The sequence below is a fragment of the Carcharodon carcharias genome, chromosome 19, assembly GCF_017639515.1.
Source record: "Carcharodon carcharias isolate sCarCar2 chromosome 19, sCarCar2.pri, whole genome shotgun sequence".
Taxonomy (NCBI): domain Eukaryota; kingdom Metazoa; phylum Chordata; class Chondrichthyes; order Lamniformes; family Lamnidae; genus Carcharodon; species Carcharodon carcharias.
Window position 1 is genome coordinate 23,767,326 of NC_054485.1, and position 144,179 is coordinate 23,911,504.

General features: G+C 44.1%; 1 protein-coding gene across 5 annotated transcripts; it reads left to right on the plus strand.

The window, feature by feature from the left end:
* The first annotated feature begins 42,121 nt into the window (after positions 1 to 42,121).
* On the plus strand, positions 42,122 to 93,464 carry fam110d (family with sequence similarity 110 member D). Of its 5 annotated transcripts, XM_041212140.1 has the most exons (3): positions 42,122 to 42,290; positions 67,993 to 68,117; positions 90,614 to 93,464. In XM_041212140.1, exon 3 carries the CDS (start codon positions 90,897 to 90,899, stop codon positions 92,010 to 92,012), a length of 1,116 nt encoding a protein of 371 aa, XP_041068074.1. In that variant the 5' UTR covers positions 42,122 to 42,290; positions 67,993 to 68,117; positions 90,614 to 90,896; the 3' UTR covers positions 92,013 to 93,464. The 5 variants fall into 5 exon arrangements, with proteins under 5 accessions (XP_041068074.1, XP_041068073.1, XP_041068076.1 ...); XM_041212139.1 differs by lacking the exon at positions 67,993 to 68,117; XM_041212142.1 differs by lacking the exons at positions 42,122 to 42,290; positions 67,993 to 68,117 and adding an exon at positions 42,330 to 42,421.
* The last annotated feature ends 50,715 nt before the right edge of the window (positions 93,465 to 144,179 follow it).

Here is a 144,179-nt window from a genome sequence, read left to right on the forward strand (position 1 = left end):
GCAAGTTCATTCTTCCCGCAAGGAATGGGATAAACCAATGACCATTGATAACACCAGATGGGGAGTTGAGAAAGAGCAGTTCAATTCCAAAGAATTAAAAAAGAGAATTAAGATCAACTAGCCAAATGCCAAATGGCCACATTCAAAACAACATCCTATTCATCAAGGTTTACCCAGTACACAGAGTCCACCACTGCTCCAACTGTTGTAAAGACAAGACCTGGAAGAGTTATAAAGCCACCAGACTGCCTGAACCTGTTAACACTGAAACTTGAAGGGGAGAGGAGGGGCCGTAAAAGCAATATAAATATATTTTGTAAAAGGGAATGCATTGGATAAAGATGTTGGGAAGGTGTAGTATAAGGATCTGGCATAAGGGTTTATGTGGGACTGGGAATAGTACTGCCCACCGTATGATACAAAAGAATACATGACCTGAGTCTAGAGGGCAGCCTTATACTGGACAGGGATGTGTGTAGAGGAAAGCATGGAGACAGCTCCAAACTAAGACCTTATACTATATATATATGTATATAGTTACAAGGAGTTAATAAACAATTACTGTTAAACTGTACAAGAATCAGAATATCTTCATCAGACCTACCGAACTACACACATCTTACATCTACCTTTATTTCTGGGTTATCCTCTATCTCTGTGATAATCTGTTACCCTTCATCTCTGTTACTCTGTTATGAACATACGAACAAGGAGCAGGAGAAGGCTATTCAGCCCCTCAAGCCTGCTCTGCTATTTAATGGCTGATCTGATAGTAACCTGAAATTTGCATCTCACCCCCAATAACCTATCACCCCCTTGCTCACCAAGAATCTACCTGCCTCTGCCTTAAAAGTATTCAAAGACTCTGCTTCCACCGTGTTTTCAGGAAGAGAGACCCAAAGACTTATGACCCTCTGAGTGAAAAAAATTTCACCTCGTCTCTGTTTTAAATGGGTGATCCCTTATTTTTAAAGCATGACCCCTAGTTCTAGATTCTTCCACAAGAGGAAACATCTTCTCCACATCCATCCTGTCAAGACCCTTCAGGATCTTATATGTTTCAATCAAGTCGTCCCTTTGTGGGGACTCAGATTCGAATCCTACCACGGCAGATGGTGCAATTTGTATTTAATAAACATGATGAAACCATTGCCAATTGTTGTATTTACAAATGCCCTATAGGGAAGGAAATCTGCTGTCCTTACGTGGTCTGCCTACATGTAATTCCAGCGCATACAAGCCTCGTCTGTCCAACCTTTCATCATAAGACAACCCACCCATTCCAGGTATTAGTCTGGTAAACTTTCTCTGAACTGCTTCTAATGCATTTACATCCTTCCTTAACTAAGGAGACCAATACTGTTCACAGAACAGAACTCCATCTCATTAGTGTACAACTGAAGCATAATCTCCCTACTTTTGTATTCAATTTCCCCCTCTGTTACCCTCTATCTCAGTGTTACTCTGATACCCTCTATCTCAGTGTTACTCTGTTTTTTTCAAATTTATTCATGGGACATGGGTGTCACTGGCCAGGCCAACATTTAACCACATTGCTGTGGGTCTGGAATTACATGTAGGCAGACCACGTAAGGACAGCAGATTTCCTTCCCTATAGGGCATTTGTAAATACAACAATTGGCAATGGTTTCATCATGTTTATTAAATACAAATTGCACCATCTGCCGTGGTAGGATTCGAATCTGAGTCCCCACAGCATTACCCTGGGTTTCTGCATTACTAGTCCGGCAACAATACCACTACACCACTGCCACCTCCCCTGTTACCCTCTATCTCTGTTTCTCTGTTACCCTACATTTATGCATTACTCTGTTACCCTCTATCTCTCTGTTACTTTGTTATCCTCTACATCTCTGTTACTCTGTTACCCAAGACCTATGTGTTACTCTTCTACCCTCAATCTCTCCATCACTCTGTTACCTTACATCTTTATGTTACTATGTTACCTTCTTATCTCTGTTACTCTTTATCTCTGTGTTACTCTGTTATCCTCTATCTCTGTGCTACTCTGTTACTCTAAATCTATGTGTTACTCTGTTTTCCTCTTAATCTATGTTACTTTGTTACCCTCTACATCTCTGTTACTCTGTTATCCTCTATATCTCTGTTACTGTGTTACACTCTATCTCTGTTACTCTGTTATCATCCATATCTCTGCTACTCTGTTACCCCACATCTGTGTTACTCTGCTACCTTTTATCTCTGTGCTAACCTCTATATCTGTGTTAATCTGCTACCCTCTATCTCTGATTCTCTGTTACCCTAGATCTGTGTCACTCTACTACCCTCTATATCTCTGTTACTTTCTTATTCTCCCTCTGTGTTACTCGCTTACCATCTCTCTTTGTGTTACTCTGTTGCATTCTACATCTGTTATCCTACATCTATTTAATAAGTAGATATGTTACTCTTACCCTTTATCCCTGTGTTACTCTGTTACCCTCTCTCTCAGTGTTACTCTGTTACCCTCTATCTCTGTTGCCCCCCAATCTTTGTGTTAGTCTGTTAGTCTCTAACTGTTCTTGTTGTTTTGTCTGTTACTCCATGATTTGAGCTTGCTCCGAACCTGCCATCAGGGAGAGTCATGAAGCTGCTGCATTGAGAGTTTTAGACTTCAACCAAAAAAGAGAGCAAAAAACAGGTGGAGAGAATAATAATGAAAAATGGGCCAGAAGTTACTCTGTGGACCAGAAGGCTCTGAATTTCTGCTATCACCTATTTTCACAGATGTGTTAAACTATTTAAAATAAGCCTGGTCAACCTGTACAGCAGAGAGACTAGCAGGTGAGCTCTTTCTATGTTCGCCTCACAGGCCATCGACCGGAGACCATGAAGCTTTCAAGCCTAATTGATAGGTTTTTGTTGGGTAAAGTTATCAAGGAACATGGGGCATTGGCAGGCAATGAGTTGAGGGGCAGATCAACCGCAATCTCATTAAATGGCAGTGCAGGCTCAAGGGACTGAATGACCTTCACAAAAACAGAATTACCTGGAAAAACTCAGCAGTCCTGGCAGCATCAGCGGAGAAGAAAAAAGTTGACGTTTCGAGTCCTCATGACCCTTCGACAGAACTTGAGTGAATCCAAGAAATGGGTGAAATATGAGCTGGTTTAAGGTGTGTGTGTGTGTGTGTGTGTGTGTGTGTGTGTGTGTGTGTGTGTGTGTGTGTGTGTGTATGGGTGTGTGGGGGTGGGGGGGGTGGGGGGGAGGTTTGGGTGGGGGGAGAGAGAGAGAAGTGGAAGGGGTTGGTGTGGTTGTGGGGACAAACAAGCAGTAATAGAAGCAGATCATCAAAAGATGTCACAAACAACAGAACAAAAGAACACATAGGTGTTAAAGTTGGTGATATTATCTAAACAAATGTGCTAATTAAGAATGGATGGTAGGGCACTCAAGGTATAGCTCTAGTGGGGTTGGGGGGAGCATAAAAGATTTAAAAATATTTAAAAATAATGGAAATAGGTGGGAAAAGAAAAATCTATATAATTTATTGGAAAAAACAAAAGGAAGGGGGAAACAGAAAGGGGGTGGGGATGGAGGAGGGAGCTCAAGACCTAAAGTTGTTGAATTCAATATTCAGTCCGGAAGGCTGTAAAGTGCCTAGTCAGAAGATGAGGTGTTGTTCCTCCAGTTTGCGTTGGGCTTCACTGGAACAATGCAGCAAGCCAAGGACAGACATGTGGGCAAGAGAGCAGGGTGGAGTGTTAAAATGGCAAGCGACAGGGAGGTTTGGGTCATTCTTGCGGACAGACCGCAGGTGTTCTGCAAAGCGGTCGCCCAGTTTACGTTTGATCTCTCCAATGTAGAGGAGACCACATTGGGAGCAACGAATGCAGTAGACTAAGTTGGGGGAAATGCAAGTGAAATGCTGCTTCACTTGAAAGGAGTGTTTGGGCCCTTGGACGGTGAGGAGAGAGGAAGTGAAGGGGCAGGTGTTGCATCTTTTGCGTGGGCATGAGGTGGTGCCATAGGATGGGGTTGAGGAGTAGGGGGTGATGGAGGAGTGGACCAGGGTGTCCTGGAGGGAATGATCCCTACGGAATGCCGATAGGGGGGGTGAAGGGAAGATGTGTTTGGTGGTGGCATCATGCTGGAGTTGGTGGAAATGGTGGAGGATGATCCTTTGAATGCGGAGGCTGGTGGGGTAATAAGTGAGGACAAGGGGGACTCTATCATGTTTCTGGGAGGGAGGAGAAGGCGTTAGGGCGGATGCGCGGGAGATGGGCCGGACACGGTTGAGGGCCCTGTCAACGACTGTGGGTGGAAAACCTCGTTTAAGGAAGAAGGAGCACATGTCAGAGGAACTGTTTTTGAAGGTAGCATCATCGGAACAGATGCGACGGAGGTGAAGGAACTGAGAGAATGGGATGGAGTCCTTACAGGAAGCGGGGAGTGAGGAGCTGTAGTCAAGGTAGCTGTGGGAGTCGGTAGGTTTGTAATGGATATTGGTGGACAGTTTATCACCAGAGATTGAGACAGAGAGGTCAAGGAAGGGAAGGGAAGTGTCAGAGATGGACCATGTGAAAATGATGGAGGGGTGGAAATTGGAAGTTTTTATCTACTGAATGACCTTCCTCTGTTCTTGTGTCGCATTGTCATTTCAATTCTCAGTGTCTATTTAAGAATGCGGGCCAGGCAAATGTGTAACCACTAGGTGGAGACAGATGGTTACTTGTGAATAACTGAGATTGTGTCTGTGAGGAATCATAGAATAGTTCTGGCAAAGATTCAGCACAGGCAAGACTATTCAGCCCATCCTGCCTATGCCAACTCTTTGAAAGAATTATCCAGTTAGTCCCACACCCTCACCCTTTGCCCATATTTTTCTTGCAAATTTCTTCTTTTCAATATTTATCTAACCCAATTTTGAAAGTTACTATTGAATCATTCTTCCAGATAATGCATTCCAGGTCAGAACAACTTGCTGCATGTAAAAACAATTCCTCATGCAGTCTCTGGCTCTTTTGTTAATCACCATAAATCTGTGTCCTCTGGTTATCAACCCTTCTGTTACTGGAAACAATTTTAACTCTATCGCTTTTGAACACATCTATCAAATTTCCCTTAAGCTTCCTTTGCCTTGTGGAGAACAAACATAGCTTCCTCAGTCTTCCCATGTAACTGAAGTCCCGCATCCCTGGTATCTTTCTGGTAAATTTTCTCCGCAAATTCACTAGGGCCTTGACATCCTTCCTGATGTGTAGTGCACATATACTCCAGCTGGACCTAAACTTGTATCTTATCAACTGTTCAACTGCGAAATGTGGAATAATAAAAGGAAATTACTGTTGATATCTATTTTAGTTATAGCCTATCAACAGGAACTTGCAGTATAAGTCTGATGAATGACCATGTTCCTACTTCACCTTGTACAGTCTGTAACTGTCCCAGCATTGTCCTGATGTTCTGTTGGTGGTAGTGCATTGGAAAAGTTGTCATTTAGGCTGGGACCTGTATGTGCCAGGCTTTATTTATACATTTGTTCTCAGGATGTGAGTGTCCCTGGCAAGATCGAGATCAAAGATCCCAAGACTAATTAAAGTAAAAATAAACAAAATCTGGTGCATTCTTCTCTGATCCTCCTAGGCGACTGAAGCTAGTCCACTGAAGCAGAACTTTTTGCTTGGCGAGCGGGTACGCCCCCGACATGCTTGAGCATGAAATAGCGTTTGATGATGTCAGGCGAGCGTCCCAATGTCATCGAGAACTTGCGCAATATTTTGGCTGGCGGGCATGTGCGAGAGTCGACAGCGCACACGCTGACAATTAAGAGGCCTATTAAGGCCATTAACATTGCAATTTCCAGGGATTTTACATTGCCCGTCCAACGTTACAGTTGGCAGGCGGGTGAATTGGCCAGGCGGCCTTTGCCTTTTTGAGGAAACCTCATCTAAGGGCAGGATGAGGTTTCCGAGATTAATTAATTTAAAAAAATTTTTTTGGACAGATTTTTCAGCATCCCTGGGTGGGCCCAACACATCCGATGGGTAAAGTGACACGTGTCATTTCGATATTTCGTTCGGTAGGCACATGCTGGAGGCGGCTGCGCGCCTGCCGAACTGTCAACGGCCTATTAAAGCCATTAAAAAAGTAATTAAACCTGTTTAGAACCCGTTTAAGGTTGGCGGACAGGCGAAGAGTCCAAGCGGCCTTCACGTTTTTCAGGAAACCTCATCCACGGGTGGGATGAGATTTCCTGAAGCTTGTATAAAAATAATTATCACAAACATCACAAACATGTCGCAGCTCATGTGACAGTGTCACATGAGGGGACATGTTTAAATAATTTTTTACTTTATTTATTAAAATGTTTTATTCTCTACTTAATCTCCTTGAGGCAGCTCCGTGCCTCAGGGAGATTGCTGCGCTCTTTCACGTGTGGGCGGAAGAGAGCGCAGGCCCCGATTCTCCCTCCTCCCCCCGCCCGCACAGGTAGTGCTGAGTGCTACCGGCCACACGTTACACTGGGTGGGCCTTAATTGGCCCACCTGCGTAAAATGGCAGCGCTTAGCCGATCGCAGGCGGCCTGGTCCTGCCCAGCCGGCCCTCCATTGGAAGAATCCTCTCCCGTATGGTTTGGGTGACTCATTCTGATGCGTGGACATTTTTTCAGCATTTTAAAATCTTTATTTATGGCTTTTGGATTCCTCAGCTCCCTGAGGCAGCCCTCTGCCTTCAGCGCTTGTCCTCCTCGTGTCCCCAACCCAGCAGCGCCGAGCTTCTCAGCGCCCCTTTCACGCTGGGCCGGCCGTTATTTGGCCAGCCAGTGTGAAATTGCAGTCGGGGGCCGATCGCAGGCAGCGGCCCGTTTCCCGGCCGCTTCCAGGCCCACTGACCGCTTCCGCACGCCAAACTCAAAATCCTGCCCTATGGGACCACGCTTGCCATGCTGAGTTGCCAACCCTCCAGGATTGCCCTGGAACCTCCAGGAATTCAAAGACAGCCAGGAGAAAAATCATATGGGCAATACAAAATTGTGCTTCTAAGTTGTCTTTTTGGTGAAACTTTTTAGAAAAAGCATTGGACATGGGAGAAAAGGCTGACTTGATAAGAGTCATCCAGTCCTCTGGTAATGGAGAGTCTGTCTGCTTTCCAATTGGCAGTGGGAACAGGGGTGCTATGAGGCTAGGCATGTTGACCAACCAATGGCGGGTATTTGGGGGAGCAGGGCAGCTGGAGGCAGGAGGTCATATGTTGAAATATCCAGGGGTATGTCCAACCAGAGTTAGAAAGCCCTACAATCATAGCCCAACATATTAATTGGTATCTGCCTCTTGTATGGAAGTACTGAGGGGACAGAGTCCTAGGTCACTAGGTGATTCTCCCCTGTTGGAGATGGCCATTGCCTGGGGCTAGTGTGGCATGAATGTTACTTGCCACTTGTCAGCCCAAGCCTGGACATTCTCCAGGCCTTGTTGCATTTGAACAAGGCCACTTCAGTATCTGAGGAGTCGCGAATGGTGCTGAACATTGAGCGAACATCTCCACTTCTGACCTTATGATGCTGTAATTATGGTATTGGAACTACTTCGCCAGTTGACTAACCTATGATCTTTGCCCAGAGAAGGTTCAGAGAATTTTCTGCCTCGAACCAGCCCATAAGTTCTCTTAAAATTCTTTAGCGTGGTTAGAGGTGCTGGCTTCCAAATGAGATGTTAAATCATCTGCCTGTTTGGATTGATGTAAAATAGCCCATGGCACTATTCAAGGATGAGCAGGGAATTCTCCTGGTGTCCTGACCAATATTCCTCTCTCAGCTAACACCACCAGAAACAGATGAACAGGTCATTTATCCCAATGTTGCTTGCGGGAGCTTGCAGTGCACAAATTGGTTATTGCTGCATGGCTTACACAACAAGTATCACCATGCCTCACAAGAGTCATTCATTGGTTAGTAAGCCACTTTGATTTGTTCTGTGGGTGCTAATTGATGTTCTATAAATGCATGATCAACCCTGCTTTAATCTTCACTTGAATGTGAAAGCAAGAAAGAAAGGAGGATTTGTGTTTCTGTGGTGCTGTTCATAATCTCTAATTAATTGCTTTTGAGATGTAGCCGTTGATGTAATGTAGGAAACATAGCAGCTAATATGTGTACAGCAAGCTCCCACAAACAGCAATTTGGTAACAACCAGATAATCTGTTTTGGTGATATTGGCCAAGGGAATAAATATTGGCTAGGACACCGGGGAGAATTCCCCTGCTCTTCTATGAAGTAGTGCAGTGGGATCTTTTACATCTGCCAAAGAGGGCAGATGGGCGTTGGAACTATTGGCCTAGACCTTGTGTTCAAATCTCTGAAGTGAAACTTGAACCTGTGACTTCGCAACCCAGAAGAGAGAACTTGCATTTATGTATCGCCTTTCACAATCTCAGGATGCCCCCTGGTGAAGCACACTTCCCAGCAGGCCTCACTGATCAAGGGCAGAAACCTGATCGATTTTTACCACCACCCCACCGCCCCCACCCCCCCACCCCCCCCCCCCCCCCCACCCCCAAAACACAACCAGTCTCCCCATCGCCTTTCTAACCCAGGGGGTGCTGAGAAAAAAGGTAAGCTGCACCAAATGAACCCATCACAGATGAGAAATAAAACTGTACAACTTTCCCAGTAAATATTGCTCGAGGATCAAGCTGGTTAAACCGAAAATTGGAAGAGTTCTGCTTAATGTTCAAGATTTTGTGTGGTACAAGGAAAGGGGCCATTTGTCACAGTGGAACACTCCAGATAAACCCGTGGGACTGTACATGGAAAGCCAATCCATCAAACCACTTGCTCATTATTCCCATCGGATAGAACTCCAGATCCATGCAAAACACTTCATCACTTATGAGTTTGCTGCGATGATCTTGCAAAAGTAATGGAGTGGAAAGTATAGACAAACTGTTCTGTTCGATAAAAAGAGTGTGCAGCACAGGAAGTCAGGAAGTGGTCAGTCACCAAGACTGCCGTCATTTTAGGTATTTGTTAAATAAAACAAGGATTAAACGGTGTGATTAAAAAAATAACAGATGCTAATGTGTGGAAGCTGTGGTTGTGGTTGCAGAGTGTTGGAACTCTAACTGATTGCACAGGCTACAAACCGTTTCTCTAGTGAGAATATTGTTTAAAAAACTGGCAAACTCTCGCTCACGGGCCTTAAATGCAGATCCTTCCAAATAATGGAACACTCCCACAGACCTCCCTTCAAAATGTGAGTATGCTCCAAAAGGCCGCTTTCTAAGTATTAGAGAGTGCAATTTGTATAAAAACCATTCTTTGATCTGAAATGTTGACTTGTGTCCAGTTGGGGTGAGGTAATCATATGAAATGGCTCATATCAGCAGCTCACAGGATTTAAGTTAAAAGCGAAATACTGCAGATGCTGAAAGTCTGAAATAAAAACAGAAAAGCTCAGCAGATCTGGCATCCACAGTATTTTGCTTTTATCTTAATGTTTAATTCACTGCCACTTCTCTTCCTTGAAGAAGTACCGCTCTTCTCTCTGACAGGATTTCCGTTTTCCTCTTTCACCCTGTTCACCTTCATTGCTTTCCATTTCGCTCCGGGTGTTTGACAAGGTGTTTACTAAAATTCTCTTTCACAGCCAGATTTCCTTCCTCAGCAACTGTCTCCATTTCTGACTTACCCCATGCGGATGACAACTGAAGTTCCATCCCTCATGTTTCGAATCCACCCAGGATTACATGTAGCTACGGGACATACAGCACTCCTTGGCCTCCTGTTCTTGCCATATCCTGAGATCCACTCTCAGTGCCATGCACCACCACATGTATACACTCGACCTCTCTCTCCAGGAGCACTGCCGCACCCTATCTCAAAGCTATCCTTATCCCTAGTTTCATTTTATTCTTCGTGTCATCTGACGCCTTAACAAGAAACTTTTTCTCTTTCTTTCAGGTGTTAAGCAACATCTATTTGCCAGACCTGCTGAGTTTTTCCAGCATTTTCTGTTTCTATCACAGGATTTAAGTATTGCTGTGACAGGGAGGTTTGCTGGTGGTCACTGACCAGATGCCTCTGCAAGATTCCTGCCTCTTCCCAGGCCCTGTTGCTGTTCCTGACCCCTCTGGAGCCTGATTGTCTCCTCTCTCTGTTCCTGCTTGAGGAAGTCCTCATGGCATCTCATTGACAGGAATTTTTAGCTTGCAAGTCAAATTTCAGATCAATTGTTTCACAATGCAATAATAACTTACAATGTGCAATGGCAAATAAAGTAGAAAGAAAGAACTTGCTTTTATATATGACAAGTCTTCCTTCTTCCTTAACTGAGGTTTCCCACCTGTGGTGGTTGACAGGGCCCTCAACTGTGTCCGACCCATCTCCTGCGCCTCCGCCCTCACACCTTCATCTCCCTCCCAGAACCATGATAGGGACCCTTTGTCCTCACTTTTCACCCCACCAGCCTCCGTATTCAAAGGATCATCCTCCAACATTTCTGCCAACTCCAGCTTGATGCCACCACTAAACACATCTCCCCTTCACCCCCTCTGTTGGCATTCCTTAGGGACCGTTCCCTCTGGGAAACCCTGGTTCACTCCTTCATCACCCCCTGCACTTCAACCTCCCACGGCAACCGCAGAAGGTGCAATACCTGCCCCTTTACTTCCCCTCTCCTCACTGTCCAAGGGCCCAAACACTCCTTTCAAGTGAAGCAGCATTTCACTTGCACTTCCCTCAATTTAGTCTACTGCATTCCCTGCTCCCAATGCAGTCTCCTCTACATTGGAAAGACCAAACTCTGACTGGGTGACCGCATTGTGGAACACCTTCGGTCTATCTGCAAGCATGACCCAGACCTCCGTCGCTTGCCATTTTAACACACCACCCTGCTCTCATGCCCACATGTCCATCCTTGGCCTGCTGCAATGTTCCAGTGAAGATCAACGCAAACTGGAGGAACAGCACCTCATCTTCCGACTAGGCACTTTACAACCTTCCAGACTGAATATTGAGTTCAACAATTCAGATCATGAACTGTCTCCTCCATCCTCACTCCCTTTTTGATCTCCTTTTTTCAATATTTATTTCTTAAGTTTTATATATTTTTTCCCAAGCTATTTCTATTATTATTTTTCAAATTTACCCTTCCTCCCACCCAACTCCCACTAGGCCATCTGCCACTTGCTCATCCTGCTTTCTATTCTTAATGTCACCATTAGCACCTCCTTTAGCCAGTATCACCACCATCAACACCCCTTCGACCTTTTGTTTATGACATCTTTGGCAATCTCTCCTTTGCCTCCACCTATTGCTGGCCCTCTATCCAGCTTAACCCCCTTAAACAGTATATCTTTCACCACATTTCTACTTCTCTTTAGTTCTGAAGAAGTCATACAGACTTGAAACATTAACTCTGTCTTTCTCTGCACAGGCGTTTTCAGACCTGCTGAGTTTTTCCAGCAATTTTTGTTTTTGTTGCATGTATATAGCTCCTTTGGGATTGAAGAAACGTAGATACATCTCAGGACTGTGCGAAGTGCTTTACAACCAATTAAGTATTTTCTAAGTTTCACTATTGTAATGTTGGAAGTGTGGCAGTTAACGTATGTTCAGCGAGCTCCCACAAACAACAGCACGATAAAGGCACAGTTAATCTGTTCTTGGTTAGTGATGCTGGTTGAGGGATAAATATTGGCCTAGTACACTACAGAGAACTTGGTAGATGTAAACAAGTTGTTACAGCACATTTTGCATCTACCAGAGATGACAAACAGAACCTCCTCAGTTTAGTGTCACATGCAGCATTCCCTCAAAACTGCACAGGGCACATCAGCCCAGATTAGGCGCTCATGTCTTTCTGGAGCGGGACTTGAACCCACAACCTTTTGACGCAGAGGTGAGAGTGCCACCTGCCAAGCCAACTCTGGGCAGGAACTATTTGTTAGTATTTACTCCAAAACTGAGCTTTCTTTCATTTTTTAAAAATTTGACTTAGCTGTTTGGGGAAGAACATACACAGAACCTGCAAAATGAGGCCTGTTCACTTCAGAATTGGTGGCATATGATGCATCGGTTAAAGGCAGAGTCATGGAAATAGAATTGTGATAATTAAGGGTAATTTGAATAGCAGGAGTCGTCACCATTAGTTGAGTCAGATTAAACTATATGAGTTTAGATAAGGGTCTCAATATAATTGCTGATGGGAGAGATTCGGACTCCTACTAGGAAAGATGATTGAACAGCCTTGGGCCTCTGTCTCCTATAGAAAAACGAACTGAAGTGGTTTTAAGTGGTTACTTATCAGCAAGCCCACTAAGTTGTAATGTTTACGGAAAATTGGATGCAATTTATTGAGTCCTTTTCACTTAGAGTTCACTCAAGTGGAGAGGACTGCACACTGTCGCTGGCTCACTGACATTACTGGGCAGCAACTGACAGGAGTTTCAGGAAAGCCTTGACTATTTTCCTTCACTGCTTGAATACATCCTGTCCCAGTCAGCACCAGCCCAGTGACTGGGAACTGCTTCCAGCAACATATGTGATTCCTCATGATCTGAGTGTTTCCCCGGAGGGGTTGGGGGAAGGGAAGTGGGAGTGGGCCAGGGAGGTTGGGCCGTAGACAATTTGGAAGACAACAGGTTAGCATCGTGACTCATGGAAGGTCAGGATGGAGTCCTGAGCGTTATTACAATAAGACAAACAGGAACTGGGATTTATGGATTCCCTAGTGACTGGAATTGGGCACGATTATTTGAAGAGTTGGGGTAGATTTTAACTCAGCCAGTCCACATGAGGGGCAGCAGGTTGTTAAAACAGAATTAGGGAGGTGGCAAATGCAGAGCTCATTCTGGAGGCATTTTCCACCCTCCTCACTATTTTACCTCATCTTAAAACAGGCACAGGACAGGTCTGATGCTGCCATTCAAACTTAAACACCCAGGAGGGTTGCACACGAACAAAGTCAACAGACAGGCCTGCCAACAACTAGATGATGGGAAAATAGTCTCTAAATAGTCAGACTGCTTGTCGCAGTATTGCACGGACAGGAATTTCCTCCAACTAAATATTGGGAGGACCGAGGTTACGGACAAGAAAGCGAGGTGAATGGAATTTTTTATGACTGTCCCCCCTCTTCCGCCTGTGACAATGGTAGTTTATTTTCTAATTTAATTTGTTTCCCTTTGGCGTCCTTTCCCTTGCTGAAATAGGCCGTGGCGTGTTTCCCAAACCCCGGTTTATGAGGTCCAGTGTTAGAAATGACCCCGCAGCAAATTCTTTAAGGTGAGGCAAAACTAGAATTTATTAACACAGTCAAAACCCAAGGGGTGGATGATGATGCACATTCACGCTCACGAGCATACAAGGCAGAAGGACAGAGAAAGAGGAGGACAGAAGTTACAAATTGCAAGTTACTTCAAAAGAATCAAAAAGTATTGACATTTAATTCACGTGAATAGAATCCTGTAAGTCAATGTCCAATAAAGGTTCTTTCAGTTGACTCTGGCAGAATTCCTGGACCAGAATTTTACAGCCCTGTTGTGGTGGGGATAAGGTCGTAAAATGTGGCGAGTCATTCTAAACCCCATTGACTTCGGCAGGAACGTAAAATCCTGCTGGCGTAATATTCCACCCCTGGTCTTTTTCCAGGAGCTCAGTTGCAGGTTTGGGCAATTGAGGATACAGCAAAGTATTCTTATATTCTGGGAATTAGTTCACTTTGTAGGAAAAATACAGGATTCTTCCTGGAGATCCGACTTTTTGAGAGAGGCGGAGGTCAGACGCACGCTGCTAGCCTGGAGTCTTGCTTTATCTTCTGAGGTTAAACTGCAACTGAAGACAGAATCCAAAAGCTGTACAATTAAAGCAATTCAAACAGCTCAAGTCTCAGTCATGTGGCAAGGTAGTTTCAGGTCCAGGCATTCAGTTCATGATATACTTTAAGTACCCTCGTCAAAACCCATTGTATTTTGAGCAGATAACTGTGGAACTATCAGCACAACGTTGGAAATGAGGAGACACAGTAGCTCTTCCTTTGTTCAGAGTTGGCTGGTGCAGACATCTCGCCTACTAATCCTTTGTGTTGGCTTGACTGAAATGTTCATACAGTGCAAGGGGTGTCACATTCCAGGAATATGATGAGTTAGCCTTTGTCCAATGGAGCTGCTCAGAATCTTCCTGAGCTACCATCATGTGATCGGCTGTGGCTATTTTAGCAGTCTAACAATAGTGTCCATTTTTAAAAACAGCATTTAAACAAGAGAATATGGAAGAGAAACAAATTTTTTTAAGACTTTTGTTTTTCTTCATGCCTTCTTGGCATTACACCAATTTCAAAAACCACCCCAGCACAAGATCCATTCCCTAGACATCAACTCCATTGATCTCCCTGGTAACTGTCTTAAGGCTGAACCAGACTGGTGCCGTATTTGATACTGAGATAATCATCCAAACACTAAGACCGTCTATTTCGACCTCTGTAACATTGCCCAAGTCTGCCCCACTTCTGCTTATCTGCTATTGAAATCCTCATCCATACCATTATTACTTCCAGACTTGACATTCCAATGTATTCCTGGCTGGTCTCCCATGTTCTGCCCTCTGTGAACTTCAGGTAAAATTCTGTTGCCAATGTCCTATCTTCTACCAAGTTCCTTTCACCAATCACCCCTTGTGCTCATTAACCTATACCGGCTTACTGTTAAGCAACACCACTAATGTTAAAATTTTCATCCTTCATTTCAAACCTCTCCATGCCCTTCCCAATCTCTGTAACTTCCTCCAGCCCCAGGACCTTCTGAGATATCTGTGCTCCTCTAATTCTGGTTTCTTGAGTATCCCAGCTTTTAATTGCTCTGCCATTGGCTGCTGTGCCTTCTGCTGCCTAGTCCTGACGCTCTGGAATTCCCTTCCTAAGCCTTGCTGTCTCTATACTTCCTTTCCCTCTAGGCTGTTTATAGCCTAGCTCTTTGACCAAACTTTTGGTCACCTGTCCAATTATCTCCTTATGTGGTTCAGTGTCATGTTTTGTTTCATAATGCTCCCGTGAAGTGCCTTGGGACATTTTATTATATTAAAGGCACTGCAGTTCTTGTGGTTGTTGTTGTTGAAGTGGCCAGGATAAGTTATTTATAAAGCACACTTAACATAGTAAGACACCACAAATTTTTCACAGGAACATTATCAAGCAAAATTAGACAACAAGCTACATATTCAGAGGTAGCTTTTAAGGAGCATCTTAAAGGAGGAGAAGGGGGTAGAGAGGCTTAGGGCCAAAGCAGCTAAAGGCATGGCACCACTGGTGGAGAGATATAAGTCAGGTATGTGCGAGAAGCTATAATTGGAGGAGTTCAAACAAAACAGAGGATTGTGGGGCTAGAGAAGGTTTCAGGGATGGGAAAGGGCAAAGCCGTGGCATTTGAAAACCTTCTAAAACCTCTACCTGCTCCATCCCCACACTACTCTGATTGGTTACTCCACGTGTCCATCTTGTGGTGCCCCAACTTGACCTAGCCAAGTGAAAAGCAAACAGACTCTTCATTATCCGATTGAATGATTTTTTCCTGTCCTGCAAATAACATTTTCTCCCATCACTAGTGTTTATAAGTAACAAACAAAAATGCTCAAAAGATATTAAAAACAGTTTTTTATTGCTCTGATGATTTTTTTCTCACAGGTTGCTCACCGCAGTGTCCTGGTGGAGATTAATTTTCAATTCTTGGAGACTCCTGGACAATCCTGGAGGTTTGGCAACCCTAGCTCTGGGACATTATATTATCACTGTTGTTCTGAAACCATCCCTCCAATTTAACAGCGCCACAGCACAGTTCAGATGTTGGACCAAAAGGGCTTAAAGACTTGAGGTGGACCCAGCCTTAGAGGATGGTTTTTAGTGTTCTGTGACTTTACTTATGTCCAAGCAATAAGTATGAGTTAGGCTGGAGCCAGATAAATTAAATTACCAGACAGCACCAAGAGGAGAAAATAGCACAGTGCCCTTAACTTAACCCCATCCCCATCGATCCAACAATAAAGATTTTTCCCATCGCTCTTGTGCTCCCATCTGTCTGTGATGGATGAATCTGGGTAAACAGGAACATGAGCGAGTGTGTTTACCTCATTCTGCACCAAACTGCCACTGGGACAGCCAGTCTCTCATGAGTCTTGGTCTCTTCGAGCTTCCTTTGTTTAGTTGTGGTTGTTTGCAATTCCCATCCTAATAAAGTGAAGGGTTGTGTCTTGGTGACCTCAATGAAACTGGTCTCTCTGCGAAAAAAACACTGAGCCTCCCGATTCTTCACTGTGTTCAACACAATGAACGGTAACACACACAAATATATATCCAGACACACACAAACACACATACACATCCACACACACACACACACACACACAGAAACACACACAGACCCACACACCCAGACAGACACACACCCATATACTCAGGTGCAGACTATACATCCCAGATGTACACATTAATTAACTAGAGTTGCCAATTCTGTGATGTAGTCCAGAGGTTTCATCACATAACCTCTTTCCTCTGACTGCCCCACTTGGTCAAATTGCTTTGTTTTGACCCCCTCCAATATTTTTTACAACTAATAAGTCAAAGCAAAACACACTTTTTTGAATACCCCTAGGATTTTTCTCCTAGGTTTCCTCACAGCAGAATCCAATTGCATGGAGACACATCGTCAATTCATGGAAACTAAAGCTATCGCAAGTGCTGGAAATCTGAATTTGAAACAGAAAATGCTGGAAACTCTCAGCAGGTTAGGTAGTAGGTTAAGAGGACCCATTGAGATTTTCCAGCATTATCCATTTTTCAGCCTAATTATAAGATTGTCATGTACTTAATACTCTGCTCTTAGGGTTTGCCTCTTATACCAATTAAGTCCAAAACTAAATGGGGGTGAACAGATTTAAAGGCAGGAGAGGGATGGGAGAGGAATGGAGGGAAGGAGAGGGGAATGGGAAAGGGGCAGCAGTGTAAGAGGGGTGGTGGGGATAGGAGAAAGGGAGGAGGACTACCCAAAATGATCAGGCGAGGGATAGACAGACAGAGAAAGAGGGGGGGGGGGGGGTGCGGGATCATAGCTACAGATTCATTGTTTACTCTTATCCTTCTAGGAAAGACATAAGGGTCAGTGGTGGCTTAGTATCCTACAGCGCCCGGGTGGGAAACTAATTGAACTCCTATTTTTATATAAATAAGACTTTCAGTGACAGCTTCGCATTAGGGAAGTTTCCACATTACCCACTAAAAACCTAACTTGGCTAGCAACAATGCTTAGCGAGTTCCGCATCTGAGGCTCAAGGAGATGGAGGGCCATTTAAAGTTTATGCATCAGCCACTGCACTAAAAATAACACCCAATGGAGGCTCAATATGTCCCTTTGGGAGTGGGTAAGATCAACAGGAGTCAGCCCTGCTCCTCTGCTCCCCCTGCTGCCTGGCTGGGTGACGAACAGCAGCTCTGGGCTGAACAGCTGACACCCCATAAACATGAAGAATAACATGTGGCACTGATAGAGGGCAGGGGGAGGAGGGGACTTAAAATGCAGGAGAAAATAAATTGGGTATAAAATTTACCTATATCCATTCAGAAAGTTAACGGTGGCCAACAGGATATGGGCAGAGATCAAAGTAACTATAAGCAGATGTTGCCTCAAGGAAGCTCTCTGCTATTAAACAGCTGGCTGGACTTGTACTTTATTCACTCAGCAACCCCAAAGCTCTAACAGTGCTTAAATCATGGATAAGGGGGCCCTGATGGAATGGAACTTGAATTGGAATATGTCACATCCATGGTTTGCTCTTCCCAGCTTATTTTTACTTGATACCAATATCCCCACTGGACACCAGAGATTTGTGATCTCTATTATTTTGAGTTAGAGAATCTGTTAAATGGGGACCAAATCTAGAGTTAGTGTCTGAAGTACCTCAAGAAAATGAAGGGAACACGCTTCACTGAACAACCTCCCATTCATAAGTGATGTATCATAGAATCACAGGCTCTAACAGTACTGAAGGAGGCCATTCAGCCCATTGTGCCTGTGGTAGTTCATCCCCTGCAAGTATTTATCAATTTGAGTATTGCTGAAAATTTTGTCAAAGCTTTTCATCTTGCACTCATCAGGACAATTGCAAGAATACCAATGTCAGGGGAAGCAACAACTTTATACAGTATGAGAAGAGAGTGCTGATTGGTTGGCAGTGGACAATGATTGGTAGAGGTGTTGCCATGGAGAATGCACCAGTTAATTGTGACTGACAGTTAACTGCCTAGCATTGTTTGAATTTTAAATTAGGCAGCTTGACTGTGATCAGTCAAGGTATTGCCCTGAGGAATGAACAGCAAGTGGCTATAACTTATTTTGTTTAGCTGAAACAGGTGCAATGCATGTACGTGTTCTTCCTGTCTGCAAAGAACAGGACCCTGTGTATTAATATATATAGACCCCAGGACTTGCAAATGCACCACACTTCAAGTCCGACTGACAATCTTAAATTGGTTGTCAGGGTAATTTTTAGCACATTGAGCTAGCAAATGTTATCTAATGGCAGAATCACATCTAATGTTGGACACTGTGTTTTGAGTTTTGCGAGCACAGGCTGATTGTGTACAGTCTGTACCTTGCCCATTGCGAACAGCGGAAAGGATATGCTGTTTGATACAATCTGCCAGTCTTTGGACATGTGGCCTACATACCTAGCATTGCACTGGCACTGAAATTCATTTACCACATTAGTCATTGGTGTGATAGACATAACATCTTTTTGGCTTGATGGCAGCTTCCTGTTAGTGGTGAATACCACTTGCATTACTACTGCACAGTAGCAGCAGGAAACAGCTTCACCTGTTGCTCAAATTTTTCAGATACCTTGCCCTTCTAGGGTAATCGGAGGTAGAATGGGTACTTTTCAGAGCCGAAAGTGACGGCCTTAGGCCCTTTCATTAGTTTTTGGATATACAGCGCAAAATGATCTGATCAGGATAGCCATTATCCTGCAGGATGTCTTTTTGCCCTATTTCAGCATCAGGATTGCATGGTGAGCAAATGACCTGGGCCCAATTTACAATGCTGCCGATAAGGCCAATCTTATAGCATATGGAACTGTAAGAATCCCAAACATGTATTGACCAGTGAAGATAGGCTTGCAGTAGACCGTGGTAGAGAACCCCCTCGCAGAATTCTAGTACGTCAAGGAAAGGGAGTTAATTTGACTGCTCCATTTTATAGGTAAATTTGAGCGCAGGATGAAGCCCATTAAGACATGCAAGGAAATTATTGCATGCAGCTGCGGATTTAAATATAGCAAATGTATCATCCACATATCAGAAATATGCAAGTGGTAGGAGGTTAGGTGTAATTCCATCAAAGACTTGTTTCTCATGGAACCCAACAAAGATGTTTGCGAGAGCTGGGCCTAGAGGGGATCCCATGGCAACACCACCTATTTGGGCATAAATAGTGTCATTAAAGCTGAACTCAACTGTGCCAACTGCCGAGTTCATAAGCTCAATGAATGCTGATTCACGCAATAGTGGCAGGTCTAGATCGCCATGATATAGTGCTTCAGTGCAAATATCTCTGGCTTCCTTAAGTGAAACATTGGAGAATAGGCGAGCAATGTCAGATGGGCACATTGGCGCAGCACTGTCAATGATATGCAAGTCCTGTATGGTTTTCGTAAATGTGAAGGAATCCTTCACTGTGTAAGTGGGAAACTTGTTTAAAACCGGTTGTAACAATTCACCCAACCATTTGGCCAAATCAGGCCGTGCAGAACTGGTCATAGATAAGATAGGACATAAAGGGACATCACTTTTGTGTATCTTGGGCAGCCCATACATACGTGGACACAGCAAGCTGCGAGCACGAACCCTGTCGTATATATCACGCAGTAGCTCATTGCGCTTACACAAGTCCAGCAAGCATTTTTTTTAGCTTACTTTTGAGCAAGGCTTGTCCAGTCATGTTGAACAGCAGGTCCAATGGATATGAATTTGGACCCGACATTAAGAATGCTGTGCATTTTGTTGATATAGTCACAATTGTTAAGGATGATTATTCCCGTCCCTTTGTTGTGTTTACTGATGTGTGTGTCCGGGTTGGTCTTAAGGCCTCACAACATTGTAAGACATTCATGTTGCACGTGAAAATCAGACAGGTCGTTCGGAATCCTGCAACATTCGTGCGCTGGATCAGCTAGGCGCACTTTCAAAGATTCAGCATCCTCAGTGGACGCTGGTTTGTAGCGGGATATTTGGGAGTAGAGGAGTTCAAACTCAGCAAATCCCTCTTCCCATCTGATTTGGGATGAAGGCACACCAAAATTGAAACCATGCGCAAGAGCAAACTCCTCATTTTCCAAGAGTCCATGTTGGAGAGATTTGTTACGTGTTTATTGGTGTCATTAATTGCTTTGCCAAATTGCTTCCGCTTAAGTGAGTTTATGGTGCAGACATGTTTCAAATGGGTACTGTTTATTGTGTGGTCATCTACTGAAGCAATATAGCGGTACAACAGATCAAATCAATTCCTTTTGAAAGTTATTATTGAATCTGTTTCCACCATCCTTTTAAGCATTGCATTCTGGATCCCAAAAACAAGTTAAGTAAAAAAAAATGATTCTCCTCATCTCGGCTTTGGTTCCTTTGCCAATTATCTTAAATGTGTGTCCTTTGGTACTGACTCACCTGCTAGTGAGAACAGTCTCTCCATATCAACTCTATCAAAGCCCATTATAATTCTGCATCCATTAAATTTTCCCTTAACCTCTCTGCTTTTAAGGAGAACAAACAGCTTCTCCAGCCTCTCCACATGGCTGAAGTCCCTCATGTAAATGAGTATGCATTGGTAAGGAAAATTAGCAATGGCTCTTCCTTCTCCATTTGAAGACCATACACCTTTAAATCCAGGTCCATTGCCTATCCTCTGAATTTGAGGTTGGAATGAAAGTATAGAGAGACTAAAATCCTGGAACTCCCTTCCTAACAGCACTATGGGTGTTCCTACAATACATGGACTGCAACGGTTCAAGAAGCTCACCACCCCCTTCTGAAGGGCAATTACAGATGGGAAATGAATGCTGGCCTAGCCAATGACGCCCACATCCCATGAATGAATTTTTAAAAATTTCTGAATGAAGCTTTATCCAAAACTCTGCTTCCTGTATCCTAACTTGCACCTACTCCCAAGTCACACATCACCCGTATGCTCGCTGATAGACAGAAATGCCCCAATTTTAAAATTCTCATTCTTGGCCTCGCACCCCCCCCCCCCACCCCCCACCTTTCATATCCCTGTAACCTTCTCCAGTTCTACAACCCTCTGAGGTCTCTGCGCTCCTCTAATTCTGGCCTCTTGTTCATTTCTGAATTTTTTGCTCTGCCATTAGTAGCTGCTTTGACTTTACTGCTCTGGAATTCCCTTCATGAATCTCTATCTCTCTCTATCCAACTTCAAGACATCCCTTAAAAATTACCTCTCTGACCAACCCTTCCAAAAACTCCTTCTTTGACTTGATGTGAATTTGTTGTATTGTTAAGCCTCTGTGCAGGGCCTAGGAACATTTTCCTTTTTTATATTCTTTCACGGGATGTGGACATCGCTGGTCAGGCCGGCGTTTATTGCTCGTCCCTAATTGCCCTTGAGAAGGCGCATTAAAAGGAGCTATATAATTGCATGTTGTTGTTTTAGGGTTAAGAAAACTTCTGATATTACATTATATCCTTTGGCCTGTCTTCCTCCTGCTTGATTACTGGATGACTCTCAAACATCTGCTGCCCAATTCTCCTTCCTCTGGAGAACATAAGAAGCTTAGATTACAAGGGGAAAGAAAATGCAAGTTTCTCTTTTGGAGAAATGGTGTAAATGTTTATTTTGAGCCCTTCTGTAGATTCACTGCCAAGTGGCCATAGCAATCTTCCCAATTGCAATTCAACGCTATTTATACAACCCACAGACCCAACTATAGATAGACAATAAAAACAGGAAATGTTGGAAATACTCAATGCATCATGTAGCATCTGTGGTCAGAGAAATAGAGTTAATATTTCAAGTCAGTGATCTTTCATACCGCTCTAATCAGGCTTCCAGGTCCATGCCTAACAAAAATAAGACGGTTTCTTGAATTCAAGAATTTGCATTCTCAAGGGGGGGTGGGGGGGTTGAAAGAGAGGTCAGTGGAGAACTGGACATTTGAGGGGATAGACCTCATCGCTTTCTCACCTCTGACTTCCAATCTCTATTTCCATCACAACCTTACTGGTCTCTCTCCATTTCATTGATGCTGCTATATGGGGTTACCAATGCTGGTTGGATGCTACTGTGGAGATTTCATCACAAGACCTCCTGCCTCCAATCACCCCACCCCAAACCCGTCTGCCACTGATCGCCCAACATACCCATCCTCGCCGCACTCTGACCTCCCATCCAAATCGGAATGTGAGCATACTCTTTGGTACATGATTGAATGATTCTTGATTATTTTTACAACTAATAAGCCAAATGTTCAAAGAAAATGAGTAAAAATGATAACTTTTTAATGTCCTCTATAAATTTTTCTGCCTGTGGTTGCTCGCAGCAGTGTCCTGCTGGAAAATCCTGGAGAGTTGGCAATTTTACTTCTCCCGTCACTGTTTCCTGATCTTTCCCCGCTTGCTCCTTCTGAGCTCCAATTGCTCTATCTTATGCATCCTTCCTACCTCCTACATCCTATTTGTGTTGAATATTGTCTCCTACTCTTTCTTCTTGTTCTCTGCCTGAGATAGTCTGTCAGAAAAGAAGAAAGTGATTCCTTTCTCCTCCTCCAAGCACCAGCAGCAGGATCTGTTTCAGGACTTCAGCATAAAGGGCTATTTGTGATTAGACACGGTGGGCACAAACTACTCAACTAAAGCATTGATTTGGGTCTATTCTGAGCAGAACCAAAAGAGTGACATTCAGGTGTCACCACCACTTCGGTCTCTTAGGGAGTAGACACATGGAAACCCCACTCTTCAAGTCACAAACATCATCCCAATCATGATATCATTGCCTGCTCCTTTACTGTCAGTGGGTCAAAATCCTGGAATTCTCTCCCCAACAGCACTGTGGGAGCACATTCACCACTTGGACTGCAGTGGTTCAAGAAGGCGGCTCACCACCACCTTCTTAAGGGTAACTAGGGATAGGCAATAAATGCTGGTCTTGCCAGTGATGCCCACATCCTGAAAATGAATATATAAAAAGTATAAAAATGCCAACAGACAAAACACGATAAGAGGAGGGCAGCATTAATATAACTCTAACCATTTTCCCAGGATCTCAAAATTCCCTTTCCAACTCCCCTAACCCATCTTTCTAGCTTCCTGTAAACTACAGACTCTTAAAAACCGAGCTCAGTGTGTAACCTAATCCTTACTTCCTGCCTGACAACAGCTCTTTAAGAGAAGACATTGTAATTAAAGGGTGAATGGGGTTAATATCTCGGTTGAAAGAGCAGGGAGAGGGAAGTTTTAGAGTGTGTTAAGCACTCCTAATTGATGTGCTAGAATACCTGTGCCTTTAGTTTTTATCATCCATTCATGGGATATGGACATCAGTAGCAAAGCCTACTTGTTTTGCCCATCTCTAATTGGAGAAGGTGGTGGTGTGTCATTTTCTTGAGCTGCTGCAGCTTGTGTGGTGAAGTTACCCCACAGTGCTGATAGGTAGGATTTGGACTAAGCAATAATGAAGAAACAATGATCTATTTTAACGTCAAGTTGGTGTATGACAAGGAGGGGAACCTGCAGTTGATGGTGTTCCGATGCCCTTTTTCTTCTAGATGGCAGAGGTCGCAGGTTTGGAAGGTGCTGTTGAAGGAAGATTGGTGAGTTATTGCAGGCATCCTGTAGGTGGTACACAATGCTGCCACTGTGCTGGGTGGTGGAGGGAGTGAATGTTTAAGATTGTGGATGAGGTGCTGATCAAACAGGCTGCTTTGTCCTGTTTGAGCTTCTTGACTCTTGAGCTACGCTTATCCAGGCAAGTGGAGAGTATTCCATCACGCCCCTAACTTGTGCCTTGTATATAGCGGAAAAACTCTATGGAGTCAGGAGGTTTATTTTCATACATTCATGGGATGTGGGCATCGCTGGCTAGGCCAGCATTTATTGCTCATCTCTAATTGCCCTTATTCAGAGGGCATTTAAGGGTCAACCACATTGTTGTGGGTCTGGAGTCACAAGGATGGCAGATTTCCTTCCCTAAAGGACTATTTCTGTCGAAGGGTCATGAGGACTCAAAACGTCAACTCTTTTCTTCTCCGCCGATGCTGCCAGAGCTGCTGAGTTTTTCCAGGTAATTCTGTTTTTGTTTTTGTTTTGGATTTCCAGCATCCGCAGTTTTTTTTGTTTTTATCCCCAGAGCATTATCCTGCATCTCTGGATGACTAGTCCAGCGACAATACTACTGTGCCATTGCCTCCCTCGTGAGTCATTTACTGCAGAATTCCAGCCTCTGACCTGCCAACATTTTAAAGATTTCAACCCCTGTGCTGTCAAACAATATTGGTTATAGAGCTACACCCACCTTTTTCAATTGCTGCTCAGAACATCTCCATCACAGAAAAAAGAAAGAATTTGTACTTATATTGCACCTTTCACAGCCTCAGGACATACCAAAATGCTTTACGGTCAATACTACTGTCCATTTTGAGTAATTCCCCCCCTCAATTTCTCTAATGGATTTCTACCTTCCCCCACCCCCTCCCCTGTAGCACAGTGAGGACCCCCCTGGGAGCTGTGTGCTTTTGTTGTTAGTGAAATGCTGATTTAGCCGAGTTGATTTTTTTAGTGATGTGGTTACTTGCGTCTCTCTGGTTTCCAGCCCCACACACTGACCAGTCAAGTAGCTGCCTGTTTATTCAGCTGCTGAGGGCGTGCAGTAGGCCACCTTCTTTCATTTCATTCCTCTCACTGCATGCTACCTTAGATCATTTTTTAAAAAAAACTTGCTTCCTGGTGTGCGGCAGCTCTGTAACCAAGTGCTGGCAATCTTCATTTTTGAAACCTTTTCATTGGTTACAATCCTGTTTCCCTTCCCCAAAGGAAAGCCTGAGGGGTTCATTTTCTTTCAGTCTTTGGCCCTTCTCTCCTGAAGGCGCTGGTTCATGGTATTAGTTGTATAAAGTTCTGGAGGCCCCATGTAAAGTCCTGTGTTCAGTTCTGGGCAATGCATCTCAGTAAGGACAGATTAACCTTGGGGGTTGGGAGTGGTGGTGGCGGTGGGGTGGGGGGTGGGGGGCGGTGGGGGGATGTTGGTAAAAAGGGGCAGGGGTGCAACACAGATTCACCAGAGTGATACTGAGGCAAAAAGGGTTAAATTACAAGTTGCACAGACTATGGTTATATTCCTTTCAGCATAGAAGATGTAAGAGGTGATCTAATTGAACTGTTTAAAACGATTAAAGGAATTAATTGGATAGATAGAGAGAAACTATTTCCTGGTGGGGGAAATGAAAATAGCGGTGCCATCACCATGAAATTAGAGTGAGACCATTCAGGGATGGCATCAGAGAGCACTTCTTCACACAAAGGGTAAGGGAAATCCGGAACTCTCTTCCCCTCCCAAAAAGATGTTAGTATCATGGGTCAATTGAAAATTTCAGAACTGAAATTTGATGGGGCTTTTGTTGGCCAGGGTATTCAAGGATTTCGAACTGCTGGCATAGACACGATGAGCTGAATGGCCTCCTGTGTTGTAACAATTCTGTGAACTTGAGGCAGATAGATTGAGTTAAGATACAGGTCAGTGATGGTGTAATTGAATGGCACAAATATAGGGCACCTTCATGATCAAACACAATTCACATTTTTATAACACCATTAATGCAGCAAAATACCCCAAGGCACTTCACAGGAGACTAACCCCAAGCTGACCCCCAAACCTAATCCCAACCCTAACTGCAAGGCACTTCACAGGAGACTAACCCCAAGCTGACCCCCAAACCTAACCCCAACCCTAACTGCAAGGCACTTCACAGGAGGCTACTTAGTCAAAATTTAACTACAAATTTCATAAGGAGATACTAGGACAGGTGGCCAAAAGCTTAGTCAAAGGGATAGGCTTTAAGGAGTGACTTGCCACAACCCAATGCCGAGCAGCTAATTATGCTGAAAGAGAGTAATGGGTTACACTATCACCTCTGAATCAGAGGGTGATACAAGTCCCACTTCAGAGACTTGAACACGTAAACCAGGCTGACTCTCCAGTGCAGCATTGAGGGGTCATATGTGTCCTGCTCAATATTGAACCCTCAATCAACACAGTAAAACAATGATCTTATTATTCTCATACTGCTATTTGTTGGAGCTTGCTGTGCACAAATTGGCTGTTGCATTTTCTACATTACATCAGTGATTACATTTTAAAAGTACTTCTCATGTTGTAAATGCTTTGGGAGCCCCTGAAATGTGGTAGATGCTGTAGAAATGCAAGCTGCTTCTTTCTCCAAACACAACTGTTTAAACAGCTACTTGGTGTAAGCACAAGTAACATAGTGTAATTAAACAATTGATTGGCTACAGGACTGTCTGTCACTAAAGCCGCTGCTACTGTATTATAAAACAAACATCCTGTCATCAGCTGTACTCCAATAAAACATTAATCATAGAATAACAAACCTAACACAGTGAGGGGAAAATGAGTGTGCTCCTTTCGAGTGTTTATTGAAGATATCCAGGCTAAAGAAAGCAACATATTACATAAAATTACACAGTACTTACAGCACAGAAACAGACCATTTGGCCCAACTGGTTTATACCAGTGCTTATTCTCCACACAAGTCACCTCAATTTGGCTGTGCATGCTCAAATACACAAGCACATGTACTAGGTTGGGAAACTGAATTACTCTATTTCCCTCTCTAGATCACAGATGTTGAGCTTAACAGCTAGGATGTTTGGGGTCTTTTTGCCTTCTCCAGGAGACTATGAATATGGGTGAAAGTGGTGGTGAGCAGCAAGTATCATGAGTGTGGGGAAGGCTTGATGGAGCTGCTGGTCTCTTCATAACTATAGCATATGTATTGGTCTCCCAGCCAAAATATATGGGAACAGATTCCCCTGTGTCTGAACCTAGCTGTATCATATCACCTGGGCAAGAACCAGAGGAGAAAATTAACCAGGAAGCACTATGTACCCATAAGGGAATCTGACCAGTTTACAGTTCTTACATTTGAAAGATACAGTGGACATTTCTGTATTTCTGCATTTCTTGGCCAGGCCTGCCCGTAAGACCCCTACAAACTTCAAAGTATCAGCAGTAGCAGTACCCACTGGCTACTCTGCTCGTTGACTTCATTACATCCCAGTCCAGGAGCACCTCGATTTAAAAATCTCATCCTTGTTTACATACCCCTCTAAGACCCCACCACTTCCCCATCTTGGTAACCTCCTCCAACCCTTCAACCCACCAAGATCTTTCTTGCATGTTACGCGTTCCTGATTTTAATCACTCCACTATGGGTGGCCATGCCTTCAGATGCCTAGGTCTTAAGCTCCGGAATTCCCGTCATAAACCTTTCTGCTCTTTACCTCTCTTTCCTGCTTTCGTAAAACCTAACTCTTCAACCAAGTTTTTGGTCGCCTGTCCTATATTTTCCTTATGGAGGTCAGTGTCAAATTTTGCTTGTTAACACTTCTGTTTTACTACCTTAAAGGCACTATATAAATGAGTGAAAACAATTCCCCCTCCTCCTTCCCTTTCTGTTTGGTTTTTAGACAGGACCTTTCAGTGAGAGGAATCTTGTTCTCACTGGGTTTACATTCCCAGGAACCAGGGAATCTTATGTTTGCTTCAAGAACCTTTATTAACGCTCTTCAAATAGTGTCCAAAGAGATAATAGTGTTTACGGAATATCTACTCTTGAATTTCTTCCACATTGTTTATTAGCCAGGGGATGACAACCCTAGTCCATAAAGATTCAGTTCATTGTAACTTTCTTCTGGGAATTTTAACAATTAAGGAACCTTATTTAAAGAGTTGTCATCTGGTTGGGGCCATCTTCTTTTGTGAGGCTCCCTTTCTCCATCTTTTTAAGAGGTCTGTTTCTTTAAGCTGCCTGTTCACACAGAATGAAGCACTGTTTGCCTCTTCATTGTGTGAGAGCTGGGACCGTGAGGCCAAGTTCCCCAAACATAAGCTGTGTACAACTGGCTGGCAGCCAGCTGTAAAACCATCAGGACTTTTGAAGACGAGCTGTTGAGCTGACCTGTTTTCAGTCAGTCTTCTGGGCTGACAGTCTTAGTGAGTCCCAACAGTCCTACATTGGAAACTTCAATAATAATAAAAACAAAAAACTGCGGATGCTGGAAATCCAAAACAAAAACAGAATTACCTGGAAAAACTCAGCAGGTCTGGCAGCATCGGCGGAGAAGAAAAGAGTTGACGTTTCGAGTCCTCATGACCATTCGACAAAACTTCAATGTTCCCTAATGCATGATATTAAGCAAGTCTCAAGTCTCAACATCAACAACAACAGCTTGCATTTCTATAGCGTTTTTAAAATATTGAAATGCTGAAGGCAATTCACAGACAGAATTTGACACCAAGCCACAAAGGCAGGCATTAGGACAGGTGATGAGAAGCTTGGTCAGAGGGCAGGTCTTCGGCAGAGACAGGTAGAGGGGAGGATAGGTTATTGGTAATGATTTCTAGGCAGCTGAAGGCTCATCAATGGTGGAACCATTAAGATCATGGATGGGCAAGATGGTGGAATTGGAGGAGTGCAGATCCCAGAGGATTGTAGGATCGGAGAAGCTTAGAAATAAGGAAGAGTCAGGCCTTGGTGGGATTTGACCACACTCAGATTGTGAGCACAGATGGGACTTGATGCAATTTAGGATATGGCTAGCAGAGTTTTGGATGAGCTTGCATTTAAGGAGAGTGTAGATGGGTATCAAACCCCATTCCGTCCTGAATTAAAAAGTGAAATTAAAGAACTTGCATTTATATAGCACCTTTCAAGACCCAAAGTGCTTTACAGCCAATTAAGCACTTTTGAAGTTGTAATGGAGGAAACACAGCAGCCAATTTTCACACAGCAATGTTTCACAAATAGAAATGTGATAATGACTGACTGGGTCATCTGTTTTTTTGGTGATATTGATTGAGGGATAAGTATTGGCCAAGAACTCTCCTGCTCTTCAGAATAGTGCCAAGCGATCCCTTACGTCTACCTGAGAATGCAGATGTGGGCCTGATTTAATGTCCCATCCAAAAGACAGTACCCTCAACAGTGTAGCACCTCCTCAGAACTACACTGGAGTGTCAGCGGGATGGGGGCATGGCAGGGCTACCCATTTGCATGTGTGGGATAGCTGATCAAGCACATTAAGGGCCATTAAAGATCAATTAAAAGTGGCTGACTGCAATTTTCCAGTCAGTCTCCAGGCAGCAGGGGCCAGTTTAGTTGCCTGGAGGCAGCTTCCTGATGGTGGACTAGGAGGGCCAGGATTCCAGGTAGGCGGGAAAAGGAACGTTTTACCTGCCAGCCGCAATGATGGCTTTTCACGCCGTATTGTCCCAATCCCGCCTCATTAATTATGATTTACTGGGAAACATGTCGTTTCGCTGGTAGGTCGCCTCCAATTCGCCACGCCGTCATCTTGCTGTTTCCTCACGCTGGGTGCCAGATTTAAAGTGCAGCCGCGTGTACACCTCTCAATGCTTCCAGTCCAGGACTGCTGCACAGACATGGCCCCCAAAGGGAAGAAGACTGCAGCCCCCACAATTCGCTGACGTATCCCTGGGATGCCTTCTAGACACTATTGGAGCCCGCCGCGATGTCCTCTACCCCCGCTCTGGCTACAGGAGGCCCAGCAGTGTCACCACTCCGGCTTGGGAGGTGGTGGCAGTGGTGGTCAGTGCCAATGCTGCACAGAAGAGGTTGGCCAATGCGGGTAGAGGATGAATGGTCTCATCCGTGCCGCCAGGGTAAGGCACCATCTCATCACTCTAAACTCACAGACTCACAAGCCCATCGCATATTCACTGACATCTCTCTCACTGCCAGCTCAAGGGGCGTCATCACTCACTCTCTCACACACACCCTTACATCATCATTTGGCCTCATCTCCTCTGGAGACTGCCTCCTCAGTCCTCACCCTCTTGAGACCACTTGCACAGATCTACATGTGTCCCCAGACAGACCCTGGGATACCCCTCTTTCCCAGTAATGTCTTCGCCCTTCAGCCTCTTCCCCTGCCTGAGGCTACTTATCTCCCTTCCCCAAGCAAGCCACAGTCTTGCAGGCATTGAAAAGCCATCCCCACCTCACAGCTGGCCTCGTAAGTAGAGACAAGCATGTGTGCCCCCCTAAAAGTGATGTGGTGCCGCCAGAAAAGACTGGCGCTGATGACAGCAATTGCTGCCCAAAGCAAGGTAGGACCTCAAAGTCCCGAGTGAAGTGCGGCTCTCCAGGTGCATGTGGCCCGAGTGAAGTGCAGCTCTCCAGGTGCATGTGGCTTACGTTCGGTTGTGAAACATGTCGACGTGCAATCGCGCCAACGTGCTGGGATGTTCCAGCTTGATGGGATGATTCTGGCAAGCTGGGCTTATAATGATATGCAGACGTATGACAATGAAGTTCCTGACGTCCGGTGATGTGAAACACGGCCTGCCATTGATGGGCAGAGCGGACGATTGCAAACTGGTTTCACGACATCTTGTAGCCAAGTTTTGGCTCTCTCGCCATATTACCCGCTCACACCACCAAAAATGCCTGCTGCCAACAGGCACGGAAAATTCTGTCCTTTGTGACCGAAAAGTACTTTCAAGTGTTTCGTGAAACTAGCAAGCCATTCAAGGATACAAGACTAATGTACAGGTTCAGAGGAACACAAGACCAGTTTACTGTAGGCCTCATCCAATACTGCATGCTCCAAGGGAGAAATTAGAGTAAGAACAGCTGAAAACATTTTCTCTAAAGTAGAACAGAGTAATTGGGCTACTCCTCTAGTAGTAGTACCAAAGTCAGGTGGCTTGGCCTAAATGGCCAAGTGGTTATGGTACTGGGTTTGTAACCCCAGGATCAAGAGTTCAAATCTCACAATGGCAAACTATGAAACAATGTAACTTCATCTGAAACAGATGGAAACAGGTTTACTCAAAAGAGTATCAAGAGTTCAAATCTCACAATGGCAAACTATGAAACAATGTAACTTCATCTGAAACAGATGGAAACAGGTTTACTCAAAAAAAAAAGAGTATCAAGAGTTCAAATCTCACAATAGCAAACTATGAAACAATGTAACTTCATCTGAATAGAAACAGATGGAAACATGTTTGTACTCGAAAGAGTTACCAAAGTCAGGTGGCAGTGTAAGAATGGGCTGGGGTTAGGGTGTATCTGTGGAGGGCTGAAAATGAAATCAGGACCTGATTTCAGGATTCCCAACTGCATTTCCAGGGCTTCTGATTTTCAGCGGTTCCTTTTAAGGGTAAAAGCTGGTTCAGGTCGTGAGCTCACGCCCTGAACTCCCAACCTAGGCAGCTGCATTGTGGGGATAGGCATGTCCTTTTCCTTCACAATTTTCATGGAGTCGGGCCAGCTTTTCAAAGAGTCATGCTTCACGGCACTTCAGAGGCATTGTGAACCATAGTCTGCCTGAGGAAAACCTTTTGAAAGGAAAGTTCAAAAGGTCCTCCTCATGCACCCCCCCCCTCACAAAGGTAAGCCCCCCCCCCCCCCACCACCCACCACTTTTGGCCTCTCATGCCCCCCATACCAAGGTATTCCCTCACCCACTCCCCCATAGCCCCTCATCCCCCTATGTCAATGCATGCCTCCCACCCATCCCCCAGGGCCCCTCATGCCCCCATCCCCCATGCTAAGCTATGGCATTCCATGGCCATTCACTGACTACACACTGTATAGAACCAACGATCCCTATCATGACAATAGGATATGTAAAAAAGAGCTTTAAAGAAACAGTCATTCATTGATAACTTTCTACTTTCTTAAAGAAAATTCCTTTTTGCTACAGGCTAATAAAAGTGTCAATCATCCAGAGCCTTTAAAAGTATCAATAGCGGAAACTGCAAGCATTTGAAACCTCTTTACCTCGTGTAAATAAACATTGTACAAGCGACAGCACAGATCACAGAACCAGAGCTATCAATCAAGCAATGTTTCCCCTAAGGATCAGGTGTTTCACTACTGGAATGGATTTCTGGGTTCTCAGCTAAGAATGCACAATAGCCATTCAAGGTGGATTGCGGAATGCCAATGAATCAAATGACAACTAGCAAAACTAAATATTTTGTGTAGTTTGTTTGTGGTTTATGGGTTCCCAGTATCCAACAATGGACCTAAGTTTTGAACAGAAGAGTTTTCAAATTTCATGAGAATAAATGGGATAAAACATCCTAGAGTTCCATCGTATCATCCTGCTTCAAATGGAGCAGCAGAGCACACAGTACAAATCACTAAGCCTGCTTTTGTGAAGTGAATGCTAGATACAAATTGGAAGAAATGTCAGATGTCACTGAATCACAAACTGGTGAATTTTTTGTTTATCATAACACACCTCACATTGCTACCGGCAGAACACCAGCTAAATTGTTTTTTAGAAGACAGCATAGAAGGAGGTTTTCATTGCTGAAGCCACTTTAGCACTGTCAGTAGAAGAGAAACAATCCAGGCAGAAAGAGAGAGACAAGGTGGGGGTAGAACGAAAGAAAGAAGTCTGAAGTTGAACCAGAAAGTTAAGGTGAAAGATCATCATCGTAAGTGGTTGGAGTGGCAGTTGTGAAAATACATGGTCATTGCACATATTCGGTGAAGATGTTTGGTAATGGAAAGTTTAAGTTTGAACATATAGCTCAAGTATTAGCCTCAGAAGTTCACAAAGAAGAAGGAAGTTTGGGAAAGAACCAAGTGAGTCTGATGGATAGTTGGGATAAGAGTAGAGTGCAAATGGTTACTCCAGCACAAGGGGTACCTGAACGTTGTTCAGTTCTAAGTCAGACTCAGGCAGACATGTCTGAAGAAGTGGAAATTGCAATTGAAGTTTAAGGTCAAAATCAGTCTATGTTGGAGAAAACGTCTCCTTAGAACCAGACCCAGATGTGTCAAGATCCTTCCCCAAGTTCTGAAAGTTTGGGCCAAGAAAGGAGGTATCCTCTTAGGAATAGGAAAGCAGTGGTTAAGTTAGATTTCTAAATAAATGCAAAACAAGAAATGTATATAAGTTGTATGGAATTTGAACAAAGACTCGGGATGTTAGCTCTGGTTCTCTCTCCACAGCTGCTGCCAGACTGAGTTTTTCCAGCATTTTCTGTCTTTATTTCAGATTTCCAGCATCTGCAGTATTTTGCTTTTATTTGTTGAACATTATGTCCTTTATCATTAAGGAGGGAGGAGTGCAATAGCACCCTCTCATGGCCATTTGTGTATGTCTGTATATAAGCAAACCTGAATAAACCAGTTCAGTTGGCTACTTGAATTCCATGTTGTGCACCAGCTCTGAAGAAGGGTCATATGGACTCGAAATGTTAACTTTGTTTTTCTCTCTTCACAGATGCTGTCAGACTTGCTGTGTTTTTCCAGCATTTTCTGGTTTTGTACACCAGTGTTTTGTACTGCAAAGATATCACACATCCTGCTGCTGCTTTCAAGCTAGAAAGCCTCTGATTGGCCCTCCCGCTTCAGGAGCCCACCATTGTCTTTAATTGGATGGCAGGTCTGTCTAGTAGCCATTAATTGGCCCCTCTGGGGCAAATCACATTAGTGACTGTTTCCTATAGCTAGAGTATTCCGTACAGTTCTGGAATTCGCATTATAGGAAGGATGTGATTGCACTGGAGAGAGTGCAGTGGAGATTTACCAGGACGTTGCCTGGGCTGGAGAGTTTTAGTTATGAGTAGAGATTGGATAGACTGGGGTTATTTTACCTGGTGCAGAGGAGATTGACGGGGGACAAGATTGAGGTGTATAAAATTATGAGGGGCATAGATATGGTAGATAGGAAGGAACTTTTCCCCTTGGTGGAGGGATCAATAACCAGGGGGCATAGATTTAAGGTAAGGGGCAGGAGGTTTAGAGGGGATGTGAGGAAGAATATTTTTACCCAGAGGGTGGTGGGAATCTGAAACTCACTGCCTGAAAGAGTGATAGAGGCAGAAACCCTCAAAGCATTTAAGAAGTATTTGGATGTGCACTTGCGATGCCATGGCATACAAGGCTATGGGTCTAGTGCTGGGAAATGGGATTAGAATAATTAGGTATTTATTTGACTGGCACAGACTTGATGGGCTGAAGGGCCTTTTTCTGTGCTGTAGACCTCTATGACTCTATGACTATGACTCTATTCGCACATAGTGCAGGCTTCTGACCCCCCATTTGAGCCTGATGCCACAGTTCAGAAGCGCAAGGTGAAAATCCAGTCCCAAGCCTCTGGGGTAGGCCCTGAAGCCATGATGTTCTGACTGGAATAAGAATGTTCCCCTCTGAGCCACAACTGACACGAAGACATTAAATCAAGGTGCCACCTCTCTGTTCCAGTGAACCTTCAACATCTGTCTCATCAGAAGGACAGCAGTTTGGACAATGCGACATTCTCTTGGCACATCATTAGTTTGCCAGCCTAGGTCAAGCACTTTAATCCTGGTGTGTAGTTGAATCCACACTTCCTGGCTGGACTCAGGAGTCACACTCATTGAGCAAAGCTGAAAGATAAAATTATTTTGAGATTGGTAGTAGTATAAATGTGACCTGTTAAAGTTTTGATGTGTTTGCAAGTGAACAAATACACTGACAGAAACGTTTGGATTCTCAACTGTATGTTGCAGATGTCTAAACAATGGAAGCAAAGTGTGGCTTTTCCAAATTTGGCCGTCAAAATTAGAGTTAGGAACTGCCTCAGTGCTCACTGTGAGATTTATGGCAATCCCTTTCACATTTCCACACATAACAGGAAGCAGGAATTCTACAGCTGTGTAACATATTCAGGTTTCAGGCATTATCCTGAGGGTCATGGATATCCTCTGGCAAATCCATTATAGTGACTGCTGAGCTGTAACCAGAGTCAGGTACAATCCCATTCATGCTGGTTTATACATCTCTGTAATCTGCCCATGTTAATGCTGTTCATCTAGACTACAGCTTCAATTATGTGTAAAAAGCCTGGTGATAAAAAGAGGAAAAAAAATGAAGAAATGCTGGAAATGAGAACGAACAAATGTTGGAAACGTGCAGCTGGTCTCTCAGCATCTGTAAAGGTGAAAGCAGATGTCAATGTCCAAGGTTCACATCTTTTATCAGATTGAAAACATAAGACACGAGTTTTCTTTATTCTACTCCACGGACTTGAGCCCATTATCTAGGCTGACATTGCCAGTGCACCGCTGAGGGAGTGCTACACTGTCGGAGGCACCATCTTTCAGATGGGATATTAAACCAAAGCCTCATCTGCCCTCTCAGGTGGATATAAAAGATCATATTTATTATCTTGAAGATAACACGGGGAGTTCTCCCCAGTGTCCTGAGGGCAGTGTTTATTTCCTCACACACATCTGTTTGGTATCATCTGGCTGTTTGTGGGAACTTGATGTGTGCAAATTCGCCTCCATGTTTCCCACACTATAGCAGTGACTATACTTCAAAAGTATTTCATTGGTTGTAGGATGTCTGGAAGTCAAGAAAGGCAGTATAGAAATGTAAATTTTTGGTGTACCTATTGGAGTTTAGAAAAAATGAGAGGTAACCTTATTGAAACATATAAGATGCTGAGGGGGCTGGGGCAGGGTAAATGCTGAGAGGTTGTTTCCTCTCACGAGGGAAATCTAGAACAAGGGGACACAGTTTAAAAATAAGGAATGCTCCATTTAAGAGGGAGATGAGGAGGAATTTCTTCTCTCAGAGGGTCGTTAGCCTTTGGAATTCTCTTCCACAGAGAACAGTGGAGGCTGGGTCATTGCATATATTCAATGCTGGGTTAGACAAATTTTTGATTGACAAGGGAGCCAAGGGTTATGGGGGCGGGGGGTGGTGGGGGGGGGGAGCAGGAAAGTGGGGTTAAGGCCGCAATCAGATTAGCCAAGATCTTACTGAATGGTGGCAGCTCAATGGGCTAAATGGCCTAATCCTGCTCCTATTTCTTATGATCTTATGGTAGTTAAATCTCTAGTGTGAGACTTAAATGCACAAAATTCTGACTCAGAGGCAAGAGGACTACACACTGAACCATAATGACACCTAAGAGCCAAAGAGAAAATTAATTAGATTTTTAAAGAAGAATTATTGTCATTATTGAAAAATTTATGGTGGAGATGTAAACGCATGTTTGCAAAATGGACCAAACTGATGCAGCCTAAGGATCAAGACCAACTTCTATTAATAAATGACCTGTCCCACTCATTGAAAACAGGTCAGTTCCTCTCAGAAAATGGCCATATATAACCCTTATCCTCAAGTCAGATCATAAATCTTTCCTATCTGTTGACCCTCAACTGGTCTACCCCATCAATATGACACAGACCCCCTTGACACAGGAAATGTCTTGAGGCTTGCACTGAAGTACAGATCGTATCAATCAGCTTAGTCTTAGGTCTCTGCAGGGTCTGGATCCTGTTATAGGTGAATAGGTCTATCAACAGATGGGCTGCAATAGGAGAAGTGGAAAGGTCACTTGCAGAAACAACCAATAATTCTTTCGAGATCTACAGCAGCAGAACTCCATTAGATAAAATTCAGATTATTTTTAGTGTTTTTTTTTTACAAGAACACAATGATTTTTGTAAGTTGCTTCAAATTTATAACAGGATATGTAGGATTTTAAAAAAAAGTTTTGTTTTCCAATTTCCCTATTAAATTTTGTTCCTAGCAAGTTAATGGTGGGGAACGGAATATTTTCCATTTCAGGCAGTCAGTACCTGCATCAAGTCAGTTGCTCTGTCAATGTACCTTAGCACCAACCATAATCAGTGAGACATTTTTCCATGTCCCATATACCACCTCTCTCATTGAGATTAATAGGATGACATTGGACAAGGAGGCAGTTTTGTATTGTGTGCGGACACACTTACTAGGAACCAGGACAAAAATATTCAAAACTTGTCCAATTAGGTCAGCTGCAATCGCTGAACAGAATTTATACTCTGGGCTTCATTCAGACCCAGTTCCCAGGTGTGAATGATTAATGCCCCAGCCCTCGCCATTCCCTTGAGAATATGCACCTTTAAAGAGTAGTGCAGCGGTGTTTGATTTAGGATTGGGCCTCACAAGTGGAAAGAGACAAATCATTCACACTATTGGCGATGACATATATTATTCAGAGCACTTGTGACAGGGTCTTTGACCAGAAGGGAAGCGATTCTGATGAACAATTTTATGGCTGGAATCTTAGTTTATTATTTTGTCTTCCCCAGTGCTCCTTATAGCCTCCTAGTTGGTCCTCACTGACATATATTTGCTGCCTCCCATTACAAATTAATGTTCCGCACACAAACAGTTTGGTGCGAATGATCGATCATTAAATGCAGAGGGAGTTGCAGTCGGATTGGAACTGATTATTCTCCTGGTGCACAGTAAGGTGTTTCCAACAAGCCTCACATAATATTGGCTCCACCAGGTCAATTTCCAAAATGGACACAGGATGCTGAGGACACGGAGGCCACTTAAATAAGAAGTGATAAAGGGTAACTGATCTGCATGTGCCTATGGTGGTTTTAAGCTTGAACAATGTAAATATTAGGATCTGGTTCACGCACATCACGCTTCTGCCCTCAAATCAGAAGAAATGCCAAATGTAAAAGCTGCTGAAGTCCGCTGCTTTGTATTTGGAGAGCAGAACAACAGACCTCACTGTCAGAAGTGGCGGCTTTTGGATAGACGGAAAAGATCTCACAGCACCATTCGAGGAAGAGCAGGGAGTTTTCCCATCATTTCCCGACAAATACTCGCCCCTCAACCTCCAGGAATATGTATGTGGAGACCATGTGAGGACAGGGTTAGAACTAATCCTGAAGTTCCCTACCTCAAATAGTCTGTCAATACTCTTTGCTCAGCCTCACACCTGGGAAAAGCGCTGGAGGATGTTAACTCCCATGGTACCCTCATTTCCAGGAGGCAAAGTATATAAATGGTCTAGAGAAGGAAGGCTCGATAATGCTACTGCCCCATCTACAGCTCAGGCTTTATCATATCTTTTCAGGGAAATTTTTAAACCACACGACATGATGATGAAGGAACATTGTTGTGTGACCTCACCATCACTCTATCACACAGACTACCCCCCTCACCTCATAATGCCTCCACACCTGGCCTCTTGCGAATCCCCAATTTTAATCGTTTACTATTGCCGGCCATGCCTTCAGCTGTTAAGGCCCTAAGCTCTGGAATTCCCTTGCTCACCCTCTCTCTCAGTTTTGAAGTCACTCATTAAAACTACCTTTTTCACCAACCTTTTGGTCATCTGTCCTAATTATGTGGCTTGGTGTCAATTTTTTGATAATGATCCTATGAAACATTTTGGGATGTTTTTACTGTGCTAAAGGCACCATGATGTCAGTTGCTTGATGCCAACACACAGACCTGAAAGGACCAGTTTCTGACTCTTTGATCAAAGCCTGGCTCAAAACTAACTTTGCACCATCACAACTAACGTCCACATGAGATCGGACCAGCTGAACGGTAGCATTGTGTTCGAAGGTTAAAGTACGGATTCCCAGGGAGTTCGTCAAATGGTTTAACATGAAATCGACAGTTCCAAGCTGAAATGTGAGCTCAATCCTCCAGTGATGAGCAACAATTTTCAGGCCTATTAACTGTGTAATGTGGAGCAGATGGGAAAGTAATGGTGAGCTGGTAGACGTGAAGAGAAAGAAAATGAAAGAAAGAGAGAGAGAAAATAGAAAAGCACATATTAACACAAAAACAAATTCAGGCCCCAAAGGATGGCATGTTATAAAAGGTCTTTTCTTCCGCCTGAAATGAGTTTAGTAGCTTTTGCTATCTTATTCTGTTGTTGTCTGCTCACCTTTTATTTATAAATATAAAATTAATTCCATTTGCAACACCCTTTAGCAATCTGTCTAGCCTTTCTCTCGATTAAAGTTTCATGTATATCCATCATCCTGCAGAGGTCACATTGCAAAGTGTTGAAAGAATAATAAGAATTTAAAAAAGATAATGACAGCACATCATTTCCTGATGGTTTGATTATGACCCTGGTAATAGCCTTTCCATCAGGTCTGGAGCCTGGGATCTGCCATACTAGAGCAATTTACATCAGTAATTAGCCTCAGATTGACCTGAGTGAGTGCTCAGTTAGATGATGTCCTCAAAGGTAGCCTTAAAGGGAGAGGCGAAATTAGCAGCTAAACATTGCAATGATGCTACAAAGCCCAGACTACCTAAGAGCAATGCCATGGGAGACATACAAAGGGGGAAAGGCCACTGTCGAAGGCTGTTCAGTCATACTACACCGAGGGGCTGGAAACTGGGTAAAACACCCTCAGGCTATATGTGTGACATGTACTGGATCTTGTAAGTAACATGCACTCTTGGGAGAAACTGATTTGGTTTGCATCTTATGTAATGTCAACCTTGAACAGTCATGTAGTGCACTTCTATAAATTGTATAAATAAAGCGTTTTTAGAGAAAAAAACAGATTTAGTTCCCATTGTACTGCCAATGTCTGTCCCTCGGGTAATCCCATGGCATTCTTTTGAAAAAGAGCAGGGCATTCTCCCCGCTGTCCATGCCAATATTTATCTCTCAACCAACATCACTAAAACAAATTATCTAGTCATTATCATGGTGTTGTTTGTAGGAACTTGCTGTGCACAGATTGGCTACTGCCATTTCCACATTGCAACAGTCACGACACATTGAAAAGTATTTCATTGGCTGCAAAGTGCTTGGGGACAAACTGAGGTTGTGAAAGGTGCTAAATAAATGCAAGTCTTACTGCCTTCTTTCTTAATTATTTACTTGCTTTTATTTTGCTAACCATGTCTCAGTTCATGTCTCACACTGTGCAGTTGGTGTGAAAGTCTATGGCCGGGATTTTCCGGCCCTGTTGTGGGTGGGACCCGCCGTGGGTGAGGCAGTGCCCCAGCCAGAAGCCCATTGACTTGCGGCAGGACCGGAAGATCCCAGTGGCGGGCAGGTGTGGAAATTCCCACCGTATGTCAGTTTGCCTCTGGATTGTCCCTGAGGTGGAGAAAAAGCACAGTGCAAGCACATTGTTGGTCTGTGGAGGGCAGACTGAACAGCTGGGGTCTTAAATACAAAATGCTGTCACAAGGTTCCTTACAGCAGACTGGTTGCACTGATTGCAGAGTCCGCACTCCAGTTGCCACTCAATTTACCCCATTGAATCATACAGCAAAGAAGGAGGCCATTCAACCCATTGTGCCTGTGACAGCTCTTTGAAAGAGCCATCCAATTCACCCCACTCCCTGTTCTCTCCCCGTAGCCCTGCAAATGTTTCCTTTTCAAGAATGTACCCAGTTCCCCGTTGAAGCAGTGGATTCCAGATCACAACAACGATAACAACTTACATTTACTTAGAACCTTCAATGTTGTAAAACATCCCGAGGCAGATGCGTTTAGCAAAGTTTGACACCGAGCCACTTAAGGAGGTTTTTGTCCAGAAGCTTGGTCAAAAAGGTAGTTATAAGGAGCATCTTAAAGGAGAAAAGAGAGGTGGATACAGTTGGAGAGATTTTGGGATGGAATTCCAGAGATTAGAGCACCACAGTCGAAAGCAAATCTGCCAGTAGTGAAGTGATGAAAATCCAGGGCGCACAAGAGGCTATACTTGGAGGAGCACAGAGATCACAAAGGGTTGTGTTGAACAACTTTTCCTCACCTACTCAATGGTTCTTTACCTTGAATCTGTATCCTCTGGTCATCACGCCTCCTGCCTGTGGAAGCAGTTTAGTGTATCAAAACCCCTTCGTGATTTAGGCTTTTATGAAAATCATCCTTAAATTTTCTCTGCTTTAAGGAGATTAATCCAAACTTTCTAATGTCTCCATGTAACTGAATCCCTGGTACCATTCTCATTATTCTCCTCTTCATGCAATTCCACCATCTCAATACCAATTCTGTAGTGTGGCACCCAGAATTAGACACAATACTCCAACTAAGGTCCAACCAGTGATTGAGTAGATGTTCAGGTGAGGTGATATAGCTGTGTCACTCACATCTCACAGCATTTGACAGTACTGAAAACATCACATCATTTAAATGAGAATTTATGCTCACTACCCAAATCTCAATTTACAATAGCCAGCATATAATATTTCTCCAACTGCAGAAATTCACAAGTGTCTTACCAAGTTTAGCCAACAGGAGGAGTGCAACACACACTTCTGATGAGAAGGCAGGAGTTGAGAATCTTCTCCTAACATTGTATGTACATTAGAACACTGCTTCTTAAAAAAAAAGCAATTGCATTTATGTTGTGCCACTCATGACCTCGGAACGCCCCAAAGCACTGTACCGCCAACAAAGTACTTTTTTGAAGCTTAATTACTGTTGCAAAGTAGGAAACAGAGCAGCCAGTTTGCGCACAGCAAGCTCCCACAAACAGCAATGTGGTAATGACGAGATAATCTGTTTTAATGATATGGGGGATAAATATTAGCCAGGACACTGAAGAGAACTCTCCTGTTCTCAAATATGTTTGTGGAGATTTAATCTCGCGACCTCCCACCTCCACACTCCCGCCATTGGTCACTCGACATGCCAATCCTCGCAGAGCGCCGCCTTCCCATGGCCAATTAAAAATCAAACAATCTATGTTACACCCCATTTGAATGATTCTCCCATGTCCAAAATTTTTAGAGCTAATAAACAGGGGAGAATTAAAATAAACAATTTGTTTAACACACCTATGATTTTTTCCCCCTGGCTTTTGCTTGCAGCAAATTCCTGGATATTATTTTTTAATTCCTGGAGACTCTAAGGCAATCTTGGAGGGTTGGCAACACCAACACTGTGAGGAAGTATCCAATGGTCACAGAGCTGGGTAAGTTTCAAGCCATTCTTTTCCTGTGGCATCAGATTCCTTAGCCACCCCTCTGAAGAATTAATAAGTGGAGCATTCCCGCTGGGGGGTGGGGGGCAGGAGTGGTAGGCGGGGAAGGAAGGGTGAAGCTGGTGGTTCAGTCCTAATTCTGCAATGACAGAGCCAACAGTTAGTTCATAGCAGTGTTTGTCTCTGGAGTATATCCTGCAGGAGTGCTTTTAACACAATGTTGACCAGAGAGGGGGCACCGAGAGGACGCTTTCTACTGGAAATTCCCAACGATGGTCACAGTCACAGCCTGCTTTGTGGTGGTCAGTGCATCTTTTCATTACAAATTACCAATAATTTGACCATAATGTGAGGATTGAGTGTGAGACTGCCTGCATTTAATTACAAGTGTGTTGACTTAACCAGCTCACTCTGTGTAAACTCTGCTTTTCAGGTGACTGTTCTTTTATGATGTTTTGCATGTTGTATAGCTGTTATGTTAAAGTGCTTGACCATATGTTTGGGTTTACCCACAATAAATGAATCCGGTTCCTGTGGGAAGCTACTGTTTAACTTTATGCTGCTGCTGCTCCACAGGTTTCTTTGGCATTAAGATAAGGGTAACAGCAAAAGTTCAACAAATATTTAATTGTAGTTAGACAGGATCTTGTTTGTTAATCTTACATAGGAAAATTCTTCACTTTAGAATGTGTTCCCTCCTGATTATTCCAGCTGGATGAAAAAGGAAGACTTGCATTAATTAAGCAGGATGTTCCAAAGTGCCAAAAAGCCAGGAAGTATTTTTTGAAGTTGCAAAGTAAGAAACACAGCAGTCAATTTACACACAGCAAGCTTTCACAAACAGCAGTTTGATAATAACCAGAGATCTGTTGAGCAGTTGATTGAGGCATAAATATTGGTCAGGGGATAATTAGGGCTGAATTCCCTTGCTTTTTGCCACAGAATTTTTCACGTCCATCCGAGAGGGGCGATGAGGCCTTTGCCTTATCCATGAGATGACACCTCTGATAGTGCAGCATGCCCTCGGCACTGCACTGGGAATGTCAGCCTGAATTATGTGCTCAAGTTTCTGGAGAGGGACTGGAAGCAAAAGCCTTATGTTTCAGAAGCAAGAGAGCTTGCTAGCCACCACCTGCTTTTTGTCCCTTCACTCATGAAGGAGCCCATCACCAACAGGGGTTCACAGCAACCATCTGGTGCCCCATATAACTGATTGTTCATCACATGTGGGCCTAGACCGTGAGCATTGCCTGGCTATTTGACTGTGTGGTGCCTCACAACTGATGCCCACACTTTCCAGCAGTGCTCAGTAGACAGTGGTCAGGAGCAGGAACCAGGTCTCATTGTATTTATTTGACCCCTCTCTAACCTACTTGGAGCTGAACCCAGTTTAACCTTTCTACCAGATACTGTACTGACATCTCAGCATGTGGGAGGAACAGGTGACATTGGAACTATGGGTCCCAAAGCCCTGCTCCGCTTGGGGTTTTCCCTGTCTCATATCTTGGTCTGTTGTAGCCTAGTCATAGCGATCAATTGCTTTGATTAGTCAACGATTCCATTAAAGTGTTTATCAGGCGACTACCAGAAAGTAGAAGGTGAGCTAGATGGACCTGGGTCTTTTGATACAAGCCATTCCTATGTTCTTGTATCAGATAACTCCTTGCAGACAGGGATTTCAGCAGGAACATCCAACTCTGTTCAGTTTTATATAGTCTGGAGACTTTTGGTTAGAGACTTCAATTTGTGGGAAAAGGGGTAACAACAAATGGAGATGGGGTTAAAAATGTTTAAACTAACTTTAAGCTTTTTATTCTTGGTTTCAGGCCACCCCCTCTCAGTAACACACATCCTAACAGCACTGTGGGAGTATCTATACCACATCGAGTGCAGTGCTTCAAGAAGGCGGCTCACCACCGCCTTCTCAAGAACAATTGGTGATGGGCAATAAATGCTGACCTAGCCAGTGATGCCCACATCCCACCAATAAATAAATATTTTAAAAATTGGTAATTAGCTCTACAATACTCTGGGATCTCTGCTCTTCCAATTTTGGCCTTTTGTGCATCTTTGATTTTATTCACTTTGCCACCAGCGGCTGTGCCTTCAGCTGCCTAGACCCTAAGCTCTGGAATTCACCCCTTAAACCTCTCCCCCTCTCTCTCCTTTCAGACACTCCTTAAAACCTAACCCTTTGACCAAGTTTTGGCCCGAACATCAGTTTGTGTCTTGGTGTCAAGCTTTGTCTGTTAAATGCTCCTGTGAAACACCTTGGGACATGCGCTGGAGGCCTGAATTGGAGGAGTGCAGAGAGCTTGGTGGGCCATAGAGCAGGAGGAGATTCCAGAGGTAGGTAGGGGACAAGGGATTGGAAGGATTTGCAAACTAGGATGAGAATTTTAAAATTGAGGCTGTGCAGGTCAGTGAACGGGGCTTGCTGTATGTTTGGATGAGAATCTGGATTTACCCAGTTCACGCATTCAGTGTATTGTTTGCAGCCATGCATATAAAGCTTGGCGATGCACTGTTTCTTGAAATAGTCAGAATTATGACTTAAAGTCTCAAGCTGCAAACCTTCCCACGGGAAAGAGGGAGGACGTGAGAAGGTGCACACAGGTCAGAAATGTTTAAAGCTCCCTCTCCTACCCTGCAACAACAACCCCTATATGTATGGGGTTGTCTGTGCAGTGGTATGAGTGCTTGCTGTTGGTGGTGATTTGCCTCTCAAAGAGCCTTGGAGACCTGTGGCGAGTGTGGGGTGGGGGGTGGGGTGTGGGGGGTGGGGGGCGGGGGGCGGTGTGGGTGGGCGCTGTTGGCCACTCAGAGGACTGCCTTAAATGACAGAGCCTGAGAGAGATTTCAACACATTGTCAGGAGCACCTCCCAAATAAGCCACCTCCACCACTGGTAGGAAAAGGCCAGCAAGAGCATGGGATCAGCACCACCTCCAAGTTCCCTCTAAATCACACACTATCCTGATTATGACCTATAACATGTTCCTTCATCATCATCATTGGGTGAAAACCCTCAAACCGATCAGCACTGTGGGTGTACCTACACCACACTGGCTGCAGCGATTCAAGAATGTGGCTCACCAATACCTCCTCAAGGGAAACTAGGGATGGGCAACAAATGCCCATTTTGCCAGTGATGACCACATCTGAGAATGAATAAAAAAAAGTAAAAGTGTGCAGTAAGCCACTTAATTTGCTCCTTTTTTCCCTGGCTCTGTATTTCTGAAAAGCTGTTAATCTCTAACATCTTAGGGATGGCCAATAAATTCTAGCCTAGCCAGCGATGCCTATATCCAGTGAATAAATAAATTTAAAAAGAATTGGTAATTAACCCCACAATACTCTGAGACCTCTGCTCTTCCAATTCTGGCCTTTTGCGCATCTCTGATTTTATTCACTTTGCCACTGGCGGCTGTGCCTTCAGCTCTGGAATTCTCTCCCTAAACCTCGCCCCGCTTGTTCTCCTTTTAGACACTCTTTAAAACCTAACCTTTTGACCAAGCTTTGGTCCTAACATCTGTTTATGTGTCTGACCTGAAATGTTAACCCTTGTTTCACCCCCTTATGTCTGTTACCTGTGCAGAAATAGGAGGACAAGGCAGATGAATGCATGGCTGGGAAGATGGTGCAGGAGGGAGGGTTTTAGAATCCTGGGACGCTGGGACTGACTCTGGGGGAAGATGGCACCCGTACAAGCCGGACATGTTGCACCTGAACACAGCCGGGATTGAGTTCCTTGCGGGGTGTTTTGCTAGCGCTGTTGGAGGGGGGGTTTTAAACTAACTCAGCAGGGGTGTGGGTGGGAACCAGGGGCAGAATATTGCCGTCGGCATGTGGGGGCGGGCCCGACACGTAAAATGATGCGCTATGACGTCGGGCACGCGTCTTTACGATATTTTGTTTGGCGGGAGGGTGCCAGAGGCGGCTGCGCACCCGCCGAACTGTCAACGGCCTATCAAGGCCATTAAAAAAGTAATTAAAGTTGTTAACAATGCTGCCCGTCCAGCCTTGAGGTTGTCGGGCAGGCAAAGAGCCCAAGCGGCCTTCATGTTTTTCAGGAAACCTCATCCACGGGCGGGATGAGGTTTCCTGAAGGTTTTATAAAATAATTAAGTACATTTGCCACACTTCACAAGCATGTCCCAGCCCATGTGACACTGTGAGTGCTACCGGCTGTGTATTAAGCTGGTGGCGCACAACTGATCGCGGGCGGTGATTGGCTCCGTACCCCCCCAGCCCGCCCGCCATAGGAAACACTGTCCCCCCAAGAGAGAGTATTAGAGAGGAATGTCAGGGTGCACAAAATACTGGGAGAGACAGATAGCACTAGTATAGAGAATCATAAGTTAATAGGTGGAGCTGGAGTAAGGGAGAAAGGCATGAAGTCTAAATCAGGGTTACTGTGCATGGATGTGAATGCATGGAGTATAGTGACTAAGATTGGGGAGTTACAGGCGCAGATTGTCATGTGGAAATATGATGTTGCGGCGATAACTGAGACTTGGCTCAAGGAAGGGCAAGACTGGTTGTTAAATATTCCTGGGTACAAGGTGTTCAGAAAAGATAGGAAAGGATGAAAACAAGGAGGGGGTGGCAGTATTGGTTAAGGGGAGCATTACAGTGCTGGGGAAAGAGGATATCTTAGAGGGTTCAAGGGCAGAATCAATTTGACTGGAGCTAAGGAACAAAAAGGGTGCAATTAAGTTGTCTATAGATGCCAACTAATGGGATGGATGTAGAGGGACAAATCTGCAGGTAAATAACAGAGAGATGCAAACATTATAGAATAGTTATAAAGGGGGACTTTAATTACCTGAATGTAGACTAAGACAGTGGTATTGTAAAGGGTGGAGAGGGGCAAGAGTTCCTAGGTTGTGTTCAGGAGAATTATTTAGAGCAGTATGTGTCCAGTCCAACAAGAAAGGATGCACCATTGGTAAATAAAAGCAGAAAATGCTGGAAATACTCAGCATATCTGACAGCATTTGTGGAGAGAGAAACAGAGTTAACATTTTGAGTTTGTATAAACTTTAGCTTCAGAGCTAAAGAGAAGTAGAAATGTGATGGAATTTATACTCTTTAAGGGGTGGGTGAAGCAGGGAAAGCAAGACAGAAGGTCAGCGACAGGTAGAGGCTAAGGAGAGATTGACAAAGATGGCATGGACTCAAGACAAAAGGAGTGTTAATGGTAGTGGCAAAGACTAATGAAGGTGCTGATAGTGGCATAAAGGTAAGAGCAGAATGTGTTAATAGCAGCACAAGGGTCAGCGCTGTGTGGAAGAACAACATAGAAATAAGTGTCAGATGGCCCTATGAGGTTGGGGGAGGTGGGGGATAGTGGTTGGGAAAAAGCATAAAAATATATATAAATGAGTAAATTAAAAATAAAAATAAAGAAAGAAAAAGGATTTAAAAAGGGATGAAGATAGAAGAGAGAGTTCATGATCTGAAATTGTTGAACTCAATGTTGAGTCCAGAAGGCTATAGTGTGCCTTATTGGAAGTTGAGGTGCTGTTCCTCCAGTTTGCGTTGGGCTTCACTGGAACATTGCAGTAGGCCAAGGACGGACATGTGGGTATGAGAGCAGGGCGGTGTGTTGAAATGGCAAGCGTCAGGAAGGACTGGGTCATGTTTGCGCACTGAGTGAAGGTGTTCCGCAAAGCGGTCACCCAGTCTGCATTTGGTCTCCCCAGTGTAGAGGAGACCGTTGGCAGCAGCAAATACAATAGACCAAATTGAAGGAGGTGCTGCAGGTGAAGCGCTGCTTCACCTGAAATGAGTGTCTGGGGCCTTGGACAGTGGGGAGGGAAGAGGTGAAGGGGCAGGTGTTGCACCTTCTGTGATTGCATTGGAAGGTGCCATGGGAAGGGGATGGGGAGTATGGGGTGATGCAAGTGATGCGAGTGGACCAGGGTGTCATGGAGGAAATGGTCCCTACAGAATGCTGACAATGGGGACTGAGGGGAAGATGTGTTTAGAGGTGGCATCATGCTGGAGTTGGTGGAAATGGCTGCACTGTTGGACCTGTTTCTTGGAAATGAGGTGGGACAAGTGGATCAAGTATCAGTGGGGGAGAATTTAGGAGACAGTGATCATTGTATCGTAAGGTTTAGGATGATGGTAGCAAAGGACAATGTGCAATCCAGAGTAAGAATAATTAATTGGGGGTGAGCCGACTTCAATGGGACAAGAACAGAATTGGGCTGGATAAACTGGAACCAATGGTTGGAGAGAAAAACTGCAGCTGAACAATGGGTTACCTTCAAAGAAGAAGTGGTTTGGGCATAGTCAATGTGTATTCCCTCAAAAAGGAAAGGTAGGACAAACAAATCCAGAGGGCCCTGGATGAAAAATGAGATACAAATTATGAAGAAAAAGTGTGCTTACCACAGGTGTCAGGTAGAAAGTACAATTGAGAACCAAGCAAAATACAGAAGGTTCAGAGGGGAGGTGAAAAAGCAAATGAGAGAAGCAAAAAGAGATCATGAGAAAAGACTGGTAGCCAACATAAAGGGGAATCTCGAAGTCTTCTATCAGCACATGAATAGTAAGAGGATGGTAAAAGGAGGAGTAGGGCCCATTAGGGACAAAAAGGGGGATTTACACATGGAGGCAGAGGGCATGGCAGAGGTATTAAATGAATGCCTGCATCTGTCTTTACTAAGGCCATGGTGGTAGTGGAGGAAACACTGTCACTAGAAGTGTTCAAAATTGATAAGGAGGAAGTGTTGGATGAACTGTCAGTACTTAAGGTTGACAAGGCACCAGGACCGGATGAAATGCATCCAAGGATATTGAAGGAAGTAAAAGTGGAAATTGCAGGGGCACTGTCCATAATCTTTCAATCTTCCCTAGTCCCAGAGGAGGTGCCAGTGCACTGGAGAATTGCAAACATTACGCCCTTGTTCAAAAAAGATTGTAAGCTTTTTGTGGAGGTAACAAGAGAGGGTTAATGAGGGTAATGCTGTTGATGTGGTGTACATGGACTTTCAAAAGGCATTCAATACAGTACCACACAACAGGCTTGTGAGAAAAGTTGTAGCTCGTGGAATAAAAGAGACAGTAGTAAGGTGGATACAAAATTGGCTGAGTAATAGCTGACAGAGGGTAATGGTCAATGGATTTTTTTTGGGCTGGAAGAAGCTTTGTAGTGGAGTTCCCCAGGGGCTGGTATTGGGACCCTTGCCCTTCCTGGTATACATTAATGATCTAGATTTTGGTGTGTAGGGTACAATTTCAAAGTTTGCAGATGATACAAAGCTTGGAAGCTTGGAAGTTGGTGGAGTGGGCGGATAGGTGGCAGATGAGGTTCAGTGTAGAGAAGTGTTGAGGTGATTCATTTTGGTAGGAAGAACATGGAGAGACAATATAAAATAAGGAGTACAATTATTAAGGGGGTGCAAGAGCAGAGGGACCTGGATGTATTTGTGCATAGATAATTGAAGGTGGCAGGACAGGTGGAGAGAACAGTTAATAAAGCATACATTATCCTGGGTTTTATTAATGGGGGCATAGAGTACAAGAGCAGGGAGGTCATGCTGAGCTTATATAAGACACAAGTCATTAGTTAGATGTTATGGCACAGCCGATGGTAAATGCTGAGCTGTTCAAATCCCAGAGGGAAACTTGAAACAACTGTCACAGCTTGTTTCACAATTTATATAAATTTTGAGATGCTTGCCTTGAATTCAGTGGTAATAAGACTACTGAGTTGTACAAGTTTTTACAAAACTAGATTAAACATTGATTAACAAGAAGAATTATTTTTAAGCACATACATATGTCTATAGATTACTACTATAATAGCTTCTAAATTCCCTACTTGATCTGACTCCCAGTTGCACTTTCGTTGAGGTAACAGTAAGACACACGGATTTTAAAAGACCCAGGCAAAGAAACACGATACCCTGGCAACCCAATTCAAAGTGAGTTTCCTTAACTTCAGTTTGTTGCAGACAACAACTTGAGGCATAGGTGCTGAAAGCTTTTCACACTTGTTAGATCCTAAAATGCCTACCTTTACACATAGTCTTCTCTCCTTTATACATATTTTCCCCTTTGAATGCAAATTCCCATTGCTTCACTACATCTTTTGACTTTGCCTTTCTGATAATAAAAACCTCTCATAGTACTAAATTTTACCAGTAATCTTTGGGAAAAATAAACACACTGTTTCTTAACTTCACCTGGCTAGGTGACACATTTCACTCCCTCTTTTGAAAACAATCTAGTCTGGTTTATTTAAAAATGCAAATGTACTTTTACACCTTATATCTAACCGCAGCCCCCCCCCACCCCCATGTTTACCATGTTTATGTCAAAGCCTTCATACCAGTTGCCTTTTAATCCAATTAAGTCACATACACACACACACACACACACACACACCACACACACACACATGGCAGAATTTTACAGCAGCGGGATTTTATGTTCCCGCTGAAGTCAATGGGGTTTAGAATGTCTCGCCGCATTTTACGGCCCTGTCCCCGCTGAAACAGGGCCATAAAATTCTGCCCATAGACACAGATATCACTATTTTACAATAAATTCCAATAACATTATGAGAATTATTATATCTTTCTGACATGGACCTCAGCTGGAGTATTGTCAGTTCTGGATACCGCACGAAAGGCGGGATGTGATCGCATTGGAGAGAGTGCAGAAGAGGTTTACAGGAATAGTTCCAAGGATGAGAAACTTCAGCTATGAGGATAGATTAGAGAGGTTGGGACTGTTGTCCTTGGAGAGGAGAAGGCTAAGCCTAAGAAGAGATTTGATAGAGATGTTCAAAATTGTGAGGGGCCTGGATAGAGTGGACAGGGAGAAACTGTTCCTGCTCATCAAAGGATCGAGAAGGAGAGGGCACAGTTTTAAAGTGATTTGCAAAAGGAGCAAATGTGATGTGGGGAAAAAACTTTTTCACGCAGCGAGTGGTTCGAGTCTGGAGTGCACTGCCTGGAAGCGTGGTGGAGCCTTGTTCAATGGAGGCATTCAAGAGGGCATTAGATGATTATTTAAATAGAACCAATGTGCAAGGTTACGGGGAAAAGGCAGGAGAATGGCACTTTGTCAGAGCGCTCAGTTGGAGAGCCAGTGCAGACGCGATAGGCTGAATGACCTCTTTATACACCATAACAATTCGGTGATTTGTTTTCATACATTCTCCAGATGTGATTGTTGCTGGCCTGCCCGTCCCCTAGGTGCCCTTGAGAAGGTGGTGGTGAGCCGCTTTCCTGGACCACTGCAATCCATGTGGTGAAGGCACTCCCACAGCGCTGTTAGGTAGGGAGTGACCTGCTGTACTCGTTTCAGATTTTCAGCATCGGCAGTATTTTACCTGGTGTTTTATCAGTTACACAGCTGTGTTTATTGGGGAGAGATCTGTACAGTGTCTCACTAAGAATTCTCCTGCCCTTACACCAGCACCTTAAAGTGACATGCAATTAAAAGTTTATCGGAAATACTGTAAAACCTGGATGAATAGCCATTGGCTTGTGTTAAATGTCTCTTTTAGAACAACATCTTGTTAATGTTAATTAATGTTAGCAAGATCAGTTTACTTTGAAACCAAAGAAAGTTAATTCCTGTCCTATTGCAACATTGGATAGTCTGGGATTGTTTTCCTTGGAACAGAGGAAGCTAGGGGGAGGTTTGATTGAGGTGTACAAGATTGTGAGCGGCCTGGATGGAGTGGATGAGAAAGACCTATTTCCTTTAGCAGGGAAGTTAGGGATTAGGGGGCATAGATTTAAAACGCTTGCTTGAAGGGCTAGAGTGGAGATGAGGAAAAATGTTTTCACCTAGAGGCTGGTAGGAGTCTGGAACTTACTGCCTGAAAGGATGGAAGAGGCAGAAACCTTCAACTCATTTAAAAGGTGCCTGGATATGTACCATAACCTCCAGGGCTACGGCAGAGTGGCCTACTTCTGTGCCATGAATTTTTCTACATTTAAAGGATGAATGTGCAGGGATGTGGGAAGAGAGCACAGGGATGCCAGTATGGACAGGGTGGGCCGAATGGCCCTCTGTACTGTCATGATTCTAAGATTCTATGAAAGTTATATCAAGTCTACAACACAGAAACAGGCCATTCGGCCCAACTGCTCTAAGCTGGTGCTTATGCTCCACACAAACCATCTCCTACCATATTTCCCTTAACCCTAACAGCATATCCTTCTATTTCTTTCTCCTTCATATATTTAGCTTAAATGCAACTATGCTATTCGACTGTGGTAGTAAATTTCAGATTTTAACCACTCTCTGGGTAAAGAAGTTTCTCCTCCATTTCCTACTGGATTTATTGGTGACGATGGTATATTTATGGTGCCTTGTCTTGGATTCACCCACAAATGGAAACTTTTTTTTACATCTATGCCGTCAAACTCTTTCAGAATTTTAAACTCCTTTATCAAGTCAACCATCTTTTCTAGAGACAAGACCCCCAGTCTCTTCACCTGTAACCTGCAAGGCTACGGACCAGGTGTTGGAAGCTGGGATTAGAATGGGCGGCGCAAACATGATGGGCTGAACGGCCTCTTTCTGCGCCATAATTTTCCTATGGTTCTATTCTTTCCTACTTAAAAACTGATCGAGGTCGAGGAGAAACAAATAGTCACCAAATCTCATACCTCAGTAGATAAATGCATGGGATAGCATAAATGCACTGATTTGCATAAGAAGTTCACACCGGGAATATTTTAGGAACCATCCTTGGGCTGTGCTGTGTTAGCTGATCTCAGCTATGATGATGCTGAGGGAAGGGGCTGCAAGAGTGTGGGAAAAGAGGGCTGCAATGACTTCAGTAGACCTGGCCTGGAAGAGGAAAACATTTATCCTGATCGCAAGCCCCTGACCCCTTCTGCTTAATACATTAAAAAAAGGTGCGATGTCTTCACAGTGGAATAGCCAACTGCCATGATCAATTTAATGTCACACATGGAGAATGGTTGCATGAAGAACTGCTGGAAATACACGGCAAGTCTATCAGCATTTGTGCTGATCTCAGAAATGGTATCCGCCTGAGACAGTAGTCTTTTGCTTTAAGGAGCTAATAACAACGTGCATTTATATAGCACCTTTCACAAACTCAGGATTTCCCAAAACATTTTATGGCCAATAAAATATTTGTGAAATGCAGTGACTGTTGTAATTTAGGGAAACGAGGTAGCCAAATTGTGTACAGCATCATCCCACAAACAACAATGGGATAATGATCGGATAATCCATTTTACCTGTTAGTTGAGGGATTAAATATTAAGCAGGGCACCAGGGATTATCCCCCTGCTTTTCTTTGAAATAGTGTCATGAGTGAGCCTCCATTTAAAGTCTTATCCAAAAGAAGGCACCTTTGACAGTGCAGCACGCCCTTAGTGTTCCAAGGCCTGTAGGCCTAGATTTTTGTGCTCGAGTCTTGAGATGGGGACTTGAATCCACAAGTTTCTAATCCAAAGGTGAGAATGCTAGCAACTGAGCCACTGCTGATTCAGTCATTGCTCTGCATCTCCAGCACTCTCTTGTTTTTATTTCAGATCCTTCTCATCTTCAGTATGTTAAAGTCAGTGTAGTGAGTATCCCTGGCTTCCTGTACCCATTGTGCTCTAATACATGATACCCAATACCCATGGCACCCTATCCCAACACAAAGCCAGCATATTTATGGAGAAACTTGAGGGGCAAAAGAAAGGGGTATTAGCCTCATGAAAAAATCAACCTTGTAAATGTGAGACTCCCAAATGCTGAAGGGCGAGAGATTTTAATTGTTGGGACTGACACAACTATTACCAGTTTGGATATTTTTGAATGGAATTGGTGCGCTGTGTGGGGGCAAGACTGCGGTTTCTGTCTCTGGATCTATAGAATAAAAGCTCTGTTTTCCAAAATAAAACAAAATGCACAGTCATCCCCCGAAAGGCTTCCAGCCAACCACTAGTAAATGGCGAGTGGGGAAATCATGCACGGTGTGGCTCTGAAAGGTCACTGTGGTCATATACAGAAGGTAAACACAGAGTGGACAGATTGAAGGCAGAGAGTGCCTTTTTTTCTCTGTGCCCAGATAAATCTAGCTCTGAATTTTTACAAGGGCAGGCAGGGCCTCAGTTTAAGATCTCATCTGAAAGTTGGCCTCTCTGACAGTGCAGCACTTCCTCCCACTGAAGGCAGGGAGGCGATATACAGCTGACTAGAGTAGATCACTGTTATGGTTGCAACTTCATGTTCAGCTGCAGCCACTCTATCCAATAGAGTTTATGCCTGCAGGTAAGTGGAAAGTAAGAGCCCGAGGGACAGGTCCAATGAGTTTGGTTCCATTGGTGGGCTCAAGCTGAAGGTATCAGGACATTGAGAACTGACTTAATTCGCAATTTCCATTGCCAAACCTGTCACCAAGTCTGCCTACTTCCACCTCTAATATCAGCTGTCTCCATTCCTTCCTCAGCTTATTGCTGTTGAAACCCTTATTCAAGTTTTCATTATCTCAGGGCTCTACAATTCCAATACTCTCCTGGCTGGACCCCACCTTGTATCTTCTATAAGCTTGAGTTCATCCAACATTCTGCTGCCCATTTCCTATCTTGCACAAAGTCCCATTCACCCATCGCCACTGTGATCACTGATATACATTGGCTCCAGCCTGGCAATGCCTCAGTTTTGAAAATTCCTTTTCTTGTTTTCAAATCCCTGCATGGTCTTAACCCATATAATGCAAGTTGTTGTTGTATCAAAGCAAGAGCCTCAGTCAAAAACAGCATAAGCAAGGATTTGTTGTAAACATTTATTGTTTGGGATGGTTTTCAAAAGTACAAAATCTAAACAAGTCCCATAAATAAAAAGAGAAAGTGTGAATGCTGGAAAACCGAAATAAAGTGCAGCATGGACAAAGCATCTGAGAGAGAAAAGACACGTTTACATATTCGCTGGCAATGATGCTGAAAGGTATCTTCATTTGCCTAAACTTTCTCTTTCAAACACTGACTGACCTGGTAGGTACTTTCCCAGTTAGTTTCTACTACAACAAGCATCATTAAAACAGGTTCTCTGATCATTAGCATATTGCTGTTTGTTGGATCTTGCTGTGCACAACCTGGCTACCTCGCTTCCTACACTTCAGCAGTGGCTACACTTCAAAAAATCTAATTGGCTGTAAAGTACTTTGGGACATTCTGAAGTCATGAAATGTGCTACAAGAATGGAAGCCTTTCTCTTTTCGCTTGCTCTTCCGCTCTCTTTCTTGCTCTCTTGCTCACTCTTTCGATCGATATCATGCTTGTTCTCTCTTTTGCCTTCTCTCTTGCCCGCTCTCGCTCTGTTTTGTGTGCCCTCTCTCTCTTTCTCTCTCGCTTTCTTGCAGTATCGCTCGCTCTGTTTGTCACTTTTGCTCTTTCTCTCTGTCACTCTTAACTAAAGCTCCTCATACTTCATAGAATTCTTGAGAACTCTTTTTATTCTGTCTTTTCTTGGAACTCAATTCTTTAATCCTTATTCCTCCCTTTGCATTCTGCTTCCCCCGCAGCACAGGATATCAGCCATTTTTGTTTCTTATCTTTGCACTTTACTGACCACCGAATGAAATCCAGATGTCTGTATGAAGCTGACTGACTGAGCTGACATCTGTCAATACTGAGAAGCCCAGGGACATTGCAGTCCCTTCCAAGTTGTGTTATAGATATCCAGAGCTACAGGCCCCAGTGTTACTAACTCTGATTGGTATATTTTTCCAAGTTTCATCAATGACCTGCCCTAAATTTCCTCAACCAATCAAAAAAATCCCTTTTCCACATTACATATCTTTTATAACTAATACTCAATGAAAATGAGAGAACCTTTTTCAATGCAACAATGGTGTTTTCCCTGGGTGTTGATCGCAACACTGTTCAGGAGATTGAGTTCAATTCCTGGAGGTTCCAGGCCACTCATGAAGGATTGGTGTAGTGATTGTAAGTAAAACCTTTCATTCTGTTTCGGGGATCATGCGACTGTACAGATGAATCAGCCCTAAGTGTGTGTAATCTTAGGAGTGGAGCTTTCTAGTCATGGACCTGGTTCAAGCATGTAGCTTCATCAGGAGCTCTGTAAATAAAGCTTACTGTTTCTAACATGAAACCTGTCCGGTACACCAAGTTTATTACAATTGGCGATGAGGATAAATAGCTCCGACGCTGCACCTCGCCTCACAATTGTGAGTATTTTGGTTTTTAAGGGAAGAAAGAAAAGTATACTCACCAGGCAGGCCATTCTTCTGCAGAATTGACCTGCATGACTCATCCATCAAAGACTGGAGTCAGTACATAGAGCGCCCAGGTTTCTATGTTGTGGTGAACGAAATAACAGCGGAGGAGAAACAGAAAGCAATCCATCTAAGTGTCTGCTGGAGCAAGACATATAACCAATTCCGTAGTCTGACAGCCTCAAATGTGCCAAAGGCCAAATCCTTTAACAAGCTAGTAGACCTCGTGAAGGCATGTTTTCAGCCTAAAGCCTCGGTGATCTTGCAAAGATTCAGGTTCAACTCTAGAGTGTGAGTCAATCGCAACGTACATCGCAAAGTTAAAACAGTTAATGGAGCACTGTGACTTTGGAGATACTCTAAATAACACGTTGCGAGATCGTTTTTTTGCAGCGTACACAATGACGCCACTCAGTGTCATTTACTTGCAGAAGTTAATGTAGACCTGAAACGTGCCATGGAGATAGTGCTGGCAATGGAGAGTGCTGAGAGAGACTCGCAGGTTTTGCAGGATGTGCAACATGGCGCCGTTCTTCAGTTAGGGTGGAAACCTACCGCCAGGCGTGGTGCCAAGATCAGTGAGACAACCGCGGAGCAGGACACGGTCCCTACCGCTCGAAAAACAAAAAGAAATGCTAGGACAAAAACAAAAAGTGCTGGAAAAACTCAGCAGGTCTGACAACATCTGTGGAGAGAAAGACAAAGTTAATGTTTTGAGTCCGTATGACTCTTCTTCAGAACTAAAGAGAAGTAAAAATGTAGTGAAATATAAGCTGTTTAAGAGGGGTGGAACAGGTGAAGCTGGATAGAGGGCCAACGATAGGTGGAGGCAAAGGAGAGATTGCAAAAGATGTCATAAACAAAAGGCCAAAGAGGTATCGGCTAAAGGAGGTGCTAATGGTGACATTAAGAGTAGAAAGCAGAATGAATGAGTGACAGATGGCCCTAGTGGGGGTGCGGTGGGGGGAGGGTATGGTGATGGGAAAAAAAGATCGAAATAGGCTAAAAGGTGGGGATTAAACAAATAAAAATGGAAATAAATTTTAAAAATAATAATAGTAATAAAAATAGGTGGGAAAAATATATATAAAAATAAAATAAAAACGAATATTTGAAAAAAAGGAATCAAAAAGGGGTAAGGATAGAGGAGAGAGTTCATGGTCTGAAGTTGTTGAACTTAATGTTAAGTCTGGAAGGCTGCAAAGTGCCTAATCAGAAGAAATATTGGGAGCAGCTCACCAGTGATTCAGATATTAGTGTTATCGATGTATAGGTAATCATGTCCCAGAAACCTGCAGATTTAAAGAGGCAGAATGCCACTACTGTCACAAAACAGGGCAGGTTGTTATAAAACAATGCAGGGCAAAATCAAAACGCCAATCAGACAGCAGGCTAAGATGATTGAAGTGCACAATATAAATGAACCAGAAGCTGCTGATAGTGATACCTATTCCACATACAATCTCAAGGCAGGGAAAACTGAACCAGTTATCCTTCAAGTAAATGAGAAGCCTTTAGTCATGGAGGTTGACACAGGAGCATTGACCACAGTGGTGGGCGAACACACCTTTAAATACCTCAGTGAAGGTACCCAGCCACTGAATCTGGAGCAAACCACGGCTCAGTTTAAGACGTACACTGGAGAGGCATTACAGGTGAAAGGCATCACCTCTGCACCTGTATCCTACAGGCAACAGACAGCTCAGTTACCAGTAATTGTTGTAAGAGGTGAAGGACCGAGCCTTCTGGGCCGTGATTGGTTGCAAGAAATTAAACTCAACTTGTCAGAAATTTTTCAAGTCACAGCAGAAAAAAATCCTGAGTTGACAAGGGAATATGATGGCGTCTTTGGAATGAGATAGAAGAACTGAAGGATCTTCACAGGATTCAAGGATCCCTTGCGTCAGATTTGGTTACACGGGAAAATCATGAAAACAAATACAGTGCAACTCTGAACCAACTGCAGAAAAAACTCAGTAATGTTCAATGTTCTAAGAGGAAGCCAAAAAATACAAAAAAGAGACCAAAGAGCTGAAGAATTAGTTGATTGAGACAAAGGAGGCATTAGAAGGAAAAGTTTCCAAGATGTGAATAGTTAGCTCAACCCCTGAACTGAGCCAAGTTGAGATTTCACCCGAGAGAAATTTGGCTGACTGTGAAATCAAAATGAAGGACGAGCCAAAACCCTTTGGCAAACAGAAGGAGAAAGGACAGAAATCAAATCCAAAAGGCCAATAAGATATGTCTCCAGAACACACTATCTGCAGCTGAGACCGGTTACTCATATATTGAAAAAGAAGGCTTATCTGTGATATTTGGAGTAAAAAAGTTCCATCAATATTTGCATGGTCGATACTTCACTATAGTGTCAGATCACAAGCCACTGTTGTGTTTATTTAGTGAAGATAAGGCAATTCCGCTGAAAGGCCCTGCTAAGATTCAAAGATGGACTTTGATTTTGTCGGCATATGAGTACACCTTTATGCACCATCCGGGTGTGCATATAGCAAATGTAGACTCCCTCAGTCATCTCCCTTTGCCAAATAGCATTATACATGCTCCAGTGCCTCAAGAAGTTGCACTTATGTTGAATTTCCTGGACTCCTCACCAGTCTGTGCAAAGCAGATAAAGAATTGGACAAACCGGGATCCAATTTTTATCAAGAGTCTGAGAACAGTTATTGCAAGGATGGTCAAATGCATAAGTTTCTGAAGAGTTAAATCCATTCAATGCCCATAAATCTGAATTAAGTTGTCAAGGGTGATACCTTGTTGTGAGGAACAAGAGTCGTCATCCCCTTCGCAAGGAAGAGAACCACTTTTGACAGAGTTTCATAGTGCGCATCCAAGCATTTCGAAAATGAAGATGCTAGCACAAAAGTTCTATCTGGTGGCCAGATATAGGCAGTGATATAGAAAAAATGGTTAAACACTATCTCCAAAGTCAGCAACAACAGAAGTTGCCAGTTTCAGCTCCCTTGCATCTGTGGGAGCGGCCTGGTCGATCCTGGGTTAGACTATATCTAGGCCAGGATTTCCCGGTCAGCGTGCGATGGGGTGGGGCTCGCTCGCCAACGCGTAAAATGACACGGGATGATGTCAGGCGGAACTCCTAAATTCTCCCTGCCATTTAAATTTGCAAGCCGGCGGGGGCTCAGCCAATCAGCTGTGTGCCCACCGACCTGTCAGTGGCCTATTGAGGCCATTGACAAAGTAATTATAGTAATTAGTGGACCTGCCCGTCCAACCTTAAGATTGGTGGGCAGGCCGGGAGCCCTGGAGGGTATTGGAAAAAGCATGAAACCTCATCCACGGGCGGGATGAGATTTTACGTATTTTTATAAATTTTTAATAAAAGTGAAACTGAAAGTGATGGACATGATGTGACAGTGTCACATGATGGGACATGTCAGGGAATTTTTTTTCTCTTGTTTTCAATATTTTTTAATGTTTTTCCTGATCTCTCTGAGGCAGCACTTAGCGTCAGGGAGATGAGTGCACTCTTTCGTGTGCATGCGTGAAAGAGTGCACTCTCAGCTCAGGGAACCTTGCCCCGCCCACACTGGGAGCGCATAGCGCTTTCTTGTGGACGTCACGCTGGGCAGGCCTTAATTGGCCCGCCCATGTTAAATGGCGGCGCGCCCTTGATTGGGGGTGCCGATTGGAGGAGCACCTCCACACGCCTGCTCCTGAACCTCCCCACTGACAGGGGGAAAATTCTGCCCACAGAGTATGTCAGTCTATTTTTAGGTACCATGTTTTTAATGATCATCAACGTGCATTCTAAGTGGATGGATGTGTATGAAGTGAGATCACCTACATTGTGTGCAACTATTGAAAAGCTGTGCCAATGTTTTAGCGTACATGGCCTACCAGAAGTCATTGCTTCGGATAATGGTACTGCTTTCAGTAGTATGGAATTCCAGAGATTCATGAACCTAAATGGGATTAAATGTTTCAAAACAACACTGTATCATCCATCATCCAATGGGTTAGCAGAAAGAGCACGACAAACTTTTAAAACAGGCATGAAGAAATTATCTGGAGGAACGTTAGTAATGTGAATTTCAAGATTCCTCAACTATTGCACGACTCCTCATGCACCTATGGGTTCCACACCATCTGAATTACTAATGAAACATCGTCTTCATACAAGATTGAGTCTAGTATTCCCTAACTTTGAGGGGACGGTGGAGAAAAACAACAATAATCAGAAAGTGAACCATGATGTTCACAGTAAAGATCGAAAATTACTGTGGGAGAGACAGTTTTTGTGCGAAATTTTAGAACTGTACTGAGATGGGTTCCTGGTATAATCATCTCTGAAACAGGACCTTTGTCGTACGAATTGGAAATGGAAAACTGGACTGTTAGGAAACATGTGGATCACTTAAGAAGACACTTCAACAACCAGTTACTCCACCTGAAATTGAAGTCTCTGAGGTGCCAGATTGACAAAGAATAGATGTCTCTGTTGAAGTAAATAATTCTGAACTCCCATCGTCTAAGGATGTTCCTGGTGCTGCAGCTCCTGGTCAAATCGATCTGATGGAAGAATCTCAAGTCGTAGAGCTGTGCTGCTCTACCCGAATCATAAAATCACCTCAGACTAAACATGTAATTGTATATATTTGTGTATGTTATGGGTTAGTATATTCTTGTAAATAAGAGAAGTAAAACAAAATTAAAGGGGGAGGAATGTAGTGATTGTAAGTAAAGCCTTTCATTCTGCTTTGGGGATCATGTGACTATACAGACGAATCAGCCCTAAACGCGGATAATCTTAGGAGTGGAGCTTTTCTAGTCTTGGTTTTGGTTCAAGCATGTAGCTTCATCAGGACCTCTGCAAATAAAGTTTACTGTTTCTAATAAGAAACCTGCCCGGTACACCAAGTTTTTACAGTTGGCAAGCCTAATTGCCTCAGAAACATGTAGGTATTTTTTTGTAGGTAATTTATAAATACTTACCTCTTCTAAACTAAGTGGAGCCCCAGACAGAGTTGACCTCCTTAACAAAACACAGCAATACTTAATTTTAAAGGTTATTCCAGAGTTGTCCGTTATTATTGAGAGCTTTTTGGTGAAGGTCCAAGATGAAGGAGAGAGTATAGGATGGAGACAAAGTGAATCCAAGGCTACCAAGTCTGGGATTGCATTGTCACTCCTTCCACCAAAAAGAAAGGCATCAGGAAAGGTTGTGCATTTGGACTCGGCCTGTGCTGTGTTGTTATTGTGCGTACCTTTAGAAAAGTTGAGTTAAACTCCATTTCCTCACCACTAGCTCTATCCCTCTCCCTGAGCATTGTCTGACGATGAACCAGACCATTCGCAATGTTAGTGCCCTTCTCGACACCAAGCTGACGCTAACTCCATAACCTTTCCATCATCAAGACCACTCATGTTCATCTTCATAGCACCACCCATCTCCATTCTTGCTCAGTTGCTGCTGAAATCCTCAGTCATACCTTTGTTATGTCTGGACTCAACTATTCCAATGCTCTTTTGGCCAGCCTTGCATCTTATACTCTCCCTAAACTTAAACTCATCTAAAACCCTAACCTAGCGTGCATCAACCTTTATTCCCCCTTCCATACAAAGGCACTATATAAATGCAAGTTAATTTTTTTCTTGCAAATGTGTGGATGCAAAACAGTTTCACCCACGCAAGTGCAGTAATGAGACATTGCCGTTTGTGTTTGCAATTTTTGTTTTCTTTTCCCTTTCATGGGATGTGGGCAACTCTGGCAAGCTCAGCATTTGTTGCCTATCCCTAATTGTCCTTAAATTGAGTGGTTTTCTAGGCCATTTCAGAGGGCAGTTAAGAGTCAACTGCATTGCTCTGAGTCTGGAGTCATGTCTAGACAGACCAGGTAAGGATGGCAGGTTTCCTTCCCTAAAGGGCATTAACGAACCAGATGGGGTTTTTACGATAACCGATGATAATTTCATGATCACCATTACTGAGACTAGTTTTCGGTTCCAGATTTGTTTGGCCTTTCTTTAATTTGCAGCAGGAGAAGGCTTGTGGTGAAGTTTTTGCTGCTTTATGTTACCTGGGATTTATTCGGTAGAAAACCACGCACTGGTCACCCTTTTGGCCACAGATGTTTTCTGATGTTTGAATTATTAGTACAAAAGCTCAGCAGCTGCAGATTCCTGAGGGAATTTTCAATCTGGCAATTGAACTAATGTTCTTTAAGCTGCTGTCCACATTTACAGCAGTGTGTTATTTTTAACAAAAGAGGATAAAACATTTTGAACAGAAACTGATGGAAAGAAACAACAGTCAGTACCTGAAAAGAACAAGGTAAATCATCCTTAAAGTACTAGAGGTCAATTTACTTCCAACTGAGAGAACGGACAGGTCTTCTGTTTAACGTCTCATCCGAAAGATGGCACCTCCGACACTGCAGCTCAGAATCTTAGAATAATACAGCACAGAATGAGGCCATTTGGCCTCTGCTGACTTTTTGAAAGAACTGTGATATATGAGCAGGAGTATAATAAACTGCTCCCCCCGTTCAATAAGATCATGACTAATCTTCTGTCTCAACTCTACCTTCCCACCCATTGAAAGACCAAAAATTTGTCTAACCCAGCCTTAAATGTTTTAATGTTGGAGCAGCCACAACCCTCTGGGGTAGCGAATTCCAAAGATCCACAACACTTTGAGTGAAGAATTCCTCCTCATCTCAGTATGTTACCCTGAGACTGTGCCCCCGAGTTCTAGATTCCCCGATCAGTGGAAACAACCTCAGTGTCTATCCTGTCAAGCCCCTTCAGAATCTTGTATGTTTCAATGAGATTACCTCTCATTCTCCTAAACTTCATAGAGTATAGGCCCAATTTACTTAGCCTCTCATCATAGGACAATCCTCTAATCTCAGGATTAGGGTTAGGATTAGGGTTAAACCTTCATCAAATCTTCACTGTACCACCTGCAATACAAATATATCCTCCCTTAAAATATGGAGACTAATACAGAAACAGAAATATAAGAAACTACACACAGCATTCCAGGTGTGGTCTCACTGAGCCTTGTGGCATTGTAGCAAGGCTTCCTTATTCTTGTGCTCCAATCCCTTTGCAATAAAAGCCAAAATATCATTTGCCTTATTAATTGTTTGCTGTATCTACATGCTAATTTTGAGTCCTTTGTATGAGTACACCCATGTGTCTCTGAACATCAACATTTACAAGCTTCACACCTTTTAAAAAATGTTCTGCTTTTCTGTTCTTACTACCAAAGTGAATAGCCTCACACTTCCCCACATTATACTCCATCTGTTACCTTGTTGCCCACTTACTTAACCTGTCTATATCTCTTTGCAGCCTCTTTGTGTCTACTCACAGTTTGCATTCCCATCTAGCTTTGTATCATTAGCAAACTTGGGACGCATTACTCCTGGTCTCTTTGTCTAAATCACTAACATAGATTGTAAATAACTGAGGCCCCAGCACAGATCCTTGCGGCACTCCACTAGTTGCAGACTGCCAACTTGAAAATGCTCTTTATCCCTATCCTGTTCATTAACCAATCCTCCATCCATGTTAAAAAAATATTACCCCCAACCACATGCAGCCTAATGTTGAGTATTAACCTTTTATGTGGCATCTCAATACCCTTTTGGAAATCCAAATATATTGCATCTACTAGCTCCCCTTTATCTACCTAGTTACATCCTCAAACAACCCTAAAAATTTGTCAAACACGATTTCCCTTTCATAAAACCACATTGGCTCTGTCTGAAAGAGCTATAAATTAGCCCCATTCTTTCCCCAGAGTCCTGTTTTCTCATTCCCTTCCAATTTTCTTTTGAGTGTTACAATTCAATCTGCTTCGACCACCCGGCAGTGCGTTCCTGATCACAATAACTCGCTGAGTTAAAAATAAAATTCCCCTCGTGTCGCCTCTGATTATTTTGCTAATCTTAAATGTGAGTCCTCTAGTTACTGACCCTTCTGCCACCAGTAACAGTTTCTCCTTAGTTTCTCTATAAAAATCTTTTCATTCCTTCAGTGATGCACAGGGACCTTGATTTAAGTGGGACTTGAACTGATGCAGGAAGGACTGCTCCTCTGCATGTGGCTTTTAGAAACATCCATTTGATGTAAAAACAAAAATAATGCTGGAAACAAACAGCAGGTCTCTTAGCATCTGTGTAAAAAAACAGACATGTTTCCGAATGGGAACCTTAACCAGTTGCATGAGTTATTTCTTTCTGCTGATGCTGCCTAACCTGCTCATTGTTTCCAATTTCCAGCATCTGCAATGCTTTACATTTAACTGACCAGTTGATAATTAACTGTAATTATTGAGCATTCTCCTCCTTTCCTCTTCCCCTCAGTGTTCCCAGCTGTTGTTTGCCAACTTGTTGCTTTGACTGGTTCCCAATGGTGTAAAGTGCTTGAAACAGGACCATTACATCATCGACAGGGCCCACTGGAGAGGGAGACTGTTGACTATGCGAGATGGAGACAGAGAAAGGCTGGCTAAAGCAGTCATGTAGCCTCTTCACAGAGAACTTTAATGTTTTGAATACAACCTTTCATTTGACTTGCTGTGTATTTCCAGCATTTGCAGTTTTTTGTTACTATTCTTAATGCTGACCTCCCATGTCCCTCCGTTAACTTGAGCTCGTTTATAACTCTGCTGCCCAACACCCATGTGCTCACTGACTTAACCATTCCAGGTCTGGTAACAGCTAGATTTTTAAAATTCCCATCTGAATCTTCATGGCCACACCCCTCCCCATCTCTGTTACCTGATCCAGCCCTACAAACCACCCAGATTTCTGCACTCTCAGTTCTTGGCACATGTACAGTGCTCCAAATTTGGGGCACCTGCTTACAGTGCCAACCCCTAAACTCTGGATTTCCCTTCCTAAACCACTCTGCCTCACTCTTTTAGTTGCTTCTTAAAAGCCACCTCTGACATTTTTATTACCTGTCTTAATACATTAAATTAAAGAGGTGTTAGTGGTCACAGAGTACCTGATACCCTGATCTGAGAAGCTATAAGCCAGTGAAATGCAGCATCAGATTGTGTATGCATGTCTTAATTTCACTTGTGGTTCGCTTCCTTCCCCCAGAAGGAACTGCTTCTTGCTGAGGTCCAGTTCCACAGACAGTGGTTGTCCATTGGTATTTTATCCAGAACTATACCAGCTTTGGCTCAGTGGGTAACACTCTTGTCTGAGTCAGAAATTTGTCGGTTCAAGTCTAGCTCCAGAGACATGAGCACAAAATCTTTTTATAGCGCTCTTCAAAATCACAGGAAGTCCCAAACAGCTTCACAGTCAATGAAGTACTTTTGAAGCATAGGAAAGGTGGCTACCAATTTGCACACAGCAGTTAAACAAATGACCAGGTCATCTGTTTTAGTGATGTTGCTTGACTGATAAATATTGGCCAGGACACAGGAGAACTCCCTTCCAATGCTATAAAAACAAAAACTACGGATGCTGGAAATCCAAAACAAAAACAGAATTACCTGGAAAAACTCAGCAGGTCTGGCAGCATCGGCGGAGAAGAAAAGAGTTGACGTTTCGAGTCCTCATGACCCTTCGACAGAACTAGGTGAATCCCAGGAAGGGGTGAAATATTTCACCCCTTCCTGGGATTCACCTAGTTCTGTCGAAGGGTCATGAGGACTCGAAACGTCAACTCTTTTCTTCTCCGCCGATGCTGCCAGACCTGCTGAGTTTTTCCAGGTAATTATTTCACCCCTTCCTGGGATTCACCTAGTTCTGTCGAAGGGTCATGAGGACTCGAAACGTCAACTCTTTTCTTCTCCGCCGATGCTGCCGGACCTGCTGAGTTTTTCCAGGTAATTATTTCACCCCTTCCTGGGATTCACCTAGTTCTGTCGAAGGGTCATGAGGACTCGAAACTCAACTCTTTTCTTCTCCGCCGATGCTGCCGGACCTGCTGAGTTTTTCCAGGTAATTATTTCACCCCTTCCTGGGATTCACCTAGTTCTGTCGAAGGGTCATGAGGACTCGAAACGTCAACTCTTTTCTTCTCCGCCGATGCTGCCGGACCTGCTGAGTTTTTCCAGGTAATTATTTCACCCCTTCCTGGGATTCACCTAGTTCTGTCGAAGGGTCATGAGGACTCGAAACGTCAACTCTTTTCTTCTCCGCCGATGCTGCCAGACCTGCTGAGTTTTTCCAGGTAATTCTGTTTTTGTTTCCCTTCCAGTGCTGTTGGACCTTCTACATCCACGTGAGAGGGCAGGTGGGGCCTTGGTTTTCATGTCTCATCCAAAAGGTGACACCTCTGAGAGTGCAGCACTCCCTCGGTACAATGTTAGGTGCATCAGCCTAGATTTGGTGCTTGGATTTACTCAATGGGTTTTTTTCTTGCTTATCTCAGACCAATCTGTTGGGAGGACTAACACTCCTTGTGAAAAGAAATGTACTTTAATTGCCTATGAGTTCTTCAGCTAAAATAAAATGGTCACACCAGTGTAGGGCCGGTCATGCCTAGGTGTTAAATGCAAGATAATTTCAATACAGTTTAATGTGCAGAGAGAAAAGGCCACTTCAGAATCACCGCTTCTTTGTGACACCTCACCATTGCTCCTGGTCAGTTTATACACTTTGACACCTTGCCCATAGATAAGAGGAGAGGTGTCTCCCTTGATGATTTTATCTGGATGTTCCCATAGGGGCCTTGGCAAATATCAAAGGCCTCAGGCCGAGGCTGAGGTAGTGGAATCGATTGGCAGCTTTGAGAAGGGGTCGGATGATTGATTGGCTGCCACCTTCTTTGATGGACAGCCTGGCAGTTCTGGAGTTTCCAATTACAGATTATATTGGGTGGTGTGTGTAATTCAAAGGCAGTTTACATCAGTACTGACCTGCATCAGGGAGCTGTGCTTCTTGAAGTTTTATGTGAACCAGCTGAGGAGCCTCCTGGATTGAAGTTACAAGTCAACTTTTGTTTAAGGTCTCTGCTGGGAGATGAAGCTATTGAACTCTCTTTATTATTTTACATATCAAGGGTTGACTGGTGGTCTGTGATGTGCTGCGTGACATTCATTCATCCACCATTTGCTGGGTGAGCAAAACCACTTGTTAATCAGTTGAGTAATTGTGTACATTTACAGAGTGTGCTGGAAACACTCAGCACCTGAGGAAACATCTTTTCTTCCTTTCTCCCACCCTTACCCCTCTCCTCACTCATTGCTTCTTTCTCTTTCCCTCTCTTGCTCTTCTTCTATCACCCACTCTCGCTCCTTAACTCACTCTATTTTTTTCTCTCTCCCGCTCCAACTGTCTGTCCTGCTTGTGCTCCCTCTCTCCTTTGCTCACTCAGTTTCTCGCTCCTCCAATTTTACTTTCTCCTTCACCCACTTACACTGTTTATTTTTTTCTCTCTCACTACTTCTACTCCTTTCCTTTCACACTCACTGATCTGTTTCTCTTTCTTCTTCTTGTAGTCTCTCCCTCTCACTACCATCACTCCTTTTCCTCACCCATTCTATTTCTCCTTCATCCTGCCCCTCACTTACTTTCTCTCTGTCCTTCATGCACTTACTCTGTATTTCTCTGTCTCTTCCCCACCATCCTCTCATTTCCTCTGCGGTTTTGTTCTTGTTCATGAGCACCCCCGCTCCTGTGTGAGTAATGCAGCCTGGAGAGCAGCTTGTTGCCATGGAGGCAGCCACTGTTTGATGTATGGAGGGCAGATCCCAGGAGCCTCAGTGCCGGCCCCTCATTACCTGAAACTAATGACTTTATTCTGGCCGATTATAAGCAGCGGGTAAATCGTGGACCTCCCGGCCAAACATGAGAGAGACAGACTGCGGAGGAAACATGTGTCTACCTGATGTTTGAACTGCAGGGTATTATGCAGCCACAGCAGCCATTCACACAATTTGAAAGGTAAATTTCCCATGCATTAGCCACATTTCTTTGGTGTGGTTTTCAGACGTTGTAACCTTCTCGAGCAAAAGAAACCAAACTTGACACTAAAGGCAAATGAGAGCAGTTTTATTCATAGGAGGAGATCTGTTGTCACTTTCCTGCTTTCTACACTCTGTCTTTTCCAGGTGTTCTGGGCTCTGTGATGTCATACAGACACAGCAACAACTTGCATTTATATAGCACCTTTATTGTAGGAAAAAGTATCCCAGGACGTTTCACAGAATCAATATTTGACAGCAAGCCAAAGAATATTAGGATGGCCAACTAAATGTTTAGACAGACCTTTGAAAAACATCTTAAAGAACGAATGTGGAATGGACAGTTTAAGGGAGGGGATTACAGCTGAATATAAGGACAAGAGGAGGCCATTCAGCCCTTCAGCATGTTCCACCATTTAATGAGGTCATGGCTGATCTGCATCTCCACTATATTTATCCTCCTCTGCTCCATATCTCCTTGTTGCCCTTACCTAAACAAAATCTGATCATACCAGTCTCGAAAGCCGCAGTTGACCCCCTGCATCCACAGCCTTTCAGGGGGAGACAGTTCCTGATTCCACCACACCTTGTGATTCAGTCTGCTACTTGCACATTGGGAAGAGAACTTCATAGGCAGCAGAGACAGGACAAGCCAGTGGAGGGACGAAAAGACAAGGATGGGAAAAGGCCAGGTTTGGAGGAGGGCAGAAACTTCAGAGGGTTAGAGGAGGTTATAGGTTTAGGGAGAGGAGATGCAATGGAGGGATTCAAAAATGTGGATGAGATTTTTAAAATGGAGGCATTGGGGATCTGATACCAATGTAGGTCAGTAAACACAGGTATGATGGCCCACACTAGGTGAGTGGCATCAAGGGGTATGAAGAGAAAGTGGGAATATGGCATTGAGATAGAGGATCAGCCATGATCATATTGAATGGTAGAGCAGGCTCGAAGGGCCGAATGGCCTACTCCTGCTCCTAGTTTCTATGTATCTATGTATACGGGCAGCAGAGTTTTTGCTGAGCTGAAGTTTATGAAGGATGGAAGGCTGGCCTAGAAAGCATAAAAGTCATCAAGTCTGGAGGTAATGAAGTCATGGGCGAGGATTTTGGCAGCAGATAAGCTAAGGCTGGGTCAGAGATGGCTGATGTTATAGAGATGGAAGTTTGCGATGAAGAGTTAATGGATTTGGAAGCTCAGTTTGGGTCAGATAGAATGTCAAGTTTGCAAACATGGTTCAATGTGAGACAGGGAGAAAGATGGAATCTGTGGCAAGAGAATGACTTTCATGGTGGGAGCTAAAGGCAAAGGTTATGTTTAATCCAATGTCTAACCAGAGAAAGTTACATCTCATCCAGGGCTGGAAGTCAAGACAAGCAGAGTGATAATGACAATGTGGTGGAGGTACCGAGAGAGTTGGGGCAGCCGTAGAGCTGGGAATTGTTAACATCAAGAAACTTGACTTTTGGCCTTCAGATGATGTCATCAAGAGGCAGCACGAAGAAAAGGAGGGGCCAAGGATAAATCCTCAGGGTCTCCAGCGATAATAGTGTGGGAACAGGAAAAGACATTATTGAGAGATGTTCTAGCTAAGATTGGGTAGAAACCCACAGAGCAAACAGGAAGGACTCACTTAATACGTTGCTGCACTGAATCAGGTGGCTTCTGTTGCATGTTAGTTTGTAAAGATAGGAACAGGAGGAGGACATTAAGCCCCTTGAGCCTGTTCCATCATTCAGTTAGGTTATGGCTGCTCTGAACCTTAACTTAATTTACCTAGTGGTCGCTTCATACCTCCTGATAGACTTACCTAGCAAAAATCCATTGATCTCAGTCTTAAATTCCAATAGTCCTGGCATCCACAGCTTTTTGGGGCAGATAGTTCCAGATTTTGACTACCCTTTGTGTGGAAAAGCTTTTTTGTTTCCTCTACCAGAAGAAATAGTTCTTCTGTATTTAGCCAATTCAACCCTTTAAATCAACTTAAATACGTCAATTAGATCCTTCCGGTCTTCCATACCGAAGGGGATACAACACAAGTTGATACAACATGCCCTCACAACTGGACAACTTTTATATAGTGTCTTTAAAACATAGTAACGTGCCCCAAGGTGCTTCACAGGAGCATTAGGAAATAACATTTGACAACAAATTGCATAAGGAGATAATAGGAAAAGTGACTAAAAGGTTAGTCAGAAAGGTAGGCTTGAAGCAGTGCCTTAAAGGCGGAGAGAGAGGTAGAAAGATTTAGGGAGGAATTCCAGAGATTAAGCAGCTAAAGGCATGGCCGTCAATGGAGGAGCAAAGAAAATCGGGAATGCACAAAAGGCCAGTCTTGGGGGAGTGCAGAGATCTTGGAGGGTTTTGACCTGAGGAGCAATAAAGTCTCTGTTTTCAGAACTGCTATGCTATTGCCCCCTGGACAGCTCTTTGTTTACCTCACACAGCACAGCCATTAACTGGTCTACTGCAACCTTAAATTTCTCTTTCTGCCATCACAGGCCTGGTGACATCTTAGCTCAGTTCACATCACTGATTTTTTAACCACCTCAGCTCTTGCATAGTGATATCGACAGTGCCATATGGTAATGTTACTGGACTAGGCCTGGACTTCGGAGACATGATTCAAATGGCAGCTGGAAGAATTTAAATTCAATTAATTAATAAATCGGGAATTAAAAAGCTAGTCTCATTCATAACAATGATCATGAATCTATTGGATTGTCATAAAAACCCTGATTCACTAGTCTCCTGCAGGGAAGAAAATCTGCCATCTTTACCCAGTATGGTCTGCATATGACTTCAGATCCACTGTAAAGTGGTTGACACTTAACTGCCCTCTGAAATGGCTTCATAAGCCACTCAGTTGTATCAAGACACAACAGGAAAAGAAGTACTGTGCAAGTACCTATACCAGACTTACTGTAGTGGTTCAAAAAGGTGATACCTCCACCTTCTAGAGGGTAGTTAAGGATCGGCAATAAATACTGGTCTTGCCAGCAGCATTTACATCCCAAAAACAATAAGAAAACACTCTTGCTTTTTGTCTCATTTGATGAGATCGACTAAATTTCAGATGATTTTCTGATAGTGAAACATTTCGTGATATAGTAATTTCCTGAGAAAATTTGCTGACTTTAAACAGTTCCTTCCAAGTTTCCTCCCTTCCTCTAGTCCTAGTCTCTGACTGAAGTACATACTCTAACAGCACTAGACACTCCTTCCCCGTGTCCCCTCCCAGCATCGACCCAATTGTCTATTCGACGTGTGTGAGCTAAGCCAGTCTTCAGTCACGGAGGACATCACGGCTGAGCCCAAACTCATCCTCATCTGAATAATGCAGGATGATACAGTAAACTGAAACCTCTTCTGCCCTCTCAAGTGGATATAAATGATCCCAAGACACTATTTGAGGAAGAACAAAGATTTCTTTTTCCCCTGTATTTTGATCAATATTTATCCCTCAGCCCATACCTAAAGCAGATTATCTGGCCATTTATTTCCTAGTTGTTTGTGGGATCTTGCTGTGCATAAGTTGCTGCGTTTCCTACCTTACAGCAGTGACTACGCTTTAGAAAGTAGTTCATTGGCTGTAAAATGCTTTGGGATGACCTGAAACTGTGAAAGGTGTTACATATTGAAAACTCTTTCCTTCTAGGTGGGTTTAAGGAGAGCCTTAAGACGGAATGGGAGGAGAAGGAGGAATTTGCAAAGAGTGCTGGGGGCCTAGTCAATGCAGTTCCTAGCAGAGGCTATTGGATAGGTGCCAAGAATGAGAATCTTGGCTAATCATAGAATGAATATTGAAGGTTGTCATTCGGCCCATCGTGTCTGTGCTGGCTCTTTAGAAGAGTAATCCAACTAATTCTTCATACCTCATGGTTGCTGAAACTGTAGCTTCTTTACCACAATCCAGCTGAGCCAATGTAACATTGCAAACATTCAGGATTGAAACCTGAACCTTCCTGGCTTCTTTTCCCATATAATATTGTGTAGTACATTTACCCATGCAACCAGGACTAATTATTTTCCCTAAAATTCATTCCAGCATCTTCTCTTAATGCTGCTTGTGCTAAGAAGTTCCCTTCATTCTCTAAGGTCTAGACTACCAATGTTAGTCAGGTTCAGTGGGTACTGCTGGTATCTCTGAGTTCAGAGCTTTTCAAATCCTACATCAGAGACTTGAGCACATGATCTATACTGATATTTAAGTCCAGTACTCAGAGTGCTACATTGTTAGTCTTTTAGATGAGGCATTAAGTTCAGGCCCAGGCTGCTCTCTTAGGTGATGAAAACCATCTCATGTGTTTGGGTTTTGTAATGCAACAGTACTACATGTCCTAGCTGGCTCGCTGTAGTCATGTGACTTCTGTCATGAGGTAAACAGACATTTTACATCAACTCAATAATGATCTACAATGAGAAAGCACTACTGCCTTTAAACATCATGCATAATTTTGAAGAAAAGGAGAGTTCTTCTTGGTGCCCTGGAAAATGTTTATCCCTCAACCAACATCACTAAAACATTATCTGCTTCAATATCTAAAGGAGAAAAAATTGGGGGCTTTGGGGCAGGATGTAGGTAAAGAACTGGGGAGTAGGGCTAATAGGATTGCTCTTCGAAAGAGCCAGTGCAGACCCCCATGGGTTCCGATCTGTGCTGTACTATATTATGATTCTAAGAATATCGCCACTTCCTGGTGGGATGTTTGAGAACAGGGCTGATCCAGACACAAGAAAGAGAAGGCTGAGAGGTGACCTGATAAAATTTTCATGATTATAAAGGGTTCATAGGGTAAACAAATTGAAGATACTTCCACATGTGGAGAGCATAAAACTAGGATCCATCAATCAGAGATAGTCATCAACAAATCCAATAGGGAATTCAAGAGAAATATCCTTACCTAGAGAGTGGTGAAAATGTGGAATTCAATACCACAAAGAATAGCATAGTTACCTTTAACGGGAAATCAGATAAGCACATCAGGGAGAATGGAATAGAAGGATATGTTGGGTTATGTAGGGTTAAATTAATTAGGGCAGTAGAAGGCTCACATGGAGCACAAATGGCAGGTTCAGTTGCTTTACTATTAATATAAATGCAGGTGGTTGTTATGTTTCTGTGGGGTCCATCTATGATAAAAAGTTCCCTGGCGGTGCTTTGTATGAGGTAGCCATTAAATTCTGCTCCTATGCTAGCTCCACTGATGACTCAGTGTGGACTAATTGCATCATTGGAAGGGCTGTGACAGTGAAGTGTTTAATAGCTGACTTTAAAATGGCTACATAGAACAGATAGGTCTCAGGTTTAGTACTCGGTCTGTGATAATTTGGCTGGGACATTGGTCGAGAAACTATGAGTGCCTCTGGGTTAGGGATAGCCCACCTCCCACCTTTCACTCTCTATAAACTTGAGCTTGTCCAAAACTCTGCTGCAGGTATCCTAACACACACCAAGTCGCAGTCACTTGCTTGCTGGCTTATATTAGCTCCTAGCAATGTCACAATTTTCAGATTCTCATCTGTGTGTTCAGATCCCTCCGTAACCTTCTCCCTCCCTATCTCTATAAGCTCCTCCAGCCCTACCCTCTGAAATCTTGGCACTCCTCCAGTTCTGACCTCTTGATCCCTAATTTTTGTCGCCCCACCTTTGGTCCCTGTGCCTACAGTTGCCTGGGCCCAAATCTCTGGAATTACCTCCCTAAACCTCGCTGCCATCTTGACCTCTCTAATTCTCCTTACCTCTTTGACCAAGCTTTTGGTCATGTGTCCTAACATATCCTTCTTTGGCTCGGTGTTGGATTTTTTTTTGTCAGACTGTAGTCCTGTGAACCTGGGGATTTTTTTTGCCAAGTTATAGATGATATATACTGCAAGGCAGTTATTGTTGTCATATGAGTTGCCATGGAAACACGGAGAGGAACCACCCATAAAAGGAGTGTGGATTGGATGGAGGGTTACGCTGACCTTTGCACCCTGTCCCTGTGAGTTTGCTGACATCCTCTCCTAGTGTGAATTCTCACCTAGAAGGAAGGAGAGAAGGGAATGAATTTTTAAAAGTTCATTGTCTTTATGCACAGCGCCTTGAGGGAGCAGGAAGGGGTGGAAGTGCTCTCATTTTGTGTTTGTGCCTGGTGTGGAAAAATAATAAATGTGTTCTTTAGAGAATGTGTCAACTGGAGGAAATGCTCTCCCCGGGAATGGAAAACTCAGGAACTAATCTTTGCTTTTAATTTTGAGAGGCTGCTTCCACAAAGAACCAGTCCAAGTATCCACTGCACATACTCAATCCTAATTGAGTGACGTGTAACTTCAGGTAAATAGGAGCAGATTAAAGTCAGATTGCCACCACTCTGCTAGACTATTAATAGATTGAAGGTTTGTGGACATCTGCTGGTGATGATGGCCTTTGAAAATTCACTTGAAGTCTCTGTAGTAGGGGGCTGGGAGCATCTGTAAAACGTTGTGCTAGTCTCTCAAACAGGCTAATTAGAGAGGAAAGGCTATTGCATTTAAATGCTTTGCCACAACAGATTGTCTCAAGGTCATTGTGCACAGCAGCTCTCTCCAAAAGGTGTTGGAATTGGAATTCCGGATTTGTTTGGAGAAGCTTCTGGAAGGGAATAAAGATCTTTCTTTCCCCAGCCCATTCTTTCCTACACTTTGTCTGATCACTGAATGGCCTTACTGACTCTAGGGCTGTTTTGAAGTCTTTAGGAATTTAAAATTGCTTCCAGCAGTGTCCTGGAGATTAAACCCAGGAGAAAAATCATGCAGCCGTCAAACAAATTTGAAAGAAAGTTCTTGTTGTTAAAAATATTGGATGTAGAGGAAGGAATCCCGGCTGAGAATTAAGAATCATCCAGTCATGGGTAACAGGAGGTCTACCCAAATTCTGAATGCCTGTGGGACCGTAAGTGGATCATTGTGGGGGAAGGGCACCTGACAGTGGGGTCCCTCTGATGAAACCTCCAGGAATATGCCCTACAGGAGTTGGCAACCCTGATGCCCGCCTTTTCATTTGTTTGGAGCCACTTGCACGAGACGATTTAGAAGCAAAAGTTGGATTGGAGTTGCACATACACATTGTCCTGTGCTAGTAACTTCTGAGTGTTCTTTTGCTTCCCAGATTTTTTCAACAAGATGGAGTCAGGGAAACACTCAGGAGGCTGTGAAAGAAAAACAGAAAAATCCAGAGAAAGGGAGACAGGAGAGAGATTATTTTTTAAAAATAGAGAAGGGCGAGCAAAGGGACAGATAAGAGAAAGAACTTGCATTCCTAAATGCCTCTCCTAATCTCAGCTCATCTCAAAGCCAATTAAGTACCTGTAGTCTCTGTATTAACATGAAACATGGCTGCCAATGTAATGCACAGTAAGGTCCCAGAGTGTTGTGACATTGATGAGGAAATCTATTTTAGCAATGTTGGTGAAGAATTTACTTCCACAAGCTTTGCTTACACCAGGGATTGAAGGGAAGGGTCATTTCCAATATTTCACCGATCTCCCATAATTTCCCCTCTGAAAACTTCAAATCGTTCGAAAATTATGACCCACGTTCCACTCACCTATCACCCATGGGGAGATGGTGGCATAGTGGTAGTCTTGCTGGTTTAGTAATTGAGAGACTCCCATTAATACTCTGGGGACAAGGTTCAAATCCCATCATGGCAGTTGATGGTATTTGAATCCAGTTAATAAATTTAGAATATAAAGCTGGACTCAGTAATGGTGACCATGAGGCTATTATCAATTGTTGTAAAAACCCATGATTCACTAATGTCCCAAGGAAATGTGCTATCCTTACCTGGTCTGCCCTATATGTGATCCAGACCCACAGCAATGTGGGTAACTCTGAAATGGCCTAGCAGTCAACTTAGTTTAAGGGTAATTAGGGATGGGCAACAAATGCTGGTCTTGCCAATGACATCCACATCCCATGAAAGAATAAAGAAAAAAAAACATACTCACTGATAATATAATGTTCCTAAGTGCCTGAACACCTCCGATGTTAAAATCTTCATTTTTGTATTTAAATCCCTTCATAGTGTTTCAAGAAGGCAGCTCACCATCACCTTCTCAAAGGCGATTAGGGATGGGCAATAAATGCTGGCTTAGCCAGCGACACCCAGATGCCATGAATTAATTTTTAAAATAGCACATTTAATGTGTAAACATCACAAGGTGCTTTGCACCAACATTATCAAACAAAATTGGAAACCAGGCCACATCAGATATTAGGACAGAAAGTGTTAGGTTTCAACAAACTTCTTCAAGGAGAAGTGTGAGATAGGCGGAGAGTTTTAGGGAGGGAAACCCAGATCTTAGGGTCTAGCGTTTCGATGAGACATTGATTTGAGGCTGTGGTGTGGATTTCACCAGCCCTCTGAAGATGGACTGGGAGGTGGGATGCCCCATGAGATGGTGGCAGAGGCACCAGGAGGGGAGCCCAGCATCCTCCTGCTGCTGCAGAAAGATAAGCTGCATGGCCACCCTCTGATCAGGGACAGATGATTGATAAAACCAACTAAGTGGCCAATTTATGGACACTTCCCACCCCCATTGGCAGTTAACTGGTGTGGAAAGGAGCCACAGACACAAGGGGAAACCAACAGCTAAACTTTGCAGCCTCCTGGCAGCTTCCCAAGGGTGGGGGGGGGGGAGATGGGGGAGGTGGTTGGTTGTCTTCCTTCATGACTGCTCCATGCCCCACCAGGGGTTACCACCCCCCTCCCCCCCAGCCCCTGGCAGCAATGGCTGCCCTCGCATCTATGGCGCTGCCAATGGGAGGTGCACATTTGTGCCCCCACTCCTAATCGTTGTGGCCCGGTCCTGGCATGGTAGATGAAAAAAAATCTTATCTGGCTTTTGTGGGCACCTCAATTTGAGCTGGTAGCTCTGGGAGGTGGGCACCATTCCGAACTGAACAGCAGTCCAGGTGGCAGCCTTTTAATTAGCTGCTACTGGCAAATGCCATATGGACTACAGCAGTTCAAGAAAGCAGCGCACCACCACCTTCTCAAGGGCAATTAGGGATGGGCATTAAATACTGGCCCAGTGAGAGACACCCACATCCCCCATGAATGAGTAAATATATGATTTTAAATGCTGCCCAAGGTCCCACTACCCACCCATCTGGGGTCGGGGTCCCATTGTCAATCCCAGTGGTAGGATTGCCTAGCTTTTGGAAAAATTCAAGCTCCCATCTGCTCTCACAGGTGTAAATAAAAGATCCCACTTCAATGTTTTGAAGAAGCCAGGGGAGTTCTTTTCAGTGCCCCTGGCCAATATTTGACACTCAAACAATAAATCACTAATATGTTATTTGGCCTTTATAAAGTTTATTAAATTGCTGTTGTGGAAGATTGGTGGGAACAACATGGCTGCTGCATTTCTTACAACAGTGACAACACTTCAACAAGTACTTAATTGGTTGTAAATCACTGTGGGCATCCTGAGATAGTTTGTGAAAGTCACTATATAAACGCAAGTGCTTATTTTTTCTAGGCAGCTGTAGGTACAACTGCTTAATTGGCCTCCCCACCCTATCTCTGCAACCTTCATCAAGAGGATCCCCCAAATCCATCTGAGATTTGGCATCTTTGCATCCCTCATGCCCTTTGTCCTGGCATTATCGACCATGCCTTCAGCTTCCTAGGTCCCACATTCCAGAATTCCATCTCTCCACATGGTTCAAACATGGACAAAAGAGCTGAACTCCCGAGGTGAGGTGAGAGTGACTGCCCTTGACATCAAGGCAGCATTTGACCAAGTGTGGCACCAAGGAGCCTGAGCAAAATTGGAGTAAATGAGAATCAGGGGAAAACTCTCTGCTGGTTGGAATCATACTTAGCACCAAAGGAAATTGGTTGTGATTGTTGGAGGTCAAACATCTCAGTCCCAGGACATCACTGCAGGAGTTCCTCAGGGTAGTGTCCTTGGCTCAACCATCTTTAGCTGCTTCATAAATGACCTTCCTTCCATTATAAGGTCAGAAGTGGGGATATTCACTGATGATTGCACAATGTTCAGCATCATTCGCAACTCCTCAGATACTGAAGCTGTCCATGTCCAAATGCATCAAGATCTGGACAATATCCAGGCTTGGGCTGACAAATGGCAAGTAACATTTGTGCCACACAAATGCCAGTCAATGATCATCCCAACAAAAGAGAATCCAACCATTGCTCCTTGATATTCAATGGCATTACCATTGCTGAATCCCCTACTGTCAAAATCCAGGGGGTTACCATTGACCAGAAACTGAACTGGACTACCCATATAAATACTGTGGCTATAAGAGCAGGTCAGAGGTTAAGAATCATGCAGTGAGCAATTCACCTCCTGACTCCCCAAAGCCTGTTCACCATCTACAAGGCACAAGTCAGGAGTGTGATGGAATACTCTCCACTTGCCAGGATGAATGCAGCTCCAACAACACTTAAGAAGCTTGACACCATCCAGGACAAAGCACCCTGCTTGATTGGCACCCCATCCACAAACATTCACTCCTTCCACCACTGACGCACAGTGGCAGCAGTGTGTACCACCTACAAGATGTACTGCAGGAACTCACCAAGCCTCCTTAGACAGCTCCTTCCAAACTCACAGCCAATACAATCTAGAAGGACAAGGGCAGCAGTCATATGGAAACACAGCCACCTGGAAGTTCCCCTCCAAGCCTACACCATCATGACTTGGAAATATATTGCAGTTCCTTCACTGTCACTGGATCAAAATCTTGGAATTCCCTCCCTAACAGCATTGTGGGTGTAACTACACCACATGGACTACAACAGTTCAAGAAGGCAGCTCACCACCACCTTCTCAAGGGCAATTCGGGATGGGCAATAAATGCTGGCTTAGCCAGTGACATCCACAGCCCACCCACGAATGAATAGAAAACGTTTGTCTCTTAACTTTAAGGCCCTCCTTAAAATTTACCTCTTTGACTAAGTTTTGACCAACTACACCTGACATTTCCTGTTTTAGCCTTGCAGCCATTTTTTCTATAGATATCTTTTTTATGTTGAAGGCACTTTGTAACTTCAGATTTCTTCAGGAAAGTTGTGTTAAATAGTAGAATTTTTACTTGTTAAAATTAGCTTCCCACCCTTCCCTCTCCATCCTTCCCTCCACATCTTGTATCGTCTCCTCCTCCTTGTCCCTTTGGTTACAAGCCAGCCCTCCCTTTGCAAAGAGTTGACCTTAAATCCCAATCATTATCCTCATTCAGTGTTGCTGAATATCTCCTAACACTTCATGTTTCTGGTGATTTCATGACACAGCACCATTGGTAAGACATTGTTAGGTAAGATATTGATGAGACATTAGTAGGTAGACATCGGTAAGACATTGTCAGGTAAGGCAGTGTGTTCATGTCCCACTTCAGACACTTGAGCACAAAACCTAGACTGCTGATCCCAGTGTCAATACTGAAGGAGAGCTGCACTGTTGGAGATGCTGTCTTTCAAATGTGAGCCGAATGGACGTCCCACCTGCCCCCTCAGACTGAAATAAAGATCCCATGGCGCTACTTTGAAGAAAGTGGGGGAGTTCTTCCCTGTGCCTCAGCCAGGGAAGCAACATTACTCTTTTTTTTAAAAAAAAGCTGGTCTAGTTGTTAGCACAATGTTCTTTGTGGAACCTTGCTGTGCACAAATTAGCTGCCATGTTTCCTATCTTACAATGATGACTACACTTTAAAAGTGTGTCATTGGCCGTAAAGAGCTTTGGGATGTTCGAGGTTGTGAAAAGGCGTTATATAAATGCAAGGCTTCCTGTGTTCCTTTTAAACCCCTGGATATATTGCTCTGTGGTAAACTATGATTGTGAGTTAGATTTACCCAAGACTTCCCCTAGCATTAAGCTCTGGTATAATAATATGTCAGTCTGGCCAGGATAACTGGGTGGACAATTTGCAGGCATGACACACCTCTCTCTCTCTCTCTCTCTATCTTTGAGCTGCTCCTACTGTATTCATGATTTCTGTTTCAGTCTTTGAAAGTGCTGACCTGCGTTATAAATTTGGAATGGAAAGTACAGCTTGCTGCACATGTTGTTTGCTTTGCAGTACCAGTTGATTATAAGCTCCCCACGTGGCCTTATGGATGATGGCACCGCCCTGTACCGTACTAAGCCATGGAAATCGGGCAGGCCCAAAGTTCAATCTGGTCTGAAAGAAGATTTTGCATTTAGATAGTGATTTTCACAACCACCAGACATCTCAAAAGTGCTTAAATTTACAGCCAATGAGGTACCTTCAAAGTGTACACTGTTGGAATGTAGGAAACATAGCAGTCAATTTGCACACAGCAAATTCTCACAAACAGCAATGTGATAAACAATCAAATAATCTGTTTTGTAATGTTGATTAACAAATATTGGCCAGACACTCACTTGCTCTATTTGGCAGTTGTAATATGGGATCTTTTGCACCCCCCCCAACCCCTGAGAGGGTAGACATGACCTCAGTAGAGCACACAGCACTCCCTAAGTACTGCACTGGTGTGTCAGCTTTGATTTTTAATGTTTAAATCCTAGAGTGGGACTTGAACCTGGAACCTTGTGAGTTAGAGGAGAGGGTGCTACCAATGGAGCCATAGCTGACACTGTGTGCAGTTAACCAATCTCAATTTCTGTGCTTGGTTTAATCACTAGCCCTGTATTAGGGTTGGGGAGTGGGAATGGAAAATTGACCAATTCTTGTTCCCATCCCTATTACATGTGTGGACAGGATTGGAGGCCAGTGATGACAATCCCTATGGTTGAATAGCTTGTTAATTCCCCCTAACTTGATTCAGGATGAGGAGCAACCATTTGGGTAAAGTCTTGAAGAAGAGAAAATGGACAGCAAGTTATACGGATTATGGCTTCAGTATAAAACGAGTTGCATTTATGCAGCACCTTTTAACGTTGTAAAACAACACAAGGTGCTTCACAAAAGTGTTGTCAAATGAAACCTGACATCATAAAGACTTATTAGGACGGGTGACTAAAAGCTTGGCCAATGTGATATGTTCTAAGGAGGGTCATAAAGGAGGAGAAAAAGGCAGAGTTTTAGAATGGAATTCTATAGCTTATGCCCTTAGCAGCTGAAAGCAGAGCCACCAGTTATGAGGTGAATGGAGTGAGGCTATGCAAGAGACCAGAGTTGGTGGAGCACTGCTACAATCAAAATTATTTAAGGCATTTTAAAAAATGCTTTTCATTTTCTTTTAAGACTTATAAATATTTTGGAGATATGGAAAAAGGCTGTTTGCCCAACAGCCAAGAATCATCCAATTGGGTAAGAGTCTGTTCATTATTTGCAGGTTAGCTGTGGGAAGCAGGGCACTGCGAGAATGGATGTGCCAAGCGACCAATGGTGTGAGTGTGGGGTGGGAGGCGGAATGACATGTGATGAAATCTCCTGGAATACCTCCAAGTTGAGTTGGTAACCCTGGCAGAGTGGCAAATATGGTAATGAAATTATCCAATGGCTACTTGATTGTACAACTAGGTGAAGGGCCAAGACCCAGAATGAAGCACATACACCTTAACATATTGATATAAAAGCAAAAAACTGCGGATGATGGAAATCCAAAACAAAAATAAAAATACCTGGAAAAACTCAGCAGGTCTGGCAACATCTGCGGAGAGGAATACAGTTAACGTTTCGAGTCCGTATGACTCTTCAACAGAACTATTTTTACTTAGTTCTGTTGAAGAGTCATATGGACTCGAAACGTTAACTATGTTCCTCTCTGCAGATGCTGTCAGACCTGCTGAGTTTTTCCAGGTATTTTTATTTTTGTTTCACCTTAACACATTATTTGTTTTGGCTTTGTCTACTTCAACATATTTATAGTGTTTCCACCTCTGTACATATAACTCTTACCTTAAATCATCTTTGCAAAGTTACCATTCTTTACGAGCTTCCCTTTTTGAGATTTTTCATGCAAGTCTCTTTTTTTCTTCACAAATTGCAGTCTTTAATCCTTGAAACCCAGGGTTTGAGGGCCTATCGTAAATCGGAACTTGAAGTACACCTAAGGACCTAATTGAGGTGCGATTTCAAACAGTTTTTATTGGGGGCTATAAAAGGCAGTGAACAGCTGGGGTCAATGAATCTCCCTGTCCTGAATCCTTTGGTCACATGGGGTCACCAAGTCTGATTATTCTCTGGCCATTTGGCAACATGGATGAAAGGCCATTGAAAAGGTGACTGAAAATCTTTACACATTTCCGTGGTCTGCAGCCAATGAAACTGAGGTCAAAGAGTCGGAACCGATGAATAGCCGATTACTATTGCAAGCACCACGAACATTTAAATATTCACGAAATGACAACCAATTGTAGACCATCTGTACCAGAAATCCTGTTCATTTAAATGATCCTTTGTGATACATAGCTCGTAGTGAACTAGATATGCAGTTCAACGATTTGTATTTATATGGTAAACAATCCCATAGTGTGGGACTATCAGACATACCTTGAGCTTGAGCCACATAAGGAGATATTAGGACAAGGCTTCAGAAGCTTGGTCAGAAAGGTAGGTTTTAGGGAGAGGAGAGCGAGGTAGAGAGGCGGAACGATTTAGGGAGGAAACTCCAGAGTTTAGAGTCTCGGCAGCTGAAGACATGGTTAATGTTAGAGTGATGAGAATCTGGGATGTGTGAGAGGCCAGGACTGGAAGAGCACAGTGATTTTGGAGAGCTCTTTGGTTGGAGAAATAATAGGGAGGAGCAAAGTCATGCAGGAATTTGAAGTTAAGGCTGAGAATTTTAAAATCGAAGCATTGTTGGACTGGGTGCCAATGTAGGTCAGCGAGCACAGTGAGTGAATGGAACTTGATGTGCGTTAGGGTGCAAGCAGCAGAATTCAGAATGAAAAGGACAACGTGGCAGAATTTCAAACTCAGAAACAGTTCAAAAGAGATAGTTCTGTTACCATTATAAATGGGTGTTATCGTCTTCTTTACCTTCTTACCTGTGTTTTTGTTTAAATTGGAGGAGTTTGATTTTGGAGAAAGCATGGAGAGCATTTAATTATGCAAAACAGGGGAAATCAGGTACAATCCATGGACAGTGGAAAGCTAATTGATCTGGAATTGATCTCCAGACCCCTGGCCTAGGGAAGAGAAAGATCAGTCACTGCTGATAGCTTTCCAATAACTCCTGCTGGCAGGCAAATGCATTGATGATGGGTAAAGAGAAACTCTGCCTGCTTTGAGACCCTCTTCGTCCAAATAGCATGCTCACTGATGTAGAAGGTCCGACTGATTCTTTTTTGTTCAAAATATCCAATGTATACCTTTGAGTTTTGAATTTCCTCCATATAGAGCAAAAAGAAATCAATTTTATCTGATCGCGGTACAGACTACAGTTGGTTTCAATTTCTCAGGCCAAAGTGAATCTACATTTAAGAACTTTAGTAGGGATGTGAGGGTCCTTGACAGGGTGCAGAGGAGATTTACCAAGGATATGGGGATCTTGGTCCAAAGCTAGGTTGAAGAAATTGGGGTTGGAGCTGGAGTTTGAGGGGAGATATGAAAGAGATGTACAAGATTATGAACAGTACAAATAAGCTAGGTAAAGAAAACCTGATCCTACTGACTGCTGGTACAAGGACTCGTGGACACAGATTTAAGGTTTTGGGCAAGAGATGCAGGGGGATGTGAAAAATATTTTTTTTTATGCAGTGAATGTCCAATGACATGGAATTCGTTACCAACGAGGGTGGCGAAAGCAGAAACGATTAATAATTTCAAAAAGATAGGTACTCGAGGGGAAAAAAAAACTTGCAGGGCTACAGGGATAAAGCAGGGAAATGGGGTTGACTGGATCGCTCCAAAAGAGCCAGAATGGACTCAATGGGCAGAATGGCCTCCTTCCATGGTGCATTGACTCCATGACATGAATGTTCATTGATCAAAAGGGCTTTTAGGATAATGAGACACCCACTTCCTTGTAATTTTCAATCCTTTGTTGTGTTTTCTTGGGTGCAAAAAGCCTTTCAGTTGTGATTGACTGTTTGTAACATAATTTCAATTGCCAGGGCACTGTTCTCTGTACTATCATGTGTCAATGCTGCCTTTTCATTACAGTAAGGGCTTTGAGAGTGCAGGAAAACACCAAACCTGTTGTGAGCTGCAAGTCAGTGATGCATCAAGAGGCTGAGGTGATGTCAAACCACACAAGTTGCTTTATCAAAGTCATCTTGACCCCTGAGATCTTATTCTGTGGAACACTCTGTAACGTGTACCATATTCTGAATTGGAAAATAGGCTTGCTTATTATTTTGCCCATTTTTCCAGATGTTGACTCTGGGGTTTGGGCATTGGGCACATCAATTACTTTACCTCATCTGCCATTCCTTGTGTACGAGGCTACACACTACATATCTAATGGTGTGGGGGGAGGGGGGCACACAGCTGAAACTGGTTCTAACTTTCCCCGCATCCCCCCCACCACCCCCCGACCATGTCTACATGTGTGAGTGTCCCAACGATAACAAACAGCAGTTAAGCGCCCCTACTGATTTTCTTTCTTCTCCCTAGTTCAGCATTACTGAAACAAAAACAGAATTACCTGGAAAAACTCAGCAGGTCTGGCAGCATCGGCGGAGAAGAAAAGAGTTGACGTTTGATGCTGCCAGACCTGCTGAGTTTTTCCAGGTAATTCTGTTTTTGTTTTGGATTTCCAGCATCCGCAGTTTTTTGTTTTTGTTTTTATCTCAGCATTACTGATATGCTTTGCGATATCCCACCTCTGGCGAGATAAGCTACCTCAGCACTAGTGTTGTCAGCTGTGATTAAATGTATTCCTGGAGGTTTCATCACATGACTTGCCTCCATGCTCCAGCCAACATATCCATCCTTGTGGCTGACTGCCTTCATACACTAATTGGAAAGCAAAAAGACTCGTTACCCAATAGGATGATGCTTGACCGTCAGCCAAACAGCCTTTTCTCCCATCTTCAATATTTGTATAACTTGCAAAGAGAAACGTTCAAAGAAATTTGTTAAAAAGCAGTCTTTTTTAATGTCCCGATGATTTTCTCCAGAGTTGCACATAGCAGTGCCCTGGAGATTAATCTTCAACACCTGGAGGTCCCAGGCCACTCCTGGAGGGTTCGCAACCCGACTCAGCACAGAAGCAAAAGCAGGGATTTTTCTGGTTTGCAATGCATCCCCAGAGGTACTTCAAAATTAGACCTGCAGTACTAAGGGCAGTTAGACATGATGGACCAGACAATGGCATCATGCGTACAGTGTGACCTTTATTTGCCCTTGGGACGTGGGCATCACTTAAAGTCTGGCATTAACTGTCCATCCCTGGTTGCCCTGATAAGGTGGTAGTGGGCCGTCTTCTCAAACTTAGAGCAAGTCATGTGAAATGTGTTTGTTATGTAAAGCATACATTGATGTTAATAGAGTACATGCCTTTCAAAAACAAGGAACCTGTTTTAAGAAACAAGAATGAATATTCCAGATTTTGCTACTGTCATGAATTGATAGCCAAAAGTGATCCAGTTCCCTCCTTTTCATTCTCCTTTCTCCTCCGATGAAAATGAAAGCTTGACATGTGGTATTTTCCTGCTGCAAACATGAAAAGCTTCAGTTGTATCTTTGGATGAAAGAGCAGCTTGTTTGTTCTTTAGCTAGGGTTTCCCATGGAAGGAAGAAAACACAAAGAACTTGCATTTATATAGCACTTTTCGTGACCTCAGGACGTCCCAAGTACTTCGCTTTAGTTATTTTTGAAATGCAGTCACTGTTGTTATACAAGCAATCAATTTGCACACTGCAGGGCCCCACTAACGGCAATGTGATAATAATCAGGAGATCCAGTTTAGCAATGTTGGTTGAGGAATAAATATTGACCCAGAGCACTAGGGAGAACAGCTTCGAAATATTGGCCATGAGATCTTTCATGTCCACCTGGGAGGGCGTCTCATCTGAAAGATGGCACCTCTGACAGAGTCACAGATGGCATTTCACAGATTCTTTCCACCAGATTGTCTTAGGTTTTGATCTGAATACCCACCATACTGAACATATACTGGAAATGCGAAAAACATGAAATAAAACCAGATTGTCCTGGAATAATGGAGAAAAGTCTGTCAGCAGGCTTGACTCAGTTGTTAGTATTCTCCCCTGAGAGCCAGAAAGTTGTCCATTCAAACCCCTTCTGGAGACTTGAACCCATAGTGCAGACTGACATTCCATTGGAACACTCTATCCCGGTCCAGGCACCATGGGCTGAAAGATCCTGTACTATGCGGTCTGATTTTATGACTCCCTATCTTTGCCTTCCTTCCCTTTTCTCTCCACCACTCTGCCTAATGAAGGAGTAGGTGTTTTGGAATCATAGAATTATACAACACAGAAGGAGGACATTCGGTCCATCATTCCTGTGTCAACTCTTTGAAGGAGCTCTCCAAACAGTCCGACTTCTGCACTGTTTTCTCCGTAGACTGCAAATTTTTCCCCTTTTGAGTATTTATCCTATTCTCTTTTTAAAGTTATTAACGTGTCTGCATCTACCACCCTTTCAGGCAGTGCAATGACATATGGACATACTTATGAACTAGGAGCAGGAGTAGGCCACTTCAAGCATGCTCCGGTATTCAGTAAGATTATGGCTGATCTGATTGAACTTCCTGCCTACCCCCAATAACCTTTAACCTCCCTTGTTTAACGAGAATCTATCTAGATCTGCCTTAAAATTATTCAAAGAACCTGCTTCCACTGTCTTTTGGAGAAGAGAGTTTCAAAGACCCACAACACTGAGAGAAAAAATGTCTCCTTATTTGCATCTTAACTGAGTGACCCTTGTTTTTAAAGTGACTCCTAGTTTTAGATTCTCCCAAAAGAGGAAACATCCTCTCCACATCCACTCTGTCAAGACCTTAGATTCTCAAAGGTTTCGATCAAGTCACCTCTTACTCTTCTAAATTCCAGTAGATAGAAGCCTACTCTCTACACCCTTTCCTCATAAAGCAACCCACCCATTCCTGTTTTTAGCTTAGTAAACCTTCTCTGAACTGCTTATAACGCATTTACATCTTTCCTTAAATAAAGAGATCAATACTATACACAGTACTCCAGATGTAGTCTCTTCAGTGCCTTGTTCAACTGAAGCATAACCTCCCTACTTCTGTATTCAATTCCCCTCCCAATAAACAATAACATTCTAATAGCTTTCCTACTTACTTGCTGTACCTGCATAATGGCCTTTTGTGAATCATGCCTTAGGCCATCCAGATCCCTCTGAATCTCAGAGCTCTGCAATCTCTTGCCACTTAGATAATATGCTTCTTTTTTACTCTTCCTGCCAAAATGGACAATTTCACATTTGCCCACATTATACTCCATCTGCCAGGTCTTTGCCCACTCACTTAACCTGTCTATGTCACTTTGTAGCCTCCTTACATCCTCCTCACAACTTACTTTCCTACCTATCAGCAAATTTAGCAACCATACCTTCTGTCCCTTCGTACTGGTCATTTGTATCAATTGTAAGAAGTTGAGGCATAATTTTTTTTAACCTCCCATTGCTACTGATTCTTTTCCTAATTACCTTAAATCTGCGCCCTCTGTTTACTGACCCTTCTGCCAGTCAAAACAGTTTCTCCTTAATTACTCTATACTCTTCATGTTTTTGATGCAGCCTTATAAAATCTTCCCTAAACCTTCTGTGCCCGAGATGAAGAAATAGGGTGGGAGGATACTTGCATAGAGCATAGACCAATTGGGCTGAATGACCTGCTTATGCAATGTAATTCTATGTAAAGCATCAAGACTCTAATTAAAGTCATCCTCTGCTTTGATCTTTGTTCTAATTTTCTAACTATGTTTTTTCCCACATGGGAGGGTGGAGTACAAAAAAATTATGCTGCAGCTGTATTATGTCAGTCACTATAAAAAGCAAGAGAAAATACAAAGATAGCACTCGTGATGGGATTTGGGATAGATTTGAAAGTGATTGTGGTCTAAAAGCCTGTGGCTCATACTCTCTAAACTGTTTCATTGTGGTGTGTTGTTTTAAACCGATTCCTACTGAAAGGGAAACGTTTCAGAACCATTTAACAGGACAGGAAAAGGAGAGATTCTGAGCAGGAAACATAGAATATAAGTTTAAACAAAGACACAGCCAAAACAGAAGCGTTTTTCGGAAGCAGATGAAAGCAAACTGGAAGTGGCACAGAAGGGAATTTGATCCAGAGCTTTAGTGTCATCAGTGTTGTATGGTAGAGCGTTGTAGGACTGGAGGAGGTTAGAGAAATAGAGAGAGGTGAGGTTATGGAAGGGATTTGCAAACAAGGATGAGATTTTTAAAATTGGGGCATTGTCAGACAGCAAGCCAATCTAGGTTAGCAAGGAGGTAATTGAGTGAATGGAATTGTTGGGGGTTTGGATATGAGCAGTACAGCTTTGGATGAGCTCAAGTTTGTGAGTTTGCTGTTCTTCATTGAGTGGCAGTCTCATGAAGGGGACTTACATTTATGTCCGAGAATCACTTTGTCTCTCAGCAGTGCACCGTGTTGGCAGTTCCCAGCATTTCCCTCAATGCAGAAGGAGGGTAAGCAGGACATCATTGCTGTCAAGACTGCAGGTGTGGTGCCGTCCAAACAATGACTCACATTGTTGAAGAGTGTCTGCTAACTAAACTTAAAGGCGGGCTTAAAGAATTCCATCCAACCACTGACAAGGTTTGCATTTATATAAAATGTTTCACCACCTCAGGGTGTCCCAAAATGCCTTATAGCCAGTGCAGTGCTTTCATAATAATTTGGTCACAATTTGCTAAGAACATAACCACATGGTTAATGGCACTCACTGTTACTAATGTGTAAATCATCCAGAAACTTATGACAAGGATGAGATACCCTGTGAAAATTGCCACAAGTTGTTGGAAAATTTGCATCATTTGACCATTAACATCTTGAAAATGACCACTCACCCTCAACATCACTTACCCCCAATGAGTTTCAAGGTATTGCTGCATTTAAAAATCAATTAATCACTAAACCCACACAGGAGGTTAGGGCTAGTAGTTAATGGCCAAAGAATACTTTTAATGATAAAATTTATATTCCTGATATATCATTCAACCTCTCCGGCTCAGAAAGAAACAATTGAAACTAAAGTTTCCTTCTTGCAGGTAGTATATTGTTCTTAGGGTTTTTTTAAAAAATTTCAAATATAATTCTTTTTCTTACATTTTCCTGTCTCCCTACATCTGTCCATTAATCCAATCTTTCTTTCCTTCTCTTTATTTCTCTTTCTGTATCTGACTTGACTCTAGTCCACCCTAGTTTCTTCACTGTTGTTCCTCAGTTGCTTTCTCAATCCTTAAATCTCATCGGAAATAGTCTGTTGGTACCAATGTTCATTCAGGACTCATTACCTTTGTCTTGCTGTTATCAGCTCACACTTTCAGCCAGTTACTGAACTCATTCAGCAAAGGTGAAGGCCATTTGGCTCACCTTTGGTCAACACTGACGCTTTGGGGAATGTAATGTAGGAAACGTGGCAGCCAGTTTGCACACAGCAAGCTCCCACAAACAGCAATGAGATAAAGGCAATCTGCTTTTGTGAATAGACTGTGACACTTCAGTGCAGTGCTGAGGGACAGCTGCATTGCCCAACTGCCTATTTAATGGTCAGCCCACCTCAAAATAATTGCAATTCAAACACTGAGCCATTTCTAAACAATATGATAAAAGTTGTCAGACACATGCAAAGCTCCCTGTCCTATCTACAAATTTGGCAAATTGATTAAATGTGACTCTGTGCCACACTGAAATAACGGCATGACATTTCTTGATGACTAGTTTTTTTTTACCTTTTCTCAGTGTTTGTTAAGGAATGTTGGCTGTGGTTCAGGGGTTAGCACTCTTGCCTCTGGGTCAGAAGGTTGTGAGGGTTCAAGTTCTACTCCAGAGATTTGAGCACAGAATCTAGGCTGATACACGGGTGCAGAATTGATGGAGGCGCTGCACTGTCTGAAGTTTCATCGTTTGGCTAAGATGCTAAACTGCCCTCTCATGGCACTAAGTGGGGTAGTTCTTGCAGGTGTCCGGATCAACATTTCTCCCTCGGTTGAGCTAAAGATAATTCACCTGATCATTATTGCATTGTGGGATATTGCTGTTTGGCTGCTACACTTCCCTGCATCATAACAGCGACTGCACTTGTGAATTGGTCTTGAGGTCGTGAAAGGCATCATATAAATGCATGTTGTTTCTGTTGGCTGCACAGGATTCATTTCACTGGGTTTTGTAGTGTGCCTCTTGCTTGGAGACTGTCTCTCCCTGGTGCATTGTGAGAACTGGCTGCCTTTAAGCTAAGCCAGCTGACCCCCAGTGTCAGCTCAGAACTGCTGTTGCTGGTGCATTGGATCTGTCAGCACTGAGAGACAAAATAGCTTTTAGGATCAAGTCCAGAGGCTTTGAACTGATGCATGTCATACTTTGATTTATTTTTCAGAAGGATGCACGAAGCTGAGAGGAAAGTTCGGTGAAGCGTTCCAGTTAAGAGTGGAGTGCCTTAATAGAAGCGTGCTGAAAGCTTTTTATCCTGTCTCTTGCTGTTTTCTGCAATAAAGAAATCATTGAAGAGTCTGCGTTCTCAAACCCCACCAAAACAAGATTATAAGGCTTTCGGTGACCCGGTTTCAGTGGCGTGGATATGGGAGAGTTGGTCTGAATGCTGCTGCTGGTTCAGCTCTGGACTTGTCTTATTGTCCTGAACCACTAGTGAAGTGAGGAGAATGAAACCAGTTACTCCAGTCGGTTCCCCGTCACCTCTCAGGCTCCTGAACAAAGGCCCGGAGTACCTACGCAGGCAAATGGAAAGCGACAATAAGGGTCGGACACTGAGTGCTGTTGAGAGGCTTGAAGCAGACAAGCTCAAGTATGTTAAAAGCCAGAAAGTGATGAACGCCAAGCTAGAGCCCATCGTCAGTCCTTGTGTGACTCCACAGTCTTCTGCTCGAAATTGGGTCAAACCAGATGAGGCGAGAGGTCCATGCCAGGACTTTAATGACAGAAAAGAGAATGCCAAGATGGAACAGCTTAACAATGTCAGGAACATCTTGGTGGACAAGCCGTCCCATGACTCGGTGGTCACTAGGAGGACCACCTCCAAGAGAGTCATGAGGCCTGACTCCTTAATCATTTACCGACAGAAACGTGACTGCAAGACAGGGAGCAACGAGAACTCCAGAGGCTACAACTTCATCCGACGCCTATTTCAGGGGTCCATGAGGGACAAACAAGTGACCCCTCTGGAGTTGCCAAAGATCATCCTGAAGGAGAACAGTAGATCCTTCTCTGAAGGCAGCTCCCCGCTGTTGCACATGTGCCGTCTCAGTGAAGATGAAGCAACAAAGGTGGGGAGCCATTGCGTCAATCTCTTCACCCACAAAGGAATCGCAGGTTCAGTTTCTCCAAACTTTTCTGTGACCAGAACTCAAAACTTGCCAAGCAATCCACCTGAAGCAAGCGGCCGAGGAGCTTTGAGAAGCAGGACTTTGCAACGCTCAGACTCGGACATTCTCCTGCGTAACTCGGTCGCCTCGTCGGAGGAAGAAAGATTTTTTAATTACTGCGGGCTTGAGCCAGATGTAGCAGAGCATCTCGGGCTGGCGAACCTCTCTCCTGCTGCCTCGGACTCTATCTCACCCAGGATTCAGAATTTCAGCATGACTGAGAGTGATGGCAGCGAACTGTCTCATGGAAGCAGAGGTGGCGAGGGCCTTTATGAAGAAGAAACTCATGAGCAGGTCTCACTGGGGATATCTGTCATTGAACGGAACGCACGGGTCATCAAGTGGTTGTATAGTTGCAAAAAGGCCAAAGAGGGACCAAAGGAGTCAACAGTGTAGAGAGGGAAGGAGAGCTTTAGAATTTACCCCAACATGCAAAGAGGATATTTTCATTGAAGTACATTACTGCTTCACTAATGCCAAGGGGAATTGAAACAGATCCTGTCTTTAGCTCAACCATATGGCACATATTTGAGAAGTTTTATTTTCTTAATTTAACTCCTAAACCTGATGTTCTGCTTTGGTCTGAAGGTTTTAGCTGAAGTAATTAAACGATCAAGGGATGCTGAATGTGATGTTTGGTGCAGCATCAGCCCTGAAAGGATGGGGTGGGGCTAGTGGGCTTTCCTTTATTAGAGTTTTTGTGCTCATCAAGGTCAGGGTCTTGGGTGCCAGGGAGTAGACTGCTTTCACACACCCATATCAACAGCAAGCACACCCAGACCCAGTACAGCACGGATTAGGAAGAAAGACTTCTGAAGTACTTTACAGTCAATGAAGTACGTTAGAAGTGTACATTGACGCTGTTTAATGTGGGAAATATGACAGCCAATTTGCACGCAGCAAGCTCCCACAAACAGAAATGTGATAGTGACCACCTTTTTTTTAGCGATAGAAGGACAAATGTTGGTCAGACACTGGGAATAACACAGAGATAAAAACAAAAAAACTGCGGATGCTGGAAATCCAAAAGAAATTTGAGGACTCGAAACGTCAACTCTTTTCTTCTCCGCCGATGCTGCCAGACCTGCTGAGTTTTTCCAGGTAATTCTGTTTTTCACTGGGAATAACACCCCTGCCATGGGATCTTTTACATTCATCCAGAGGGCAGACAGGGCCTCAGCTTCATGTCTCATCCAACAGTTGACACCTCATCACTCCCTCAGTAGTGCATTTGGACCGTCAGCCTTAATTTTGTTCTCAGGTCTCTGGAGGGGGACTTGAGTCCACAGCTTTCTGCCTCTGAGGTGAGAATGCTACTAGTTGAGCAATAGGGGTCACCCAATGTAAAGTACAATTTAGAGGTAGAATAAAGTTCCTCTACAATTTCCCCATTATGTCTCAGACACAACAACATCCTTTACTGTGCAACATGGCAATCTCCAAGTGAGATTGCCAAATTAGGGGCAGTCCTGTGCCCCTCAAACACCGGGCTGTGACTGCTCAAACTGACCTCTTATAGGACAAGTAGGAAGACGTGTCTTTCATTCTCTGGGATGAATTTGAACCCAGGCCTTGGAACAATTCAGCAGCTTTAAGCAAAATCCCAGTGCTTGCACCAACACATTTTTCTATATTATAGAAAACAAGCGGCAAAAACTAAAGGAAATGGAGATCTTGGAATTGAAGCAACATCACGTTGTTTCCCAAACGCAACCCTGGCAATTGAATTAAATATAAACCATTTCTCAATTGAACCTAAAATGAAAGGAACATTTTTTTTCTGGAGGATTTTAAAGCTTTTTCTTTCAAAGCTAAATTTTACAGAGGAAAATAAAAAAAAGAAACGAGTATTTGGTTTTGATTGATTTCTTGCTGGGAAAAAAGTTGCTGTCTAATTTGTTCTGTTTCTGATGTGGTCATTGCAGCAAAATGAGTGGTTGATTTGTCCCATAACAAAGAGGTTAAAGATTTCTCTTTATTTCCAATTTTCCCTCCCCTCCTCTCCCCTTCCCTTCCCTTTCCCCCTCTCCTCTTGGCGTGGCGATTTCATAGGTGCTGGTCATCCCCCATCATGAGTATCATGACCTTGGGGGCTATCGCATTGCACCTTGACCCAGTTCACACCCAATATTCACACACATGATCTTTCCAGCAAGGGCCATTGGAGCTCTACTGATACCCAGCCCCACTCACCCTTCACCCTCAACCTCTCTCTACCAGCCCAGCTTTTCTGGGCCTGTGGTGGTGTCCCAGTTTCCTGCCTTGGTGTGATTGCATAGACTGTACAGCATGGAAACAGTCCACTCGACCCATCTCTTCTATGCTGGCCTATAGTCCACACAAGCTCCTACCATTCTGATTGCCTCTTCCCACCCTGCACTGTATTCCTCCTCCCTTGAGTGTGCACCAACCCATACCTTAAATGCATCACTGCTGTCTGCTTTAACCACCCCATGTAACAGTATAACACACCAACCTCTGAAAAGAAATCCCTTGTTCTTTGGCTGGGATTTTCCAGGCGTGGCTTGTTGCAGGAACAGAAAATTTGGATAGCCAGCCAAAAGTCCATTGAGTTTTGGTGACACTGGAAAATCCCAGCTGTGGGTGGGGCCAGAAAATCCAGGCCTTTAGTTCTGTTAGATCTGTTAGTGACAACCTTATATTTATATCCCTTTGTTCTGGATTCACCCACAAGTGGCATCAGTTTCTCTACATTAATCCTATTGAAACCCTTCATAATTTTAAAGACCTGTGTTGGGTCACCCCTCAACCTTCACCTTTCCAGATAAAAGAGCCTTGGTCTGCTCAATTTTTCCTGATAGTTGCATCCTCTCAATTCTGGTAGACCTCTCTTGAACTTATCAGCAGAATCTCTTTATAAAGTCACCTTTGTGATGTGAAGAGCTGAACTGCGCATGGTGCGTTCCGACTGGGGATTTATTTGCTGACTCAGCACAGTTCTGTACTTGAAACCAAGGCGATGGCTCTGCCCCATCTAATTGAGGATGATGAAGTTGTGATTTAAGTGGGTTGTGCATTGAATCATAGGGGTGATTTTAACCCCCAAGAATAGGTGGGTGAGAGTCTGATGAGAAGTTCACATTTATTCTAACAATTTCTATATTTAACCAGAAAGCACGACAAGTGAAAGAGAGGTGAGTCCATCAGGTAAATGTGTTTACAGCACTGAATGTGGGCCAGAGGAGGAGTGTTACCCGAGCCCAACAAGCTTACCACTTAAACCCCATCCTACACACCTCTCCCCTGCACAATAATTGCCTTCCCTGATCATTAGACCCCCATCTCACAACTGCAGTCTCTCCCTGCCTCCCGCTCTGCTTCTCTACAATGCCCTTCTGCTACAGGCTTTTCCCTCTGACAGGCAGGCAGACAGCCTGTTAGTCAGTTTGGCAACTGAGCCGGCTGTGTGGCAGGAAACATGGAGAAAAAAATGTGAAAGGCGTTGCAAGAAACCTGTACTTTCGAGTTTCCCATCCATAACTCCTCCCTCCCTCCTGCATGTTCCAGTAAATATCAAAAACATACAACCTCACAGGACAGAAGGAGGCCTTTTGGCTCATCAGCTTTTGAAAGAATGATTCAATTCATTCTGCTCTTTCCCCCATAGCCCTGCAGTAATTTTCTTTTTCTAGTATTTAACTGATTCACTTGGAAGTTGTTATTAAATTTGCTCCCACCCTTTTTCAGACAGTGCCTGATCATAATTTGCTGCGCTTAAAAAAAAATGTTGCCAATTACCTATCCTCTCATAACACCATGCTGCCAATAAAGACAGTTTCTAACATTAGTAATTATAAATGTCAGCCTGACATTTAGCACTGGGCTCAGGTAGATGTAGCTCCCGCTGCTTTGCCTCCAACATTGTGCAACGACCTCACAAGAGGACCCGAGGGTGACACTTAACTTGAATTATGAACAAGTAGGTGTTTCTGCGTTGCTTATTGTTGCCAGGGTGTGATTATTGATTGAACCTAGGATTAGCAAACAACAGTCCTGCTATCTGATCTCATTTTGTATAAATATCCGCAAGCTGTTTTATTTCTGTTCATTCAAGATGGCAGCCAATGCGTTAGAATGGTTGGTGTCCACAGGTGAGATTTAACACCATTATGGAGGAACGAACGAGGATGCACAGCTGGGTGCCTGTCGGAGATGAAAGTTCCACGAATGAACCGTCATTGACAACAATATGTTTTCAAAAAATGCAAAGGACAGAACGGATTTGCATTCATATAGTGCCTTTCACAACTTCAGGACATCCCTCAACACGTTACAGCCAACTGAACACTTCCAAAGTGTTGTCATTATCGTTATGTCAGAAAAGCAGCATCTAATTTGCACACAGCAATCTCCCACAAAAAAGCAATTTGCTAATGACCAAAACTTCTGTTTTTGTGATATCAATTGAGAGATAAGTATTGCCTAGGGATATTTGACATTTACTTCAGTTTAATATCTGTGAAAGAACAGCAACTCTGACAGCACAGAATTCCCTCAGGTACTGCACTACAAATGTCAGTCTACCTTTTGTGCTTAAGAGTGGGACTTGAACTCTCAACCTTACTAACTCACAGACGTGAATACTACCCACTGGGACACAGTTGGCTCTGGGTATGAAGTAATTTAAAGTACTTTAAAACTTGGTGATAATTGTGCAAGAGAGGAAGATCTCCACAGTCAATCACAAGTCCCATATCTCCAGTACCAAGGTCCAGGAAACTGAGGGCTGGAAAATGACCAAACTACAGTCATAGAGCAATGCAGTGGGATAAAAACAGTAAATGTTGAAAATACTCAGCAGATCAGGCAGCATCTGTGGAGAGAGAAGCAGTGCTAATGTTTCAGAACTGTGGCTTTTCATCAGAACAGATTCTGCCTGCAGTATTTCCAGGATTTTCTGTTTATTTTTCCGATTCCCAGCATCTGCTTGTAATTTGCCTTCACCAATACAGTGGGTGAACTTGCATCTCATGAGCCTAGGGTTCAATTCAAGCATCATCCAAATGGGATGAAAGCTGACATGCTGCCTTCGCTTTGGTCGATTCTAACCCTTCTTGGGTGGGCAGATAGGATGGCCGGCCGACTTCCCACTCGCACTGGGTGACCCAGCCAGGCAAGACCCAGGAGCTAAAATTTCTCAGGCCTCATGATGCCAATGTCTACAGGATTGTTGCCGTTGCCTTGACCCCTCCCTGGCATAGCAAAGTGCTCAGCTGAGTTGTTTATCTTTCTGTCTGTGTCTGCCTCCATTCCATTCTCTCTCCTAGTGCATTTTGTGGGGTAGGTGGTGACATTTGTGTGATAATGTAAAATGGTGATTATGAGTCTGCCCATTTTACATCTCTATCCATTTTTGTTTTTATTGAAGACAGTGGAAATACAAAAAAAGAGGAGGGGTATAATCGGGCTGACCATTCACTATCACCCCTTCTGCTATCACGCTGTCAAGGTTCTCCCAGTCTCCCTAACACGTTGTCTATATGTATATCTCTTGAAGTCACCCTCACTATTCACTATGCCTCACTTTACCCCATTCTGTGTGTCTCTTTGACAAGCAATGAAATTCATTCAAAAGCTTTTAAAAGGAGAAACTAACTCAGTAGGATGTGATGCACTTTAAAACATGAACCGCCCCTGCTATATAACTAGTATTTTGATCGTGTTGGAGGGGACAGATAGAAAAAAACTAATGCGAGATGTGTTTAGTGCGAAATGTCAAGAGTTAACTCCAGATTGTGATTAGGGCCTGACCTTAGTCTGGTCACTGGAGTGCTGTTTATGCTCAGGCCTCTTACTTGGCCAGATGTTGTTTAGACTCAGGAGTCGTACCAGTCTGTGAGATGCTATTTTCCATTCTTGTTAACAGCAATTTGAGAGACAGTTTATCTTAGAACTGCCTCTTGACAACTGTATAGAGCCTGATAGATTAGAAGTTCCTCTGAATTCTTTAATTCCTAAGTCAGTTGAAGAAGTGAGTTTGCGACAGTTTAAAGGATTCAAAGTCTCCTTCAAGACTGGGTCACTTTTAATGATTTAGATTTTTCACTTGCTCACCATCTAATTCTCCCGCTCTTCCATCCTAATATCCATTAATCTGGCCAAGGTCTATCATTTACCCCATCATTCCCTACCCTTTCCCCCCACCCCCCTTCCTCTGCTCCATTATTAGTGTTTGAGCCATCATCCACCTTTCCCACACTATATATTTCCCTTCTTAATCACGCCTGCTTCATTACCCTTCTTGTCACCTTCAAAACTCTCCTCACAACTTAGCTTGGTGACAGTGCGTTCTTTCCTTCCAGTTTGCCAGCCCCTCTTGTTTCCCATTTTGGGACATCAAATGAAAATTGTTATATGGAAAGAGTATGAGGCCTTTCAATCCCTCAAGCCTATTTAGACATTCAGTTAGATCATGGCTGATCTGTATCTGAACTACATTTATCCTCCTTAGTTCTGTAAGCCGTGCCTAACAAAAACGGATCAATCTGTTTTGACATTTTCAATTGCTCTTCACCACTCCCTGAGCCCACCCCGAGCTTTCGGGGGGAAACAGTTCCAGATTCCACTACCCGTCATGTGAAGAAGTCCGTCTCGACAGCAGCCCTGAACAGCCGAGCTCTAATTTTACAATTATGCCTTTTTGTCCTGCACTCGCCAACCAGAACGAATAGTTCCTCTCTATCCAGTCAACTCCTTTAACCTTCTTTAAGCACCTCAACAAGATCACTCCTTTTAACCTTCTAGACTCACAGGGATACAAATACAACACACAGCTTGGGTGTGAAGGGAACGTTTCCACTTGTGGGAGAATCCAATACTAAGGCCATTAGTGCGAGATAGCTGTTGATAAACCTAATAGGGGAATAAAGAAAAAAAATCTTTACTCGGGGAATGGTGAGAACGTGAACTCGCTAAATTAAACACTTTCAAAAGGAGACTAGATGAGTACATGAGAGGAAACAGAATAAAATGATATGCTGAAAAGTTGAGTTGAGGTAGGTAGAATGGGATGAGATCTATGTGGGCCCGGATCTCCTGAGCAATGGCAGTAATAGTTGGATTGTCACTGCGCTTGAAAAACTTCCCCCAACCCAATGCGGCTGCGCATTTCCTCTGGGGTCTTCTGACCCCAGATTTTGCAGAAATGAGCACAGCATCCCTTGAGGAGCTCTGTCACAGCGGACTAGATTCAGGAGCAGACAGGACGTGCCCCTTTTTATGGCACTGGCTGCTGAGTGGCAAGTTTACATGTCCAGCCTGTGAATATTAGTGGATGCATGAATGAGTGAATGGTTAGGTGGATAGGGTGTATAGGTGGCGGGTGGGCAGGCTTCCAGGTGGGTACATGGATAGGTGGGTCAGTTGGGTGAGCGGGTAGTTGGGTCGGAGGTTAGTCTGGCCAGGTCATGAGGGGTAGTCAGGTCGGGGTTGGGGGGTAGTTAAATCTAGTCAGGAGGGTAGTCAGGTGGTTTAGGAGTGGTCAGGTCTGATCATGAGGGGTAGTCAGGTCGAGGGGGGGGTGCGCAGGGGGGTTAGTCAGGCTGGTTGGAAGGTGGTCAGGTGGCCAGGGGTTAGTCAGGGTCAGGTGGGGTGATTGGGAGTCAGTTATTGAGTTACCCAGATGTTAGACTAGGTTTTAACCTGTCTAACACTTCCTGGGTAACTATCAGGTAAGTAGCCAGGAATTGCCTGAAGTTTCTGATTCTAGCTTGGAGTTGGGGACATTCACAGAGGGTCCCAGGAAGGAGGGGAATTGCCCATTGGAATTTTAAACTTGATGGGAAATTCCCACATACATCCATGCATCAAGACTTCTGCAGGCTCATCTTCTGCTGTATGCCTGGTCTCCAACAATATGGAGACTGGACGATATGGTCCATGGAGTATAAAAAAAGCAAAGTCTGGTTGGGTTGAGTGGCTGTTTCTGTGCTGTATATTCTGTGTAAATATTCATTCTCAGGATGTGGTGTCATTGACTAGGCCAGCATTTATTTCCCACCCCTTCCCTAGCTGCCCTTGAGAAGGTGGTGGTGGGCTGCCTTCTTGATCTCAACAAGGTAGAGTGTGAGTAACTGAATGGAAGGCTGGGGTACGACAAACCATCTCTCAGTTGAAGTCACTCACACCAGAACACCAGCTCCAGCTATTGAAACGTTGTTCAATGAGGACTCCGGAATGAACTTGTAGGATGAATTGATGATGTTCAGTCAGGTTCTACAGAGAGACTCTTGTGCATTTTCTGCCTCTGTAGGCTGACATAGGAGCTTAATACTTTAATCATGCCAAATCTTCTCTACACACAAACACATACACACACCCTTTATCGTGCTGAGAAATCCCAAATATTTTTAAGGCAGTGCCAAGATTGGGAAGAGTTGGAAAGAAGTCAAGCAGCTTTGGTTTTAAAGGATGCGAGGGTTTTAAAATGAAGGGAAGACTACAGAAGGTAAAGAGTTCCATAGTTTGGAGGATAAACAAAAGAATCTTGCTTTCAGTAGTGAAGATATCTCTGCCAGGCACCCAGGGTGAACATGACTAAAGAAATGCAACAGTGTGGGTAAATTGTGCCTACTTAGGGCTCAAAGGGTTTTGCATGGCCTTGTCTCCACAGCCAACCTGTAGAGTGGACAGTAAATATGGAATTACATAGCAGGCCATTCGGTCCACTGCTCTTGTACACAAAATGAACATCCTCCCATCTCTATCTCACTCTATCAGTACTTCTTTCTATTCCTTTCTTGATCGTGCTTATCTAACTTCCCTTTAGTACACCTATATTGTTCACCTCAAATGCTCCTTATGGCAGCAAGTTCTGCATTCTAGCCAATAGTTTATCCGAATTTTCTATTGGGTTTACTAGTGACAATCTTTACAGTTATGGCAAATAAAAGCAAAATGCTATGAATGCTGGAGATTTGAAATAATAAAGGAAGTGCTGGAAAATCTCAGCAGGTCTGGCAGCACTGACCTTTATTCTGGTATTAACACATTCTGCTATTTTGCTTTCAGACAGCGCTGACCTTTATTCTACTATTAACACCAACTCTGGGCTAATACTTTGTTTCTTTACTACTACCATTCCCACTCTCTTTGCCTTTTGTTCCATGGCGTCCTTGTAATTTAATCCCCCCCCCCACCCTCTAACCTATCCACGACCTTGCCTTTTTGCTCCACTTGATCCTCCCTCCTTTTTCAACATGATTCCGTTCCGAACAAGAGTCATATTCAACTTAAAATGTTAGCTCTGTTTCTCTCTCCACAGGTGCTGCCAGATGTGCTGAGTTTTTTTCAGTATATTATGTTTTTAATTCAGATTTCCCAGCACCCGTAGTGTTTTTATTTCTATGAGCCATGCATTTTCGCAATGAACATACAGACTATACAGAAAGTAGATCTATGGTTCAGTGAATTATACCTTGTCCCCCTTGCCCCACAAAAACATTATGAGGCAGGGTGACCTCAGATAGGAAAGTATAGTGTCCTCTGACACAGGTGCTTGTTAAAGCTGCTGAGTCTTTTTGAAAGTCTGGTCTAAAAGGGTTTAACCAATGACATCAGAGAGTGGGTCAGACTGAGCGACAGGTGTATGAGTAAGAGGAGTAAGAAAGGGAGAGAAAGGCACAGAGAAAGATAGATAGAGAAACTGAGCAACTGGATGAAGAACAGAGTAAGGGGGAAAAAAACTTGCATTTATATAGTGCTTTTCACAACTATTAAACCTCTCCAACACTTTTGAGGTAAAGTCATTGTTGTAATGTAGGAAATGTAGCAGCCAATTTGCGCATAGCAAACTCCCACAAACAGTGTTGTGATAATTTTTAAAAATTCATTCATAAGATGTGGGCTTCGCTGGCTAGGCCAACATTTATTGCCCATTCCTAATTGCCCTTGTTCAGAGGGCACTTAAGAGTCAACCTCATTGCTGTGGGTCTGGAGTCACATGTAGGCCAGAACAGACAATGTCGGCAAATTTTCTTCCCTGAAGGACTTTAATGAACCAGGTCGGTTTTTACAACAATTAACAATAGCTTCATGGTCATCATCAAACTTTTAATTCCAGATTTTTATTGAATTCAAATTTCACCATTGGCCGTGGCAGAGCATTACCCTGGGTCCCTGGAATACCAATTCAGTGACAATACCATTATGCCACTGCCTCCCCCAGTGACCAGATAATCTATTTTTTCTTGATGTTAATTGTGTTACAAATATTGTCCAGGACACTGGGGATAACTCCCCTGTTTTTCTTCAAACTAGAGCCCACGATATCCTTTACACCCACCCAAGCAGAAAGATGGGCCTTGGCTTAACATCTCATCCAAAAAAACAGCTTCTCCAACAGTACAGCATTCCCTCAGTACTGCACTGGAGTGTCTGCCTCGAATCTTATGCTCAAGCCCTGGAGTGGGACTTGACCCAGAACCTTGGAATTTGCAGAGGTGACAGCACTACCAATTGAGCCACACAGCGAAGTGAGAAAGGCAAAGGGCGGGATTTTCCAGCCCTGCCCGCCATGGGACTGGAAATTCCTGCCCGAAGTCAACAGACCTTTTGCTGGTCCGTCAAATTTTCCGCCCCGCCGGCAGTGATTCCCGTGCCGGGCAGGACCTGAAAATCCTGCCCAAAGAGAAGGAAATGACTGAGCCTGAGGATGACAAATAGAGGGAGAGAAAAAGACAGACAGATAAGGTGATGAAGTCAGAAATAGAAAAGCAGACAAAGTGAGACGTGTCCGGATGTTCAACATTAAGCATTTTTATCTCAGTCTTTAGGATGTGGGCATTGTTGGCAATGCTGGCATATATTGCCCATCTCTAATTGCCCTTTGAGAGTATGGCGATGGGCTTTCTTCTTGAACCATATAGTGAAGAAACTCCGACTGTGATGTTATGTAGCAAGATCCAGAACTTTGAACGAGTGACAATAAAGGAACAATGATGTATGTTATCCCAGTAAATGTCCCTACAGCCTTTCTCCTGGTGTCCTGGAAATTAATCTTTAATTTCCGGAGACTCCAGGGAAATCCTGGAGGGTTGACAACCCAAATCTATCTGAGCCCCCAGAAGGTTTACCAGTTTGAAATAAAAATTGCAGAATCTTTTGAAACTGTTCACAGAGCTTATTTCCTATTCAATTTTATTCGATTCGGAACAAACTGGCCTGATTTAGCTCTCTCGGCTGGGGGCATCAATAGTATTACTCCAACCTAGTAATTCCCCTCAGAATAAGAAAACTGTGGTAAGTAACTCATCAAGGACCCAATCCCTGCATGATGGCCAGGATCATTCCACTGGTCCAAGCACCAGCTGTTGTACTAACCTGTGATTCAGTACAGTTCAGTACCAAGCACTTAGGAAGGCAAATGGCATGTTGGCCTTCATTGCAAGAGGATTTGAGTTCAAAAGTAAGGATGTTTCACTGCAGTTATACAGGGCCTTAGTGAGACCACATCTGGAGTATTGTGTGCAGCTTTTGTCTTCCTACTTAAGAAAGGATGCACTTGCCATAGAAGGAGTGGAGCGAAGGTTCACTAGGCTGATACTAGGGATGGCAGGACTGTCATATGAGGAGATATTGGTTTGGTTGGGCCTGTATTCACTAGAGTTTAGAAGAATGAGAGAGGTTCTGATTGAAACAAATAAAGTTCTAATAGGGCTAGACAGACTGGATGCAGGGAGGATGTTTAACTTGGTTGGGAAGTCTAGAACCTGGATACAGTCTCAGGATACAGGGCAGGCTATTTAGGACTGAGATGAGGAAAAATGTCTTCACTCAGAGGGTACACTGAAAACCTAATTTTCAATAATTTGTTCATTCTTATTCAGAGCAATGATATTTTTACAACACACAAATATTTCAGTGATGTTGTTGAATCTTGCAGTACAGAAAGGGCCATTCAGCCCATGGTGTTTGTGCAGGCTCTTTGAAAGAGCTCTTCAATTAGTGCCACGCCCTCTGCTCATAGAGTCATAGAGGTCTCCAGCACAGAAAAAGGCCCTTCGGTCAATCGAGTCTGCACCGGTCAAACAAGCACATAACTATTCTAATCCCATTTTCCAGCACTAGGCCCAAAGCCTTGTGTGCCATGGCATCGCAAGTGCACATCCAAATACTTCTTAAATGTTATGAGGGTTTCCGCCTCTGCCAACCTTTCAGGCAGTGAGTTCCAGATTCCCACCACCCTCTGGGTGAAAAATTTCTTCCTCACATACTCTCTAAACCTCTTGCCCCTTACCTTAAATCTATGCCGCCTGGTTATTGATCCCTCCACCAAGGAGAAAATTTCCTTCCTGTCTACCCTATCAATGCCCCTCATAATTTTATACACCTCAATCATGTCCCCCCTCAATCTCCTCTGCTCCAGGGAAAATAACCCCAGTCTATCCAATCTCTCCTCAAAACTAAAACTCTCCAGCCCGGGCAACATCCTGGTAATTCTCCTTTGCACTCTCTCTAGTCCAATCACATCCTCCCTATAATCCGGATCCAGAACTGCATGCAGTACTCTAGCTGTGGCCTTTTATACAGTTCCAGCATAACCTCCCTGCTCTTATATTCTATGTCTCGGCTAATAAAGGCAAGTATCCCATATGCCTTCTTAACTACCTTATCTACCTGTCCCGCTACCATAAGGGACTGGTGGACATGCACACCAAGATCCCTCTGATCCTCGGTACTTCCCAGGGTCATACCATTCATCGTGTATTCCTGTGCCTTGTTTGTCCGATCCCTTGGCCCTGCAATGGTTTCCTTTTCAAGTGCTTATCAAATTTCCTTTTGAAAGTTATTATTGAATCTGTTTCCTTCATCCCTTCAAGTAATGCATTCCAAATCATAACAACTGGCTGTGTTAAAAAACAATCTCCTTATCTCCCCTCTTCTTATTTTTGTCAATTACCATAAGGCCTTAAGGCGTAGGAGCAGAAATCTGCCATTCCGCCCAGTGAGTCCGCTCCACCATTCAATAAGATCAAGGCTGATCTGATAATCCTCAACTCCACATTCCTGCCTTTTCCCCATAACCCTTGATTCCCTTACTGATTAAAAATATGTCTATCTCAGCCTTGAATCTACTAACGACACAGCCTCTACAGCCCTCTGTGGTAAAGAATTCCATAGATTCACCACCCTCTGAGAGAAGAAATTCCTCCTCATCTCTGTTTTAAGTGGGTGACCCCTTACTCTGAGATTATGCTCTCTGACCCTTGACTCTCCCACAAGGGGACACAACCTCTCAGCATCTACCCTGTCAAGCCCCCTAAAAATTTTATCTTTTTCAATAAGGTCACCTCTCATTCATCTAAACTCTAATGAGTACAGACCCAACCTACTCAACCTCTCCTCATAGGAAAATCCCTCCATACATGTTGATTCCCTTCTCTGGACTGCCTCCAATGCCAGTATATCTTCCTCAGATAAGGGGACCAAAACGGTTCACAGTATTCTAGGTGTGGTCTAACTAGTGCCTTGAATAGTTTTAGCAAGAATTCCCTATTTTTATACTCTATTCCCTTTGAAATAAAGGCCAACATTCCATTTGCCTTCCCTATTACCTGTTGAACGTGTATGTTAGCTTTTTGTGATTCATGCACAAGGACTCCCAAATCCCTCTGTGCTGCAGTCTTCTGCAGTCTTTCTCCATTTAAATAACATTCAACCCTGTATTTTCCTGCCAAAATACATAACCTCACATTTTCCCACATTATATTCCATCTGCCACTTTTTTGCCCACTCATGTAACCTGTCTATATCTCCCTGTAGACTTTTTGTGTCATCCTCATCACTTATCTTCCCACCTATTTTTGTATCAACTGCAAATTTGGCAATAGTACATCCACTTCTCTCATCCAAGTCATTAATATATATTGTAAATAATTGAGGCCCCAGCACTGATCCCCGTGGCACTCCACTGGTTACAGCTTCCATCCTGAACATGCCCCCCCCCTTATCCCAACTCTCTGTCTTCTATTAGTTAGCCGGTCCTCTATCCATGCTAATATACTACCCCCAACACCATGGGCTCTTATCTTTTTAAGTAGACTTACCTGCGGTACCTTATCGAATGCCTTTTGGAGATCCAAATATATTGCATCTACTGGTCCCTTTATCTATCCTGCTAGTTGCCTCCTCAAAGAATTCTAATAAATTGGTCAGGCATGATTTCCCCTTCATGAAGCCATGCTGACTCTGCTTGATTAGATTGTGTAATTCTAAATGCACTGCTATTACATCCCTTATAACAGACTCCAACATTTTCCCAATGACAAATGTTAAGCCAACTGGCCTATAGTTACCTGTTTTTTTATCTCCCTCCCTTTTTGAATAAGGGTGTTACACTGGCAACTTTCCAATCCTCTGGGATGTTTCCAGAATCTAAGCATTCTTAGAAGATTACTACCAGTGCATCCACTACCTCTGTAGCTACTTCTTTTAATATCCTAGGATGCAACCCATCAGGTCCAGGGCATTTATCAGCCTTTAGCCCTATCAGTTTCCCTAGTACTTTTTCTCTAGTGATAATTATTGGATTTATTTCCTCTATCTCGTTTGCCCCTTGATTATTTAGTATTGGAATGCTGTTAGTGTCTTCTACCATGAAAACTAAAGCAAAGTATTTCTTCAACTCCTCTTCCATTTCCTGGTTCCCCATTATTATTTCCCCAGCCTCATTCTGTAAAGGGCCTATGTTCACTTTAAAAAACTCTTATTGTCCATTTTTATATTACTTGCTAGTTTATCATCATAGTTTATTTTCTCCCTCTTTAATTGTTTTTTTGGTCGTCTTTTGTTGGTTTTTAAAACTTTCCCAATCCTCTGTCTTGCCACATTCTATGTCTTTTATTTTAATTTGATACCATCCTTAACTTCCTTGGTTAACCATGGTTGGTTTATCCCCTTTCTTGAAACCTTTTTCCTTGCTGGGATATATCTTTGTTGTGAGTCATGAACTATTTTCTTAAACATCTACCATTGTTCATCAACCATTTTTCTGCCAAAAGCCTATCCCAGTCCACTCCAGCCAACTCTGCCCTCATTCCTTTGTAATTTTTACCTTGTTTTTACCTTGTTTCCTTTTTACCTTGTTTCTTACAGAGAAATCCTTTGGACTACCTAGGGACTGATCTCTGATTCAAAGCTTTCAATAACTCTATTTCAGGGAAGGTTTGCAAAGTATAAAAATGGAAGCTATAATACATATTACATAGTATTAAAAATTATGGCACAGGAATAGGCCATTCTGCCCAATTGGTCTACACTGGCCCTTAGGTTCCACATGAACCTACTCCCACCTCTTTTCATCTAACCTTATATCTATTTGTAGGGTCACCAAGTGTGATTAAATGTATTTCTGGAGGTTTCATCATGTGACTTACCCCACGCTCTAGCCATTCATCAGCCATCACATCTATGCTTTGACAGGCTGCCTTCCTACACCAATTGGAAAGCAAAAAGACTCAAAACCCAATTGGATGATGCCTGACTGTCAGACAAACAATCTTCCCCCCCCCCCCATTTTTAATATAGTGTAAAGAGAAATGCTCAAGGAAAAATTTTTTAAAACTATCTTTTTAAATATCCCTATCCCTTTTCCCCCTTGATTGTACACAGCAGTGTCCTGGAGATTGATCTCTAATTCCTGGACACTCCTGGCCAATCCTGGAGGGACGGCACCCCTATTAGTTTCAATCATTCCCTGTGGTAACAGGTTCCACATTCTTACCACTCTTTGGGTAAAATGGTTTCTCCTGAATTCTTTATTGGTTTGTTAGTGGTTATTTAATATTAATATAAAAGATAAAGTCTTGTTTTATCAAAGTCTTGGGTGTGTAGAGCTGTTGCCTATATTTGTGGCTCTTTCAGAGGGGCAGCCAAGCATTTTGCAATGATGGGACAAGAAGGCTGATATCCACGTGATTTATTAGACAGGTCGACCACCATGCATGTCATGCCTCATGAGGAGAACAAATCTTGCTCATAAACTTTTTATTAGGCGTTATGTAAACATTTAAAAACTCTCTCTAAGATACGCAACTTAATGTAACAACACAACCACAGGTATAGGTTCTTAATTTTGTTACAAAAGGAGAATTTCTTTTAGAGCTTCTATAAGTTTGCAAAAAGATCCCAAACAGCTTCATCTGTAACTAATTCACTTGTAGTTTACATACTGTTGAAACACTCATCCATGCTTTTATTACTTCCAGACTCAACTATTCTACTGTGCTGCTGGCCCAGCCTCCCACCTTGGACCCTTCAGCTCATCCAAAACTCGACTGCTCTTTTCCTAACTCAAATTAAGTCATGTTCACTCATCACGTCTACGCTCATTGACATATGTTGGTTCTTGATCCATCAATGCCTTGATTTTAAAATTCTAATTATCCAATCCCTCCATGGCCTTGCCCTCCCTATCTATGGAATATCCTCCAGCCCTACAACCCTCCCAGGTCTCTGTGGTCCTCCAATTCTGATACCTTACACATCTCCAGTTTACACCACTCCAATATTTGTGGCAGTGCCTTTTAGCCACCTTGGTCCTAAGCTCTGGAATTCTCTCCTCAAACCTTTCCACCTTTCGCTTCTCCTTCAGGATGTTCTGTAAAACCTGCCAATCTGCCCGAGCATTAGAGCACCTGTCCTAATATCTCTTTTCATAGCCCAGTGTCAAGTTCAGTCTAATATGCTCCTACAAAGCACTTAGAACATTTTGCTACCTTAATGCACTAAATAATTGCAGGTTGTTGTTGAGCTAGAAGGTGAAAGTTTTGAGTCCAAATCCAGGTATTCCTGGTGAGTGGAGATTGGTCCCTAGTTACGGCTGACATTCAGTCAGGTACCCATGACCAGACAGAGTGACCACTGGCTCAGAGGGTTGACTTTGAGACATGCTCCTGACAGTCCCAGCAGGCAAAGACTGACTTTGAAAATTGGATAGATATTCAATGGGGATGATCTGCTCTAATGGCTGAAGGTGGCACCTTCCCACCATTGTATAGGTTAGGTGAGATTCCTGAGCCTTGGTTGCAACCCACTCTAGGAGAAGGCACCCTGAAGTTACAAACTGTAAGGAAGACAATAGGAAACCATCTCAGCTCCTTTGCTTTTGTAGTGGCTCAAGAATCTCATGTGCTTGAGACTCCATAAACTTGGGGTCATCCAAAAGTTAGCTGCCCTAGTCTTAACCCACAGAAAGTTCTGTTCCCCTATCACCCTTATGCTCGCTGGCTTACAATGGGTCCTGGTCAAGCAACATCTTGACATTAAAATTCTCATCCTTGTTTTCAAATTTCTCCATGGCCTTGCCCCTCTTTATCTTTGTAATCTCCACCAACCCCACAAACCTCCAAGATATCTGCGCTCATCTAATTCTGAACTCTTGTACCTTCTCAATTATAATTGTTCCACCATTGGTACCATACCTTCAGTTTTCTAGGCCCCAAGCTCTGGAGTTCACTCCCGATGCCTCTCTGCCTCTCTACCTTGCTTTCCTCTTTAAAGACACCCCTTAAAACCTAAAAAAAAACTTATTTCACCAAGCTTTTAGTCACCTGTCCTATTATCTCCTTATTGGACTTGGTGTCAGACTTTGTATTATGATGTTCCTGTGAAGCACATTGGGAAGTTTCTTTATGTTAAAGGTGCTATGTAAATATAAGTGGTTGTTGTTGTTGAGGCTAGGTCTTTCTCTAAGGGCACAATACAACAAGTAAATGGATTGGGCCCTCCAGGGTGACATTTTTTTCCTAACCCCTGTTGGCTACCCTGTCCAATGGCTCAATAGAAACCTGGAGCACACTGTTGGCAATCACAGTCATGGACCCACTACCATCACACGGTGGTGCAGCATTGCTGACATAAACGCTTGATTGCGATTCATACCTCTATGGGTAACACTGCCCTTCCTTTGTGCTTTGTCTCAGAGCTCTCAAAGACCCAAAACTGAAGAAGCTGGAAATCATAAGTATCATGCAGTCTAACAGCATCTGGCCCGACGTGCCAGTGCCATCTCTTAGAACGAGCTATCCAATTAATCCTACTCTCCTCCACATCTTTTCCCATAGCCTTGTAAACGTTTCCCTTTGAAGTAAATGTTCAATTCCCTTTCGAAAGTTGCTGCTTCCACCAGCCTTTCAGGAAGTGCATTTCAGGTCATAAATAACTTGCTGCGTAGTAACAATTTTTTCTTGTCTTTCCCTCTCTGACCAAAACCAAAAAATGCTGGAGACACTCAGCTGGTCTGGCAGCATGTGGGGACAGAATGAATGATTTAACATTTCCAGGGTGGACCCTCACCCTGGTTGAGCATAGTGGTGGCGTCATACGATTTCCATCAGAAAGCCATTCAGCAACCTTTAAAACAGCATAAAGCTGCTCCTTTTTGTTGAGAACAAGTGTCAAGTTCTAATTTACATTGTTGATGGACAAGAATGGCTGAGTGGAGAGATCACTGAACAGGGTATCAGGTTACTGGAACTGAATGTGGGAACTCTTTGCAATCCCACCTGATTGAGGTGAGCAGGCAATGATCACAGAGAATCCTCATGGAGTCAGGGAGGTAATGTTTGGCAAACAGCAATTACCTTGTCTCATTTGTACCAAGGAGAAAGCTGTTCTTTGCAAGGAAACAACGATGACCCAAATCGGCCTCCTCCAGAGGTCCCCAGCTTCACAGATGTCAGTCTTCAGCCAATTCGATTCACTCCATGTGATATCAAGAAACGGCTAAAGGCACAGGATACTGCAAAGGCTATGAACCCTGACAATAGTACCGAAGACTCTGCTCCAGAACTTGCCGTGTCCCCAGCCAAGCTGTTCCAGTACAGCTACGACACAGGCATTTACCTGACAATGTGGAAAATTGCCCAGGTATGTCCTGTATACAAAAAGCAGGGCCAATTCACCTGGCCAATTACCACCCTATCAGTCTACTCTCCATCATCAGTAAAGTGATGGAAGGGGTCATCAACAATGCTGTCAAGCAGCACTTGCTTAGCAATAACCTGCTCCCTGATGCTCAGTTTGGGTTCTACCAGGGTCACTCAGCTTCTGACCTCATTACAGCCTTTTTTCAAACATGGGCAAAAGAGCTGAACTCCAGAGATGATGTGAGAGTGACTGCCCTTGACATCAAGGCAGCATTTGACTGAGTGTAGCATCAAGGAGCCCTAGCAAAACTGGAGTCAATGGGAATCAGGGGGAAAACTCTCCACTGGTTGGAGTCATGCCTAGCACAAAGGAAGATTTTTGTGGTTGTTGGAAATCAATCATCTCAGTTCCAGGACATCACTACAGGAGCTCCTCAGGGTAGTGTCCTCAGCCCAACCATCTTCAGCTGCTTCATCACTGATCTTCCTTCCATCATAAGGTCAGAAGTGAGGATATTCGCTCATGATTGCACAATGTTCAGCACCATTCACGACTCCTCAGGCACTGAAGCAGTCCATTTCTAAATGCAGCTAGACCTGTACAATATCCAGGCTTGGGCTGACTAGTGGCAAGTAACATTCATGCCACACAAGTGCCAGGCAATAACCATCTCCAAGAGAGAAGCTAACCATCGACCCTTGACATTCAATGGCAAATGAATTCCCCACTATCAATATCCTGGAGGTTACCAATGACCAGAAACTGAAATGGACGATATAAATACTGTGGATACAAGAGCAGGTCAGAGGTTAGGAATCCTGTGGTGAGTAACTCACCCCCTGACCCTCCAAACCTGCCTACTATCTACAAGGCACAAGTCAGGAGTGTGATGGAATACTCTCTGCTTGCCATGATGTGGGTAGCTCCAACAACACTCAAGAAGATTGACACAATCCAGGACAAAGCAGCCCACTTGATTGGCACCCCACCCACAAAAGATCATTCCCTCCACCACTGACAAACGATGGCAGCAGTGTGTACCATCTACAAGATGCATGGCAGAAATTCACCAAGGCTCCTTAGGCAGCACCTTCCAAACTCATGACCACTACCATCTAGAAGGGCAAGGGCAGCAGACACATGGGAACATCACCACCTGGAAGTTCCCCTCCAAGTCACTCACCACCCTGACTTGGAAATATATCGCAGTTCCTTCACTGTCACTGGGTCAAAATCCTGGAACTCCCTCCCTAACAGCACTGTGGGTGTACCTACAGCACATGAACTGCAACAGTTCAAGAAGGCAGCTCACCACCACCTTCTCAAGGGCAATTAGGGATGGGGAATAAATGCTGGCCTAGCCAGCGATTCCCACATCCTGTAAATGAATTTTGAAAATAGATATTGACAAAAGGAAGAGCAACAAACGATTATATGGTTTCTGATAATCCACCAGCAACAAGTTGCAGTATGTAGCACCTTTAATGGGGTAAAATATCCCAAGGTGCTTTACAGGAATACCAACCAATGAAATTTGATATCGGGCCGCATGAGGAAATATGCAGACAATTGTAGGTGTAGGCTTTAAGAAGCATCTTACAAGAGGAGAGAGGAGTAGGGAGATGGAGAGGTTTAGCAAGGGAATTCCAGAGATTGGGGCCCGAGACAGCTGAAGACATGGCCTTTATGAGGTGAGTTGGCAATGATCACTGGAAATGAGGGATGTACAAGGATCCTTGACAGCTGAAGGCCACCAGTAGTGTGCAAAGAGATGTTCAAAGAATCCAGAATTCGAGGAGTGCTGATGTAGCATTGTGGGACTGGAGGAGGTTCTCGAGATAGGGAGGGGCAAAGACATTGAACGATTTGAAAACAAGGATGAAAATCTTGAAATCAAAACGTTGCAAGACCGAGAGACAATGTAGGTTAGTGAGCACAGATCATTCTAGACACTCCAGAAATGTTACAAGAAATTCTGGAGAAAATTGTGACATTTAAAAAAACAGGTGTGTTCCTATCATTTGCTTTGAACACTTCCGATATTTAAGAAAATATTCGACACAGGGTAGGGGAAGGGGGCGAAAGAGACTGAGGCCAGAGAATCATTCAACCTGGGTAATGAAGAGTCTATCCCAATTGGTCATGGACGGGAGATACCGCGAGGATGACTATGTTGGGTGAACAATGATGGGAGTGTGAGGATGAGACGGTTAGAAGTGGTAGACCATTTGTTGAAACCTCCAGGAATATGTCCAACCAGAGTTGGTAATCCAAAACAATTCTGATCTCACCAGGCACACAGGTAGCTTCTCTCAGAGCCGAACATAGAGACATAGAGCCACAGAATAACACAGCACAGAAGGAGGCCATCCAGATTGTCGTGGCTTTGCCAGTTCTTTGGTAGAGCTATCCAATCAGTCCCACTTTCTTACCCTTCCTCCATAGTCCTGCAAATTTTTTTCCCTTCAAGTATTTATCCAAATTGCTTGTGAAAGATATTATTGAATCTGCTTTGACCACCTTTTCAGACAGCGTGTTCCAGTTCACAACAACTTGCAACATTAAAAAATTGTTTCCTCATCTGGCTGTTGTTCTTTTGCCAGTTACTATGAACCTGTGTCCCCTGGTTGTGGACTCTTCTGCCAGTGAACAGTTCCTTCCCTATCTAATCTATCAAAATCATTTATGATTTTAAATCCCTCTATTAAATCTCCCCCTAACCTTCCCTACTCTAAGGGGGACTATCCCATCTTCTCCAGTCGAAAGTCCTTCATCTCTGGTACCATCTGAGTAAATCTCTTCTGCACCCTCTCTAGTTCTCAACAGATCCTACATTATAGAACTGAGTTGGGATGTAATTGGGGATCTGTCACATGACATTGTCTTCATTTATTAGTAGTTTTCTGCCCACTGCTTCCAAAAATGGGCTGCGCCTCACAGGTAACATGCTACATGTGCCTGTAGCATCTCTCTGGTACCCTACCCAAGAGGTTATTCTTCATATGTGACTCCAGAGATTAAGTGTTGGCTGGCTGTTGGACTGCAAAGGAAATCAAACGCGCACACACACACATACACAGAAATGCACATTCACACACATACGCAAAGATGCACAAATACATAATGACAAACAGGCCTTCACCCTCACAAATACACACACATGCACACAAATACACACACATGCACACACACACACTCACACACACAGAAATGCACATTCACACACATACTCAAAGATGCACAAATACATAATGACAAAGAGGCATTCACCTACACAAATACACACACATGCACACAAATACACACACACACACACACACCCAACACATATACATGCAGATACACTGACAGAAACTCAGACACACGCATGCACAGACAAGCTGTAAAGCAGGGGTAACTTTAGCGATAGGCTGCAGGGAAACTGGCTGATTTTTTTCACCTCCATAGCCTGAAGGAGCGGAGGGCGAATACTGAACAGCCATTCCCACCCCATCTGGAGTTGGTTAACTGAGGTTCAGACCACTTACCAACTCAGGGACCTTCCTGATCTGTATAACTCAGTTCTATAATGTATGTTCGACAAGCCCAAGATCTGCCTAACACTTCAGTCAACCCCGTTTCGAAAGAGGTGCTGGTTTGATTTACCTCTCCCATTAACTCTAAGTGGGAAGAACATCTGAATTGTGTCGGACCCTTCACAGCACTGCAGGAATGCACTCAGCACCTGGCCCAGGGACACTGCTTCACCACGGCTCTTTGTAAAGATGGTGATCTCATTTCCTCTCAGACATGACTGCCAGGCTCTGTGAGAAACAGCCTGCAGGTGTTGACTGGTTGACTTGTGTATGTTTTACTGCCTCAATCACAGAAAAGAACAAAGCACACTGCAAATAAAGTGGCAGGTTTAAAAAAAAAGCCTTTCGCCGCCTCAGGGCGCTTAAAAGCACTTTTGAAGAGTAGTCATTGTTGTAATTCAAGAAACGCAGCAGTCAATTTGTGCACAGCAAGCTCCCACAAAACAGCAATGAGATGTTGACCTTAGGATCTGTTCTAGTGACGTTGATTAGGTGATAAATGTTGGCCCTGCTCCCCCAGGGGTCTGTGTCCTTCCCAACTCTTGCATTGAAGATGTCAAGGAGGAACAGGTTGTCGCCCGCTGGGACTTGGGCCAGGGATTGTTCAAGGCTGGAGTAAAATTCCTCTTTGGACTCACCTATAGCATCTAGTGTTGGGGCCTATGCGCTGAGGGCTGCAGTACATTGGTTCTGGGCTAGGGTGAGTCGAAGGGTCATGAGGCACTCATTTATCCTGCAAGGGATGTCTTTGAGACTAGTTCATTTTTAATGGTGAAGCCAACCCCATGGAGGTGCCGATCTTCTAATGGTTTACTTTTCAGAAGAAAGTTTAACCACCACCTCGTTCCTTGAGCTGGCCTTCCCCTGTCCACCAGGTCTCACTTAAGGCGGTGATGTCAATGTCGAAACGCCAGAGCTCCCGGGCAATGACGGAAGTACGCCAATCCAGTCTGTCATTGTTGGGGCTGTCCATGAGGGTCCTTATGTTCCAAGTCCTGAACTTCATTTTAAGGGGGTGAAAGATACCTGTGCGTGAGTTCTTTTAACGTTGGGTGGCCGTTGCACACCAGCTGCCACGCAGGCTTCACTGAGCAAGGCCTTGGTCCAGTGGCAAGGGGGGTCCGAGATGACTCCAGCGCTGCCTCCGTAAGACCCTGCAAATCCATCGGCAGGATAGGCACACCGACGTCAGTGTTCTCACTCAGGCCAACATCCCCAGCTTCGAAGCATGGACCACACTCGATCAGCTCTGCTGGGCGGGCTACATTGTCCACACGTCTGACGCAAGACTCCCGCTCTACTCAGAGCTTCGACACAGCAAGCGAGCCCAGGAGAGCAGAGGGAACACTTCAAGGGCACCCTTAAGGCCCCTTTGAAAAAGTGCAACATCCCCACCAACATCTGGGAATCCCTGGCCCAAGACCACCCGAAGTGGAGGGAAAGCATCTGGGAAGTTGCTGAATACCTCGAGCCTCATCGCCAAGGGCTAGCTGAAACCAAGCATTGACAGTGAAACGAGCACAAGGCAAGCCAGGCACCCCAGCCATCCATTCGCCCTGCCATGTCTGCCCCATCTGTGATAGAGACTGTAGGTCATGCACTGGACTCTTCAATCAACTGAGAACTCATTTTTAGTGTAGAAGCAAGTCATCCTTGACCCCAAGGGACTGGCTAAGAAGAAGAAACATTGGCTCTAGGACTCCAGCGAGAACTCCTTGCTTCTCCTTGAAATAGTGCCGTGGGAACTTTGACATCCACCTGAGGCATGGTCTTGTTTTAATATCTCGTCCAAAGGAAGATACCTCTGGCAGAGTCGCACTCTCAATACCGCATTGGGAAACTCAGCCTGGATGTTCTTAAGTTTCTGGCACGGGACTTGAACCCACAACCGGAGTATTTAAATATGGTGTCTGAGGAAGACATACTTTGCCTGACTCAGAGGCAAAAATGTTACCATGGCCACAGGTAGCACTAACTGGGAGTTACAGAATAAAGGTGTACCTGGTACAACAGGGGCTAACTTCAAACCAGTTCTGTACTTCAGCAGCTATGAAATACTTTGGAGGGTCCTGGGTTTGTGAAAGGTGATATAGAAATGCAAGTTCTTTCTTTCTTCTTTATTTTAGTACCTCAATTATTTGGCCGGTCTTTGTTAATTGGATGAGGGAATTAGAAAAGCTTGTTGCAATTTAGTTTGAAGCTGCCTAGAGTTGAAATCTATCCCACCTCAGTGAAGGCAAGATCACATCTCAACATTTAATATGATAGGTGTAGGGAGCATTTTAATGGACAAATAGGTCTACAGAAACCCAACCATCGGCAGTCTTGACTCCACTTCAGACTCTTCTCAATTACTAGCATGTCCTGGGGTTAAATGACCGATTCCAATCGCAGCCAAGACGACTGTGCCACTGAATAAGAGTCCCCTGGAGAGCTGAAATGAAATCCTTCATGGAGCCAGATTTATGGCCCTGTAACAGGAACCAGCTTGAAAATGCCCACCATCAGAAAGAAACCCTATCCATAAATCCCGGGCTGCTGATTTTTCCAGGCTCACCTTTGCCCTTTCACCCCGAGGGCATCGTCCTACATAATCATCCTCGGCCTGTTATCTCTGATTAGTTGCAGTCTTTAGCTGCAATGGGTCGCCCTGAGTTAATAGGAGCTAAGAGGCGGGAGACACTTTACAACGTATAGCCTGTGAACTTTCACCACCCCCACCCACAAACCCCCACTAGATTTAGCTGCTTTCTATACGTTCTCGTTCTCTTGACAGTTTGAGGATATACAATGAACACATCTCCTATTTTCTGTCATGTAACACTCCATATATGTTAACCCTGAACCATCCTCCCTACAAATGACCCGCTCCATACTTTGGCAATTTTGTCTTCGTTTCAGCCCAATTAAAGTTGCAGGATTGGAATCACACATAGGCTAGTTTGGGTAAGTAAGGCAGGTTTCATTTCCTAAAGGACATTTATGGCTCGGTTCCATTACATATCACATTAAATAGAATGTACAGCACAGAAACACACCATTTGTCACAACTGGTGCTGATGTTTATATTCCACATGAGCCTCCCACCACCCTACTTCATCTCACTCTGTTGACACATCCTTCTATTCCTTTCTCCCTCATGTGTTTATCTAACTTCCCCCTAAGTGCATTCTGCTATATGCCTCAACCACTCCAATGTGGTAACAAGGTCAACACTCTTGCCACTTTCTGGGTAGACAGGATTCTCCTGAATTCGCTATTGGGTTTATAATTGACAACCTTATATCTATGATCATGAGTTTTGGACTCTCCCACAAAAACATTGAGCTGAGTTTTCCCAGTTGGTTGGGACCTTGACTTTGGCTACAATTCCATGTCGGGAACCTGGGAGTGGCTATGATGAGAAGGAGATCACGACCTTCCCAAAAGCAGCCAATTAAGAAGTCGCCTAGTCCGATTAAGGATGGCAGGGGACCAGGGGAGTGGGAGGGCCAAAAGGAAGACCCACAGTGATGTCAGGCTGGGAGCCCCACTGACAGAGGAGGACACTGCTGAGGCAAGCCGGAGACTGCACGGCCACCTCAAAGTGGAGGAGCTGACTGCAGCACTGGGGAAAATTAAAAGACAGGCATAGTTACAGCTGCTCTGTCATCAATGTGGAGGAGAAGCCCGTCCACTATATGGTTAGCAGTCATGGCTGTGGCCACTAGATCCCAGCGGGTCAGTGCTGGGGTGATTGACAAGATTTTAATGCTAGGCTCCGGCCGGACTCTGCGGCAGCCATAGCAAGATCCCAGCAGCTCCATTAACATTCCCCCCGTTGGTCCATTGGGCCTACCTGGCTTTCTGCCACTGCTGGGTGGGTAACCTCTGCTGCTTTGACCCCACCTCTGTCAAGATCGCTCGGAGGAAGGAACGCGTCCGGTAGCTGATCCGACAAACTACCCTAAAACTTATTTGCTCCCAGTCCCCAGTCCAAAACCATCTCTGCCGGTCTGGGAGAATTCAGCCTATCTTCTCTCTATCTACAATAAACAATAATTTGAATCAACTTATTGTCAGGGTTGTTATTTTATCCAGACCACTGTGGGTTTGATAGCCAGCTTGTGAGTACAGCTGGGGTAATGGTTATATTACTGGACTTGTAATCTATGAGTTCAAATTGCATCAAGCTAGAATAAGGGCCCGGATTTTACGGCCCTGCCATGGTGGGTCTCCCTTGGTGCCATTTAAATTTCCATTCAGGTCGGCGGGACAATCATACCCCTCTGGGCAGGAGGGGCCATAAGATCCTGGCCAAGGTCTCACGAGCGACAATGTGATATGACTCGATAATCCGTTTTAATGATGCTGGTTCAGGGGTCATTATTGACCAAAATTCCCCTGCTCTTCTTCAATATAGTGCCGAGTTTTACATTCATCTGGGAGGGCAGATGGAACGCCTGTTTAATGCTTGATCCAAATGACGGCACCTCCCTCAACATTGCCCTGGAGTGTCAGCCTAGACCATGTGCTCAGGTCTCTGGAATGGGCTTGACCTTTACGATGTGGGGGCATGAGGCTATCGACTGCAATGTGGCGAACAGGAGAGCTTTTCACCCAAAGGGTTGAGATTGCACTGACCCAGAAAGCCGTCAATACAGAATCAATTGAGATGTTAAAAAGGTAGATGAAAACTTATTTGACGAGAAAGTGTTACAAGAGAAAAGGCAACAAATTGGTGTTACAAAGTTTAAGAGTTGCCATCGCTAGCAAGGTGGGGAGGGTGGAGATAATACTTGGTGGAGTCTGTTTGAGAATCTCCATAAAATTTTCTCTTAGAAAGAATTACTTTCCTCACAGGATGATGGAGGTGGACAAGACAACCACAGTAGTTAGCACTGGGTCATTTAAACCTTCAAAACAAAAGAATTAGATGTAGGTGCTGGCCAGGAATGGACAGAATTAATCAGACACCCCATGGACTAAGTGCTGCTAGGACGATGGGCATGTCATTGTTGGAATGCAATTAGTCAGGGCTGACTAATGTTAGATTCAAATGTTAGATTGATAATCCTTGAGTTACACTGGATTGCCTCAGGGAATAGGAACAGAGAGCTCCCTCTCTTCAGAACAGGAGTACAGGAGCCTCCAAACTATGACCTGTGACCTCTGGTGATCCGGACCATGAAAGCCTAAGGAGCTCAGTCCTCTTTTGCCTGCATTTCTTATTTATTGCTTTGTTCTGTTTATGGGCCCTGGTGTTTTTTGGAAAAGGCTCTTCCAAGCGTCGTCTCATTGGTGGATAAATCTTAAATCAGACCACCAGTTTGAGGTCTTAGTATCATACACTGGGAGTTTCCTTGAGCATTTCCAGCTCCATCACCATAACTTTAGCGCATGTTTGGCGGAAACCCAATTACGCCAAAGCGGAAGAAGTCCTGAGGAAATTGATGGTGGTCAAAATTAGAGCGCCGGGTCATTGCATTATGATCAAGTCTCACTCCAAATACTTGAGCGCAAGATCTGGGCTGAAACTACCAGTGTTGCACTGAGGGAGTGCTGCATTGTTGGAGAGACTAACTTCCTAAAGAGACATTAAACTGAGGCCCCATCTGCCTGCTCAGGTGGACATAAAAAGATATCCCATGGCACTATTTTGAAGAAGAGTGAAGCAGATCCCCAATATTTACCCTTCAACCAACATCACCAAAACACAGACTATGTGGTTATTATCTCCTTGCTGTTTGTGGGAGCTTGCTGTGTGCATGTTGCCAATCATGTTTCCTACATTGCAGCAGTGATTGCACTTTGAAAAGTACTTCAATGGCTGTAGAAGGCTTTGGGATCTCCTGAGGTTGTGACAAACATTATATAAATACAAATTTTTCTTTCATTCATTTGTCTCATCCTGGCTGCACCAGTTCTGCTGCAGTTTATTTCTAAAAACAAAGAAACAAAAAAAATAAGTTGCATTTATTTCAGGAGCTCAGAGCATTGCAAAGCTCTTCACAGCCAATGAAGTACTTTTGAATTATAGTCACCGGTGTAATGTGGAGAAATACGTGGGATGTCCTGGGAGAAGTGAAAAAAACACTAGATATTAACCCAGGCCAATTTGGTGGAAAAGATTTGGGAAATTCCTTTCTGACTCCTTTGGTTGATCAAAACTAGTCAAGGGGATAAATCTGATCCTATCAGAGAACAGGACCAGCATTGTTAGCTATCTGTCCACTGTCCACTAACTCACTGGCCAGGAATTTCTGCCCCCGTTGACTTTGGGCATCATGGCAGGCGTGAGCGGACAAATGGCGAGAAGGCCAAAAATCGGTTTTATGCCATTATGAAACCAGTTTGCGATTATCTGCTCCATCCATCAATGGCCTTTCCCACCATCCAATGCCGGGAACCTAATTTCAATGTATTTGCATCTCATCATCTTGCCTGTCCACCGGAATCACCCCCCATGTTGGATCATCTGCCCACATCGGCATGAAAACACGCCAACGCGTTTTGCAACAGCACATAAGTGATGTGCACTTGGCGGGCTGCACTTCACTCGGGACTTCAAGGTTTGTTTGCCTACCTTGCTCTGGTCAGTACTCACAGTCATCATTACCAGGCTTCACAGGAAGCACCACATCACTTTTAGGGGGGCTCACAAACAGATCTCTAACTACCAAACGGGGTGGCTCTTCAGCAACTGCAGGGCTAGGGCTTGTTTGGGGAAGGGGATGAAATGCCCTCAGGCAAGGGAAGCAACTGCAGGGCTAGGGCAGTACTGGGGAAGGGAGTATCCCAGGGTGTGTGTGGAGGCACATGTTGATCTGTACAAGTAGCCTCAACGTGGTGAGGGGAGAGGAGGAAGTCTCCAGAGGAGATGAGGTCAGATGGACATGTGAGGGTGTGTGTGAGAATGGGTGGTGATGTCCCTTGAGCTGGCAATGAGTGAGATGCCAATGAATGTGTGATGGGCTTGTGAGTGTGTGAGTTTAGGTGAGATTGTTGCCTCACCCTGGCAGCACGGATGAGATCGTTCATCCTCTTTCTGCACTGGATGACAAACCGCTTCTATATAGCGTTGGCACTGACCACCGTTGTTACCAAGCCGGAGTGATAACACTGATGGGCCTCCTGCAGCCAAAGCGAGGGCATAGGGCACATGCAGTGGCCCTCCACGGTGTCCAAAAGGCATTCCTGGGATGTGTCAGTAAAATGGTGGGCCTCAGCCTTCTTGCCTTTCAGGACCATGTCTTCTGTGCAGCAGTCCAGGACTGCTGACATTGAGAACTGTGCGCGTGGTTGCAGCTCAAATATAGCACCCAGCCTGAGGAAGCGGCGAGGTAAGGGTGTGGCGGGCAAATTGGAGGAAGCCCGTCAGTGAAATGGCATGTTTCCCGTGACCGCATAAATAATGAGGCAGGAAGGGGGCGATACAGTGCGAAAACCTGCCATTGTGGCCATTGGGGTAAAACGTTGTTTTACACGCCTGCTTTTGCACTTAGTGCAATTTTGAGACGATTCTGCCTGTCTTGACTCACACTTAAAGAGTTGCTATTCAGAAAGGTTAGACAGACTGGGATTGATTTCCCCTATAGTTTAAAGAGTGAGGGGTAACTTGATTGAAGTATATAGGATCCTGCAAGGTCTTGACAAGGTGGACGTGGAAAGGATGTTTCCTCTTGTGCATGAGTTCAAAACTAGGGGGCCCTGTTTTAAAATTAGGGGTTGCCCTTTTAGGACAGAGATGAGGAGAATATTTTTTCTCTCAGAGGCTTTGGCAACTTTGGAACTCTCTGCCTCAGAAGGCAGTGGAGGCGCGATCACTGAATATTTTTAAGGTAGAGGTAGGTAGATTCTTGTTAGGCAAGGGAATCAAAGGTTATTGGGGGTAGATAGGAATGTGGAATTCGAAACACAAACAAATCAGCGATGATCTTATTGAATGACGGAGCAGGGTCTAGGAGTTGAAAGGCCAACTTCTGTTCTTGTTTTGAATGTTTATATGATGTTGGGTGTGGGATGCCAGTAGTTTGCATGGTGCCTTTGGTGAGGGAGGGTGGGGGGGGTGGGGCGGGGGTGGGGGGGGGGCGGTGGGGGTGGGAGGTTGCCCACTAAAATTTGTCCAAGTCAGCACTTTTAGAAGCCAGGGCGGAGACAAGCTAGAATTTAAAACAAACATAGATTTTCCCTATCATTCTCAACATTGCCTCCCCAACTACATGGTCCATCAGGAGAAATAGGAGAGACGGACCCAGAAAGCACTGTTGAGTAGGTAAGAGTCAGACATTGGCACCGGCAAAATCTTTTATAATAAAATAAAATATGTTCTGTCTTTTTCAAGTCAAGTATTCCCATGGGAATTAGGGTCTAGGCTTCATTCATTTTTACAAGTGATTAAGTTGAAATGTTGCCCTTTGGGATGGCAGTCATTGAAATACACATTCCAACTTGCTCACAGTAAATTCACTGAACAGCTGTAGCATTCCGTAAATAGATAAAGAAAGACTTGTATTATATACAGAGCCTTTTACAACCACATGATATCCCAAAACATTTTTTGGTCAATTAAGTATTTTGGAAGAGTACGAACTTGCAATTTTGGTAATACAACAGCTAATTTGTACACAGCAATGTCCCACAATGTGATAAGATCAGCTAATTTGTTTTTAGCAATGTTGGTTGAGAGATAAATATTGGTTCAGGAAACCAAAGGAACACTGCCCTGCTCTTCTTCATAATAAAGCCATGGGGTTTTATCTGTTCACCTGAGAGGGCAGATGGGGTCTTGGCTCAACATCTCATCCAAAGGACAGATAACATTTCAAGTGTTTTCGTAAATGCTGAATAAATGCTGTGCAGAGTAGAATGATGCACAATGCACAACAAAACTAACTCCAGCTACATGTGCAATGGTACTGAAGTGGCACCGAAGCCTTACTCGGCCTGGCCTACATGTGACTCCAGACCCACAACAATGTAGTTGGCTCTTAACTGCCCTCTGAAATGGCCTAGCTAGCCACTCAGCTATGTCAAATTACTACAGAAAGCACTACACCACATGGACCGCTACCATTCACAAAGGTGGCTTAGCACCATCTTCTCAAGGGCAATTAGGGTTAGGGAATAAATGTTGGCCTTGCCATTGGCACTCACATACCAAGAACAAACAAAACAAAATTCCAGGTTCACACCCCAGCTAAGACAAGAGTTAGGGTGCTACAACTGATACTAATGCTTGGGTCCACACAGGGGGAAATCAATTAGAAAAGGCAGCTTGCTACCCAGTAACGCCTTGGGTAAGAACTGGATTGTATCCAGCAGTTTATCATTCACTGGTATTGTTTCCATAGATGATCGACGGCCATTCAAACTCAGTTATCTTCCTCGGGGCTTTCCCAGGGCAGAATTTTGCCTTTGTTGGGTGGGCTTGATCAGGGCCCGACCATGATTTCATGCTGATGGGCCAACTAAGACCCGCCCAGCGTGAAACGCAGCTCATCACTGGCCGGGAAGGGCCGAATGGGGGCGGGGACCTGTCAGCCGCCGGGTCCAATGGCAACCTGGCAGCCTGTTTATAAAGGGCCCAGGCAGCCCCAGACAGGCTGCTCGGGAGGGACGTCTGCCTGCCATTGCAAGGCTGGAGTCCAGTGTGTCAGCAAACTCCAGGCGGGAAGGCAGGTGTGTGTGTGGGGGGGGGGGGGGGGGGGGGGGGGCGGCGGCGGCGGGGGGGGGGCGGGGTGGCACTCGGCTCCCTGCTTTTCCTAGGAGTGCCTCGCTGCTCTCTTGGAGGAGGTGGCTGCCAGAAGGGACACCCTTGTCTCCAGAAATGGGAGGAGGAAGCCACCGTACCTCACCAAGAGGGCACGGGAGGAAGTGGCAGACCGGGTGAGCAGCTGCGACGTGGTGCAAAGCACCTGGGTACAGTGCCAGAAGCACTTCAATGACCTGCTGCGCTCAGTAAGAGTGAGTACCATACTGCCATGGGTCAGTGTGTTGAATTGTTTTGGTCTGGCTGTCCCCCTGTGGAGCTCAGGGGTGCTAGAGTCTGAGTGCCAACTGTCAATCACACCAGCGCTGGCCAAGGGGCTGAGCCCTGGCTGCTTGGACTGAGTGCCTTGTGCCTCAAGGGCCATGACTCAGATCTACCCTGCAAGCTGTTCCTCAAGCTGGGGTGTCAGACAAAGGTAAAAGCACAGTGCACTGAGGGGAGAACTTCGGATGGTTCAAACATTCTTGTTCTGTCTCTTCATTGATGTGAGCTCGAACCTGGAGTCCCCATTGATCATTGAAAGACAAGGGCACAATGATGCAAATCTTCATTGTCTCACCAGGGTGCCTGGCATGCACAGTGACAGTGTGGTGACTTTAACTAATGACATGTCCTTCTTCTTTCGGTGGGCATTAATGTGGTGGATAGTACCTCGGTGCACATTGGTGAGGTCAGTTCACACTCACCTGAGGTGCAGGCGGGGCAGAGAGTGCTCAGGGCGTCGGCAGTCGAAGGACTGCTGGGGACTGGGACGATGCTCGGCCGAAGGCTGATGATGAGCCTCTGGAGTCATCCATTAGACAGCAGCCGCTGGACAACCAGCTGGGTGTGCGGGAGGATCTGGCAGAGATCCATGCATGCCATGTTTTCCATTGTGGAGGAGTCCCTGAAGAGCGTGAGCATTGCTTTGACCCTCATGGCTGAGCGCAATGCCTCCTCCATGGAGAGAGTGGTGACCCACATGGAGAGGCTGCTCCAGGAACAGAATCAGGGGTTCCTGGTGTTCTGCTTGAACCTGCAAGCCCTCACCCAGGCACTGAACTCAGCTTGTCAGTGTCCGTATTCGAGGTGGATGGGGCACCCAGTGTCCCAGCGAGGTGCCTGTCCATCAATGGTGAGCAGGGAGGTCCACAGCGACCTCATGTTGGCACACAAGCTGCTTGTCATCTCTGTGGGCTCCTCTCAGGGCGCTCTGGATGATGGCAGCGGCTCCTCCGCCCCTCTGCCAGAGGCCATGGCACCTGATGAGACTGCGTCGACTGGGGAGATGCCAGCTGTGGCACTGCCGCTCCCTCCCAAGCAGGGCCAGCACAGGGGACGACCACCAAGGTCATCAAGGCCAACAGGGCAGCAGAGTCAGCAGGCCATCTCCAATGCCTGTGGCAGTGAGGGGGTAACACCTAGACGTAGCACCAGTAAATATAAATTTAAAACACCTTAAGCACAAGAGGGACTGGCCACGGGTGAGCTTATGTTCCCCCATTTTGTTTTTCATTTTTAATGGTGTGTCTACCAATGCCGGTTTTTTCCTTTCAAGACTATGTGAATTCCAACATAAAATTAAATTTGTTTTTGTGCTATTAGCCTGAGTATGCTTCATTTATTTTGTACATGCATGGTAGGCCAGTATGGAATGCTGGACGTGGGTAGCTCAAAACTTTATTGCACAGGCACTGAGTGTATCTTGGGGGCCAAGGAAAGGGCCATTTCGGTGATCCACAATGGAGGCAGCAGCCCTGGCATGAGGAGGTAGTTCTTATTTGGCAGCCTAGCTGAAGGAGGGTTGGATCAAGGCGTCCCTGCTGTTCTTGCCTCCTTGGAGGTTACCAAGGTCTGGCTCCATGCCCTCAGCATTCTCCTCACATGCTCCTCTTCTGACTCACTACTGGACTCATCATCTGGGGCCTGTGCAGCTGCGTCAACATCCTCTTCCTCCAGTGGGTCCCCCCTTGCCAGTGCCAGATTCTGGAGAGCACAGCATGCAACCACTATCAGTGACATCTGCTCTGGGGGGTATTGCAGTGTGCACCCTGAATGGTCCAGGCATCAGAAGCACATCTTGAGAAGGCCTATGGTTCTCTCTACCACCGCCCATGTGGAGCCACGGCTCCTGTTTAACCACTGCTCCGCCTCTGTTCTTGGGTCTGTCACCAAATTGACACAACTATGGACAGCTGATTGGGAGACTCCACAAAGATTCCCCACTGACCTCTGGAAAGAGCCAGAGGCATAGAAGTTGAAGGCCACAGTGACGGGTGAGGGTGCAGCAGAGATTCACCAGGGTGTGCCTGGGCTGGAGCGTTTCAGCTATGAAGACAGGCTGGATAGGCTAGGGTTGTTTTCCTTAGAGCAGCGAAGGCTGAGGGGGCACCTGATAGAGGTATACAAAATTATGAGGGGCAGAGATAGGGTAGCTGGGAAGAAACTTTCTCCCTTAGCAGAGGTGTCAATAACCAGAGTATAGATTTAAGATAAGAGGAAGGAGGTTTTGAGAGGATTTGAGGAAAAGGTTTTTCACCCAGAGGGTGGTTGGAATCTGGAATGCACAGCCTGAGGAGGTGGTAGAGGCAGGAACCCTCACAACATTTAAGAAATATTTAGATGAGAACTTGAAGTGCCATAGCATACAGGGCTACAGGCCAAATGCTGGAAAATGGGATTAGAATAGATAGGTGTGTGATGGCTAGCACAGACATGATGGGCCAACGGGCCTGTTTCTATGCTGCATAACTCTCTGACTCTGTGACTTTATGTTACCTTCAGAGCCATTGCCATGGGGTGTCCGCTCACACAGTCAGAGATGATCTCAGGCCCGATCATCTGGCAAATGGAAGTCACTCTCTCCCTTGAGAGGCGAAGCATCCTTCGGCATTGCACCTCAGACAAATTGAGGTGTCTGCATTGCTGCCTGCAAACCTTGGTAGGAGGAAAGTAGCATCTTCTGTGGCCCCTTCCACCTTGGACTTCCTGCTGACCCTGCGCCCCTTGTGCCTGCGCCTCTCCTCCCACAGGTGCCCCCTCACCCCTCCCCCCAGAAACAGCATTGGGACACCTGGTCTCATCTCCCTTCTGCCCTTCTCTTCCTCCTCCAGCAGAGACCACAATTCCCATTGCCAGGGTATGGGAGGGCTGACTGACACTTCGAAGGGTCCACACGGTCCGAATCCTCAGGGGACCTGGAAGACACCAATGAGTCCAGATATGAAGCCTGGAATTGCTAAGAATGAAGCCCCAATCAGAGAATAAACTGCCAAGACTCAATAAACCATCAGCAGCAAACTATCTCCAAAACTCTTCACTACTCACATTGACAATGCTGCTGACCCTTCTTATCCCATGGATGAGGTTTTGCAAATTGTGGCTTGCCCACCTGTCCATTTTGCCCATGCAACGAGCAAAAACATGCATGGGAATCATTAAATTGCCATCAGTTGGGTTGTCAAGGGCCATAACTGGCCTATTAATTAATGGTGGGTGCTGCCCCAAGTCCCGCACACACCTGCCGAGCGAAATTTCACACAAGTGCTTGATGACATCGAGAGGCTTACCCATTGTTGTCGTGGGTCATTTTATGCTGGGACCCACCTTATGGTATCAGAATAACCCAAACAGATATCACTTTGGAGACCAGCCTCATGCTGCAACATGAATCTATTGCTGCTCGCTATGGGATGTCATTGACTGAGGGGGGAGGGGTGATGATGTGAGGGTACTGACAAAAAAAAAGGTACTGAACCAAAGAGGTCAGGACAAATCTTGGTCTAGGAACTAAGATTTAAGCAGAATCTTAGAAGAGGAGAGAGAGAGAGTTAGTGAGGTGAAGAGGTCGTGGAACGAATGCCATAACTTAGGGCCAAGGCAGCTGATCACATAACTACTAAAAGAGGGACCAAAGGCACACAAAGGGCCTAGCTGGAGGATGCAAGAGTTCTCAGAGGTTTGTAAGGCTGGAGGAGATTACAGAGATAGGAAAAGGCCGAGCTCTGGAAAGATTAAAACACAAGGATGGGAATGTTAAGATTGAAGTGCTGGTGTACTGAAAGTCAATGTGGGTCAGTGAGCTCAGGGGTGATGGGTGAATAGCACTTGGTGCAAGTTTGGTATGGTCAGCATATGGACATATGAATACATGAATTAGGAGTAGGAGCAGGTCACTCAGACCCTCGAGCCTGCTCCTCCATTCAATAAGACCATGGCTGATCTTATTGTAACCTCAGCCCACCCCTGATAACATTTCACCACCCCCCCCCCGCCCTGTTTATCAAGAATATTTCTACCTTTGCCTTAAAAATATTCAAAGACTCTGCTTCTGCTGCCTTTTGTGGAAGGGAGTTCCAAAGACTCACGACCCTCTGAGAGAAAAATTTCTCCTCATCTCTCTTAAATGGGCGACCCCTTATTTTTAAACAGTTCTGGATTGTCCCACAAGAGGAAACATCTTCTCCACATCCACCCTGCCAAGACCCCTCAGGATCTTATATGTTTCAATCAAGTTGCCTCTTACTCTTCTAACCTCCAGTGGATACAAGCCTGGCCTGTTCAACCTTTCCTCATAAGGCAGCCCTCCCATTCCTATTATTAGTTTAGCAAACCTTCTCTGAACTGCTACTAATGCAGCTACATCCTTCCTTAAATAAGAAGACCAGCACATAGTACTCCAGATATAGGGCAGAATTTTACGCCAGTGGGATTTTATGGTCCCGCAGAAGTCAATGGAGTTTCGAATGGCTCACCACATTTTACGGCCCTGTCCCCACCGTGACAGGGCAGTAAAATTCTGGCCATGGTCTCACCAGTGTCTTCTGCAACTGAAGCATAACCTCTCTACCTTTGTATTCAACTCCCCTCCCAATAAACAATAACATTCTAATAGCTTTTCCAATTACTTGCTGTACCTGCGTACTCGGCTTCTGAGAATCATGCACTAGGACACTCAGATCCCTCTGAATCTCAGAGCTTTGCAATCTCTCACCATTTAGATAATAAGCTTCTGTTTTATTCTTCCTGACAAAATGGACAATTTCACATTTTCCTATATATTAAGCTACATTTGCCAGGTCTTTGCCCATTTACTTAACCTATCTATGTCCCCTTGTAACCTCCTTATGTCCTCTTCACAACTTACTTTCCTATCTATCTTTGTGCCATCGGCCAATTTAGCAACCATATCTTCAGTCCTTTCATCCAAGTCAGTTATATAAATTGTAAAAACTTGAGGCCCCAACACCGATCCCTGTGGCACACCACACATAACATCCTGCCAACCATAATAAGACCCAATTATGCCTTCTCTCTGCTTCCTATTAGCTAGCCAATCTTCTATCCATGCCAATATATTATCCCCTACACCATGAGCTTTTATTTTCCACAATAACCTTTGATATGGCACCTTATCAAACGATATTTGGAGAGATTTGGAAAAGCACAATTTTATCATTGAAAGTTTCCAACTCTGAAACAGGGGATGTGCCAACTGAACCAGGAAAAAGTGGATAATATCAAGGACGCTGCGGTTTCTGACATGACAGAGATTCGAGCGCCTGAGATCTGAAGCTCATTTCTGTAAGAGTCATTGGGTTTGAAACTTGAAATATTTTCCTGGCAGAGTCAACGCTTAGAAAGTGGAAGATTAATCACTGCTGTTACCTATTAGTCAAAGCTTGAAGAAAAGTCGTAACATTTCAAAGGTCTGGAATGAAAATAAAGGTGAATTGGTCTGTTAATTATCAAACCCTGGAGAATAACCTCCAGTGTTATTAAAACAGGAACAGGTGGTGTTTCGGAATAATGTCAAAGAATGCACAGAGTTAATGGGACACTCACTGGCAGGAGAGTTAGTTCCTGAAACATTATTATGGGAAACTGCGGCTCAGAGGAACAGTCAATGCTGAACAGACACAATCTATGTTTAGCAGTGATGGCCATTCATCACTGGGTTAGTGGCTGAAAGTGTTTTAAAGATGAAATCAAGGCTCTTTTTTAAATGAGGGAATCCTGTCAGGGTGACCACTTGTTTCATTTCAGTCACCCAACAATTATCATCAAACACTCACAGGTCAGGTACAGCACAGGTCAAATATAGAATAAAGCTCTCTCTACACTGTCTCATCAAACACTCCCAGGGCAGGTACAGCATGGGTCAGATACAGACTAAAACACCTTCTATGCCATTGAATCAAAGACTCACAGTGTTTTATTCCAGAAAGCCAGTTGGTGAAGGATGGACTGCAACTAATCTTTCACACTTCAATATTTATTTACAGAGTTACACATTACAAGCATATACTTCCTAGCCAACAACCAAAGTTTTAGTTTGGTCTATTTTTATAGGACCTCAAGTGAACACCCAGTTAATGCCCACCATCTGCACACAACAAAACACAATCAACACCCATGACAAGTAGAGCATGGGTCAGATGTAGAGTAAAGTTCCCTCTATGCAGTCCCATCAAACACTCCAACGGCAGGTAAAGTATTGCTTAGATGCACATGTGATAATGACCAGATAATTTGTTGTAATAATATTAGTTGAGGGTTAAATATTGGCCAGGGGAGAACTGGTCTTCTCTTCTTTGGAATTGTGGCTGTGGGATCTTTTACATCCACTTGAGAGGGTAAGAACAACATGGAATGCTTGGCCCACCAGCCTGTGAGCAAAGGAGCAGTGGCCTTAATCCCATATCACTTTATTCCCCATTACTTCAACCAACTATTCATCCTATTATTAAATGTTGATGCAGTCTCTGCTCCAAGCACTAATTCAGATTGTACATTCCGTAGCCTCACGGAGTGTTTCTCCTGCACTCTGTCCTAAAGCTGATGATTTTAATCTTACATCTACCATCCCTCAGTCTAGACTCTTCAGTCACTGAATACAATCTATTTCCATCTGGAATTCTCTGCCCCCCAAAGCCTGGTGAAACAATTGAAGCTCTCAAGACTGAGACTGATAGATTCTTGTTGGATAAGCATTTCAAGGGACGGAGTAAAGGCAGGAAAAAAGGAGCTAAGATACAGATCAACCATGATCTATTCGAATGCCGAGCTGGCTCATGGGGTTGAACGACCTACTCCTGTTCTGATGTTCCTACATATTCAATCCCATCCATTAACACCTCAATCAAGGCCCTCAAATTCTCCATTTTAACGTAAACAGTCTCGCTCATGCAGTTGGGGTGTTGTTGAATCTTAATTGAAGAACCATGAATAAGTATCACTAAAGCATGACGGTGGCTTTTCTTTCAGTAGTTGATTGGCCTGCGCTATATTCATAGAATAATACAGCACAGAAGAAGGCCATTCGGCCCATTGAGTTAGCGCTGGCTCTTTCAAAGAACAATCCTGTTAACCATACTCTCGTTCTCTTTCCCCATAGCCCTGCAATATTTTTCTTCCCCAAGTTTTTATCCAATTACCTACCTATATCTACCAGCCTGTCAGGCAGTGTATTCCAAATCCTAACCATTTGCCTTTTCTTCCCCAGCCTTCCCTGTCTTTATTTCAGATTCCCAGCTTTCTAAAATTTTCCTTTTAACCTGCAGGCAGAAGCTTGCTTGGTGAAGTCTTGTTTTTTGTTCATCAAATGCTTGTCACAATTCAGGTCAAAACATGTCACTAAGTGGAGATAATTTCAGTTGGAGGACCAGCGGTGGGGATGTCAGGATGCTGACCTGTTCTGATATCTCCTTACAAGGTTCAGTGTCAAATTTTGTTTGCCGATGCTCCTGTGAAAAGTTTTGCTTTGTTACATTGAAGGTGCTACACAAATGTAAGTTGTTGTTGTTCTTCCGCTCCAAACTTCAAATTAATTCCTCTTTCAAGCTAAAAAAGATCACAGTTTACAAAGTTGTTAAAAGGTGTGAATTTCTCCTGTAGACTAAAAGAAGTCAACATTCCAGCAATTCCTTGTATTACAAAGGCATTATTTAGGCTGCTTATTCAGCACACAATTTCCTTAAGTAGTTACTCCTTTGAACCTCCACATCATTCATCCCAAGTAGCTACACTTTGGATCTCTGCAGTTATAATTCAAGCACTCTATATCCCCACTGCTTTCATCTTTATTCTGCCAAAATCTTTAGTATATTTACGATTTAAATGCGCCTAATGCCTTTTAATGCCTGTGGTCACTCATCCTTTGTATCATGCTGAAAGAGTCCAAGTATCTCAGGCTGTTGCAGATGGACAGATACCATGTGGCTTGACTTTCACAAGGGCAAGCGTTCCAATCTTTCAGCTGTTTTGGGAGAGTTTAGCTGAGATCAGACTCACACCACGCTATGATGTTTAAATAATTAAGTGCCATCAGCAGCAGACTTCAATGCTTAAACTAGTAATCATTACAAAACAAAACCGATTTCCAATATTCCAAGAATGTTCCAATCTGCAATTGGCAATTTAAATTCAGGTCATCATTGCTCAACAATTGGATATCTCTTCATGGAACTGTGATTGAAAGTGTGTAGATCAGGGAAAAGGAATAAAGTTTTGGATTTATATAGAGCCTTTCATAACCTCAGGACATCCCAAAATCTTTTACAGACAATAGAGTGCTTTTGAGGTGTAGCTATGTTGCAATATAGTAAATGAGACAGCCAAGTTGCACACAGCAAGGTCCCACAAATAATAATATGATAACCAGATAATCACTCTTAGTGATGTTTGTTAGGTGATACATAGGACTTGAATTTCATCCCAGTCGCAAAATTTCCCAGTTTAGCCAACCCCTCCTCACCTCGGGAGAAAGTGCCAGCTAAGGCAGGATTTCCATTCCAGGGCAACAAGTATTAACGGGAGCCACCCCTGAAAAGAAGTCAGAGGCAGCCACAGGGTTTGCCGAGTGCTGAGACAGGCTGTTTAAACAGCCTGCCTCCGTGTTCTGAGACTTCATCCCAGCTGTAAACATGACAGTAAAACAAAGAACAGCCCTCTAGCCCTCACACCCTTTCATTCCCACACACTCCCGGGCTCCATTCTTGCCAACTGATGCTATCTATGCCCCCTACCCGCCCCCCCTTAGCCCCTCATACCCTGCATGACAAACTATGACATTTCCATCCACACTCACCCACTATACAGACTGTTGAAACAACTGTGCCCCAGGAACAGCATTGTTTGATTCATAGCTTTGCTCTCTGATCTATTCTGTCAATTGCACAATGTTAACTGACACAAGATGAAGAGGTTTCAAGTGCTTGCAGCTTTTGCGATCGATATTTTAACGATTCTAAATGATTGACACTTATATAGGGCTGTCATGAAAGTTTTTTAAAAATAAAGTTATGAATAAATTAGTGTTTTTTAAAGCTTTTACACACATCCTATTTTTATGAAAAGGGTCATTGGTTATGTTGGGACCAATCTGATCCACACCAGATGCCCAGTCATCTGGCCCCCCAAGGAGTCGGAGCTCCTGTGGCAACATACATTTTTACATACATATTGTAGCCTGGAGTTACGGATAGCGATTGTAGAGGCTCCAATTTCTTTCCATCACATGGCTGACCAGGAATCTCTCTTGTTCTTACCACCTGCCATTGGCATGTGCTGGAAGGATTTGCAAGTTAATACTCAAACCGTTTGACCACATTATGAATGCACCTTCCTTGGACATCAAGTCCTGGAGTGGGACTTGAACCCAGAGCTTCTGGCTATAAGCAGGGATGCTACCACTGCACCACAGGACGTCAGCAATGCAATTATGGCCAAATATTCTGATATTGTGATGTTGATTGAGAGATAAATATCGGCCAGGACACAAAGGAATGTTCCATTCTCTTCTTCAAAATGGTGCTATGCGATCTTTTAAGTCGACCTGAGAGACCTGACACAACAGAGTTAATGTATCAGCTTAATCACCTTTTGTTAGAATTGTGAGACGTTAGAGATTTAACAGTTTTGAGACAAATTCGCAACCTGGTAATATGGGCAGGGGCAGGAAAGATAAAAAGGGAAGCTCTTGATAGGGGAAAAGTTCATCAAACTGCCTTTCTCTTTCCACAGAGGCTGTCTGTCCTGCTCAGTTGTTCCTGTATTTTCTGATGTTCACTGAATTTTACATCACAGAAGGAGGCCATTTGGCCCATTGTGTCTGCGCTGGCTCTCCAAATGAGCATCACAACTTAGTGCCATTGTCCTACTTTTTTCCCACATTCATGTATATTGTTTCTTGACAGATAATCATCTAATGCCCTCTTGAAGGCCTCGCTTGAATCTGCCTCCACCACATTTCCAGGCAGTGCATTCCAGACTCGAACCACTCATTGTGGGAAAAAGTCTTTTCTCACATCACATTTGCTTCTTTAAATCTGTGCCCTCTCATTCTCGATCACTTGACTAGCGGGAATAGTTTCTCCCCATCTACTCCATCCAGCAGCCTCATGATTTTGAACACCTCTATCAGATCTCCCTTAGCCTCCTCCTTTCCAAGGACAATGGTCTCAACCTTTCCAATCCATCTTTGTAACTGAACTTTCTCATCCCTGGAACCATTCTTGTAAACCTCTTCTGCACTGTCTCCATTGTGTTCACATCCTTCCTATAGTGTGGTGCCAAGAACTGTGCACAATACTCTAGCTGAGGTCTAAGTAGTGTTTTATATATGTTCAGCATAACCTCCTTGCTCTTGTACTCTATGCCTCTATTAATAAAGCCCAGGGTACTGTATACTTTATTAACTGCTCTCTCCACCTGTCCTGCCACCTTCAATGATCAATGCACATATAGACCCAGGTCCCTCTGCTCCTGCACATCCTTAAGTATTGTACCCCTTATTTTATATTGTATTTCCATGTTCTTCCTACCAAAATGAATCACCTCACACTTCTCCGCAATGAACTTCATCTGCCACCAATCTGCGCACTCCACTAATTTGTCTATGTCCTTTTGAAGTTCTATACTATCCTCCTCACAGTTTACAATGCTTCAAAGTTTTGTGTCATCTGCAAACTTAGAAATTGTTCCCTATGCACCAAGATCTCGATGATTAATACATATTGGGAAAAGCAAGGGTCCCAATACTGACCCCTGGGGAACTCCACTACAAACCTTCCTCCAGCCTCAAAAATATCCATTGACCATTACTCTTAGTTTTCTATTTTTCAGCCAATTTTGTATCCAAGTTGCTATGATCTCTTTTATTCCATGAGCTGTAACTTTTCTCACAAGCCTTTTGTGTGGCACTGCATCGAATGCCTTTTGAAAGTCCATGTACACCATCAACATGATTACCCTCATCAACCTGGTCAAAAAACTCCAGCAAGTTAGTTAAACATGATTACCCCTTTAGAAATGCATGCTGGCTCTTCTTAATCAACGCACATTTTTCCATGTTACTACAAATTCTATCCCGAATAATTGTCTCCAGAAACTTCCCCACAACTTAAGTTAAAGTGGCTGGTCTATAATTGCTGGGCTTATCCTTACAACCTTGTTTGAACAAGGGCATAAAATTTTCAATTCTCCAGTCCTCTGGCACCTCCCCTGGGTCTAGGAAAGATTGAAAGATTATGGTTAATGCCCCTGCAATTTCTACTCTTACTTCCTTCAATATCCTTGGATGCATCTCATCCGGTCCTGGTGCCTTGTCAACCTTAAGTTTCCTCCTCCGTCACTATGGCCTTGGTAGCATTTGCATCCTTGGTAAAGACAGATGCAAAGTATTCAACCATCTCCCCTGCCTCCATGTGTAAATCCCCTTTATGGTGCCTAATCAGCCCTACTCTTCTTTTACCACCCTCTTACTATTTATGTACTGATAGAACACTTCGGGATTCCTCTTTATATTGGCTGCCAGTCTTTTCTCATGATTCCTCTTCGCTTCTCTCATTTGCTTTTTCACCTCCCCTCTGAACCTTCTGTATTCTGTTTGGTTCTCAATTGTATTTTCTACCTGACACCTGTCATAAGCACACTTTTCCTCCTGTATCTTAATTTGTATCTCCTTTTTCATCCAAGGAGCTTTGGATTTGTTTGCCCTGCCTTTCCCTTTTGAGGGAACATACCTTGACTGTGCCCGAACCATTTCTTCTCTGAAGGTAGCCCATTGTTCAACTACAGGTTTTCCCACCAGCACTTTGGTTCCAGTCTATCTGACCCAGCTCCATTCTTGCCCCATTAAAGTTGGCTCTCCTCCAGTTAATTATTCTTACTCTGGCATGCACTTTGTCCTTTTCTACCATCATGCTAAACCTTATGATACAATGATCACTGTCTCCTAAATGCTCCCCCACTGATACTTGATCCACTTGCCCCACCTCATTTTCAAGAACCAGGTCCAACAGTGCATTCTTTCTCGTTGGACTGGACACATGCTGCTGTGGAAAATTGAACATAATCTAGGAATTCTTGCCCCACTCCGCCCTTTACACTGTGACTGAACCAGTTTATATTTGGGTAATTAAAGGCCCCCATTATAATAACTTTATAAGGTTTGCATCTCTCTATAATTTCCTTGCAGATTTGTTCCTCCACATTCTTCCCACAAGTTGGCGGTTTATAGACTACAGCGAGCAATGCAATTGCACCCTTTTGTTCCTTAGCTCTAGCCAAATTGATTCTGTACTTGAACCCTCTTCCACTTCCCACTTTCTCCAGCACTGTAATGCTCTCCATAACGAACACAGCCATTCCTCCTCCTTTTCTTCCTGCCTTAACTTTCTTGAACACCTTGTACCCAGGAATATTTAACACCCAGTTCTGCCCTTTGTTGAACCGGGTCTGTTATCGCCAGAACATCATTTTTCTACGTGGCAATCTGCACCTGTAACTCTCCAATCTTATTTACTATACATTCACATACATGCACAGTAACTCTGATTTAGATTTCATGACTCTCTCCCTTACTCCGACTCCATCTGTTAACTTACTATTCTCTATACTAGTGCTATCTGTCTCTCCCAGTATTTTGTGCACCCTGGAATTCCTCTCCAGTACTCTCTCCTGGTTCCCACACCCCTACTGAGTTAATTTAAAGCCCCCTCAACAGCATTAGCAAAACGTCCCGCAAGGAACTCAGTCCTGGCTCTGTTCAGATGCAATCAAACATCTGATCTACAGGTGCCATCTTCCCCAGAGCCAGTCCCAATGTCCCAGGAATCTAAAGCCATCTTTCCAGCCATGCACTCATCTGCCTTATCCTCCTATTTCTGTACTCACTTGCATGTGGCACTGGGAGTAATTCGGAGATTGCTGCATTTGAGCTCCTGCTAGCTAATTTTTGACTGAGCACCCTAAATTCTGATCGCAGGACCACAACCCCCTTCCTACCTAGGTCATTGTTACCAATGTGGACCATGACCTCTAGCTGATCTCCCTCCCCAAAAGAATGTCCTGCAGCTGCTCTGTGACATCCTTGACCTGGCACTTGGGAGGCAACATACCAGCCTTGAGTCACATCCACAGCCGCAGAAACGCCTGTCTGTTCCCCTAACTAATGAATCCCTAACCACTATTGCTCTTCCACTCTTTTTCCTCCTCTCCTGGACAGCCGAGCCTTTTGTGGTGCCACAAATTTGGCTTTGACTACACTCCTCTGAGGATCCAATGCCCTCACCAGTATCCAAAATGGAAAACTAATTTGTGAGCAGGATCCCAGGGAACTCCTGCACTACCTCCCTGGTTCTTTTGGACTGCCTGGAAGTTGCCCATTCCCTTTCTGCCTGCATGCTCCTAGGCTGCGGAGTGACCATGTCTCTGGACGTGCTATCCACATAGCTCTCAGCCTCGCAGATGCATCACAGTGACTCCAGCTGCCGCTCGAGCTCCACAACTTGGAGCTCAAGTTTCTGTAGCTGGCAGTACTTCCTGCACATCTGGTCATCTAGGACACCAACAGTGTCCATGACTTCCACATGACCAAGCTGCCCTGCCATGTCTTAACTTTACTTCCCTTATGTTAACTTTAATGTACTTTTGTTTACTTATACTACTGTATGTTACTGGCCCCGATATAATTTTACGCTGCTATTCCAAGTGTTTCTTACTTTAAAAAAAGTAGCTACTTCTTTAAAGATAATACGCTTTTCTAAATTACAGCTCTTTAAAAACACTCGCTAGCAGCAGTTTCTCAACAACCAATGAACTTATGGTTTTCCTGTGACGTCACTCTTCATTTTTTAAATTCAAACCCAGCATTCTAGAGCTGAAGTTGAAGCAGCTGCACATTCTCCAACCAGGTTCACACTCTGCCTCTCTCCTGGTTAAATGTAGGCCCGAGCCCTGTGCTCTATTTATATCCTGTCTCCTGCGCATTCTCCAACCAGGTTCACACTCTGCCTCTCTCCTGGTTAAATGTAGGCCCGAGCCCTGTGCTCTATTTATATCCTGTCTCCTGCGCATTCTCCAACCAGGTTCACACTCTGCCTCTCTCCTGGTTAAATGTAGGCCCGAGCCCTGTGCTCTATTTATATCCTGTCTCCTGCGCATTCTCCAACCAGGTTCACACTCTGCCTCTCTCCTGGGTAAATGTAAGCACCGAGCTCCAGGCTTTCTTGATACCCTCGCTGTCTCCAAATGCACCAAACTGACAGCCAGACTGACAGCCAATCTGAGATTGTCAGTTGGGCTCGCAATGTGGCACATTTGAATGTACTAGAAGCTACACATGTTAATAAACAGGGCCCTGTTCTTTGCAGATAAAAGGAACAGGTATATACATTGCTCCTGTTTTAGCTAAACAAAATAAGTGACAGTCATTAGCTGACACATTCCTCAGGGCAATGTCTTGACCAATAAGGGTCGAGCTGCCTGATTTAAATTTCAAACAATGTTTGGCAGTTAACTGGCATCACCATCAATGGTGCATTCTCCATGGCAACACCACTTGCCAATCAATCAGCACTCTCTTCACATACAGTATAAATTGTTGTTTTCCTGTTGATATTCATGTAAATGTCCTGATGAGTGCAAGATGAAAAGCTTAGACATGTCTCTTTTTTCAGCAATACTCAAATTTATATTTTATTTCCAGCATCCATTGTGTTTTGCTTTAGTTTCAGTGATGGCCAAGTTAGCAAAATCTGTGTTAGATCTCTGCACCAACTCAGCAAGTTGCCGAGTCTCTGAACTAAAAGGAAAAGATCACATGTATTGTGTAAAAATGCAGTAGTAATAATCCCCCTTTCAACGATTATAATTGCCAATAAATGCAAGGTGCTTATTAGTGGCAGAAGAGAAATGTTTAAGGCTGATAAAACCCAGGGCTTATAATGGTGTTAATAGCTGAACAAAGTACCCAGCATTACTATTATTATCTGAACTCTTTGGTGGTGCACCAGCATTTTTGAGAGGAGGCTATTGATGATTTCTTTTGTAGTTTTTAATTAGATTGTTACTTGAGTCTGAAAGGAGGAAAGAGAGATAGAAAAGCAGAAATGTTTAAGAGTGGGAGATCCAGAGCTTGGGGCCTAGGCAACAGAAGGCCCAGCAAAGGAAATCAAGGATGTGGAAGAGTCCAGAATTGGAGGAGCGCAGAGATGTCAGAGGTTTGGAGAGGAGGTTATGGAGGTAGGGAGTGGTGAGGCCATGTAGGATTTGAACATGAGGATGATCATTTTAACTTCAGGGAGTTGCTGGACTGAGTGTCAAACTAGACCAGCAAGTACATAGATGATAGGTGAATGGGTGGTACTGTGTGTTTGAGTTTCGAAATACAATCATTACTAAGTGTACTACCTGGCTTGCCATAGTCATGTGACCTCTGCCATGAAGGAAAGTGTGGAGACAGTCATGATCCAGGCAGTTCAATAAAGACCTACAATGAGAAGAACCGCTATCCTTAAACTTGAAACATGGCTCCCAGAGGTGGAGCTAAAACAGATTTTTGAATCCTGCAAATTTTGCAGTGAAGATACTGAGAACCCAGGCACAAGGAAAAGATCAAATCTGCAAAAAAGCTCTTGAAATAGATGAAGAAAGGCTGCAAGTAAATTACCGAGTAAATAAAGTGGCTGCAGTAAATTTTCCAATCTCATCTCCAGTAAAATTGAAAGGTGATAATTGAAAACTGATAGTTTTTCCAGTTACAGTGGCTAAACTATGAGATTGCAACAGACGTAATTAACAAGCCTGAACTGATAAGAATAGCCTTACCCTAACACTACTGGCAAGAGGCTGCTAAGAAGTGTTTACCACCCTAAATCTAACCACCAAACAAAGAAAAAAGATGACAGAGATTTTGAAAGCCTTGAATGAATGCTTTGAACCCCGAGTGAATGTTATATATGAACGCTGTGTCTTAAACACTGGAGCTCAGTGTGAATACGAGACCATTGAACAGTATGTGACGGCAGTAGCACAGCTTGCAGAATCATGTGAATTTGGACAGTTAAAAGATGATTAAAGATCAGATAGTCTTAGGTGTAAGAGACTCCTCAGTGAGAGCAAGTCCACTGACAGATGAGAAATTGACGCTAAAGAAAGTGATAGATACATGTCAAAATTCAGAAGTTGTAAAATGTCAGCTGGAGCATATATATGGCAGAGCAGATCAGGAGGTATATAATGTTGTGAGGCATTCCAGGCTGAGCAATCACAGACAAAGGGCAGGATGCAAATGCTGTGGATGACATCATACAAAGGAAAAGAAGCATTGCCCAAAGCAATGTTTTAACTGCAAGAAGCCGAATAATTTTGCACATGAGTGTTTGGCTAGAAAGAAGCATTAAAAGCCTATACAGAGGGTCACTGGAGAGATATCAGCAGAAGAGTCTGATGACCGAAGACTATATATGATACAAGTTGGTTCCGTCAAGTCTATAGGTGAGAAATGGTTCATGACCGTTACAATGATGAACTCAGAGGGCAAGTATCAAGTGAACAAAAAGTGTCAGATAGACACTGGTGCTTCATGCAGCATCATGACCTTCACAGACATGGCCATCTGAAAATGTAATGCTCGAAAGTAAGGTTGAGGCTATATGATGGCACGATACTCATACCAAGAGGACAAATTAGTCTGAGAGCCCAGTGCGATGGCAAGAAGGAAAATCCAGGGCGGAATCATCGTTGTCCGCTACGTCGGGCGTGCTCAGTGGCATAAGCGGACAATATGGCGAGAAGGCTAAAAGCCGGTTTCACGACAATGGGATCCCAGTTTACGATCATCCTCTCAGCCCATTGATGGCAGGCTGCGTTTCCCGCCATTGGACATCGGGGACCTCATTGTAATGCATCTGCATATCATTATAAGGCTAGCTCGCCAGACTCATCCCGCACCCCTCGCTGGATCATCCGCCCACAAACATGCCAACGTGTTTCACAACAGCAGATAAAAGGCATGCACTTGGCGGCCGCACTTTCAGGGGAATTCGGAGGTAAGGGCACAATAACGTTGTGAAGCGCTCACAGGGATTGCCTGTTAGACTTCAAGGTTGAAGAACGTTGGAAGGATGCGGGCAAAGATTGTCCTGCGGTTTAGGCGAATTTCAGGGGAGGGCAATGGCTGGCCTGCAGTTGAGGAAACTTTGGTTGGGTGGAGGGAGTGCAAGGGCTGCCTGCAGTTGAAGGTAGCGCACAAGCACGTGCAAGGTGAGGGCCGGGTGGGAGAGAGAAGCGGCCATGCATTAGGGACACCTGGTATAAAGTGACCATTCCTCTGCAGCTGAGACAGTTCAGATGCAGCCACATTTTTAAGATTGGAGTCAGGCCTCTAGCTTACTTGCCCAGTCAAGCAACGCAGAGGCATCAATGTACCACCAATTGCTCCAGAGCTTTTCACCCCTCGGGCACAGACTGCAAACTAATGAGCGTTTCAGTGGACTGCAGAACTGCTGGATGACTGGGCACATTGTACAATCTCCTTGCTAAAGCTGGCCATGAAGCATTTCATTCCATGGTGGAGGCACTCACAGCCACTCTAATGTCATCATCCTGGTTTGGACCAGTCTCCCCCATGGTTCAAGCTAGCAATGCAGGAAGGGAACTCCAGGATTTTGACTCAGCACCGGTGAAGGAATAGCAGTATATGGCAGAACTGGTATGGACACAATGGGCTGAAGGGCCTCTTTCCTTGCTGTAAAACTCTATGACTCTATATTTCCAAGTCAGGATTGTGAGTGACTTGGACGGGAACTTCCAGGTGGTGGTGTTCCCAGCTATCTGCTGCCCTTGTCCTTCTAGATGGTATTGGTCACGGGTTTGGAAAGTGCTGTCGAAGGAGGTGAATTCCTGCAGTGCATCTTGTAGATTGTACACACTGCTGCTACTGTGTGTTGGTGGTGGAGGGAGTGAATGTTTGTGGATGTTGTGCCAAACAAGTGGGCTGCTTTGTCCTGGATGGTGTCAAGCTTCTTGAGTGTTGTGGGAGCTGCACTCATCCAGGCAAGTGGGGAGTATTCCATCACACTCCTGACTTGTGTCTTGTAGATGGTGGACAGGCTTTGGTGAGTCAGGGGGTGAGTTATTTATCACAGAAACCCTAGCCTCTGAGCTGGTCTTGTAGCCACAGTATTTATATGGCTAGTCCAGTTCAGTTTCTGGTCAATGGTAACCCCAGGATGTTGATAGTGGGGGATTCAGTGATGGTATTGCCATTGAATATCAATGGGCGATTGTTAGATCCTCTCTTGTTGGAGATGGATGTTGCCTGGTACTTGTGTGGCACGAATTCACTTGACACTTGTCAGCCCAAGCTTGGATATTGTCCAGGTCTTGCTGCATTTGAACATAGACTGCTTCAGTATCTGAGGAGTCACAAATGGTGCTGAACGTTGTGCAATCATCAGTGAACATCCCCACTTCTGACCTTATGATGGAAGGAAGGTCATTGATGAAGCAGCTGAAGATGGTTGGGCCTAGGACACTATCCTGAGTAACCCCTGCAATGATGTCCTGGGACTGAGATGGCTGACCTCCAACAATCACAACCATCTTCCTTTGTGCTAGGTATGACTCCAACCAGTGGAGATTCCCCCCCCCCCCCCTGATTCCCGTTGACTCCAGTTTTCCTAGGGCTCCTTGACACTGCTTTGATGTCAAGGGCAGTTACTCTCACCTCACCGTGGGAGTTCAGCTCTTTTCTCCATGTTTGAACAAAGGTCAGGAGTTGAATGGCCCTGGCAGAGCCCAAACTGGGTATTAGTGAGCAGGTTATTGCTAAGCAAGTGCCGCTTGATAGCACTGTTGATGACCCATTGTGTTACTTTACTGATGATTGAGAGTAGACTGGTGGGATGGTAATTGGCCGGGTTGGATTTGTCCTGCTTTTTATGAACAGGAAATACCTGGGCAATTTTCCACAGGTTGATGCCAGTGTTGTAGCTGTACTGGAACAGCTTGGCTAGGGGCTCGGCATGTGCTGGAGCACAAGCCTTCAGTACTATTGCTGGAATATTGTCAGGGCCCATAGCCTTTGCAGTATCCAATGCCTTCAGCAATTTCTTGATATCAGGTGGAGTGAATTGAATTGGCTGAACACTGGCATCTGATGCTGGGGACCTCTGGAGGACGCTGAGATGGATCATCCACTCGACACTTCTGGCTGAAGATTGTAGCAAACGCTTCAGCCTTATTTTTTGCGCTGATGTGCTGGGCTCCCCCATCATTAAGGATGAGGATGTTTGTGGAGCCTCCTCCTCCAGCGAGTTGTTTAATTGTCCACCACCATTCACGAATGAATGTGGCAGGACTGCAGAGCTTAGATCTGATCCATTGGCTGTGGAATCACTTATCTCTGTCTATCACTTGCTGCTTATGCTGCTTGGCACGCAAGTAGTCCTGTGTTATAGCTTCACCAGGTTGACACCTCATTTTTAGGTATGCCTGGTGCTGTTCCTGGGATGCCCTCCTGCACTCTTCATTGAACCAGGGTTGATCCCCTGGCTTGATGGTAATGGTAGAGTGGGGGATATACCGGGCCATGAGATTACAGATTGTGGTCGAGTACAATTCTGCTACTGCTGATGACCCGCAGCATGTCATAGATGCCCAGTCTTGAGTTGCTAGATCTGTTCAAAATTTACCCCATTTAGTACGATGGCAGTGCCACACAACACAATGGAGGGTATCCTCACTATGAAGATGAGACTTTGTCTCCACAATGACTACTCGACCACAATGACTGTGTCGTAGTCACTCCTACCGATACTGCCATGGACAGATGCATCTGCAGCCGGCAGGTTGGTGAGGATAAGGTCAAGTATGTTTTTACCCCTTGTTGGTTCCCTCAACACTTGCTGCAGACCCAGTCTAGCAGCAATGTCCTTTAGGACTCGGCCAGCTTGGTCAGTAGTGATGCTACTGAGCCACTCTTGGTGATGGACATTGACGCCCCCCTACCAGAGTACATTCTGTGCCCATGCCACCCTCAGTGCTTGCCCCAAGTGGTGTTCAACATGGAGGGGCAGCAGTTGA

What these genes read in the sequence shown, in the direction of transcription:
- fam110d (XM_041212140.1), top strand. Translation starts at nt 90,897, where the DNA reads ATGAAACCAGTTACTCCAGTCGGTTCCCCGTCACCTCTCAGGCTCCTG.